This window comes from Anomaloglossus baeobatrachus, chromosome 1 (assembly GCF_048569485.1).
Source record: "Anomaloglossus baeobatrachus isolate aAnoBae1 chromosome 1, aAnoBae1.hap1, whole genome shotgun sequence".
Classification (NCBI taxonomy): domain Eukaryota; kingdom Metazoa; phylum Chordata; class Amphibia; order Anura; family Aromobatidae; genus Anomaloglossus; species Anomaloglossus baeobatrachus.
Window position 1 is genome coordinate 242,537,302 of NC_134353.1, and position 137,613 is coordinate 242,674,914.

The window sequence follows — 137,613 nt, forward strand, 5'->3', positions numbered from 1 at the left end:
CCGGCGTGTCCCCGGCTCTTCCTGCCACCGTGTAGCAGTGGCAGTCAGGGTAATACAAGGGGTTAATGGTGATGGATCACCGCCATTAACTCCAGGCTTGATCATGGCAGCGTCTATCATTTCCCACGGCCGGTAATGTGAACTCACCGCCGACCGTGGGAAATGCAGCGATCTGTCCTCTATCTATTCATCTGTCTCTTTATCCATCTACTATCTAAGAAGGAAATGATTTTTTTTTTTCTTTTTTTCAATGTGCTTTATTGCATTGAATGCAATAAGCACATGTACCAACCCGCACGCGGCAAAACCGCGAACAATACCGCGGCAAACCGCATGCGGTTTTCGGGTGCGGTTTGCCGCGGTTTTTTTACTGCGGGTGCGGTAATCTTTGAGAGCATGCGGAATTTTCTCAAGAAAATTCCATTTCCCAGTGCGCACATAGCCTAAAACCAAGTCCTCCTGTCCAGTGCACGCAGGGTGCTTCCAGGGAATCCTCCATGAAACCAGGAGCAGCTGGTAACCAGCAGAGCCATCTCCCTGAGGCAAGCAGCGGTGGGCAGCACCAACTCGCTGCCCACCATGCAGGTGCAGAGGCGACGCACATCACTGACGTCACTACCTCACCTCCGACATCCGGAAGCAGGAGGACGTCACTTTGACACGCACTACCTGCAGGGCAGCCGCCGGGCGCCCAGCAGGGATGCAAACCCGGGAGGAAAATGGCTCCGGATGGACCAGCCGCCGGGCGGCAAACCGCCAGAACCACACAGGCCGCCGACCATCTGCTGCATGTACCGCCCTCTGGGACCGCAGCCGGGCGCCGAGAGGGGACGCAAGAAGCAGCGATTCTGGGAGGGACAGCCGCCGGGCGCTGACCCAGGGCCACATCATAGTACAGGCACCTTACCTGTTCATGCCGCACGTACCACCCGCTGGGACAGCCGCCGGGCTGGGGCGCGATTCCAGGTGAGGAAGCGGCAGCGCAGACAGGGACAGCTGCCGGGCATCCGACCCAGGCCGCAACACCTGTGCATTTCACCTTGCCCTCACCGGGGAGGGATTCCCCGAGGATGCATCCAGGGCTGAGACAGAGCCCGCATCTCCAGCTCCACGCAGCCCCAGGATCAGCCATCTTCACCGTAGCAGCGCCACAGCACTTCTGGGTCTCCCATCCTGGGACAGGAAACCGAAAACTAATGCGAGAGAGAGGAACCGCCCTTTTTATTTCAGTGGGTTTCCTGTCCTAGGGTGGGCGGACCTCTCTCTGGTGGCGCTGTCGTGGTGAAGGGAAAATATTATTTTTTATATTCACAGCCCAAAAGTTATACAATTCAGTGATTCACCTGAGGGTTAACATTTCTCACTACATCCCTAGGTGTAGTTTCCAGTATGTGTTCACTTGTGGAGAAGTTGTGGGTGGGGGAAGAGTTCTAGTGGTTTGGCATTTCAGGGGATCTTCAAATGGGACATTGAATCCGCAATCTGTTCCAGCCACAATACCACTTCTTCCCTTCCGAGCCGTGTAGTTTGACAGTAGACAATAGTTTGCCTTCATATATGAGGCATCAGTGTACTAAGGAGAATTTGCACAACAAATTGTATGGTGCAGTTTTTCCTGTTACGGTTTTGAAAATGAAAAATTTGGGGTTTAAGTAATATTTTTGTGGGAGAAAGTTTTTTTCCTTCCATATTGCTTTAGTTCCTATGAGGAACGTGAATGGTTAATAAACTTTTTGGATGTAGTTTTGAGCAGTGTGCGGGGTGCAGTTTTTAGGATGGGGTTACTTGGGTATTTTCTGTTACCTAGGCCTCTCAAAGTCACTTCAAATGTGATCCCAAAAAAATAAAACTGGTTTTGTTGGACAAATGAGAAATTGCCGATTGTTAGGAAGTTAAACTTTTAACTTCCCAAGTAAAAATATGTTTCAAAAATGTGTAAAGCTGCAAAGTAGACGTGGTGTATGTTATTTATTAACCATTTTGTGTGATATACCTTATTTTTCGCTTTATAAAATGCACTTTTGTTCCCCCAAATTTTGGGGGAAAGTAGGGGGTGCGTCTTATAATCAGAATATACAGATGTCACGAACCACCGGGGGGGGTCACTCAGAAATCCCCCGCGCTGGCTACCAGTACGTCACAATCGGGGGGTAACAAGTGGGGGTCACCCCTCCTTTATACCTCCCGACCGACAGACAGAGCACGTGACGCGCTCTCTAGCGCCCCTCTTATAGTCAGGCCAATTATGGAATTGCCCGACAATAAGCAAGGAGGCCGCTATACTACTTATGCCGATTATTGAAGGGTCCCCGGTGAGAGTAGGGTATATATTCCCCCGACCTCCGCGGGCGGAATATATAAAATCTCCCCGAATCTCACTGGCCTCCCCACAATAATCCTTGGCACAACTCGCTGCCACCAACCGCTTCACGGTAACTATTAGCCGAACACACAGACGTGGGATTCAAGATCGAGATAACAGAACAGCCCAAGATTAATTATATAATTTAATCAGCCTAAAGCACACTAGAAACTACAATATATACAATAGGGAATCTACAGAATATACATATGTCAGAGTACAGTTACAAGCAAAGCATGGGTTACAAACAGGCATACACAGTTCCAGCAGTTACCTTGTGCGTCTGGCCACAGGGGGGCGCCATAGACCAGGTTTCCAGGAACTCCCTCACAGGTCTTTCCCAACCAGGCCCCCGAGCAGAAGAACACTGGAAAATGGCCGAAGTAGGGTTATCAACCTGGGCAAATCCAGGTCCCCTCCTACCTTAGTGACCTCAGAGGGAGCACTGCTCCACCCCTGGCTGGAGTTATGGACAAAATCCACAACATGGAATATGGCCATAACTTGGCCTGGGAGCGTCGTAGGCGGACGCCGACGCTCTCATTGTGACAGCTATGAATTTAGCTACAGAACGAGAGGACTCATGACTTGTCTACTAGTTCCCCATTGGCTGATATCACGCCTGGGGTATTTCCCCAGGTCCTGCTCCCATAAAAAGGGTGTGCCAGCATCGTCCGCATGCGGAGACACCATTTTTATGGTTGCCATATTTATCGGAAATATGGCTTGCGAGATATGAACCATTTTTTACTGGAGTCGTCCTGTCTGGATACTTCCAAGCTTGCTAACTAGATAGCAGCCCCTGCTACAGGGTCACGGCAGGGAGTCATCCTGTGTCCATTGTTCCCACATCACCTAATCTCCATATCACAGGAGATGGCCATGGGATGTGTTGCTGGGATGTGACACCTTCACAGATGCTGGACATCTGAGAACAAGAAGGGAGGGGGCACTGCCATGGAGTGATGAGAGCGATTATGACTGGAAGTCATAATTCATCTTCATATCCCAGGGTTTGCCTCACACCTCCCCCCTTTTGAGGGCGCTAGGGGGCAGCACACTCCGGTGTTCCCCCGTGCGCCCGTCCGCGACCTCTCCTTGTCGGGACAGCCCGTCTGCGTTACCGTGGTCCCGGCCCCTTTTGTGGCGAATGGTGAAGTGGTATTGCTGGAGCGCAAGGCTCCATCGCAACAATCGCCCATTCGTCCCAGAGACAGTGTGTAACCAGCTGAGGGGATTGTGGTCCGTCTCCACGATGAAGTGGCGCCCGTATAGATAGGGTTGCAGACGCTGCAGGGCCCACACTATGGCCAGGCACTCCTTTTCCATCGTGGAATAGGCCACTTCCCTTGGTAACAGCTTCCTGCTCAGGTACAAGACTGGGTGCTCTTGGCTCGCAGAGTCCACCTGGCTGAGCACCGCACCGAGGCCGAAGTCACTGGCGTCGGTCTGTACTACAAACGGCCGCGTGAAGTCGGCTGCCTGTAGCACGGGCGGGCTGGACAGGGCGTCCTTTAGGGCCCGGAAGGCTGTCTCGCAGTCCATTGTCCAATCGACTGCAGAGGGCAGCTTCTTCTTGGTGAGGTCCGTCAAGGGCTTTGCCAGGCTACTATAGCATGGAACAAACCTCCTATAGTACCCAGCGGTCCCCAAGAAGGACATCACCTGCTTCTTGGTCCTGGGGGTGGGCCAGGATGCGATGGCTTCCACTTTCTCAGGCTCGGGCTTCAGTGTTCTCCCGCCTACCCGGTGACCGAGGTACTGGACCTCGCTCATGGCCAGCTGACACTTTCCCGGCTTGATGGTCAAACCTGCCTGGTGGATCCGCCTGAGCACCTGTGCTAGATGCTCTAGGTGATCTTCCCAGGTGGGACTGAAGACGGCAATGTCATCCAGGTACGCGGCCGCGTACCCTTCAAGTCCCTTGAGCAGGGTGTTGACCATCCGCTGGAAAGTGGCAGGGGCATTCCTCATCCCGAATGGCATCACCGTGGACTCGTACAGTCCAAATGGGGTAATAAAGGCAGAGCGTTCCCTGGCCTTGCGAGTCAGGGGGATCTGCCAATATCCCCGGCTCAGATCCATGATGGTCAGGTACTGAGCCCCGGCCAACTGATCGAGCAGGTCATCGATGCGTGGCATTGGGTACGCATCGGCGACCGTGACAGCATTGAGCCCCCTGTAGTCCACGCAGAACCGAGTGGTTCGGTCCTTCTTAGGGACGAGGACTACAGGCGAGGCCCAAGCGCTGTTGGATGCCTGGATCACCCCCAGCTTCAGCATCTCGTCAATCTCCTGGCGCATGTGTTGCTGCACCTCCAGGGAGACCCGATATGCTGAACGCCGGATCGGGGGATGATCCCCAGTGTCCACGTGATGGACAGCCAAGTTAGTCCTTCCGGGCTGGTTGGTAAACAACCCCCGGAAGGGGTGTAGGGTGGCCCACAGCTGGGACCGTTGGTCCTCCAAGAGCTGGTGGCCAACCTCCACATCCTCAATGGATCCGCCTGCCCTAACCTGGGCTAGCATATCCAAGAGGGTTTCCGCTTCTCCCTCCTCGGGCAGGTTGCACACGGGGAGCGCACATGCCTCCCGCTCATGATGTGCCTTCATCATGTTCACATGGAAGGGCTTCCGCCTTCCACGGGCAGGGTCCAGGGTGACCAGGTACGTCACAGGGTTGAGCTGCTGGTACACGAGGTATGGGCCTTCCCAGGCTGCCTGAAGCTTGTCCTGTGGTACGGGGACCAGTACCCACACCTTTTGACCCACTTGGTAGGTCCTCTCACAAGCGTTCTGGTCGTACCAACGCTTCTGATCGGCCTGGGCTTGAGCCATATTGTCGTGTACCAGTTGCGTCAAGGCCTGCATTTTGTCCCGGAAGCGCATGACATACTCGATAACCGACACTCCAGGGGTGGCCAAATCCCCTTCCCAAGCCTCTTTCACCAGAGCCAGGGGGCCCCGCACACGTCGCCCGTACAGGAGCTCAAACGGTGAGAATCCTGTTGAGGCCTGTGGAACCTCCCGGTAAGCAAATAACAGGTGTGGGAGATACCGCTCCCAGTCACGCCCGTGGGAGTCGACCAACATCTTAAGCATCTGCTTTAAGGTGCCATTGAACCGCTCGCACAGGCCATTAGTCTGTGGATGGTACGGGCTGGCCACCAGATGTCGCACCTGGACTTGCTTACAGAGGGCCTCCATCAGCTGGGACATGAATTGGGTTCCCCGGTCAGTGAGCATTTCCTGGGGAAAACCCACTCGGGAGAAAATCTCCAGCAATGCGGTGGCCACCTTGTCAGCCCGAATGGACGACAAGGCCACTGCTTCTGGGTACCGGGTGGCATAGTCCACTACCGTCAGTATGAAGCGTTTCCCGGAGCTACTGGGGATGGCCAGCGGGCCGACCAGATCCACAGCCACCCTCCTGAAAGGCTCATCGATGATGGGCAGAGATACCAGTGGGGCTTTGGGGTGTGGCCCCGCCTTTCCCACTCTCTGACAGGTTTCACACGAACGGCAGTAGGCAGCCACATCGGCCCCCATTTTTGGCCAGTAGAAATGCTGGTTTAACCTGGCCTTGGTCTTAGCGATCCCTAGGTGTCCGGCCATCGGAATCTCATGTGCGATCCGCAACAACTCCGTCCGGAACGGATAGGGTACCACCAACTGTCGGTCCCTGGGCCACGCCTCCGGTGAACCCTGCTGGACCGTGGCCCGGTACAGCCGTCCTTGGTCCCAGACCACTCGCTCCGGGTCCGAGTCCGAGGGAGGCTGTGCCGCCTGCTCCTTAAGAGCTTTCAGGCTGTCGTCAGCTTCTAACGCTGCCTGAAACCCCTGACTAGATGTGGCCAGAATCGACGAGACTGTCACATCTTCAGTCAGTACCCCGGGACCTGTGTCCTGGCCTCCACCTGACTCGGCTGCCACTTGGTCAGAAGGGGAAGAGCTATCGGACCTCCGGGAGGCCCCTGGGCTTCCAGCACTCCCACTGCGGGTGACAGCGGCCACAGCCGCTGCGACCGTGGGTCGTGCCTGCTCCTCCTCCGTTCCTGACCAAGTCGCCGGTTCAGGCAGACCTACCTGGCTTCCTGACACCCCGGTTGTGGGGGAACCATGCACCGAGATCTTACCTGGGAGCACTTCCGCTCCTGGACCGGCCCCAATCTCACCTGCCTGTTCCCCTCCTGCAGCAACAGAACCCCGCTGTGAAATCTCTGGGGACCCCACATTTGCTGTGGTAGCCCCCACCCCACACACTGGTCCTCCCCCTGCAGCACCCTGCTCTCTGCTTATCCCTGCAGAGGGCAACAGATCCCAGCTCACTGGCTGGTTACTTGTAGAGGCATTGTCACACCTTTCTCTGACCCCCTCCCCTGTCACAGCTGCAGCTGTGTGTGTGTCTATGGTGTCTATGCAAGCAGAAATATCAGAGTTCACTCCCTCCTCCCTTACATCATTCATAGATAACACATTAACATTGTTAGGAGTCATGTCAGTACGGGCTGAAGGTTCAGCCCTTGGGGGGGGCCCAAACTGGGAGGTTATCTGCCCCAAATCTGTCCCAAGTAGCACGTTTGCAGGGATCCGATCAGTTACCCCCACCTCCCTCACCCCTCGCCCTGCGCCCCAGTCCACATAAATGTCAGCAACAGGCAGCGCCGGGTCAATGCCTCCAATCCCGGAGACAGCGAGGGTTTTTCCAGGGATCCAGTCTTGGGGGGACACCATCCCAGGCCGCACCAGAGTCACCTCCGAGGCGCTGTCTCGCAATCCTATGGTCACAGACCGGCCGACGGTGACAGGTTGGAAGCTGTCCAGGGACCTACCACCACCCCCACCCACACAATACACCTTGGGCGGCCCTTGGGACGGGGACGGAGCCGGGGCCTTGGGACGCTGAGGGCACATGGCCTTGAAGTGTCCAGGTAGGTTGCACTGGTGGCACCGTCTTGGTTCTGCCACGGGCCTGGAGAGGGGAGTTGAGGGGGACACCCCCTGCAGTCTAGGGGCAGGTGGGGCAGTCGTAGAATTCATCTTACCCCCTCTCCAGGTGCTGCTGGTGGCTGCTCTCCTGGCCTCAGGAGCCCGATTGTTGGTGTAGTCATCGGCCAGGGCAGCTGTAGCCGTGGACCCCTTTGGCTTCTGGTCTCGGATGAACTGGCGGAGATCCTCAGGGCAGTTCCACAAGAGTTGCTCCGTGATGAACAAGTCCAGGATCTCCGGTCCGGTGGAAAGCTGCAGGCCTTGGGTCCAGTGGTCGGCAGCTCGGGCAAGTGCCCGCCGGTGGTCAGCCCAGGAGTCCTTTGGTCCCTTTTGCAGGGTCCGGAACTTCTTGCGGTAGGACTCTGGAGTGAGGTTGTACTGTTGGATCAGGGCCCGCTTGATGGTGTCGTAGCCCTGATCTGCCTCAGCAGGCAAGTCCCCAAGGATATCCAGGGCCTTACCCCTTAGACGGGGGGGGTCAGGTATTTGGCCCACTGATCCTTGTCCAGATGGTGCTGCAAGCAAGTCCGTTCAAAAGCAGTCAGGAAAGAGTCCAAGTCTCCATCCTTCTCCAGCACTGGGAAGTCCTCAACACGGACCTTTGGAAGTTTGGTGTTTTGAAGGTCACATGTGGCTGATGAGGGCCGGAGCTGAGCTAGCTGCAGCTGGTAGTCACGGTCTGCCTGTCGCTCTCGCTCTTCACGCGCTGCTTGCCGTTCCGCAGCCTCAGCGTCACGCGCTGCTTGCCGCTCCGCAGCCTCAGCGTCACGCGCTGCCTGTCGCTCACGCTCGGCCATGAGTATCTCGTAGGTATCCCGGTCTCCAGCCATAAGCCTGGCCAAGGCAGCTTGAAGGAGGGCCTCTGCACCTCTTAGGCCGGAGGGATTGGCAAGTGGTGATCTGCGGCACGCTGCGGAGCCTGGTGATTCACTGTCCATTGCAGAGCGGTGGACTGGCATCTGGCTCGTTGAGGACCCTTGGGCGAGCTCCTCCTCATCTTGTCCAGCAGTGCCAGGTTGTGCAATGTCCTCTGCAGAGCTGTTCTCTGGCGTCGGGCTCTTGGAGGGCTCGTGGACAACCTCCTCATCGTCTCTGGCCTGAGCATCGGCCATTCCTTTGGCTTTGCTCCTGGTGCTCTCAGCCATTGTTGCAGACTTTGGTCACTGACACAGAACTGACACCTGATGCCTCCACACACCTTACAGTATCTGCACTCTGACACTCTAGTGTTGAGCTAGTCTGAAGACCCCAGCAGCCACAGCTGCTGCAGGCAGTCTTTAGTGTCTGGGAGTATGGGTCTCACACTCACACACACTATTATCTCGATCCCACCGCTATGCCACCAATATGTCACGAACCACCGGGGGGGTCACTCAGAAATCCCCCGCGCTGGCTACCAGTACGTCACAATCGGGGGGTAACAAGTGGGGGTCACCCCTCCTTTATACCTCCCGACCGACAGACAGAGCACGTGACGCGCTCTCTAGCGCCCCTCTTATAGTCAGGCCAATTATGGAATTGCCCGACAATAAGCAAGGAGGCCGCTATACTACTTATGCCGATTATTGAAGGGTCCCCGGTGAGAGTAGGGTATATATTCCCCCGACCTCCGCGGGCGGAATATATAAAATCTCCCCGAATCTCACTGGCCTCCCCACAATAATCCTTGGCACAACTCGCTGCCACCAACCGCTTCACGGTAACTATTAGCCGAACACACAGACGTGGGATTCAAGATCGAGATAACAGAACAGCCCAAGATTAATTATATAATTTAATCAGCCTAAAGCACACTAGAAACTACAATATATACAATAGGGAATCTACAGAATATACATATGTCAGAGTACAGTTACAAGCAAAGCATGGGTTACAAACAGGCATACACAGTTCCAGCAGTTACCTTGTGCGTCTGGCCACAGGGGGGCGCCATAGACCAGGTTTCCAGGAACTCCCTCACAGGTCTTTCCCAACCAGGCCCCCGAGCAGAAGAACACTGGAAAATGGCCGAAGTAGGGTTATCAACCTGGGCAAATCCAGGTCCCCTCCTACCTTAGTGACCTCAGAGGGAGCACTGCTCCACCCCTGGCTGGAGTTATGGACAAAATCCACAACATGGAATATGGCCATAACTTGGCCTGGGAGCGTCGTAGGCGGACGCCGACGCTCTCATTGTGACAGCTATGAATTTAGCTACAGAACGAGAGGACTCATGACTTGTCTACTAGTTCCCCATTGGCTGATATCACGCCTGGGGTATTTCCCCAGGTCCTGCTCCCATAAAAAGGGTGTGCCAGCATCGTCCGCATGCGGAGACACCATTTTTATGGTTGCCATATTTATCGGAAATATGGCTTGCGAGATATGAACCATTTTTTACTGGAGTCGTCCTGTCTGGATACTTCCAAGCTTGCTAACTAGATAGCAGCCCCTGCTACAGGGTCACGGCAGGGAGTCATCCTGTGTCCATTGTTCCCACATCACCTAATCTCCATATCACAGGAGATGGCCATGGGATGTGTTGCTGGGATGTGACACCTTCACAGATGCTGGACATCTGAGAACAAGAAGGGAGGGGGCACTGCCATGGAGTGATGAGAGCGATTATGACTGGAAGTCATAATTCATCTTCATATCCCAGGGTTTGCCTCACAACAGATTATATACTGCAGGGCCCAGGGGAGGTGGGGGCAGCTCTGGAGCGGTCCTGGAGGCTGAGGCAGGCTTATGGAGGCTAGAGTGAAGGCTGCAGGAGGCAGCGTGAGATCTCCTGCTCATATAATATGCACTGCTGCTGTCCATCACCGTGGTCCGTGGTGCTGAAACCACACCACGGTGATGCGCTGGGGGAGCGGCGCATATTATATGTGCCTGTGCCCCCTTTGATGGAACATGCCCCCCCCGTGTTAGATATGGCCCCCATGCTGCTGCCCATAGTAAGATAAATTCTTTACTTACCTCCTCCAGCGTGTCTCCCCGGTCCCCCTGCTGCCGCTGTGATCAGGCACGCAGAGATGATGTCACTCTGCTGTGCCGATCACATGACCGGCACCGAGAACCAGAAAGTGCAGGAGCTCAGCAGCACGGAGGGAGACACCGCAAGGACAGCGCTGGAGAAGGTAAGTAAAGAGTTTTTTATTTTACTATGGGCACTGGCAGCAGCATGGGGCCATATCAAACACAGGGGGACGTGTGCCACCCATAGGGGCCATGTGCAGCACAGGGGGACGTGTGCCACCCATAGGGGCCATGTGCAGCACAGGGGGACATGTGCCATCCATAGGAGACCTGTGCCAGCTGTAGGGGACGTGTGCCATCACAATGGGGCTATATTCAATATAAAAAGGGGCCATATCCAGATTAAGGGGGCTAATTTTAGGATGGGGGGCCATGAGGGACATATACCCTATATGATTTGTTAGACGAACACTGGCATTATAAGACGGACCCCATTTAACATTAAAAAAAAAAACAAAAATATAAAATCTTTTTCCTTCACCAAATTTGGGGGTGTGTCTTATAAAGCGAAGAATACGGCAACTCTCTGGTTTAAGGGTAACAAAATTCAAAGTTAGAACATTTTGATATTTACCAAATTTTCTTCACAAATAAATGGAAATTATATATACATACATACATACATACATACATACATACATATATATATATATATATACACACACACCGTATTTTTTGGACTATAAGACGCACCGGACTATAAGACGCACCCTGGTTTTAGAGGAGGAAAATGGGAAAATAAAACTTTAAGCAAAAAATGTGGTCATGACACACTGTTATGGGGCGAGGATCTGCTGCTGACACTGTTATGGGGGTAATGTCCCCAAATTCTCTACTAAGGTACCCCATCCTGGTAATGATCCTCCTGCCTTGTATAGGATCCTGCTATAAACCCCCATTCAGCCTGTTCACATACCCCCCCCCCATCCAGCCTGTTCACATCCCCCCCCCCCATCCAGCCTGTTCACATCCCCCCCCCCCCATCCAGCCTGTTCACATCCCCCCCCCCATCCAGCCTGTTCACATCCCCCCCCCCATCCAGCCTGTTCACATCCCCCCCCCCCCATCCAGCCTGTTCACATCCCCCCCCCCCCACCCAGCCTGTTCACATCCCCCCCCCCCACCCAGCCTGTTCACATCCCCCCCCCTCATCCAGCCTGTTCACATCCCCCCCCCTCATCCAGCCTGTTCACATCCCCCCCCCCTCATCCAGCCTGTTCACATCCCCCCCCCTCATCCAGCCTGTTCACATACCACCCCCTCATCCAGCCTGTTCACATACCACCCACCCCCCCATCCAGCCTGTTCACATCCCCCCCCCCATCCAGCCTTTTCACATCCCCCCCCCCATCCAGCCTGTTCACATCCCCCCCCATCCAGCCTGTTCACATCCCCACCCCCCCTCCAGCCTGTTCACATCCCACCCCCCCTCATCCAGCCTGTTTCCATACACCCCCCCCATCCAGCCTGTTCCCATACACCCCCCCCCCCATCCAGCCTGTTCCCATACACCCCCCCCCCCCAATCAAGCCTGTTCCCATACACCCCCCCCCCATCCAGCCTCTTCCCATACACCCCCCCCCCCCCACCCAGCCTGTTCGCATACTCCCATCCTGCTATATGCCCCCATCGTGCTCATATACCATCCTGGTATATGGCCTGTATCCTATAGCACAGAGAAAAAAAATAAACGTTTATACTCACCTTTTCCTCACTCCCTGCAGCACCGGGAGGGTATCTTCCTCTCTGGCACGCTGACCTGTGTGTGTGGAGCCGTTCCCCTGCAGCACGCGATGTCTTCCTGTCTGTGCCGACCAGCTCGGCACAGATCAGCTGACCAGCTCGGCACAGATCAGCTGACCAGCTCGGCACAGATCAGCTGACGGGCACAGACAGGAAGACATCGCGTGCAGCAGGGGGGCGGCTCCACACACGGGGACGGGTGAGTGTACTGATTCACTGCACCCCGCGCTGGTAATGACGCGCGGGGGGCAGTGAATACAGCCGCACATGATCACTCCAGGCTGTAATTGCCAGGGGTGATCATGCGGCCGGCTCTTTGCTATGCGCGCGTCCCCGCTCGTCCTCCCGCCCACCTGTCAGTGCCGGCTTCAGCGCTGAGAAATGGGCGGGATGATGGGCGTGCATATGTAATGAGCGGGCCCACGTGGTCACGGCAGGCGCTGCTGCTGCCTGCTCGTGCCCCCGATGACCTGCAGCACCCTCATTCCTGGCCGCAGCCCTATAGTCCGACCAGAAGACGCACCCCCAACTTTCCCCCAACATTTGGGGGGAAAAAAGTGCGTCTTATGGTCCGAAAAATACGGTGTGTGTGTGTATGTATATATATATATATATATATATATATATATATATATATATATATATATATATATATATATATATATATATATATATATATATATATATATATATATATATATATATATATATATATATATATATATATATAAAAAAAATTTTCATAAAATTTACCACTAACATGAAGTACAATATGAAAAAAAAGAGAATTTTGTTTACTTACCGTAAATTCTTTTTCTTAGGCTATGTGCGCACTAGAGATGTGAAGTTTCTCAAGAAAATTTCTTGAGAAACATCTGCCAGTGAAAGATTTCCGGACCTGCGGAAAAAATCCGCACCAAATCCGCATGCGGATTTGCCGCGATTTTCCCGCGGGTGGTTCCCTGCGGATTTCTGCAGGCTGTACTGCCGAAATCCACAGGGTACCTGCGGAAATAATGGACATGTTCATTTTCTCAAGAAAGTTTCTCGAGAAATTCTTCTCGCGGAAATTTCTTGAGAAAAATCCGCACCAGTGCGCACAGCTATTTTTTTTTTCCATAGAATTTGCTGGGAAATGTCTGCACAAAGATTGCAGACATTTCTCAAGAAATTTCCGCGGCAAATCCGCGGGTAAATCCGCGGGTGAAAAGCTCTAGTGCGCACATAGCCTTATAGTTCCGTATTGGGAGACCCAGACCATGGGGTGTTTAGCTTCTGCCTCCGGAGGACACACAAAGTACTACACTTAAAAGTGTAGCTCCTCCCTCTGAGCTTATACACCCCCTGGAGAACCAGATCTAGCCAGTTTAGTGCAAAAGCTGAAGGAGAATAGCCACCCACAAGTAGAACCGAGCAAGAACCGGAACAACCGGAGACTCTGTCCACGACAACAGCCGGTGATAACACATGGAACAAGAAAATTGCCAACAGGCAACAGGGAGAGAGCTGGGTCTCCCAATACGGAACTATAAGAAAAAGAATTTACGGTAAGTAAACAAAATTCTCTTTTTCTTTATCGTTCCTATGGGAGACCCAGACCATGGGACGTTCCAAATCTGTCCCTGGGTGGGAATAAACAGAAAAACCTAAGAAGTAGGCGGAGCCTAACTTCACAAGTGGGCGACAGCCGCCTGAAGGATGCGTCTGCCCAAGCTCGCATCTGCCGAAGCATGAGCATGCACTTGGTAGTGCTTCGAAAAGGTATGCAGGCTAGTCCAAGTGGCAGCCTGACAGACTTGTTGAGCCGTAGCCTGGTGCCTAAAAGCCCAAGAGGCACCGACAGCTCTGGTCGAGTGTGCTTTGAAAAGCTTGAGAGGTGCACCGCCTAAGCGCAGCGGTGCGAGACACATTAATCCGGAGAGCACGCACCAGATCCAGAGAATGCAGCGCTTTCTCAAAGCGATGAACAGGGGCCGGACAGAAGGAAGGCAAGGAAATGTCCTGGTTAAGGTGGAAGGGAGAGACCACCTTAGGAAGAAAGTCCGGAGTCGGACGGAGAACTACCTTGTCTTGGTGAAAAACCAAAAAAGGTGACTCCGAGGAGAGCGCAGCCAAATCAGAGACTCTCCTGAGAGAAGTTATGGCAACTAGAAAGGCCACCCTTTGAGAAAGAAGATACAAAGAAACCTCCCTAAGGGGCTCAAAAGGGGGGTTTCTGCAATACCGTGAGGACCAAGTTAAGGTCCCAGGGATCCAAGGGCCGCCGGTAAGGCGGAATGATGTGAGACGCGCCTTGCATGAAGGTGCGGACCTGAGCCAGCCGGGCGAGACGCCGCTGGAACAGCACTGATAGAGCTGAGACTTGTCCCTTGAGAGAGTTGAGGGACAGTCCTAGCTGCAGACCGGACTGTAAAAAAGACAGAAGGGTCGGCAACGAGAATGGCCAAGGAGGATGGCCGGAAGAGTGACACCAGGACAGCAAAATTTTCCAAGTCCTGTGATAGATCTTGACGGAGGAAGACTTACGGGCCCGAGTCATAGTGGAGATGACTTCAGGAGGAATACCAGAAGCCGTCAAAATCCAGGACTCAAGAGCCACGCCGTCAATTTGAGTGCCGCAGAATTCGGGCGGAAAAACGTACCTTGCGAGAGTAGGTCTGGACGATCCGGAAGATGCCACGGCATCTCTACGGACAGTTGGAGCAGGTCCGGATACCAAGCTCGCCTGGGCCAGTCCGATGCAATGAGGATGACTCGACGGCCCTCCATTCTGATCTTGCGCAGGACTCTGGGCAAGAGAGCTAGAGAGGGAAACACGTAGGACAGACGAAACTGGGACCAATCCTGAACCAGAGCGTCCGCGGCGAAGGCCTGAGGATCGTGGGAGCGAGCCACATAAACCGGAACCTTGTTGTTGAGACGGGATGCCATTAGGTCCACGTCCGGAGTGCCCCACTTGCGGCAGATTGACTGAAACACTGCCGGGTGCAGGGACCACTCGCCACCGTCCACGGATTGACGGCTGAGATAATCTGCCTCCCAGTTTTCTACGCCTGGGATGTGGACTGCGGATATGGTGGACTTGGAGTCCTCCGCCCATTGAAGAATGCGTTGGACCTCCAACATTGCCAGGCGGCTGCGTGTCTCGCCTTGGTGATTGATGTAGGCAACCGCTGTCGCGTTGTCTGACTGGGCTCAAAATGTGCCTGCCCGCCAGCAGTTGGTGAAAGGCTAGGAGAGCTAGAAGCACAGCTCTGGTTTCCAGCACATTGATTGAAAGGGCTGACTCGGACGGAGTCCAAGTGCCCTGTGCTCTGTGGTGGAGATATACCGCTCCCCAGCCGGATAGGCTGGCATCCGTGGTGAGAATCACCCAGGACGGAGTCAGAAAGGAGCGCCCTTGGGACAGGGAGAGGGGTCGAAGCCACCACTGAAGAGAGCTCCTGGTCCGTGGCGACAGAGCCACTAACCTGTGTAAGGCGGAAGGCCGCTTGCCCCAACAGCGGAGAATGTCCAGCTGCAGGGGGCGCAGATGGAACTGGGCAAAGGGAACCGCCTCCATGGACGCCACCATTTGACCCAGCACCTGCATCAGGCGCCTGAGGGTATAACGGCGGGGCCGCAGCAGAGAGCGCACCGCTAGCCGGAGAGACTGCTGTTTGACTAAGGGCAACTTCACAAGTGCCGGCAAAGTCTCGAACTGCATCCCTAGGTACGTGAGACTCTGGGTCGGAGTCAGGGTGGACTTGGGAAGATTGACAAGCCACCCGAATTGGGCTAGAGTGGCGAGAGTGAGCGAGACACTCCGCTGACAGTCTGCGCTGGATGGAGCCTTGACCAGAAGGTCGTCCAGATAAGGAAGCACTGCCAACCCCTGGAGGTGCAGGACCGCAATCACTGCCGCCATGACCTTGGTGAATACCCGAGAGGCCGTGGATAACCCGAAGGGGAGAGCCACGAATTGGAAATTATCCCCTCCTATCGCAAAACGTAACCAACGCTGGTGTGACACTGCGATTGGCACATGTACATAGGCATCTCTGATGTCAAAGGACGCCAGGAAATCCCCTTGGGTCATAGAGGCAATGACTGATCGCAGAGACTCCATGCGAAAATGCCGCACCCGGACATGCTTGTTGAGAAGCTTGAGATCCAGGATGGGCCAGAAGGTACCGTCCTTTTTTGGAACTAGGAAGAGGTTTGAGTAAAAACCTCTGAACCGTTCTCGAGCAGGAACTGGTACAATCACACCGTTTGCCTGCAAGGATGCCACGGCCTGTGAGAAGGCGGCGGCCTTGAAGCAGGGGGGAGTTGAGAGAAAAAAAAATCTGTTTGGCGGGCTGGAAGAGAATTCTATCCTGTAGCCGTGAGATATGATGTCTCTCACCCACTGATCGGAGACTTGTTTTAACCAAGCGTCGCCAAAGTGGGAGAGCCTGCCACCGACTGAGGACGTGGCTGCAGCGGGCTGAGAGTCATGAGGAGGCTGCCTTAGTGGCAGAACCTCCTGCGGACTCTGCGGACGCGCTTTTGTGCGCCAGTTGGATTTCTGATCCTTAGCTGAGTTAGTTAGCGGACGAGGCGGAAGGCTTAGAGGATGACCAGTTGAAGGAACGAAAGGAACGAAACCTCGATTGATTCCTACCCTGGGCGGGTTTCCTGGTCTTGGTTTGTGGCATGGAAGTACTCTTCCCGCCAGTAGCTTCCTTAATGATTTCATCCAGCTGTTCACCAAACAGCCGTGAACCAGCAAAAGGGAGCCCAGCAAGAAACTTCTTGGAAGAAGAATCTGCCTTCCACTCTCGAAGCCACAAAATCCTGCGGATAACAAGAGAATTAGCTGAAGCCACTGCAGTGCGGTGAGCAGCCTCTAGCATTGCAGACATGGCATAAGATGAAAAAGCTGAAGCCTGAGAGGTTAAGGTAAGCATCTCAGGCATAGATTCCTTGGTAAGGGAATGCATCTCCTCCAGAGAAGCAGAGATGGCTTTGAGAGCCCACACTGCTGCAAAAGTCGGGGAAAACGCGGCCCCCGCAGCTTCATACACAGATTTGGCCAAAAGGTCAATCTGACGGTCAGTGGAATCCTTAAGTGAGGTGCCGTCAGCCACCGACAACGGTCCGGGCTGAGAGCCTAGACACCGGAGGGTCTACCTTTGGAGAGTGAGACCACTCCTTGACCACCTCAGGTGGAAATGGAAACCGATCATCAGAACCACACTTTGGAAAGAGTTTGTCAGGGCAGGCCCTGGGCTTGGTCACAGCGGTCTGAAAACTGGAGTGGTTAAAGAACACACTCTTCACTCTCTTAGGCGAGGTAAACTGATGTTTTTCTGCCAGAGAGGGTTGCTCCTCTGAGACTGGCGGATTGAGATCCGGCACAGAATTAATAGAAGCAATCAAGTCACTAAGATCTGAGTCACCCTCAGAGAAATCGATGGGATACATAGCCTCCGAGCCACCCGTGAGGGCATCCTCCTCATCTTGCGAGTCAGCTCTTGAGAAAGAGCCGTGGGATGAGGAGGGGGAGGAAACCCTGCGCCTTCTCTTAGAATGACGGGGTTTGGGACCTGATGATGAATCCTCTGTGAGCTCTGATGGACGGAGGTCAGAGGATAGGAATCCTCTGTCAAGAGTATTAGAGGCACCCTGAATCTGCCTTCCATGAGGAGGGCTGATGCATATTCATCAAAGTCCTGGACAAAAGTCCCATGGACTCAGCAAATGACTGGGATATGGACCTAGAAAAGGATTCTACCCAGGCCGGGGGTTCAGCCACAGGTGCAGCAGCCGCAGCCTCAGAGACCACTGGGGGTGAGACTCCAGGCTGTGGCACCGCCAAGTTAGAGCAACCATCACAGTGTGGATAAGTACTCGGCTCAGGCAGCAGGAGCTTACATGCAGTGCATACTGAATAAAGCTTTGGAGCCTTGCTCCTTGTGTGAGACATGCTGCTGGAGTGGGGGCTTTGCAGAGAATGAACCCCAGGGAGAATATACAGAGGTTCACAACCGGAGACCGGCTGTGGCTTACCAGACCGCTGGGCGCAGTGTTGTGTGCCCTCCAGATCCCGAAGCCCGGTCCCCCAGTGCACAGCACCTCAGCAGAGATGCAGAGTGCAGAATGTCCCAGAGCAGAGTGAACTCTGCGTGAGAAATGGCCGCCGGAGCGAGGAGAGGGGGCGGGACTAGGGGGCGTTCCTATAGGAGAGCGGGAACTGGAGGGCTATAGAGACCTGCAGGGAAGGAGGGACGCCCCAGCAGTGGGGAGTGTCCCTCCCCTGTGTAGAACGGCCGCCGGGAGGAGCCGAGCCTGTCCCTCTGCATGAGTGACATGCGAGGGCAGGAAAACGAAACTAGGCCTCCGGCGAAGTCGGGGCCTAAATTTAAGCGGCGAGGCCGACAAGCAGGCACCATCGGCGCGGTTCTCAGGCAAAAGCTAGAGAACCCGCCGGAAAAGGCAAAATAATCATATACAGCATACTCTCCCCATACAATAAAGAACTGGGACCCCCAACACAAACGTCTCAGATACTTAGCTGCTGAGACGCAGGGCCAGGTCCCTGGGGATGAGTGCTCCGGTCCAACAGGATCCTCAAGGGGCTGTGGATGGAGACCGGACTCCTGCCAGGCATGGAGACCGTGCTGGCTCCCACTTCAATCCAGAGCCCAGGAGGGATGGTGAAGGAGCGCGGCATGTAAGGCTCCAGCCTTGGAAATCAACCTTAACAACACCGCCGACACAGTGGGGTGAGAAGGGACATGCCGGGAGTCCAGCTTGGACCCGCTTTTCTTCAAACTCTTTCCAAAAATCAAACAAATCAGATGAGAATGCATGTGTGGATGTATGCCTCCTGAACACAAAGCGATAAACTGGCTAGATCTGGTTCTCCAGGGGGTGTATAAGCTCAGAGGGAGGAGCTACACTTTTAAGTGTAGTACTTTGTGTGTCCTCCGGAGGCAGAAGCTAAACACCCATGGTCTGGGTCTCCCATAGGAACGATAAAGAAAAGGGCTTGTCAGGAGGTTGAAAACAGGCTGGGTGGTGAAGGGGTTAAAACACAATATGGCAAAAAGTGGAAAACCGCAGCTGAGAAAAAAAAACAAAAAAACAAAAACACTAACATGTATAATCTGTAGCATCAAAAACGCACCAAATCATCACAGGTACGTAGCCTCAGTGCAAGGAAACAACAATGCAATGGACTCATTTTAACGGCAAAAGACGGGCGGATTTTCTCTGAACATGTGGTGCTTAGTTTGCTTTAATGCCATAGAACCATTTAATGGAAAGAAGATCTGTTAAAACTCTGGGTCACTGCATTTATTATATAGATTTCTGCAGGAAGATTTCATTACGATGGTTACAATGTATAAGTTAAGATAAAAAAATACTTTTCATATTACAAGACATACAACATTTACATATAGACAGTTCTACAGTAGTACTCTTCATGATGGCGGTGGCTCGCTCACACGTATGTACATCCTATGCCACAATGTAAAGACATTATTAAAAAGAAATAGGAAAAACACCTGATAAGAAGCAAGACGACTTAAGACCAATGAACATGTATTGGCGAGAAGGCACTTATGGGAGAATACACAGGGTTCAGGGTCACGAGTGGCTGGAGGAATTTGCAAAGAGCATCAAGATGGAGGAGAGACACTGTAATTTATTTTTTATGTATTCTGGGAGTTTGTCATTTTCTCCATGTCTGCAAAACAAAAGATCTTATGTTATAGACTGCAAAATATTACATGGAGTTCACAGATGATTACTTTTACTGCTCGGTACAATGTCATCCATCGAGTATAACCTCACCTGGTTACTTGTCCATTTGGTGCGGTGTATATAATGGATGAAACTCCAGGCTGCACAACCAACTGGGAGCCATCATTGAACTGCACCCACACAGCCCCTGTGTTCAGCTAGTAAGGAAGGGAAAATGACATGACCATACCATCAGTCACGATTCTATTATCTTAGCAAGTGATCACTATAAATACAGTGTGCGTGGTTTATCAACGTAACAAAACCTCCACTTACTTGGGACGCCCAGCCAACATTTTTAACAAAAACGGACTTCAAGACTTGGCCAGGATCTGGAGTGTGACCTTTTGATGTTTTGGAAGAAGGAGCACTTTGAGCTGAAAATACAGAGCCCTCATAGGAAAGAATCTAGAAAAGAAAAGGAATATCTCAAGTCATAAATACTGTAGTAAATATTCCCCCGCAGAGTTCATTATTTCAGCAGGGAAACATGGTCAATGACTGAAAGGAGCAGTGTTCGATGCACAGATTGAAAAAAATTATATGAATAACTTTGTAGCTTTATTCCGAACATTTTACCGCATATAACGCAATGAGACGTCATGTGTTGGGTCCAGACCTTAATGCGAGCTCAGTCGCTGAGCTTGTATAATTCCCAGCAGATGATGGTTAGGGAACCACAACACGATTTTTTTTTTTTTTAATGAATTTCCTATTCCTTTTCCCCATTTAAATTGTAAAGAAAACACTAAGTATGGTAACACAGTAATTGTACGGACCTGTGAAATCATATTGCCAGGTCATTTTTTACAGCAGAACGAATGTTCCCTATAATCTGCGGCCACCACCAGTGAGCTCTTAAATGCAGCATTCTATAAAACTGTATATAGACGCCCAAGCTGATCTGTATAACATAAAAAAGAAGGGAATTTTGTTACTTACCGTAAATTCCTTTTCTTCTAGCTCCAATTGGGAGACCCAGACGATTGGGTGTATAGCTACTGCCTCCGGAGGCCACACAAAGCATTACACTAAAAAGTGTAAGGCCCCTCCCCTTCTGGCTATACACCCCCCGTGGGATCACGGGCTGATCAGTTTTAGTGCAAAAGCAAGAAGGAGGAAAGCCAATAACTGGTTAAACAAATTCAATCCGAAGGAACATCGGAGAACTGAAACCATTCAACATGAACAACATGTGTACCCGAACAAACCAAAAATCCCGAAGGAAACAGGGGCGGGTGCTGGGTCTCCCAATTGGAGCTAGAAGAAAAGGAATTTACGGTAAGTAACAAAATTCCCTTCTTCTTCGGCGCTCCATTGGGAGACCCAGACGATTGGGACGTCCAAAAGCTGTCCCTGGGTGGGTAAATGAATACCTCAAGTTTGGACTGTAAAAACAGCCCTTCCCTACATGGAGGTAACCTCCGCCTGCAGGACTCATCTACTTAGGCTGGCATCCGCCTAAGCGTAGGCATGCACCTGAAAATGCTTGGTGAAGGTGTGCAGACTCGACCAGGTAGCCGCCTGGCACACCTGCTGAGCCGTAGCCTGGTGCCGTAATGCCCAGGACGCACCCACGGCTCTGGTAGAATGGGCCTTCAGCCCTGATGGAACCGGAAGCCCAGTAGAACGGTAGGCTTAAAGGATTGGTTCCTTGATCCATCGAGCCAGGGTGGATTTTGCAGCCTGCGACCCCTTGCGCTGACCAGTGACCAGGACAAAGAGTGCATCCGAGCGGCGCAAGGGCGCCGTGCGGGAATGTAGATTCTGGGTGCTCTACACCAGATCCAACAATGCAAAGCCATTACATATCGATGAAATGGATAAAAGGAAGGTAAGGAGATATCCTGATTGTGATAAAAAGGGGATACCACCTTAGGGAGAAACTCTGGGATCGGGCGCAGCACTACCTTATCTTGGTGAACACCAGGAAGGGAGCTTTGGATGACCGCGCTGCTAGTTCGGACCCTCTCCGAAGAGACGTGACCGCTACCAGAAAGGCCACTTTCTGTGAAAGTCGAGAAAGTGAAACATCCCTCAGAGGCTCGAAGGGCGGCTCCTGGAGAGCAATTAATACCCTGTTCAGATCCCATGGGTCTAACGGCCTCTTGTACGGAGGAACAATGTGATAACCCCCCTGCAGGAACGTGCGTACCTGAGGAAGTCGTACTAGGCGCTTCTGAAAGAATACCGACAGCGCTGCGACTTGTCCTTTAAGGGAGCCGAGCGACCAACCTTTTCCCAATCCAGATGCAGGAAGGGAGGAAAAAGGAGACAATGCAAATGGCCAGGGAGACACTCCCTAAGCAGAGCACCAAGATAAGAATAACTTCCACGCCTTGTGGTAGATCTTGGCAGACGTCGGCTTCCTAGCCCGTTATTTAGTGGGGTCAGCACTTCAGGTGCTGCTTACCGCCCGCCTATAACGCGGATGTGTGGTCGCCAGAGCCCTGTGACTGGTTGCCCAGAGCATGTCTCCGTTCCCCAGCTCGGACTGCGTGCAGGAATGGCTGCCGGCGTCCAGTGAAGAGGGGCGGGCCGTGGGCGTGCCCCAGACAAGAGCGGGAAACTGGCGTCCCACTGTGTCCAGTGAAGGGGGCTGGAGAATGCAAAGCAGACTCCAGCCCTCGGCGCTGACTGTCTGTACAGCGTCCCGCCTCTCCCCTGACTGGCAGGGCTGGAGGCGGGAACGAAACGAAAACTAGGCCGCAAAGCCGGGGACTCGAGTAATAAGCGCGGCCGTCCATGTGCACGGCCAGCGCGGAAGTCCCCGGCGCACCACAAGTCCCAGCCGCGCCACAATGTAAAAAACACCCAGCAGCGGCCAGCGCGGCAGTTTCTAACACATAAAGTCACTCAGCTAAGCTGCAGTGAATAATAGCACGAGCGCTCCGCGCTGTTGCCCCCGGCGCACTAACACTCCCAGCAATGCTGGTGTGTGTGTGCGCGCTTGCCCGGGGACACAGAGTACCTTAATGTAGCAGGGCCTGTCCCTGACGATACTTAGCTCCATATCCAGCAGGTTCTCTGGGTCTGTGGATGGAGCCCGGTCTCAGTGCCTGGAGACCTGTAAGATCCCACTTCGCCCAGAGCCCTGAGGGGGGATGGGGAAGGAAAACAGCATGTGGGCTCCAGCCTCCGTACCCGCAATGGGTACCTCAACCTTAACAAACACCCGACAAAAGTGGGGTGAGAAGGGAGCATGCTGGGGGCCCCATATGCAGGGCTGTGGAGTCGGTAAGCCAAACCTTCGACTCCGACTCCGACTCCTCAAATTCTCTTGCACCGACTCCGACTCCGACTCCTCAAATTCTCTTGCACCGACTCCGACTCCGACTCCGACTCCGACTCCGACTCCGACTCCGACTCCGACTCCGACTCCGACTCCGACTCCGACTCCGACTCCGACTCCGACTCCGACTCCGACTCCGACTCCGACTCCTACATATATTGCTTATAGTTAGGTGAAAAATTTATTGTAGTACATGAATATGTGTATGTGAACATCAGACATTTAATAATTTTTATGATACAATAATCAAGATATTTGGATAGAACATAAAATATATTTATTGGAATACAACTTTAGAACACAAAAAACTGTAATAAATTGTAAATATGTAATACACTATGTAATATACAGTAGATTACATATATATCTTGTGTGTGTGTATATACACTGTATATATATATATATTATATATATTACATATTTACAATTTATTAGTTTTTTTGTGTTCTAAAGTTGTATTCCAATAAATATTTTATGTTCTATCCAAATATCTTGATTATTGTATCATAAAAACAATTAAATGTCTGATGTTCACATTGTACTACAATAAATTTTTCACTTAAATATAAGCATTATACTAAATGTTGTTATTTAGTAAAATATTCAGCACATTCTGCATTGCACTCCTGTCCCCAATTTATTATATATTTTAGGAGTCGGAGTCGGTGCATTTTATACCGACTCCGACTCCGACTCCACCAAAATGAGCTCCGACTCCGACTCCGACTCCACGACTCCGACTCCGACTCCACAGCCCTGCCCATATGGGCCCACTTTTCTTCCAACCGACATAGTCAGCAGCTGCTGCTGACTAAAAACAGTGGAGCTATGCGTGGATGTCTGACCTCCTTCGCACAAAGCTTGAAAACTGATCAGCCCGTGATCCCACGGGGGGTGTATAGCCAGAAGGGGAGGGGCCTTACACTTTTTAGTGTAATGCTTTGTGTGGCCTCCGGAGGCAGTAGCTATACACCCAATCGTCTGGGTCTCCCAATGGAGCGCCGAAGAAACACAACTTTTATTAATTATACTCCTGTGCGAGGTGATCGGGTCTGATAAGGGTTGCCGATCTAGATCCGGCACTTCCACTGTGATTGTAAATCACTGTCCTCCGTCCCTGCTCCGTGTGGACGATGAGTCCTACATCATCCCCACAGAGTCCTCCATTGCGCCCCTGCACTTCTCTCTGCCCTGCCGAGGGCAGATCAAACTACTGTAGTGCACATGCACTGACACTCTGACCTTTCCCTGCACCTGCGCATTACAGCACTTTGATCTGCCCTTAGCAGGGCAGAGAGAATTACAGGGGCGCAATGGAGGACTCTGAGAAGGAGGCGGCGATCGCAAAAAGAATGCTGTATATAGTGTCTTACCGGTAGTGGCCACAGATAATAGGGACCAAATCTGGTGACAGGTTCTCTTTCAAACAAAAGCCCCAAAAATTGCTATTTCAATGCACTTGGAATTTTTACCCAGTACAGTGAATTACAAAATGAATTACGTCATGCAAAACTACAACTAAAAAAAAAAAAAAAAAAAGCACCAATACAGCTATGGGGACAAAAAGAAGTAGAAGTAGAATGAAAACTGGCCATGGTGGGAGATGGTGATAGTCTTTTGATAATTAAAACCAGAGCCGGTGATCTTCAGCAGTTCATTTTATTGTAATATGACTAATGAGAAATTATTTCTTAATATGAAAGGTCCCATCTCATATACTATATGTCTGATTAATATGTGTAAGTGATTGATGCGCATACTTATCCCAAATCACTCACAGAAGGATTGATGTCAGACATCTGGTGTGGTGAGGAGGTGCTGACGAGTGCCCGGTTAGGAGGGCTTTGCTCCTTGTGTCCACACACTGACTCCTCAGAAGGTACAGTTTGTGCTGGAGGTTTTGGGGAATCTGTGCTTATTGGTCTCCTGTATTTAGAAAAAAATGGTAAAATCAACATTAATATTAAAAATCAGTTTGTAAAACATTCAACATACAAAAGAAAAGACTGTTGCATATTTAAAAAAAAAGCACACAAGAGAACACTAGCAGTAATAGAATAAATAAGGAACGCTGGTTTCACAGTCAGATTTCTATGGCCCCATGTTGTTTGCAGAGACTTGTGGACTGACTGTACTTCAGCCTCACACTGAACTAGGGGGCAATAACCTGCTGCACATGAAAAAAGAACTAGCTGATCTCAAGTTATTAGGACTTCTGTCCCCTGTGCCAAAAATCAGGAGGTCACATGTAAAGAATAACTCGACAATGAAGATTCCACCATAATCAGTAGTTTAGGATTCACTTACATTAGCGTTTAATCACTTCGATCGTCATCCAGAAAAGTGGGATGAGTGTCATGTGTATGTCACTCTATATATCATGCGAGTGTGCAGTTATTTTCATGCCTAGCATCCATATGACATCCGCATGCAATGTGTTGTTAACATCATCGTTTACATTGTAGAATACTCTATGTAAATTCTTGCTATTAATCTTGCACCCTTTAAAGCCGTTTATGTGGCACTAAAGAGTGTTCAGTCACTCCCAGCTCACGCTGCGCAAAACCCAGCAGCTGTGACATCAGGAACACCATCGCTCATCTGTCTGTTCATCAGTGTCCCCAGGTCTCGTGGAGTGCATCATGAGCAGGGAGTGGCTGCTGATCAAAGTCTATGGAGCCTCTTTTTGAAGCTCCATAGCTTTGATCCATGTTGTAATTGAGGAACATTGTGATAACCGCTGGACTACGTCCGACTTGGGAACTTTGCTTTCTAATAAAGTGGTGAATGAAGGAGAGTTTTGTTTTTATTTCTCTCTTTTTGGGTCTTTAAGGTTTCCATTTGTGGAATACTATGGCATTCCTAGACTATATTCGATCTAAATGTTTTGGGATTTTTTTTGTAAAAAATTGGTGAACCAGGCAAAGAGTGTTTCTTCAAATAAAAACGGATTTTTGTGTACCTCACCGTAAAATCGTTTTCTCTTAGCCATCATTGGGGGACACAGGACCATGGGTGTTATGCTGCCTATCCATAGGAGGACACTAAGTAGATGCAAAAGCATAGCTCCTCCTCTGCAGTATACACCCCCTGGCCGGGCCAGGCAGCCTCAGTTTTAGTACACAAGCAGTAGGAGAAACCCCCCCCCCCCCCAAAAAAAAAAAAAACTTCTCAGAGGAACAAGAGAAAAGAAGAGTCATAACCAAATGAGGTACTGAGAGAACCAAGGCCTAACAGGGCAACAGGGTGGGTGCTGTGTCCCCCAATGATGGCTAAGAGAAGACGATTTTACGGTGAGTACACAAAAATCTGTTTCTTCGGCGCTCCATTGGGAGACCCAGACGATTGGGTGTATAGCTACTGCCTCCGGAGGCCACACAAAGCATTACACTAAAAAGTGTAAGGCCCCTCCCCTTCTGGCTATACACCCCCAGTGGGATCACTGGCTCACCAGTTTTCTGCTTTGTGCGAAGGAGGTCAGACATCCACGCATAGCTCCACTGTTTAGTCAGCAGCAGCTGCTGACTATGTCGGATGGAAGAAAAGTGGGCCCATATGGGGTCCCCAGCATGCTCCCTTCTCACCCCACTTGCGGTTTGTAAGGTTGAGGTACCCATTGCGGGTACGGAGGCTGGAGCCCACATGCTGTTTTCCTTCCCCATCCCCCCTCAGGGCTCTGGGCGAAGTGGGATCTTACCGGTCTCCAGGCACTGAGACCGGGCTCCATCCACAGACCCAGGGAACCTGCTGGATATGGAGCTGAGTATCGTCAGGGACAGGCCCTGCTACATTAAGGTACTCTGTGTCCCCGGGCAAGCGCGCACACACACACCAGCATTGCTGGGAGTGTTAGTGCGCCGGGGGCAACAGCGCGGAGCGCTCGTGCTATTATTCACTACAGCTTTGCTGAGTGACTTTATGTATTGGGAACTGCCGCGCCGGCCGTTGCTGGGTGTTTTTGACATTGTGGCGCGGCTGGGACTTGTGGTGCGCCGGGGACTTCCGCGCTGGCCGTGCACATGGACGGCCGCGCTTATTACTCGAGTCCCCGGCTTTGCGGCCTAGTTTTCGTTTCGTTCCCGCCTCCAGCCCTGCCAGTCAGGGGAGAGGCGGGACGCTGTACAGACAGTCAGCGCCGAGGGCTGGAGTCTGCTTTGCATTCTCCAGCCCCCTTCACTGGACACAGTGGGACGCCAGTTTCCCGCTCTTGTCTGGGGCACGCCCACGGCCCGCCCCTCGTCACACGAGCTGGAGAAGGACGCCGGCAGCCATTCCTGCACGCAGTCCGAGCTGGGGAACGGAGACATGCTCTGGGCAACAACACACGGCTCTGGCGACCACACACCCGCGTTATAGGCGGGCGGTAAGCAGCACCTGAAGTGCTGACCCCACTAAATACCGAAGTGTCCATTTGTATTTTATGCTTATATGCTATACACTGCACTGTAGGTCGCTATCTTTGGCTATATGCCCTTCTAGATGGCGAGATAACAGCAGCAAAAAACGCAAGGGTGCTAAGGCACAGGCTTTCTAGGCTGCTTGTATTGCATGGCTGAAGTGTTCATTTGTACTTATGCTTGTATGCTATACATTGCACTGTACGGTCGCTACTCTTGGCTATATTCTCCTAGAGGGCTGGACAACAGCAGCAAAAAAGCATGGGTGCCAAGGCACAGGCTTTATAGGCTGCTTGTACTGCATGTGCTGAAGTGTTCATTTGTATATATGCTTGTATGCTATACATTGCACTGTACGGTCGCTACTCTGGGCTATATTCTCCTAGATGGCTGGACAACAGCAGCAACAAAGCAAGGGTGCCAAGGCACAGGCTTTCTATGCTGCTTGTATTGCATGTGCTGAGGTGTTTATGCTTGTATGCTATACATTGCATAGATGACTAGAATACAGCAGCAAAAAAGCAACACAGGCTTTCTATGCTGCTTTTCCTGCATGTGATACTGTTCCACCGGCAGGTTCCACTGACCCCCATTGTGTGCAATGCTCCCCTGTAGCACTTGGTCAGCCGGGGTCTCTACTAGAGGTGGCCAAAGGAACCACCTGTGAACCCTGTCCAGGGACAGGGACGGAGATTGTCATGGGATGGAGACTTTGCAGTCCAGACAGGCCATGGGCAATCTTGATTAATGCTCCCTGGCCACCCTCATTTGGAACGCACTCAGTGCTCCGGGGGGGTCCCAGGCATTCCAGGGTGAAGGCTCTGACACGGACGGCAGTCCCAGACAGCCTAAGCTAGCTCGCTGGGTGCGGCACTCGGCTTCATCACTGGTCAAGGTCCCAGCAGGACGACTCTCTGTATGATGAGGCAGACGTAGCTGATCAGGGCTTTGGTCCTGACACCGCTCTCAATCCGGATACACCGGATGGTGACGCCATAGTGAATGATCTTATAGCGTCCATCAATGGAATGTTGCATATTTCTCCCTCAGCTCCCCCAGTGGAGGAGTCAGCTTCACAGCAGGAGAAATCCTTTTTCAGTACTCATGCATAGATTGAGTACTTTTTCTGGCCACGCTGACTTCAGAGACGCAGTTCAGAAACACCACGCTTACCAGATAAACGTTTTCTCCAAACGTATTAAGGATGCACGTTATCCCTTTACCCTGACGTGGTAAAGCACTGGACCCAGGGTCCAAAGGTGGATCCCCCAATCTCCAGGCTTGCGGCTAGATCATAGTTGCAGTGGAGATGGAAATTCACTTAAAGATGCCATTGACAGACAGATAGACCTCTGGTTGAAATCTGTCTGTGTAGCCATCAGCGTGTCGGTTGCTCCGGCATTCGCAGCCGTATGGGCACTCTAACCTATTTCAGCTGGTCTTGCGCAGCTGCTCTTGAGCACATGTACATCTGTGCCGCAGGTGGTGTCCTTAACCTCGCAATGTCTGCATTGCGACTTACCCTAGTAATACTGTCCTGGGGGGACAGTCGAGGTTGGTCCTTCCCAGGCTCGGGCAAGTCCCAATGGTCCTCGTCTAAAAGGGCTCAAAAGGCTCAGAGGGGCTCAGATTCCGGCCGGGCTCATTCACGCCCAAGGAAGGCAGCAGGAGGAACCGCTACCAAGGCGGTCTCCTCATGACTTTCAGCTCTCTCTCTCCGCATCCGCGGTTGGTGGCAGAATCTCCCGCTTCTGGGTACATTTAGCTGCCACAGGTCACAGACCGGTGGGTGAGAGACATTGTGTCTCACGTGTACAGGATAGAGCTCTGTTCTCGTCCTCCGGCTCGACTCTTCAGAACTTCCCCCTCCCCCACCGAGCCGATGCTCTTCTGCAGGCAGAAGGAGTGGTAATCCCTGTTCCTCTTCAGGAACAAGACACGGTTTTTTCCTCCAATCTTATTGGGGTGCCAAAAAAGGGTGGCTTTTTCCGTTCCGTTCTGGACCTAAAACTGCTCACCAAGCACGTGAAGGCCAGGCGGTTCCGGATGTAACCCTCCGCTCCGTCATTGCCTCAATGTCTCAAGGAGATTTCCTAGCATCAATAGACATCAGGATGCTTATCTCCACGTGCCGATTGCTCCAGAGCACCAGCGTTTGCTACGTTTCGTTATTGAAGACGAGCATCTTCAGTGCGTACCACTGCCCTTCGGTCTGGCGACAGCCCTACGGGTTTTCACCAAGTTCAGGGCAGCAGTGGGAGCAGTCCTGCACTCTCAGGGTCACTCTGTGATCCTTACTGGACGATCCACTTGTCAAGGCACCCTCTCAAGAGGCATGCCGACACAGCCTGAACGTGGCGCTGGAGACTCTCCAGAGTTTCGGGTGGATCATCAACTTTTCAAGGTTACATCGGGCACCGACCCAATCGCTGACATATCTGGGCACGGAGTTTCACACTCCCTCAGCGATAGTGAACCTTCCGCTGGACAAGCAGCGTTCACTACAGTCGGGGGTGCAGTCTCTCCTTCAAGGCCAGTCACACCCCTTAAGACGCCTCATGCAGAGGCAGTCACTTTCGCGCAGTTTCATCTGCGTCCACTTCAATGGGACATGCTTTGCCAATGGGTTGGGGAGTCGACGTCCCTAGAAAGGAACGTTTCCCTTCTCAGACGGTCAAGGACTCTCTTCAGAAGAGTCCATCCTTCAGATCAATGTTCTGGAAATCTGGGCAGTGCATCTTGCCCTGCAAGCCTTCCAGCAGTGGCTGGAAGGAAAACAGATCCGACTTCAGTCGGACAATTCCACAGCGGTGGCAGACATCGCCCACCAAGGCGGAACACGCATCGCCAAGCCTACCAGGCAATCCGGCGGATTCTGATGTGGGTGGGGGACAGAGCATCCACCATATCCGCAGTTCACATCCCGGGCGTAGGAAATTGGGAAGCAGACTTCCTCAGTCGCCTGGGCATGGACGCAGGGGAATGGCCTCTGCACCCAGTATGGTGTCAGGAAATCTGTAGCCGCTGGGAGATGCCGGACGTCGACCTAATGGCGTCTCGGCACAACAACAAGGTCCCGATTTTCATGGCGCGGTCTCACGAGCAAAGAGCTCTGGCGGCAGGCGCCCTAGTTCAGGATTGGTCGCAGTTCCAGCTACCCTATGTGTTTTCTACTCTGGCACTGTTGCCCAGAGTGCTACGCAAGCTCAGCTCCGCTTGCCGCCGCGCCATCCTCGTCGTCCCAGACTGACCGAGGAGGTCGTGGTCCCGGATCTGTGGCATCTCACGGTCGGCCAACCGTGGGCACTCTCAGACCGGCCAGACTTACTGTCCCAAGGGCCGTTCTTTCCACTGAATTCTACGGCCCTGATCCGGCCTGTGCGGCCATCGAGTCCGAGATCCTAGCGTCTTCAGGATTATCTCAAGACGTCATTGTCACCATGAGACGGGCTAGGAAGCCGACGTCTGCCAAAATCTACCACAAGACGTGGCAGTTATTCTTATCTTGGTGCTCTGCTTAGGGAGTGTCTCCCTGGCCATTTGCATTGTCTCCTTTTTCCCCCCTTCCTGCATCTGGATTGGGAAAAGGTTTGTCGCTCGGCTCCTTTAAAGGACAAGTCGCAGCGCTGTCGGTATTCTTTCAGAAGCGCCTAGTACAACTTCCTCAGGTCGTTCCTGCAGGGGGGTTATCACATTGTCCCTCCGTACAAGAGGCCGTCAGACCCATGGGATCTGAACAGGGTATTACTTGCTCTCTAGGAGCCGCCCTTCGAGCCTCTGAGGGATGTTTTCGCTTTCTCGTCTTTCACAGAAAGTGGCCTTTCTGGTAGCGGTCACGTCTTTTCGGAGAGTGTCCGAACTAGCAGCGCGGTCATCCAAAGCTCCCTTCCTGGTGTTCACCAAGATAAGGTAGAGCTGCGTCCGATCCCAGAGTTTCTCCCTAAGGTGGTATTCCCTTTTTATCACAATCAGGATATCTCCTTACCTTCCTGTTATCCATTTCATCGCTATGTAATGGCTTTGCATTGTTGGATCTGGTGTAGAGCACCCAGAATCTACATTCCCGCACGGCGCTCCTGCGCCGCTCGGATGCACTCTTTGTCCTTGTCACTGGTCAGCGCAAGGGATCGCAGGCTGCAACATCCACCCTGGCTCAATGGATCAAGGAACCAATCCTTGAAGCCTACCGTTCTGCTGGGCTTCCGGTTCCATCAGGGCTGAAGGCCCATTTCTACCAGAGCCGTGGATGCGTCCTGGGCATTACGGCACCAGGCTACGGCTCAACAGGTGTGCCAGGCAGCTACCTGGTCGAGTCTGCACACTTTCACCAAACATTATCAGGTGCATAGCTATGCTTCGGCGGACGCCAGCCTAGGTAGAAGAGTCCTGCAGGCGGCAGTTGCCTCCCCGTAGGGGAGGGCTGTCTTGCAGCTCTAACATGAGGTATTTCTTTACCCACCCAGGGACAGCTTTTGGATGTCCCAATCGTCTGGGTCTCCCAATGGAGCGCCGAAGAAGAAGGGAATTTTGTTACTTACCGTAAATTCCTTTTCTTCTAGCTCCTATTGGGAGACCCAGCACCCGCCCTGTTGTCCTTCGGGATTTTTGGTTGTTTTCGGGTACACATGTTGTTCATGTTAAATGGTTTTCAGTTCTCCGATGTTACTTCGGAGTGAATTTGTTTAAACCAGTTATTGGCTTTCCTCCTTCTTGCTTTTGCACTAAAACTGGTGAGCCAGTGATCCCACTGGGGGTGTATAGCCAGAAGGGGAGGGGCCTTACACTTTTTAGTGTAATGCTTTGTGTGGCCTCCGGAGGCAGTAGCTATACACCCAATCGTCTGGGTCTCCCAATAGGAGCTAGAAGAAAAGGAATTTACGGTAAGTAACAAAATTCCCTTCTTTTCTCTGACGCCTCATTGGGGGACACAGGACCATGGGACGTCCTAAAGCAGTCCATGGGTGGGAAAAGTAAAAAAACAAGATAACGCAACTCAAGGACTAGGAACCAGTCCCAGACAGCCTTGAGCACCTACTGAGAGAGGTGCTCTACTGCCGTTTGCAGAATTTTCCTACCCAGATTTGCCTCAGCTGAAAACTGGGTATGGACTCTAATGCTTTGAAAAAAAGAGAATTTTGTTTACTTACCGTAAATTCTTTTTCTTATAGTTCCGTCTTGGGAGACCCAGACCTTGGGTGTTTAGCTTCTGCCTCCGGAGGACACACAAAGTACTACACTTAAAAGTGTAGCTCCTCCCTCTGAGCTTATACACCCCCTGGTGAGCCAGTCCCAGCCAGTTTAGTGCAAAAGCTGAAGGAGAATAGCCACCCACAAGTAGAACAGAGCAAGAGCCGGAACAACCGGAAACTCTGTCCACGACAACAGCCGGAGAAAACACGCGGAACAAGGAAATTGCCAACAGGCAACAGGGAGGGTGCTGGGTCTCCCAAGACGGAACTATAAGAAAAAGAATTTACGGTAAGTAAACAAAATTCTCTTTTTCTTTATCGTTCCTTTGGGAGACCCAGACCATGGGACGTTCCAAAGCAGTCCCTGGGTGGGAAATAAACAGAAAAACTAAGAAGTAGGCAGAACCTAACTTCACAAATGGGCGACCGCCGCCTGAAGGATGCGTCTGCCCAAGCTCGCATCTGCCAAAGCATGAGCATGCACTTGGTAGTGCTTCGAGAAGGTATGCAGGCTAGCCCACGTGGCAGCCTGACAGACTTGTTGAGCCGTAGCCTGGTGCCTAAAAGCCCAAGAGGCACCGACAGCTCTGGTCGAGTGTGCCTTGATCCCCGGCGGGGGAGGCGCCTGCGTACTCTGGTAGGCGTCCAAAATGGTCGACCTAATCCAACGGGCTAAGGTCGGCTTAGAAGCAGGGAGGCCCTTGCGCCGACCTGTGGTTAGCACAAAAAGAGAGGTGCACCGCCTAAGTGCAGCGGTGCGAGACACAGATCCGGAGAGCACGCACCAGATTTAGAGTATGTAGAGCTTTTTCAAAGCGATGAACAGGGGCCGGCAGAAGGAAGGTAAGGTAATGTCCTGGTTAAGGTGGAAGGGAGAGACCACCTTAGGAAGAAAGTCCGGAGTCGGACGGAGAACCACCTTGTCTTGATGAAAGACTAAAAAAGGTGACTCCGAGGAGAGCTCAGCCAAATCAGAGACTCTCCTGAGAGAAGTTATGGCAACCAGAAAGGCCACTTTCTGTGAAAGACGGTACAAAGAAACCTCCCTAAGAGGCTCAAAGGGGGGTTTCTGCAAGACCATGAGAACCAAGTTAAGGTCCCAGGGGTCCAAGGGCCGCCGGTAAGGCGGAATGATGTGAGACGCGCCCTGCATGAAGGTGTGGACCTGAGCCAGCCGAGCGAGACGCCGCTGGAACAGAACTGACAGAGCCGAAACTTGTCCCTTGAGAGAGTTGAGGGACAGTCCTAGCTGCAGACCGGACTGTAGAAAAGACAGAAGGGTTGGCAAGGAGAATGGCCAAGGAGGATGGCCGGTAGACCGACACCAGGACAGGAAAATTTTCCAAGTCCTGTGATAGATCTTAGCGGAGGAAGACTTGCGAGCCCGAGTCATAGTGGAGATGACTTCAGGGGGAGACATGCTGCTGGAGTGGGGACAACTTCTACAAGAGAATGAACCCCAGGGAGTATATACAGAGGTCCACAGCCAGAGACCGGCTGTGGCTTACCAGACCGTTGGAAGCGGTGTTGTGTGCCCTCCAGATCCCGAAGCCCGGACCCCCAATGCACAGCACCTCAGCAGGGATGCAGAGTGCAGGATGGCCCAGCGCAGAGTCCAAGAAAATGGCCGCCGGAGCGAAGAGAGGGGGCGGGACAGGGGGCGTTCCTGTAGGAAGGCGGGATCTGGAGGGCCATAGAGACCTGCAGGGGAGGAGTCACTCACCAGCAGTGGGGAGTGTCCCTCCCCTGTGCAGGTCGGCCGCCGGGAGGAGCCGTGCCTGTCCCTCTGCATGAGTGACATGCGAGGGCAGGTTACAGAAACTAGGCCTCCGGCGAAGCCGGGGCCTAAATTTGAGCAGCGAGGCCGACGCGCAGGCACCATCGGCGCGGTTCTCGGGCGAAAGCCAGAGAACCCGCCGGAAATGCCAAATACAAGTACAGCAAACACACTCTCCCCATACAATAAAGGACAGAGACCCCCAACATATGAACGTCTCAGGTACTTAGCTGCTGAGACGCAGGGCCAGGTCCCTGGGGATGAGTGCTCCGGTCCAGCAGAGTCCTGAAGGGGCTGTGGACAGAGACCGGTCTCCTGCCAGGCATGAAGACCGCGCTGGCTCCCACTTCAATCCAGAGCCCAGGAGGGATGGTGAAGGAGCACGGCATGTAATGCTCCAGCCTTGGAAATCAACCTTACAACACCGCCGACACAGTGGGGTGAGAAGGGACATGCCGGGAGTCCAGACGTGGACCCGCATTTCTTCAATCTCTTTCCAAAAAGCAAAAAAATCATATGAGAATGCATGTGTGGATGTATGCCTCCTGAACACAAAGCGATAAACTGGCTGGGACTGGCTCACCAGGGGGTGTATAAGCTCAGAGGGAGGAGCTACACTTAAGTGTAGTACTTTGTGTGTCCTCCGGAGGCAGAAGCTAAACACCCAAGGTCTGGGTCTCCCAAAGGAACGATAAAGAAAAGAATGTAGGCTAGACCAGGTCGCAGCCTTACACACTTGTTCCACTGAAGCCTGATGCCGAATGGCCCACGAAGCGCCAACTGCTCGCGTGGAATGAGCCCGCAACCCACTAGGAATGGGCTTGAGTTGCAAGCGGTAGACTTCCTGGATCGCAGAGCGAATCCAGCGAGCCAGAGTTGCCTTTGAAGCTGCCTGTCCCTTCTTGGGCCCCTCAGGAATGACGAACAAAGAGTCCATTTCCTAAAGGGGGCTGTCCTGGATATCTAATATCTGAGAGCTCTGACGAGGTCTAACGAATGCAGAGACCTTTCCACCCTATGAACTGGGTGTGGACAAAAGGAAGGCAGAACAATGTCCTCGTTCAAATGAAACGGGGTAGGAACCTTTGGAAGAAAATCCGGAAGAGGGCACAGAACCACCTTGTCCTGGTGAAAGATCAGAAAAGGCTCGCGGCAAGAGAGTGCTGCCAGCTCCGAAACCCGTCTGATGGACGTAATTGCCACCAGGAATGTTACCTTCCAGGACAGAAGAGCAAGGAAGGATTCCTTGAGAGGTTCAAAGGGAGACCTCTGGAGACAGTCCAGAACGAGATTGAGGTCCCATGGGTCCAGTGGCCGTTTGTAAGGGGAAACTAGATGGGAAACGCCCTGGGAGGAAGGTCTTGACTTGCGGTTTTTGAGCCAGGCGGCATTGGTAGAAGATTGAGAGCGCTGAGACCTGCCCTTTAAAAGGGAACTGAGAGCCAACCCCGCTTGCAAGCCAGACTGTAGAAAGTCGAGAATTCTAGGGATGGCCAGAGGCATAGGCTGGACGTTAGTTTCTCTGCACCATGAAAGAAAGATTTTCCCACGTACGGTGGTAAATGCGGGATGACGCAGGCTTTCGGGCGCTGATCATGGTGGAAATAACCGCGGGGGAGAATCCCGCTCTTGTTAATACCCAGGTCTCAATGGCCATGCTGTCAGCTTCATGGCTCTGGAGTTCTGATAGAAAATGGGCCCTTGGTTCAGCAAGACTGGGATGTCTGGAAGGCGCCGCGGTACGTTTGCGAGCATTTGTACTAATTCGGCGTACCAGGCGCGCCTGGGCCAGTCCGGTGCTATCAGTATCACCGGGACTCCCTCTGCCTTGATCTTCCTGATTACCTGCGGCAGCAGGGGTAGAGGTGGAAATATGTAAGGCAGGCGGAAGTGGTGCCAGGAGCAGACTAGAGCATCCGCGCCGAAGGACTGCGGGTCGCGTGCCCTGGCTATGAACGCGGGTACCTTTGCGTTCAACCTTGAGGCCATTAGATCCACGTCTGGTGTGCCCCAGCGAGTGCAGATGTGTAGAAACACTTCTGGGTGGAGAGACGGCCACCGGCCTCCGGCGGCCAGGCCTTGGCGACTTAGAAAGTCTGCTGCCCAGTTCTCTACCCCCGGTATGTGTACCGCTGATATCACTGACCCCGTCGACTCTGCCCAGCTGAGGATTTTGTGGGCCTCGAGATAAGCCGCTTTGCTGCGGGTGCCCCCCTGCCGATTGATATAGGTTACAGCTGTCGCATAGTCAGATTGGACTCGAATCAGACGACCCTCTAGCAGAGGGCAGAACGCCCTGAGCGTGAGGAAGATCGCGCGGATTTCCAGGATGTTTATGGGTAGGGAAGACTCCTGGGGCGTCCAACGTCCTTGAGCAGTGTGGTGCCGGTACACTGCTCCCCAACCTAGGAGGCTGGCGTCCGTGGCCAGGACCAGCCAGTTAACTGGGAGAAAAGATCTCCCCTTCGATAGGGATGAGGACCGAAGCCACCAGCGGAGTGCATACCTGACTGAAGGCGTCAGGTGAAGATGTTTGTCCAGGGAGAAGGGGCTCTTGTCCCAGGCAGCTAGAAGGACTAGCTGCAGTGGGCGGAGGTGCAGTTGAGCAAAAGGTACTGCCTCCATAGCCGCCACCATCCTGCCGAGCACCTTCATGCTGAATCGAATGGAGCGAGACGGAGGACGTAGAAGGCAGCGTACCGCTTGTCAAAGAGCGATCGCCTTGTCCTGAGGGAGATAGATCAAGCCCCGACGGGTGTCCAGGGACATGCCCAGGAAGTTGATGGATCGTGCTGGGACCAGGGATGATTTTTCTAGAATCAGTAGCCACCCTAAGCGGGATAGGGTGTCCAAGGTGATCTGTACGCTGGTTGAGCAGTCGCGGAAGGAGGGGCCTTGATGAGGAAGTCGTCCAAGTAAGGGAGAACGACTACTCCCCTGGCGTGAAGGACGCTCATGGCGGCCGCCATGACTTTGGTGATGACCCTTGGTGCGGTGGCAAGGCCGAAGGGTAGGGCTACGAATTGAAAATGGGAGTCCTGAACTGCGAAGCGAAGGAACTTTTGGTGATCTGGAGCGATGGGTATGTGCAGGTACGCGTCCTTGATATCTATGGAGGCGAGGAATTCCCCTTCGACCATGGATGCAATAATGGACCTTAGGGACTCCATTCTGAATCTCCGTACGTGCACGTTTGTTCAGGTGTTTGAGGTCCAGGATGGGTTGAACTGACCCCATCCTTTTTGGGGACCACAAAGAGGTTGGAATAAAAACCCCTGAACTTCTCGTCGTCCGGGACGGGTATTATCACTCCTGCTGCTTGGAGCGAGTGGATTGCTGAGAAAAAAGGCCTAGCGTCGTTTTCGAGTCTTTGGGGGATTTGAGAGAAGGAACAGACTCGGGGGTCTGGTCCGAAATTCTATGTGGTAACCGGAAGACACAAGGTCTTGCACCCATTTGTCGTCTGAGGCAGCAGCCCAGATGTGTTGAAAAGAGCCGCAGTCGACCTCCTACAATGAGTGTGTCTTCCGGGGCGCCAAAGGAGTCATGAGGGGGGAAAACGTCGTGGACGAGTCTCCCTAGTCCTGGACTGTTTCGGTCTAGGCTGCCATGACGAAGTGGGTTTCGGGGAGAGCTGAGAAGGTCGGTCCCTGCGTAGTCCGCGGCTAGTGGTGGGGGCAGAGCGGGATGTCGACCAACCAAATTAGTTCCGAAAGGAGCGGAACGAGGACTGTGGACGTCTGGTGAAGGTCGTCCTGGGCTTCAGCTGGGGAAGGGAGGTACTTTTTCCTCCCGTGGCGTCAGAAATGAGCTTGTCCAGTCGTTCGCCAAACAAATTTGTCTGGAAAAAAGGATAAGCCCGTGAGAGACTTCTTGGAAGCAGAGTCCGCTCGCCATTGTCTGAGCCAGAGAGCTTTACGGATGGCTATGGTATTTGAGGCGGCAAAAGCTGCGCAGGTAGCAGCATCAATGGAGGCCTGCATGAGGTACTCCGCCGCAGCGGCAATTTGAGCTGTTACCTCTGTGACGGAATGAGGGAACTGTGATTCCTCAAGCGAAGTGTTAAGGGATTTTGCCCAGACAGAGATCGCCTTTGCGACCCACACAGAGGCAAAGGAGGGCGATAGGGAGGAACCCGCAGCCTCAAAGGCAAGAGCGGGCGAGGTGCTTCACCTGTCTGTCTCTTGGGTCCTTCATGGAGGAACCATCGGGTAACGACAGGAGCGTATTTGTGGCAAGGCGGGAGACCGGGGGGAGGGGGGGCCTCAACCGAGGACGGATCGGCCCAGCCCTTAGGGGCAGGTGGGGCAAAAGAGTACCGGGACTCCATGAGTTTACGGTTACCGAAGAGCCTGTCAGGCTTCTCCCTTTGCTTTGTGAGGATATCCTGAAACTCTGGGTGATCAGCGAAAACCTTTTGGGGTTTCCTTGCCCTCTTAAAGGAGACCACATGGTCAGTGGTAGTGGATGGGGGATCCTCCACATGCAGAGCTTGGTTGATTGCTGCTATAAGGGTACGCTCACACGAGCGTGAAAATCGGACGAGTGCAATGCGAGAAATTCTCGCATTGCACTCTGACCAATGTTAGGCAATGAGGTTGAGCTGTTGGTCAGCTTTTCTCGCATCCAGATTCTGGATGCGACAAAAGCGGCAGCATGCTGCGTTTTGCTGCTACCGCCGTATCTCTCGCACCCATTCAAGTGAATGGATGCGAGAGATACATCGGACTGCACTCGGATGTTATCCCAGTGCAGTGCGATCTACGCACAGGCTGACAGTGGAGGAGATGGGAGGATTAACCCCTCCCTCTCCTCCGCAGCACCTGCACTCAGCTTCACAGATGTGACCCGATCGCAAGATCGGGTTAAAGTCGCATGACACCCGGCTCACGCTCGCAGCAGAGCCTCAGCCGGGGGACATTAGCATATCGCATCCGATGCTCTCGCATCGGATGCCATACGCTCGTGTGAGTCCAGCCTAAGGTAGCTTATTGCAGTTTGATCATCTGGGGAGGGTGAAACCAAGGAATCATCCTGGTACAAACAGCATTCTCCCTCCTCCATCTCTTCAGAAGACGTGGAGCGTGTGGGAGATCCTGCCCTGTGTGTTCCCGAGGGAAAGCCCGCTGGAGACACTCGGCCGTGTGCTCTTTTCCTGATCCTTGCAGCCGGTGAAGCATGTGCCCGGATTACCTCAGAAGGATCCTCCATAGGGGTATCCTCAGGCTGCGTTCCGTCCAGGGATCCAGAAGGGTGTGGAGGACGACATTGCATAGCCAGCACCAGGTTCTGTGACAGTTTTTCCATGGATTGGGACAGAAACTGTGCCTATTCCGGTGGGCTGGGAGCCCTAGGCTCTGGGCTGACGGTTGCGGTGGTGGTGGCAGGGGGGTCTTGGGGAGCTATAGGGACACAGGACTCACCGAGAGAAGAGGTGTGTTTACGTGGTAACTCAGCGTGGCAGGCAGTGCAGGCTGAATAATAGACTATGTGGGCTTTAGCACTCTTAGTGCCCTTAGAATTCTGCATGTTCCTAATAGGAGTATGCCAGGAGGGGGAGCAATGCTCCGCAGAGCTGCAAGTGAAGCAAGCACCTTACCCGAATCAGCGGATGGCCCTGTCCTCAGGAAGGATGAATCTCTATGGAGATCTTCGCACGCATTCCTGAGGGGGGCGGTGCTTATCGCGACCGGGCATAGCGCTAATAGAGCGCGAAGATGAAGTCAGTGTGCACCCCCCCCCCCGCTGTGGGTAGTAAAAAACGGCAGGAAGGGGGCTTCTGATAGCTTTCCTCCCTCTCCCTCCAGTCAGCACACAGCTTGTCACTGGTGGTTATCAGCCGGCTTTTCTGCTAGAGCAAATAAACAGAGCAAATAAACAGTCCCTGAGCACTCCCCCTGCCACCTGGAAAATTATCTGTGCAGATTCTCTGCAAACAGGAGTGACTTCCCCCCTCCTCCAGCCAGCAGGCTAGAGAAAAGTTAACCCTGTGTGTTCAGGATCCTTCTCTCCTCCTTGCACCCAGCAAGGGACTTTCTTATAATAAATACTGTAGATGTCCTGGGGCCTTCCCTGCAGCGTCTTTTCTCCCTTTGTCTGGGAAACCAGTCAGGGGGGAATCTCACCTTAAACACTGCTTTCCAGGCAGTGAAAATAGCAGATTCAGCTTGCAGTGTCCAGTCACGCCGGTACCATAATCAACTCAGAGCCTGCAAAGAGGGGCTGAGGAATTGGGCTATAGGGGCATAGGCCTCTACCCTGGGCTTTGGAAAATAGGCGTCCGTGGAACCAGTCGTCCAGCCCAGGATCCAGCGTCGCAGGAGGGGGTACGTGGAGACGACACTCCACGTTCCCGCCTGTTGATGGTAGTGGGAGATCGGTCCCAAAAGGAAACAGTCGCCCTCAAAAAATAACAAACCTTGAAAGGAAGTGCCTCCTACAGACACTAAGCTAAAACTGAGGCTGCCTGGCCAGGGGGTGTATACTGCAGAGGAGGAGCTATGCTTTTGCATCTACTTAGTGTCCTCCTATGGATAGGCAGCATAACACCCATGGTCCTGTGTCCCCCAATGAGGCGTCAGAGAAAGTTTTTTTTTTTTGTTTCTTTTTACTTATAGGGTTAGTAATGGGGCTGTCTAATAGACACTTGTCCATTACTATCACCAGGGCTTGATGCCAGCTGACACTACACGGGTGACACTAATCCCAACTACTATTACCCAGATTGCCTATGCAACAGGGCAAAATCAAGAAGAGCGGAGGAGAAGCATCAGAATTAGTGCATCTTATGTGAGGAGCAACTTCTAGGGTGGCTGCAGGCTGGTATTTTTAGGCTGGGAAAAGCCCAATAACCATGGACTTTCCCCAGCCAGATAAAGTATACAGCTGTGGGATGATATTATCTGTTATTAAAAATAGGGGGGGACCCAACGCACGTAGTTTTATGAAATTATTTAACTGGTTAAACCAGGCTAAACACCCCTTAGTGCCAACAACAAAGGCACTAAAGAGTGCAAATTTATTATACGTAAGGGAATTGTGACATTATAAAGCGGCAGGATATCTATTCTATCAAATATCTGTCATCTATTATATTATTTTTTTTTTTTCTTGGAGATGTGCAAGTAAAAATGGAATGCCATACACATGGTCAATGTGCTGTCCGATTTTTTTTTTTCTCACACCCACTGACTTGCATAATTAAGTCTCATACGATTAATATGGGCACTCGCAGCATGTTGTGATTTTTTTCGGCATGTGGAATCCGGGTGAGGTAAAATTCACAGATCTGCTCTGCCTCCTACATTAACATTGGTAAGAGCGCAATTAGTGATTTTATCGCAGTGTACTCATTCGAATTGAATGCTAAGTTAACGAACCCTAAAGGGGATTGTTACATCTTAAAGAGGACCTGTCATAATCCAGTTAGTGATCTCATTTTATTCCCACTACTCCCCTTAGGGTAAGTTCACACAGTGCGTTTTTCGTGGCGTTTTTGCGCAGTTTTCGGGTGCGTTTTTGCTCAGAAAACTGCATGACTTTGCTTCCCCAGCAAAGTCTGAGTTTTCATTTTTGCTGTCTGCACACAGCGTTTTTTTTCAGCTGCGTTTTTGTGGTGCCACAAAAATGCAGCATGTCAATTATTCCCGCCTTTTTCACTGCGCTTTTCATCCATTGAGTGCAATGGGATGTTGAAAGACGCAATGAGAAATGCAAATAGGTGCGTTTTGGTGCGTTTCTAAGACCAAAAACGCAGCTATAAACGCAGGAGTTGGGTAGTAAAGTGACATGTACAGGAAGAGGATTCCTTCTGTCAGTAAATACAGAAGCGTGAATCCTCCCGGTACAGTTACCGCCGCTTCCACCTCCCATCCTGTGCATGTATCCTGCCGTGCGGCATCATGTACGGGCAGGAGGTGGAAGCGGCTGCGAAATCAAAAGTGAACAGTAGAAAAAAAAAAAAAAAAAAGTCATACTCACCTGTCTGCAGACTCCCGATGCCATGCCTGCTCCCAGATCCTCCTGCCGGTACCGCCGCTCCGGGTGTGTGCAGTCTCCCCGGATACGTATGCCTGCAGGATGCAGGACCTGGCGATGGATCACCTGATGCAGTCACCTGACGCATCAGCTGATCGTAAGTCTCGGGGTGCCGCCAGCGGCAGGCCGGTTTAACCTATCAGCGGATGCGTCAGGAGACTTCATCCCTGATTACCGGCAGCTGCTGCAGCGATCGGACGGGATCAGACTCGCTCTAGGAGCTGCCGGTAATCAGCACATAAGTGAGTATTTTTATTTTTTTTTTGTACCGATGCATCTGCTGACTGTATAAACGGCTTTTATACAATCAGCTGATGTGTGATGTGATTCAGGCACTTGAACCTGACACATCTGATCACTTTGCCTTCCAGCAAACCGACCAGATGATATTGGATCCGGATTAGACGGCGCGGGACCCTTGACCCAGGATTACTGCGGAGAGGGGTTCTTTATTTCAATAAAGATGGAGTCACTAATTGTGTTGTGTTTTATTTCTAATAAAAATATTTTTCTGTGTGTTGTGTTTTTTTTTTTTTTTTTTATCTTTACTAGAAATTCATGGTGGCCATGTCTAATATTGGCGTGACACCATAAATTTCGGGCTTAGGGCCAGCTGATAATATACAGCTAGCCCTAACCCCCCATTATTACCCAGTGAGCCACCCAGCATCAGGGCAGCTGGAAGAGTTGGATACAGCGCCAGAAGATGGCGCTTCTATGAAAGCGCCATTTTCTGGGGTGGCTGCGGACTGCAATTCGCAGCGGGGGTGCCCAGAAAGCATGGGCACCCTGCACTGTGGATTCCAATCCCCAGCTGCCTAGTTGTACCCGGCTGGACACAAAAATTAGGCGAAGCTCACGTTTTTTTTTTTTTTTTAATTATTTCATGTAATTCATGATATAATAAAAAAAAAAAAAGGGCTTCTCTATATTTTTGGTTCCCAGCCAGGTACAAATAGGCAGCTGGGGGTTGGGGGCAGCCCGTACCTGCCTGCTGTACCCGGCTAGCATACAAAAATATGGCGAAGCCCACGTCATTTTTTTTTTGTTTGGGGGGGGGCAAAGAAATCCTGCATACAGTCCTGGAAGGAGGATGCTGAGCCTTGTAGTTCGACAGCTGCTGTCTGCTCTCCTGCATACACTATTGGATGGAGGATGCTGAGCTTTGTAGGTCTGCTCCCCCTGACACTCCCTCCAGCATACAGTCCTGGATGGAGCATGCTGAGCCTTATAGTTCTGCAGCTGCTGTCTACTCTCCTGCATACACTAGTGGAGAATGAAGAACATATTGAAGGAAATTACATCAGACCTTTTTTTTTGTTCACCGATAAACGCATAAAGACGCAGTGAGCAAAAACGCAGCAAAAAACGCACCAAATCGCGGCAAAAACGCGTGCGTTTTTGGCCGCGTTTTTTTGACGCGGGTGCGTTTTTGTGCAGTTTTTGCCGCAAAAACCGCACAAAAACGCAGCGTCAAAAAAGCGCAGTGTGTGAACCTAGCCTTAGCATTCAGGCAGATGTCTTTTTAAAGGAGGAGTTCACTACTTGGACAACCACTTCTCCATCCCTATGTTTTCCCCTTGTAAAATAAAGACACTTATCCTCCCCTCTGATTCAGATGCCGTTCCAGTGGTTGCGGTACGGCTATTCCTAGGGCTTGTGTGACATTTTTTCATCATGCGATCCATGCAGCTAATCAGCAGCCACTTCACCCTCTTCTCCTTCATACATATCACATATATCCAAGTGACAACTGCTAATCTCACACCTCCTCTAAATGTATGGGATATGTCTGAATGAGGGAAAAGTGAAGCATCTGCTGATTGGCTGCATGGAATACGTGACAAAATGTCCCACAAGCCCTAGGAAAGGCCGTGCTGCCACCACTGGAACGGCATCTGCATCAGAGGGTAAGTCAGAGAACACTAAAGCACTTGGCAGCACGGAGGAGAAAGGAGAAATAGCTGCCAGCGAACACAGCCAACAACTATCTATTGTGCACAGGGTCCCTCACACTGAACAATCTAAGAGGTTTATAAAAGTCTTAAAGTATAGGAAAAAAAAACTAAATCTTACCTCCCAAAGGTGATGGGGAACAATGAGATATTGTCCCCCTTTTTTTCTTCGATGTTGATAGCGGATTCCAAAGAGAGACAAACCTGATGACTCTGCAATAGACAATCACAACAGAGATTAGCCACTTAAGTGATAGTCCGATAGGATCCATAGTAAAAGGATTCAGCAAATAATAAAAGGAGGATCTGATATGGCGGCAGATTCTTCACACTACATATAAAGCAAAGGAATACCATATTTTTCAGATTATAAGACACACTTTTCTGCCAAAAATTTGGGAGGAAAATGAGGGGTGCCTCTTAAAATACGAATATTGCTTACCGGGTGGAGAATTGGCGCGGCCGCCTCTCCGTGTGGCGGGCAGGCGACGGTGGCTGTATGGAGCAATTCGCTGCAGCGGGTATCCCAGATGCTCTGGGTTCAAATGATGGCGCCCGGAGTCAGTGTGTGCGCAGATGGAGATCCCGGCTAAGAGCTCCATCTGTGCAAGCACCGCTTCTTTGAAGCCAGGACCACCGACAGAGCATCTGGCACACCTGCCACACAGGCCTGCTCCACACAACTGCCGCAGCTTCCGCTGCCAGGACCGAGCCCACCAGCACCGCCCCTGCCTCCTGTGACTCCACTCCTATGTCGATGTCAACCCCCTCCGGTAAGATAACACTGGAGTATAAGACTGACCCCTTTTTTTAGTCCCTACCATTTCGGGGGTCCCCCACTTCACTATCTGGTGTACGTATCTGGGAGAGTGTCAGAACAGTCCCAGGTTCAGTTTAGCTGATGTTTAGGGGCTACATTTGGTATTTACAACCACCCTAAAACTGTATGCTAGACATGTAAACCATAGGCTCAGATGGATCGGTGTATTGTATACTGTTTGAGGATAGTTATTACCTCATTGGCATGATCCACATAACACTTTATTTCATTGCTTAAGCCGTTCGCTCTGCTCCCATCTTTCAGGGTGTAGGACTTTCCAGACTTCTCTATAACTCGAATAAGGTCGGTTGTCTTGTGAATTTTTGCTCCTAAAACGATAAATGCAAGAAAAAAAAAATAACACATTTTTCCTAAACTCTTAAGTCAGGTTGGATACAGTCATTTTTAAATTTGATACGACAAATCTAGGCTCTAAGTAATGTCATGCTGCTGGACGTACTTCAGTATACCCTGCGCAGACATGTGGCAAACATCACCTATAAAAATCGATGATTATCTCCTTAAAAGCGAGCCAGCCATCTTGGAAAATACAATTTACATGCAGATATAGTGTTAATCTGCAGGTAAATAGCGCTACATTGTTGCATGACCACCTTACTGAAAGTGCGGCAACTGAGAGAAAAGAAACACTTCCTCCCAGGAGCCGCCGGTTTTCAGTCATGGCACATGCACGGATGACTACAGTGACTGATCACTGTACAGCGGCTGTAAGCACGACCCAGCACTATGAATGTCAGACCGCTGTGCACAGATGCATTGTAGAGACTGCTTACAACCACAGTATAGTGAGCAGCGAATTGAGCGGTGACTATAGCCCTCCGTGCGCATCCCCCATGACTGAAAGCTTGCAGCTCCTGGGGGGAAATAAGTTTTTTTTCTCCTGGTTGCAACACTTATCAATGAGGTGGACATGCTGCATTGAAATACCATTTACAAGCAGATTAATTCTATTATCTGCTTTTAATTGGAGTTTAATGAGGCAACAGGTTCTCTATGGCTTTCTTGTGTGGAGCAGACCACATACATATAGGCTCCAGCAGCCTCCATTTGATAAAAGACAAAATTTCCTAGTAATATACAGTGAGGTACTTTTGATGGAACTACTTAAAATGGGAATACTCATTCTTCTCTGTAGCATTATACATATTCAGAAGCTATGAAATTCCTTTAATCCAGAATTTCAGAATGTAGTGACTCCAATAAGAAGTGCAAAGTATTCGGAAATTTTACAAGATAAGTAACAGAAGACAGTTGAATAGTTAGAGTTAGGAAATGTATCATTCCTCTGGTCTGTTGGACTTACCATCATAGAAGCAGACCTCAACGTCAGCATTGGGGTAGTTCTCCATTAACATGCATTTTGCGTATCTGGTATAGTAGGTAACTTTTGGGGTTTTGGACCTTACAAGTTGGATGAACTTTAATGCATACTGGTATTTTTTCCAGTACTTCTCTATATGGAAAAGAATAAAAATGGGAACTTAATGTTGATAATAAGTAAATCAGTGGCCTGACCAATTGTCATCTATCAAAGTATACTTTTTTTTTCGTTCTTTAAAGAGAAAGCCTTATCAATATTAATTTGGAAAGAAATCATTATCAGTTAGCTTTAAGAGGGAAGTCTGGCACCATGAGTCGAGCTTATACTTGCTGCAATGCATTCACAATCGGTAGGCATTGTACATCGGTAGTATTCATTCGACTAGGAAACAATCACGATATCTGATGAGCATGCATTCATCCTCACTAAATAATCGGAGGCACACCACCTTTTTCTGGGGGTGTGAAGCTTAGAAAAGCATGGTTAGGCCACACTTTGCCATGATTTATGTCTGCAGTTCAGCACCACAGAAATTATAGCGATTGATCTGTAATACCACACATCATCTGTGTACAGATGTGGCACTGTTAGTTATAGAAAAAAAAAAAAAAAAAAAAAAAAAAAAATCACAAAGCGGCACAAACAGAATTACAAATGGCATATTATAAAGATTACAATAGGATAGAAAAAAAAAAATCTGCAAAACGTGTTGAGATTACAAAGTTGCAGAAAGTGAAAAATGGGTTAGAAATAATACCAGAGACGTCTGTTACCTGGCAAACTGTCAAATGTGTAACTCAACATGCTTTCAGGCGGAGATGGAGGACGATCAACCAAGGGAAATCCCTTGCCTTCATTTGGAAGGTAAATATAAACCTAAGAAAAGGAAGTAAAGTCAGTTACTTAAAAGAGTTACCATCTTTTTTTTTTTTTTTTTGGAAACACAAAATATTTAAAATGCAAGGTGCTTCTACTAAATTATCCCACAGGCAGTCACAGACCAGCAATTGTAACAATCTAGACCAGGGGTCTCAAACTCGGCCGGGTGTACGGGCCGCACACAGAAAAAAAAATAATTTGAGGGGCCGCATTTTTTTCAGGACAAAGTGACATTGTTAGTGGTACCATTTTTTCTTTCTATACACCCTTGGATCACTGTTTTTGAACATTTTTCATTTGTCTATCATAACAAATGTGTACTTTTTTTGTATGTGTGTATAATATATATTATAAAACACTTTTTATTTACATTTTTTCCCCTTTTTGTAAGTAATACAGTTTTACAATAAGCACCGCATAGTAATTTTGGCCAACATCTTGTAGTAATGTGCCCCTCCTGTTCCCCATTCTGTAAAAATGTGCGCATCTTTGTCCCCTTGTAGCAATGTGTCCATGCAGGTCCTCTTCTTGCATTAATGTTCCCCCATGCAGCTCCCCTTCTTGTATTAATATGCCTCCATGCAGCTCCCCTTCTTGTAGTAATGTGCCCCATGCAGGACTCCTTCTTGTAGTAATGTGTCCTCATTCAGGTCCCCTTCTTATAATATTGTGCCCCATGCAGGTCCCCTTCTTGTGGTAATGTGCTTCATGCAGGACTCCTTGTAGTAATGTGCCCATCCTGGTCTCACCTTGTAGCAATGTGCCCCATGCAGGACCCCTTCTTGTGGTAATGTACCCTCATTCAGGTCCCATTCTAGTGGTAATGTGCCCCATATGCAGGTCCCCTTCTTGTGGTAATGTGCCCCATATGCAGGTCCCCTTCTTATAATAATGTGCCCCATGCAGGTCCCCTTCTTGTGGTAATGTGCTTCATGCAGGTCCCCTTCTTGTGGTAATGTGCCCCATGCATGTCCCCACACGTACACACGCCCTGTGCAGCCTCAGCCAGCAACAGAATCACACACACACACACACACACACACACACACACACACACACACACCAGCCTCAGCCAGCAACAGAAAAACACACACAAACAATCTGCTCACCTATCCTCCGTCGGCAGCACGCAGGCACGTGGACCCGGTAATGATCACAGCTGCTGTCACCGCTTAACTTTCTGCCGGCGCGTGCAGAGCAGTTCTCACTGCACAACAGCCACTGGCCAATCACAGGCAAGCATCTGAGGTCATATGCAGCAGGTGCTTGCCTCTGATTGGCAGGCGGCTGTTATTGCGTTCTGCAGTGAGAACTTCACTGTGCGCGGCAAAGACAAAACTGTAAACTGAAGTAAATAGCTGGCGGCTGCGGCCCCTTGCACCGGTCGTCATCTTTACCGGGTCCACGGGCCAGCGGGCCGCAAGAAGCCACCTGAAGGGCCGCATGCGGCCCGCGGGCCGCGTGTTTGAGACCCCTGATCTAGACCATCCTGGAAACATGAGCCCAGAACCGGGCTTATAAAAAGCTGGATTGCAGAAAAGAAAGCTGGTCACAAGTGGGGGTTGTCCTACGCAGATTGTGTTCCAGAATTGATTTCCCCTTCCCTTAAGGGAACAGAAGATTAACATTCCAGTCTAAAGTTAGGTATTACTGTTATTTCTCCCTTTTTATTTTATAACTGTTCTGCATATTTGTGTGTCGCTGTTATCTGCGTAGTTTATACCCTTTTATTGTTAGCACTGTATTTTTTATCTTAAAGCTTAAAACTTTAAATCAACTTTATCCTTGTATGCTCTAAAGAATCCCTATCCTTACAGAGTGCGAGCCCCTTTCGATTGTCAGACAGGAGTATATTTCGGGGGACTCATCGCCCCATGTGTTTGATGAGTGGTGGCACAGTGTTGTGTAGCCGGGGTGTGATTTATGCTCACCTTATAGTCTAAAAACAGATGTGGAGTACTGGAATATGTGAGAGGAGATAAGTTAACCCTTGCAGATGCACCCCCACATCACATGCAGAGAAAATGGGAATTACCCTGAAAATGGAGTCTGCCAAGCCAGACCGATAGTATAAACCAAGCACATAGCCTTTTACCGAATATATCAACTAGGATCCTCGGTGTACTCTTGACGTGGCCAAGAGCCCCCAGTGTGCCCACTGGTTTTGCACATCCCTACTTCCAACACTGATTGTCTGCACTGACTTGCCTGAAGTGAGCAATGTAGAGAAAAGTTCAAAGTAGTCAAATGTCATCTATTACCAGTGATGGAGATGGGGGTATATAGAACCAGTGAGTAGTACTGTGCTCTCAGCATCTAGGCTACACCACCGGAGCACTTAGTAAGCTAACCTAATAAGCATACATGATTAACCCCTTCACCCCCGGCCACTAAAACACCCTAATGACCGGGCCATTTTTTGCAATTCTGACCAGTGTCACTTTGACAGGTTATAACTCTGGAACGCTTCAACGGATCCTGGCGATTCTGAGATTGTTTTTTCGTGACATATTGTACTTCATGTCAGTTGTAAATTTAGGCCGATACTTTTTGCGTTTATTTGTGAAAATTTAGTAAATTGTGTGAAAATTTCGCAATTTTCAAACTTTGAAAATGTATGCCCATAAATCTGAGAGATATGTCACACAAAATAGTTACGAAATAACATTTCCCACATGTCTACTTTACATCAGCGCAATTTTCGAAAGAAATTTTTTTTCGTTAGGAAGTTAGAAGGGGTCAAAGTTAATCAGCAATTTCTAATTTTTCCAACAAAATTTACAAAATAATTTTTTAGGGACCACATCACATTTGAAGTGACTTTGAGAGGCCGAGGTGACAGAAAATACCCAAAAGTGACCCCATTCTAAAAACTGCACCCCTCACACTGCTCAAAACCACATCCAAGAAGTTTATTAACCCTTTAGGTGCTTCACAGGAACCAAAGCAATGTGGAAGGAAAAAATGAAAATTTTACTTTTTCACACAAAAATGTTACTTTAGCCATAAAATTTTCATTTTTAGAAGGGAGAAAAGAGAGTGCACCCTACAATTTATTGTGCATTTTCTCCTGAGTACGCTGATACCCCATATGGGGTAAAAATCAATTGTTGCACGGCAGAGGTCGAAAGGCAAGGAGCGCAATTTGAATTTTTGAACGCAAAATTAGCTGCACTCATTAGCGGACGCCATGTCGGGTTTGAAGACCCCCTGAGGTGCCTAAACAATGGAGCTCCCCCACAAGTGACCCCATTTTGGAAACTAGAGCCCTCAAATAATTTTTCTAGATGTTTGGTGAGCACTTTGAACACCTGGGGGCTTCACAGAAGTTTATAAAGTTGAGCTGTGAAAAGATTTTTTTTTTTTTTTTTTACCACAAAACTGTTGCTTCAACTAAGTAGCTTTTTTTCCACAAGGGTATCAGGAAAAAAATACACCATGAAATTTATAGTGCATTTTTTCCTGAGTACGACGATACCTCATATGTGGTGGAAAGTAATTGTTTGGGCGCATGGCGGGGCTCAGAAGAAAAGAAGCACCATTTGACAGCAAAATTTGTTTGAATCATTAGCGGACACCATGTCACGTTTGGAGACCCCCTGAGGTGCCTAAACAGTGGAGCTCCCCCACAAGCGAACCCATTTTGGAAACTAGACCCCTCAAGGAGTTTATCTAGATGTTTAGTGAGCCCCAAGGGGCTCCACAGAAGTTGATAATGTTGAGCCATGAATACAATTTTCTTTTGTTTTACCACAGAACTGTTACTTGAACCAGGTAGCTTTTTTTTCACAAGGGTATAAAAAAAAAAAATGCACCATAAAACGTATTGTGCAATTTCTCCTGAGTACGCAGATACCTCACATGTGGTGGAAAGTAATTGTTGGGCGCATGGCGTGGCTCAGAAGAGAAGGGCACCCTTTGACAGCAAAATTGGTTGGAATCATTAGCGGACGCCATGTCACGTTTTTAGACCCCCCCCCCCCCTATGGTGCCTAAACAGTGGAGCTCCCCCACAAATTACCCCATTTTGGAACTAGACCCCTCAAGGAATTTATCTAGATGTTTAGTGAGCCCCTTTTACCCCCAGGGGCTCCACTGAAAGTTGATAACGTTGAACCGTGAAAATTATTATTTTTTTTTTTTTTTTAATCAATTGTTTGGGCGCATGGCGGGGCTCAGAAGACAAGGAACGCCATTTTTGACTTGTCAAACGCACAGACGCGGTGCACTGATCGGCCGCTGCAGGAGGCACGGTCAGATGAGATACAAAAAGCGCTGGGGATACGGAAAAAAAAAAAAAAGTCACGCCAAAAATTGAGCATTGAGCAGGGATGCTGATCCGCGCTCAGCAGGACGCACGGACAGATGCGATACAAAAAGCGTCGGGGATACGGAAAAAAAAGTATCGCATCAGTCCGTGCGTCCCGCCAAGCGCTGATCAGGGATGCACATAACGGATCGGCATCCCTGCTCAATTTTTGGCGTGACTTTTTTTTCCGTATCCCCGATGCTTTTTGTCACGCCAAAAATTGAGCAGGGATGCCAATCCGTTATGTGCATCCCTGATCAGCGCTCGGCGGGACACACTGACGCATGAGGTGTAAAAATGGACAGGGGATAGAGGGGGAAAAAAAAAAAAAAAAAAATTATACTCACAGTACCCAGAGGATTAGCAGGAGGAACAGCTTTACAGGAGCAGCAGGCAGGAAGTTGGACAGCTCAGCAGAAGACCCAGGAAGAAGGACCCAGCGATGGAGGCAGATGTGATCGGCCGGTGAAGACAGGTAAGAGGACGTCGGGGGGACAGGAGAGTTGGAGGGGGACAGCAGAGGGGGAGGGGGACAGCAGAGGGGGAGAGCAGAGGAGGAGGGAGATACCGGAGGAGCTGCAGAATAGAGATCACGGGGGAGGCCGGCAGATCGGGATGTTGTGGGGGGGGGGGGGGGGGGGGCAGATCGGGATGTCGGGGGGGGGGCAGATCAGGATGTCGTGGGGGGGGCAGATCAGAATGTCGGGGTAGGGGGCAGATCGGGATGTCGGGGGGGGGGGGGGCAGATCACAGGGGTGCACGGGCAGGGGCCATTACGGGAGCGCGCAAAAGCAATCACAGGAGCGCGCAGGGGCTGCAAGGTGAGCACAATACTCGCCGCTCCTGCTCCGTGACAGCAGCTGCAGCAGCAGCGGTGGCGTGGTACCACTAGTACTAGCCAGTGCTGCACGCTGCAGCCATGTTGGGGGAGGGTCCCCAGACCAGCACAGGCCTGGGGAGGGCGGCCACCAGCAAATCAAACGGCCCCACTGCACACTGATTGGAGCGATTGCGCGTCATAGCACGATCGCTCCAATCAGTGCTGCAGGGGCTGGGGGCGGCATGTTTGAGATCCACCTATGATCTGCTGTACCTGCTATGGCATCTCATAGCCGGATCTCACAGTATCGCACTATTTCCGGCATTATTTTTACCGAAATCAGTGCGAAAGATGTGGTTGGCGGTTCAGATTTGAACAGCCAATCACATCGATCGTCGATGGGGGGTGGCGATGCCACCCCCCCTGGGGTGAAGCAAAGGTCCCCTGCTGTAAGAAACAGCAGGGGACATCATTTGAAAGCCGTTGCTATGGCCACGGCAATCAAATGAACTTTAGGCCGTAAAATTACGTCCCTGGTCGTTAAGTCACGTTAAAATAGGACGTAATTTTACTGCCCGCGGTCGTGAAGGGGTTAAATAACGGATGTAATCCACACTTAAATATATCAATAGTTTTGTCACTACCAAATACCAGAAAGTATCAAAAGCAAAGCAGCTTTATGTAACCCCTTCATACCATCGACATTTTTAATACATTTGCAAAAATTTCTACATTTCTTTTTTTTTTTTTCTGTCAAGATGAGGTGCAGAGTGTATATTAATGAGAAAAAATGAACTTTTTTTGAATTTACCAAATGGCTGCAATGAAACAAAGAGTGAAAAATGTAAAGGGGTCTGAATACTTTCCGTATCCACTGTAGATAACACAGGATCCACCATTCACAAGCATCAGAGACTGTCTATGGATGTGTGACTGTCAGAGTGTACCTAACTGCTGCTAATGGATGCTCTGGCTGAAATAAAATAATAGGACGTAAATAAAATAAAATAAAATTAAAATAGGACGTAATTTTACTGCCCGCGGTCATGAAGGGGTTAAAAGGAAACGAACAAAAAAGTCCAGCTCACCCCAATATAAAGATGTGATCCTGAGACGGTGCATGGATGGAAGGCGAATCCACAGCATGTAGGTAGGTAATGAAATTCCAGCAACTGCGTCCAGTAAAATAAAAACTTCGACTTTCATTTCAACAAGGTTAAAAGCGATAAAAACCAATTCACATGAATGGAAAGGAAGACGCGTTTCGGACAGTGTATGTCCATAGTCATCTAACATCATGAGTGAACACACACCTGTTTTATAGCCAAAAGAAACATGTGACAACCAATCACCTGGACAGCTGATTACATTGGCTAAACATGCTCCAAGCACAACACATATGTGGAATAAAGACTGATTGATCACTATACAATTTAGACAGATACCTGAAAGGTCTGGGGAAAAAAAAAAAAAAAAACACTTTAGAAAACCACAAATGATCAATTTTGATAAATATTATTCAGTTAGTTTCTCAAATTTAACCCAAGGGGCATCCTAGTGCCTAAGTCAAAGATCCATTTTGCCTCCTTTTTGGATGTGTTTTTTTCATCTAATACTGCTACTCAAAAAATCGATTGTACGGTTTACAGAAAATTGTCTGCTGGCAATTCACTCCTTCATGCCCAGAGCTGCCACCCCAAACACGTTGTCAATAATTCACAGCACAACAAATAAACACTTTTTGTCTGCTACTTGGCAAAAACCATGTGCGCTATACTAAATCGAATGCGCTGAATCCAAATCTGAAGTTAGTTTTTTTGTAGCACGTCAGGATATTAAGTTATTCCAATTTTTGTGAAAATTAAAATAAGCAATTAATAAAGATACAGAATCGTTATGTCCCACAGTTTCACAACATGTATTATCATTTTTATTGAAAAAGAAGTATAGGTAAATAAACCAAAAAACTTAAAAATCACTTATAGTAGCTTAAGAAATCGCCTTGAACTCAGAGTACTTTTAAAAGTGCTTCAGGCACTTGCTTTTGCGCTTGTGAGTGGTCCTAGTGGCCCGTTGCAAAAACCAGCAGTAATCGCCCATCATGTTGGGGTTAAAGCGACCTGGGTATCTTTTTTCCCTAGTAGAAATGTCCTGGTGGAATCTCTCACCATGTTCGTCACTGACATTACCCATATTTGGAGGAAAGAAGTCAAGATGTGAATGTAGGAAATGCATTTTCAATGACATTCGGGCACCATGCATTTCGTATGCTTGAAGCATATTGTCTATTAGTTCAGCATAGTTTTCTGCTCTTTCGTTTCCAAGGAAGTTTTGAACTACTAATATAAATGCATCCCATGCAGTTAGTTCAAGTGGGGTGAGTTCTTTCTTGAAGATTTCATCATGGATTAGTTGGTGGATTTCAGGACCAATAAAGATTCCTGCTTTGAGTTTGGCCTCAGTTTTCAATGCACTAAACTTTTCCTTCAGATACTTAAATCCATTCCCTTGACGATCCATTGCTACTACAAAATTTTTCATTAGTCCTAGTTTAATGTGAAGAGGTGGAAGATAAACTTTAAGTGGATCGACAAGTGATTCGTGTTGAACATTGTGCTTACCAATCTTATGTTCATCTCTATTGGGCCACCGTTTAATTTTATAATGGTTGTTGTCATCTCGACTGTTCCATAGGCACAGAAAGCACATATGCTTAGTGTAACCTAACTGCAAACCAAGGACTAGTGCAACAACTTTGAGGTCAGCCCAAATGTTCCATTGATGTTCTGAATATTTAATCAATTTCAGAATGATCTGCATAGAAGCATAGGTCTCTTTCATTCCAACCGCATGTGCAATGGGGACAGATGGCTTTTCATTGCCATTGTGCAACAGAACAGCTTTCAAGCTTGCTTTACTAGAGTCTATGAACAGTCTCCATTGATCTGGAAAATGTCTACAACCCAACTCTAGCATAAGCCCATTCACATCAGTACAGAAGCAGACACCATTTTCCATGACATAGTATGAAGCTAACTTTTTGTGTCGATAACGAAAGTGTGATATTGATGTGCCTTCTTGTAACAAATTCCATTCCTGAAGTCTAGAGGCTAACAGTTCTGATTTCTCTTTAGACAACGACAGATCTCGTATCAGATCATCTAAATCAGATATCTTCAACAATGCCTGAATAGGCGTATGGCCTTTTCTAAGTATAACTCAAAATCTGGACGTGCTGTGCAAATTCTGAGTTCATATTTGGAATCAGCATGTTCAAATTAGTAAAGAACACATGTTTTACCCTCAGTAGCAAAATCATTGTTGTGCTGTGATACCCACTGGGGAATTTATTAGAGCTAAACGTTGTACATCTGAGGCTGCTTTCAGGGCTGAATGTGATCGAATTGCCAGCAGATTCAAAAACAGAGGTTACTCCAGTTCATATATATAAAAAAAAGCCATGGACAAAACCAATGAAAAAAACCATTCCTGAAAAAACATCCTCCAATTCGGTAGTCTTTTCTACTAAATTCAGCAAAGATTATTTTTCTATAGTTAACATTGTAAAAATAAATTTGCCCATTTTGACCATCGATAATACCTTAAAAAATATTCTAGGGGATGGTGTAAAGTTTGTTTCCAAAAGAAACCAGTGGGGTAATTTATTTGATTACCTGCACCTCCTGTGATGTACAATATGTAGGTAGCACAAATCGCACATTAAGACGCAGGATTTCTGAACATCTCTGATATAAAAAATGGCAGTAGCAGAAGCCCATCATGTGCCTCCCAGCACTTTATCAATGTGCACAGTGGCAATGTGGACTCCTTCAGAGTCAATGCTATTGAACAGATTTTTTTACCCAAGAGAGGAGGAAATCCTGTGTCTATATTGCATTTAAAAGACGCAAAATGGATCTTTGACTTAGGCACTAGGATGCCCCTTGGGTTAAATTTGAGAAACAAACTGAATAATAATCAAAATTGATCATTTGTGGTTTTCTAAAGTGTTTTTTTTTTTCCCCAGACCTTTCAGGTATCTGTCTAAATTGTATAGTGATCAATCAGTCTTTATTCCACATATGTGTTGTGCTTGGAGCATGTTTAGCCAATGTAATCAGCTGTCCAGGTGATTGGTTGTCACCAGTTTCTTTTGGCTATAAAACATGTGTGTGTTCACTCATGATGTTAGATGACTAAGGACATACACTGTCCGAAACGCGTCTTCCTTTCCATTCATGTGAATTGGTTTTAATCGCTTTTAACCTTGTTGAAATAAAAGTCGAAGTTTATATTTTACTGGACGCAGTTGCTGGAATTTCATTACCTACCTACATGATTAAAAGGAACCAGTTTGTAATATTTGCCCTAGGCTAGCAGAGGAAGTGCTGGATAACGCAGTGTCAAATGTTTCTGTGGATACCCCTATATAATGCTATGTACTGCAGAAATTTGCATTGTATGCATAGACAAATTAGGCTTGCAGATACACCAGTGGGCATATCTCTTTGCTTCTTCCCTCCAGTGCCCCTCTCCACTAACTGACAAACCCACCACAGAGGCTTTGCCGACATCTGCTCTCCACTGCCAGTAAAGTAGCAGAGGACGGCAGCGGCAGGGAGAAGCAACGTGGAGCCGAGGATTGACAGTGCACCATACAACCACCTTTCCAGCCTACAATTAAAATACGAGTTCTCTCATTACAGTGAACTAGATGAAAGCAAAATAGGTATAGATGGAAAGGTTTTACAATTGCATTATCCAGCACTACCTCTTCTAGCTTGGGGCAAATGTTTCTGAAAGATTCCTTTTTTGAGGAGCTGCAAGGATTACAACACTAAAAAGGTGCAATTTTAACAGGGGTAGAGCCCTTAAAAACCTATGTGCTTAGTCTATACTGGCAGTTTGAGGTTGAAAAACTCTTTAAAACTAGTACAAAATATGATGCATCCCAGTCACTTGCCACTCAGCCGTATGATGGGATCATGGCACTCAGCACTGCAGCTTCTTCTGCTGATTACTTGCATACTGTTCTTACATAAACAAAACTGTGTGAGGAACCTTATATCCACATACCCTTTTACTTATTTATTTATTTATTTATATGGGAATTATTTATGGATGGGGTGCCCATAAGTGAAAATTAAATCTATTTAATTTACATGGTTATCGTCAGTCCAATGTAGCGGTCCGAGTACTGGGGAAGTAATCTCCACCATGCCTTCCCTCCCGCTCTTTCTGCTGCTCTTCCTACCCCCCCCCCCACCTCTGTTACTTTTCCCTATCTTACTACTTTCTTTTCTTTCTGGTTCTAGTTAAATCTTCTAATTTTTTTGGCAGTGGCCTCATTTTGGTTGAGGCGTATTTCTCCTTTGGAAGGAGACTGTTCGTATTATCAAATATTGTTACATGTCCTATGCGTGCCTTATGGTAGTTAGTAAGAGAGGATGTATTAGTTAGGACGTGGCTTATATTGTTCTCTGTAAGTTGACACGTAGTAATCACTTATTGAATCTTACTTTTTTTTCTGTAAATTGTCTTGTTTACTTTAATAATGAAAGATTAAACATAATTTACATGGTTATTAGCGCAAACGGGACCTTAAAACTGCACTTGTATATTGATGAATAGATATTTGGGACAGATTTAAAATATATATTTACCTGGTTTTGGTGTGAATGTCCCAGTTGCAATTTTGCGATAACTATAGGGACTCAGTTGAGTTCCTGCTTGTCTCTCTATTTATTCGGTAACTTTCTGCTAAAATTTTAAATTGTTTTATGAAATATGAATAAAAAGAGAATTTTGTTTACTTACCGTAAATTCTTTTTCTTATAGTTCCGTATTGGGAGACCCAGACCATGGGGTGTTTAGCTTCTGCCTCTGGAGGACACACAAAGTACTACACTTAAAAGTGTAGCTCCTCCCTCTGAGCTTATACACCCCCTGGAGAACCAGATCTAGCCAGTTTAGTGCAAAAGCTGAAGGAGAATAGCCACCCACAAGTAGAACCGAGCAAGAACCGGAACAACCGGAGACTCTGTCCACGACAACAGCCGGTGATAACACATGGAACAAGAAAATTGCCAACAGGCAACAGGGAGAGAGCTGGGTCTCCCAATACGGAACTATAAGAAAAAGAATTTACGGTAAGTAAACAAAATTCTCTTTTTCTTTATCGTTCCTATGGGAGACCCAGACCATGGGACGTTCCAAAGCTGTCCCTGGGTGGGAATAAACAGAAAAAACTAAGAAGTAGGCGGAGACTAACTTCACAAGTGGGCGACAGCCGCCTGAAGGATGCCTCTGCCCAAGCTCGCATCTGCCGAAGCATGAGCATGCACTTGGTAGTGCTTCGAAAAGGTATGCAGGCTAGTCCAAGTGGCAGCCTGACAGACTTGTTGAGCCGTAGCCTGGTGCCTAAAAGCCCAAGAGGCACAGACAGCTCTGGTCGAGTGTGCTTTGAAAAGCTTGAGAGGTGCACCGCCTAAGCGCAGCGGTGCGAGACACATAAATCCGGAGAGCACGCACCAGATCCAGAGAATGCAGCGCTTTCTCAAAGCGATGAACAGGGGCCGGACAGAAGGAAGGCAAGGAAATGTCCTGGTTAACCCCTTCACGACCGCGGGCCGTAAAATTACGTCCTATTTTAACGTGACTTAACGACCAGGGACGTAATTTTACGGCCTAAACTTCATTTGATTGCCGTGGCCATAGCAACGGCTTTCAAATGATGTCCCCTGCTGTTTCTTACAGCAGGGGACCTTTGCTTGACCCCAGGGGGGGCGGCATCGCCACCCCCTATCGACGATCGATGTGATTGGCTGTTCAAATCTGAACCGCCAACCACATCGATCGCACTAATTTCGGCAAAAATAATGCCCGAATTAGTGCGATCCTGTGAGATCCAGCTATGAGATGCCGCAGCTGCTGCAGCATATCATAGGTGGACCTCAAACATGCCGCCCCCAGCCCCTGCAGCACTGATTGGAGCGATCGTGCTATGACGCGCAATCGCTCCAATCAGTGTGCAGTGGAGCGGTCTGATCTGCCGGTGGCCGCCCTCCCCAGGCCTGTGCTGGCCTGCGAGCCCTCCCCCAACATGGCTGCAGCGTGCAGTGGCTGGTACTTGTGGTACCACGCCACCGCTGCTGCTGCCGCCGCCGCTGAGGTCACCGCTGCTGCTGCTGCACGTGAGTACTGTGCTCACTTTGCAGCCCGTGCGCGCTCCCGTGGTGCCCCTGCGCGCTGCCGTGATAGCCCCTGCCGTGCCCCCCCCCCCGCGATCTGCTCCCCCCAACACCCCCCCCCGCCCGACATCCCGATCTGCTCCCCCCGCGATCTGACTGCCTCCCCCATTATCTTTATTCTGCTTCTGCAGCTCCCTCTCCGGTCTCCCCTTCTGCTCTCCCCCCTCCCCCTCTGCTCTCCCCCGACGTCCTCTTACCTGTCTTCACCGGCCTGATCACATCTGCGTCCATCGCTGGGTCCTTCCTGGGCATTCTGCTGATCTGCCTGCTGCTCCTGTAAAGCTGTCCATCTCTCTGCCATCTGTTCCTCTGCAGCTCTTCTGGTCAGTGATCCTCCTGCTAGTCCTCTGGGTACTGTGAGTATAACTTTTTTTTTTTTCCCGTATCCCCTGTCCATTTTTACACCTCATCAGTCCGTGCGTCCCGCCAAGCGCTGATCAGGGATGCAGATAACGGATCGGCATCCATGGTCAATTTTTGGCGTGACTTTTTTCCGTATTCACGACGCTTTTTGTATCGCATCCGTCCGTGCATCCCGCCAAGCGCTGATCAGGGATGCACATAACGTATCTGCATCCATGGTCAATTTTTGGCGTGACTTTTTTTTTTACGTATCCCCGACGCTTTTTTTTTTATCGCATCCGACCGTGCGTCCTGCAGCGGCCGATCAGTGCACTGCGTCTGTGCGTTTGAAAAGTCAAATGGCGCTCCGTCTCTTCTGAGCCCCGCCATGCGCTCAAACAATTACTTTCCACCACATATGAGGTATCTGCGTACTCAGGAGAAAATGCACAATACATTTTATGGTGCATTTTTTCCTGATAGCCTTGTGAAAAAAAAAGCTACCTAGTTGAAGCAACCGTTTAGTGGTAAAAAAAATGTTTTTTCTTTTCACGGCTCAACGCTATAAACTTCTGTGAAGCCCCCAGGTGTTCAAAGTGCTCACCAAACATCTAGAAAATTATTTGAGGGCTCTAGTTTCCAAAATGGGGTCACTTGTGGGGGAGCTCCATTGGTTAGGCACCTCAGGGGGTCTTCAAACCCGACATGGCGTCCGCTAATGAGTGCAGCTAATTTTGCGTTCAAAAATTCAAATGGCGCTCCTTCCCTTCCGAGCTCTGCCGTGCGCCCAAACAATTGATTTTTACCACATATGGGGTATCAGCGTACTCAGGAGAACATGCACAAATTGTATTGTGTACTTTCTCTTTTCTCCCTTGTAAAAATGAAAATTTTATGGCTAAAGTAACATTTTTGTGTTATAAAATTTTCATTTTTTCCTTCCACATTGCTTTGGTTCCTGTGAAGCACCTAAAGGGTTAATAAACTTATTGGATGTGGTTTTGAGCAGTGTGAGGGGTGTAGTTTTTTAGAATGGGGTCACTTTTGGGTATTTTCTGTCACCTAGGCCTCTCAAAGTCACCTCAAATGTAATGTGGTCCCTAAAAAAAATTAATTTGTAAATTTTGTTGGAAAAATGAGAATTTGCTGATGACCTTTGACCCCTTCTAACTTCCTAACGGAAAAAAAATTTGTTTCGAAAATTGCGCTGATGTAAAGTACACAAGTGGGAAATGTTATTTAGTAACTATTTTGTGTGACATATCTCTCAGATTTATGGGCATAAATTTTCAAAGTTTGAAAATTGCGAAATTTTCAAAATTTTCGCCAAATTTCCTAAATTTTCACAAATAAACGCAAAAAATATCGGCCTAAATTTACAACTGACATGAAGTACAATGTGTCACGAAAAAACAGTCTCAGAATCGCCAGGATCCGTTGAAGCGTTCCAGAGTTATAACCTGTCAAAGTGACACTGGTCAGAATTGCAAAAAATGGCCCGGTCATTAGGGTGTTTTAGTGGCCGGGGGTGAAGGGGTTAAGGTGGAAGGGAGAGACCACCTTAGGAAGAAAGTCCGGAGTCGGACGGAGAACTACCTTGTCTTGGTGAAAAACCAAAAAAGGTGACTCCGAGGAGAGCGCAGCCAAATCAGAGACTCTCCTGAGAGAAGTTATGGCAACTAGAAAGGCCACCCTTTGAGAAAGACGATACAAAGAAACCTCCCTAAGGGGCTCAAAAGGGGGTTTCTGCAATACCGTGAGGACCAAGTTAAGGTCCCAGGGATCCAAGGACCGCCGATAAGGCGGAATGATGTGAGACGCGTCTTGCATGAAGGTGCGGACCTGAGCCAGCCGGGCGAGACGCCGCTGGAACAGCACTGATAGAGCTGAGACTTGTCCCTTGAGAGAGTTGAGGGACAGTTCTAGCTGCAGACCGGACTGTAAAAAAGACAGAAGGGTTGGCAACAAGAATGGCCAAGGAGGATGGCCGGAAGAGCGACACCAGGACAGGAAAATTTTCCAAGTCCTGTGATAGATCTTGACGGAGGAAGACTTACGGGCCCGAGTCATAGTGGAGCTGACTTCAGGAGGAATACCAGAAGCCGTCAAAATCCAGGACTCAAGAGCCACGCCGTCAATTTGAGGTGGACGATCTGGAAGATGCCACGGCATCTCTATGGACAGTTGGAGCAGGTCCGGATACCAAGCTCGCCTGGGCCAGTCCGGTGCAATGAGGATGACTCGACGGCCCTCCATTCTGATCTTGCGCAGGACTCTGGGCAAGAGAGCTAGAGGGGGAAACACGTAGGACAGACGAAACTGGGACCAATCCTGAACCAGAGCGTCTGCGGCGAAGGCCTGAGGATCGTGGGAGCAAGCCACGTAAACCGGAACCTTGTTGTTGAGACGGGATGCCATTAGGTCCACGTCCGGAGTGCCCCACTTGCGGCAGATTGACTGAAACACTGCCGGGTGCACGGACCACTCGCCACCGTCCACGGATTGACGGCTGAGATAATCTGCCTCCCAGTTTTCTACGCCTGGGATGTGGACTGCGGATATGATGGACTTGGAGTCCTCCGCCCATTGAAGAATGCGTTGGACCTCCAACATTGCCAGGCGGCTGCGTGTCCCGCCTTGGTGATTGATGTGGGCAACCGCTGTTGCGTTGTCTGACTGGACTCGAATGTGCCTGCCCGCCAGCAGTTGGTGAAAGGCTAGGAGAGCTAGAAGCACAGCTCTGGTTTCCAGCACATTGATTGAAAGGGCTGACTCGGACGAAGTCCAAGTGCCCTGTGCTCTGTGGTGGAGATATACCGCTCCCCAGCCGGATAGGCTGGCATCCGTGGTGAGAATCACCCAGGACGGAGTCAGAAAGGAGCGCCCTTGGGACAGGGAGAGGGGTCGAAGCCACCACTGAAGAGAGCTCCTGGTCCGTGGCGACAGAGCCACTAACCTGTGTAAGGAGGAAGGCCGCTTGCCCCAACAGCGGAGAATGTCCAGCTGCAGGGGGCGCAGATGGAACTGGGCAAAGGGAACCGCCTCCATGGACGCCACCATTTGACCCAGCACCTGCATCAGGCGCCTGAGGGTATAACGGCGGGGCCGCAGCAGAGTGCACCGCTAGCAGGAGAGACTGCTGTTTGACTAAGGGCAACTTCACAAGTGCCGGCAAAGTCTCGAACTGCATCCCTAGGTACGTGAGACTCTGGGTCGGAGTCAGGGTGGACTTGGGAAGATTGACAAGCCACCCGAATTGGGCTAGAGTGGCGAGAGTGAGCGAGACACTTCGCTGACAGTCTGCGCTGGATGGAGCCTTGACCAGAAGGTCGTCCAGATAAGGAAGCACTGCCAACCCCTGGAGGTGCAGGACCGCAATCACTGCCGCCATGACCTTGGTGAATACCCGAGGGACCGTGGCTAACCCGAAGGGGAGAGCCACGCATTGGAAATGATCCTCTCCTATCGCAAAACGTAACCAACGCTGGTGTGACACTGCGATTGGCACATGTAGATAGGCATCTCTGATGTCGAAGGACGCCAGGAAATGCCCTTGGGTCATAGAGGCAATGACTGATCGCAGAGACTCCATGCGAAAATGCCGCACCCGGACATGCTTGTTCAGAAGCTTGAGATCCAGGATGGGCCGGAAGGTACAGTCCTTTTTTGGACCTAGGAAGAGGTTTGGAGTAAAAACCTCTGAACCGTTCTCGAGCAGGAACTGGTACAATCACACAGTTTGCCTGCAAGGACGCCACGGCCTGTGAGAAGGCGGCGGCCTTGGAGCAGGGGGGAGTTGAGAGAAAAAAAATCTGTTTGGCGGGCTGGAAGAGAATTCTATCCTGTAGCCGTGAGATATGATGTCTCTCACCCACTGATCAGGGACTTGCTTTAACCAAGCGTCGCCAAAGTGGGAGAGCCTGCCACCGACTGAGGACGTGGCTGGAGCGGGCCGAGAGTCATGAGGAGGCTGCCTTAGTGGCAGAACCTCCTGCGGACGCGCTTTTGTGCGCCAGTTGGATTTCTGATCCTTAGCCGAGTTAGCGGAGGAGGCGGAAGGCTTAGAGGATGACCAGTTGGAGGAACGAAAGGAACGAAACCTCGATTGATTCCTACCCTGGGCGGGTTTCCTGGTCTTGGTTTGTGGCATGGAAGTACTCTTCCCGCCAGTAGCTTCCTTAATGATTTCATCCAGCTGTTCACCAAACAGCCGTGAACCAGCAAAAGGGAGCCCAGCAAGAAACTTCTTGGAAGAAGAATCTGCCTTCCACTCTCGAAGCCACAAAATCCTGCGGATAACAAGAGAATTAGCTGAACCCGCCGCAGTGCGGTGAGCAGCCTCTAGCATTGCAGACATGGCATAAGATGAAAAGGCTGAAGCCTGAGCAGTTAAGGTAACCATCTCAGGCATAGATTCCTTGGTGAGGGAATGCATCTCCTCTAGAGAAGCAGAGATGGCTTTGAGAGCCCACACTGCTGCAAAAGTCGGGGGAAAACGCAGCCCCATACACAGATTTGGCCAAAAGGTCAATCTGACGGTCAGTGGAATCCTTAAGTGAGGTGCCGTCAGCCACCGACACAACGGTCCAGGCTGAGAGCCTAGACACCAGAGGGTCTACCTTTGGGGAGTGAGACCACTCTTTGACCACCTCAGGTGGAAAGGGAAACCGATCATCAGAACCACGCTTTGGAAAGCGTTTGTCAGGGCAGGCCCTGGTCTTGGTCACAGCGGTCTGAAAACTGGAGTGGTTAAAGAACACACTCTTCACTCTCTTAGGCGAGGTAAACTGATGCTTTTCTGCCAAAGAGGGTTGCTCCTCTGAGACTGGCGGATTGAGATCCGGCACAGAATTAATAGAAGCAATCAAGTCACTAAGATCTGAGTCACCCTCAGAGAAATCGATGGGATACATAGCCTCCGAGCCACCCGTGAGGGCATCCTCCTCATCTTGCGAGTCAGCTCTTGAGAAAGAGCCGTGGGATGAGGAGGGGGAGGAAACCCTGCGCCTTCTCTTAGAATGACGGGGTCTGGGACCTGATTATGAATCCTCTGTGAGCTCTGATGGACGGAGGTCAGAGGATAGGAATCCTCTGTCAAGAGTATTAGAGGCACCCTGTGAGGAGGGCTGATGCATATTCATCAAAGTCCTGGACAAACGTCCCATGGACTCAGCAAATGACTGGGATATGGACCTAGAAAAAGGACTCTACCCAGGCCGGGGGTTCAGCCACAGGTGCAGCAGCAGCCTGAGAGACCACTAAGGAGGGGGGGGGGGGGGGGCTTGAGGAGACTCCAGGCTGTGGCACCGCCAAGTTAGAGCAACCATCACAGTGTGGATAAGTGCTCGGCTCAGGCAGCAGGAGCTTACATGCAGTGCATACTGAATAAAGCTTTGGAGCCTTGCTCCTTGTGTGAGACATGCTGCTGGAGTGGAGGCTTTGCAGAGAATGAACCCCCAGGGAGAATATACAGAGGTCCACAACCGGAGACCGGCTGTGGCTTACCAGACCGCTGGGCGCGGTGTTGTGTGCCCTCCAGATCCAGAAGCCCGGTCCCCCAGTGCACAGCACCTCAGCAGAGATGCAGAGTGCAGAATGTCCCATAGCAGAGTGAACTCTGCGTGAGAAATGGCAGCCGGAGCGAGGAGAGGGGGCGGGACTAGGGGGCGTTCCTATAGGAGAGCGGGAACTGGAGGGCTATAGAGACCTGCAGGGGAGGAGGGACGCCCCAGCAGTGGGGAGTGTCCCTCCCCTGTGTAGAACGGCCGCTGGGAGGAGCCGAGCCTGTCCCTCTGCATGAGTGACATGCGAGGGCAGGAAAACGAAACTAGGCCTCCGGCGAAGCCGGGGCCTAAATTTAAGCGGCGAGGCCAACAAGCAGGCACTATCTGCGCGGTTCTCAGGCAAAAGCTAGAGAACCCGCCGGAAAAGGCAAAATAATCATATACAGCATACTCTCCCCATACAATAAAGAACTGGGACCCCCAACACAAACGTCTCAGATACTTAGCTGCCGAGACGCAGGTCCAGGTCCCTGGGGATGAGTGCGCCGGTCCAACAGGATCCTCAAGGGCTGTGGATGGAGACCGGACTCCTGCCAGGCATGGAGACCGTGCTGGCTCCCACTTCAAGCCAGAGCCCAGGAGGGATGGTGAAGGAGCGCGGCATGTAAGGCTCCAGCCTTGGAAATCAACCTTAACAACACCGCCGACACAGTGGGGTGAGAAGGGACATGCCGGGGGTCCAGACTTGGACCCGCTTTTCTTCAAACTCTTTCCAAAAATCAAACAAATCAGATGAGAATGCATGTGTGGATGTATGCCTCCTGAACACAAAGCGATAAACTGGCTAGATCTGGTTCTCCAGGGGGTGAATAAGCTCAGAGGGAGGAGCTACACTTTTAAGTGTAGTAGTTTGTGTGTCCTCCGGAGGCAGAAGCTAAACACCCATGGTCTGGGTCTCCCATAGGAACGATAAAGAAAGATTGTTTTTTATTGCCATTTGTGTCACTCCTTTGATTTGGTCAGCTATAGATATCCAAAACTTATGTTTAATTATGCAATTTGGAGTTCTATATACTTATTGCTAGGACATGAGGTTGTTAGCTATACTGTTCTTACAGTAGCGGCTGAGCTGGGTATTGCAGCATGGATAGATTCACTTCAGTGGAGCAATGATTGAATTCCCAGCATAGCCGCTACTCTACAGACAAGAACATGACCCATCAATATTCTGAACCTGGAAAATCCTTTTCATATGAATAATAATCCTGCTATATTTTCCAACAGGATTGACTGTATAATTTTGCAAGTGCACCTCAAATTAAAATATCATCAAAATGTAAAATTTATTTATTTAATTCCAAACAAAAAAAGGGGGAAAATATTTTAGAGTCATTACAAACCGAGTGATCTATTTCAAGTGTTTATTTCTGTTAATGTTGATGATTATGGCTAAAGGCCCCGTCACACACACAGAGATAAATCTTTGGCAGATCTGTGGTTGCAGTGAAATTATGGACATTTTGTTCCATTTGTACGCAGTCACAAACCTGGCACTGATTGTCCACAATTTCACTGCAACCACAGATCTCCCAAAGATGTATCTCTGTGTGTGACAGGACCTTTACAGCCAAAAAGTCATTATCTCAGAAAATTAGAATATTATGCAAGACCAACTGAAAAAATCATTGTAAACTCAGCAATGTTGTCTTACTGAAAAGTCTGTATAGTAAATGCACCAATACTTAGTCAAGGTTTGGTTTGCATCAACGCCAGGTGGCATGGAGGCGATTAGTCTGTGGCACTGCTGAGGTGTTATGGAAGCCCAGGTTGCTTTGATAGCAGTCTTCAGCTCATCTGCATTGTTGGGTCTGGTGTCTCATCTTCCTCTTGACAATACTCCAAAGATTCTCTATGGGGTTTAGGCCAGGCGAGTTTGCTGGCCAATCAAGCACAGTGATACATCTTTTTCCTTCCACTCAACTTTCCATTAATATTCTTCGATACAGCACTCTGAACAGCCTGTTTTTTTTAGCAATGACCTTTTGTGGCTTACCCTCCTTGTAGAGTGTGTCAATGACTGCCTTCTGGACATCTGTCAAGTCAGCAGTCTTCCCCATGATTGTGTAGCCTACAGAACCAGACTTAGGGACCATTTTAAATGCTTAGGAAGGTGTATTGTGGTAATTATTCTTATTTTCTGAGATAATGACTTTTGGGCAGGGTGGATAAAAAAAATCAGTTTTTTTTTTAAAAAAAAAAAACAAAATCTGATTTTTTTGATTTAAAAATCGGATTTTTCTCAAACTGCTTTTTGAGGAAAATATTTTACCATCCAAAGGTTCTTCCATCATGAGATAAAGCGGAGTTGTTTAACTTAGTAGAATAAAGGCTGTATATGTGTAACATTCACAATGCCATGCTCTTCCAGAGGTTTCTGTAGGATTAGTGGGCAGTTTCTCTCCTATATTATCACAGACGGTCGCTTTACTTACGCAGTTCTCAAAACTGAATTTGACTCCGCAGAGGTCCCAGCCTCTTCTTCACGGCAAAAATATTACAACATGAACAGAGTTGAGAAAAAGACCTTAATCCTATTGTTCTACAAACCTATGAATACAGAATCAACCCCTTCAGTGCCAAGTCCAAGAAGTTAGACAATATGTTTGATTGTTTGGAGTGGAATAGATCTGCACAACACAAGAAGAATGTGAATCTAAGTGTGAGGAGGAGGAAGGGCAAGCAGACAAGAAAAGGAAAGTGAAACTTTGAGCACAATACTGCAGCATAGCCACAGACAGACAAGTCTGGATCTGTTTGTGTGTACGATCTGAGGTTTATTACATTCTTTCCTTATAATGGCAGCAGGCCGTAAAAGAGACCCAGTTTGGGAATATTTTAATGAAGTTCCTTCGCCTATCGGTAAGGCAGGCATGCGTGCAAAATGCAAACGATGCAACAAAGAGATGCAAGGCCTGGTGGCGCGAATGAGGCAACATCATGAGAAGTGCGGTGATGAAGATGACCAAAGAAACACTTCTGAACAGGCAGGATCTTCAGGTTGGTAAACATTTTTATTGAATCCTATTTCTAAAGACTGAACTGTCGTCATGTGTGAGAAAAAAATATATTTCTTATTATTACTGCATGTTACTGTCATTTGGTACAGTTATGAAGAAAAACAAATATTCCTTTTGGGGCAGGGGCAGTGATGTGTTGTGTACAATAAGCAGAAATTGTATAATAAACAATAAAATAACAGCATTGACTTTTTTTGTTTAGGGGAATTCATGGATTCTGGAAACTATCCACCTCCAAGATCCCCATCATCCTGTCTACAGTTTCAGAGTTATCCATCCAGGATAGTGCTTCATTAGCAGCAGCATCATCATCAGACACCCACAGCCACATATCACCATCACCCAAAAGGAAGAAAGAGAATTTTGTTTACTTACCGTAAATTCTTTTTCTTATAGTTCAGTCTTGGGAGACCCAGACCTTAGGTGTTTAGCTTCTGCCTCCGGAGGACACACAAAGTACTACACTCCCTCTGAGCTTATACACCCCCTGGTGAGCCAGTCCCAGCCAGTTTAGTGCAAAAGCTGAAAAGAATAGCCACCAACAAGTAGAACAGAGCAAGAGCTGGAACAACCGGAGACTCTGTCCACGACAACAGCCGGTGAAAACAAGCGGAACAAGGAAATTGCCAACAGGCAACAGGGAGGGTGCTGGGTCTCCCAAGACGGAACTATAAGAAAAAGAATTTACGGTAAGTAAACAAAATTCTCTTTTTCTTTATCGTTCCTTTGGGAGACCCAGACCTTGGGACGTTCCAAAGCAGTCCCTGGGTGGGAAATAAACAGAAAAACTAAGAAGTAGGCAGAACCTAACTTCACAAATGGGCGACCACCGCCTGAAGGATGCGTCTGCCCAAGCTCGCATCTGCCGAAGCATGAGCATGCACTTGGTAGTGCTTCGAGAAGGTATGCAGGCTAGCCCAAGTGGCAGCCTGACAGACTTGTTGAGCCGTAGCCTGGTGCCTAAAAGCCCAAGAGGCACCGACCGCTCTGGTCGAGTGTGCTTTGATCCCCGGCGGGGGAGGCGCCTGTGTACTCTGGTAGGCGTCCGAAATGGTCGACCTAATCCAACGGGAGGCCCTTGCGCCGACCTGTGGTTAGCACAAAAAGAGAGGTGCACCGCCTAAGCGCAGCGGTGCGAGACACATAAATCCGGAGAGCACGCACCAGATCCAGAGAATGTAGAGCTTTTTCAAAGCGATGAACAGGAGCCGGACAGAAGGAAGGTAAAGTAATGTCCTGGTTAAGGTGGAAGGGAGAGACCACCTTAGGAAGAAAGTCCGGAGTCGGACGGAGAACCACCTTGTCTTGATGAAAAACCAAAAAAGGAGACTCCGAGGAGAGCGCAGCCAAATCAGAGACTCTCCTGAGAGAGGTTATGGCAACCAGAAAGGCCACTTTCTGTGAAAGACGATACAAAGAAACCTCCCTAAGAGGCTCAAAGGGGGGTTTCCGTAAGACCGTGAGCACCAAGTTAAGGTCCCAGGGGTCCAAGGGCCGCCGGTAAGGCGGAATGATGTGAGACGCGCCCTGCATGAAGGTGTGAACCTGAGCCAGCCGAGCGAGACGAAGCTGGAACAGAAGTGACAGAGCCGAAACTTGTTCCTTGAGGGAGTTGAGGGACAGTCCTAGCTGCAGACCAGACTGTAGAAAAGACAGAAGAGTCGGCAAGGAGAATGGCCAAGGAGGATGGCCGGTAGACTGACACCAGGACAGGAAAATTTTCCAAGTCCTGTGATAGATCTTAGCAGAGGAAGACTTGCGAGCCCGAGTCATAGTGGAGATGACTTCAGGAGGAATACCAGAAGCTGTCAAAATCCAGGACTCAAGAGCCACGCCGTCAATTTGAGGGCCGCAGAATTCGGGCGGAAAAACGGACCTTGCGAGAGTAGGTCTGGACGGTCCGGGAGATGCCACGGCATCTCTACGGACAGATGGAGCAGGTCCGGATACCAAGCTCGCCTGGGCCAGTCCGGTGCAATGAGGATGACTCGACGACCCTCCATTCTGATCTTGCGCAGGACTCTGGGCAAGAGAGCTAGAGGGGGAAACACGTAGGACAGACGAAACTGGGACCAGTCCTGAACCAGAGCATCCGCGGCGAAGGCCTGAGGATCGTGGGAGCGAGCCACGTAAACAGGAACTTTGTTGTTGTGACGGGATGCCATTAGGTCCACGTCCGGAGTGCCCCATCTGCGGCAGATCGACTGAAATACTGCCGGGTGCAGGGACCACTCGCCACCGTCCACGCTTTGACGGCTGAGGTAATCTGCCTCCCAGTTGTCCACGCCTGGGATGTGGACTGTGGATATGGTGGACCTGGAGTCTTCCGCCCATTGAAGGATGCGTTGTACCTCCATCATTGCCAGGCGGCTGCGTGTCCCGCCTTGATGATTGATGTGGGCAACCGCTGTCGCGTTGTCTGACTGGACTCGAATGTGCCTGCCCGCAAGCAGGTGGTGAAATGCTAGGAGAGCTAGAAGCACAGCTCTGGTTTCCAGCACATTGATTGAAAGGGCTGACTCGGACGGAGTCCAAGTGCCCTGTGCTCTGTGGTGGAGATATACCGCTCCCCAGCCGGAGAGACCGGCATCCGTGGTGAGAATCACCCAGGACGGGGCCAGAAAGGAGCGCCCTTGGGACAGGGAGAGGGGCCGAAGCCACCACTGAAGAGAGCTCCTGGTCCGTGGCGACAGAGCCACTAACTTGTGTAAGGAGGAAGGCCGCTTGTCCCAACAGCGGAGAATGTCCAGCTGCAGGGGGCGCAGATGGAACTGGGCAAAGGGAACAGCCTCCATGGACGCCACCATTTGACCCAGCACCTGCATCAGACACCTGAGGGTATAACGGCGGGGCCTCAGAAGAGAGCGCACCGCCAACTGGAGTGACAGCTGTTTGTTTAAGGGCAACTTCACAAGTGCCGGCAAAGTCTCGAACTGCATCCCTAGGTACGTGAGACTCTGGGTCGGAGTCAGGGTGGATTTGGGAAGATTGACAAGCCACCCGAATTGGGCTAGAGTGACGAGAGTGAGCGAGACACTTCGCTGACAGTCTGCGCTGGATGGAGCCTTGACCAGAAGGTCGTCCAGATAAGGAAGTACTGCCAACCCCTGGAGGTGCAGAACCGCAATCACTGCTGCCATGACCTTGGTGAATACCCGAGGGGCCGTGGCTAACCCGAAGGGGAGAGCCACGAATTGGAAATTAATCTTCTCCTATTGCAAAGCGTAGCCAACGCTGGTGTGAAACTGCAATTGGCACATGTAGATAGGCATCTCTGATGTCGATGGACGCTAGGAAATGCCCTTGGGTCATTGAGGCAATGACTGATCGCAGAGACTCCATGCGAAAGTGCCGCACCCGAACATGCTTGTTGAGAAGCTTGAGATCCAGGATGGGCCGGAAGGTACCGTCCTTTTTGGGAACTAGGAAGAGGTTTGAGTAAAAACCTCTGAACCGTTCCCGGGCGGGAACTGGTACAATTACTCCGTTGGCCTGCAAGGCTGCCACGGCCTGTGAGAAGGCGGCGGCCTTGGAGCAGGGGGGAGTTGAGAGAAAAAAATCTGTTTGGCGGGCTGGAAGAGAATTCTATCGTGTAGCCGTGAGTGATGATCTCCCTCACCCACTGATCGGAGACTTGTTGAAACCAAGCGTCGCCAAAGTGGGAGAGCCTGCCACCGACTAAGGACGTTGCTGGAGCGGGCAGAGTGTCACGAGGAGGCTGCCTTAGTGGCAGGACCTCCTGCGGTCTTCTGTGGACGCGCTTTTGGGCGCCAGTTGGATTTCTGGTCCTTAGCTGAGTTGGCGGATGAGGCGGAGGGCTTAGAGGACGACCAGTTGGAGGAACGAAAGGAGCGAAACCTCGACTGATTCCTACCCTGGGCGGGTTTCCTGGTCTTGGTTTGTGGCATGGAAGTACTCTTCCCGCCAGTAGCTTCTTTAATAATTTCATCCAGCTGTTCACCGAACAGCCGGGAACCAGCAAAGGGGAGCCTAGCAAAGTACTTCTTGGAAGAAGCATCTGCCTTCTACTCTCGAAGCCACAAGATCCTGCGGATAACGAGGGAATTAGCCGAAGCCACCGCAGTGCGGTGAGCAGCCTCTAGCATCGCAGACATGGCATAAGATGAAAAAGCTGAAGCCTGAGAAGTTAAAGCAACCATCTCGGGCATAGATTCCCTGGTGAGGGAACACATCTCCTCTAGAGAAGCAGAGATGGCTTTGAGAGCCCACACTGCTGCAAAAGTTGGGGAAAACGAGGCCCCCGCCGCTTCATACACGGATTTGGCCAGAAGGTCAATCTGACGGTCAGTGGCATCCCTAAGGGAAGTGCCATCAGCCACCGACAACGGTCCGGGCTGAGAGCCTAGACACCGGAGGGTCTACCTTTGGGGAGTGAGCCCACTCCTTGACCACCTCAGGTGGAAAGGGAAAACGGTCATCAGAACCACGCTTTGGGAAGCGTTTGTCAGGACAGGCCCTGGGTTTGGTCACAGCGGTCTGAAAACTGGAGTGGTTAAAGAACACACTCTTCACTCTCTTAGGCGAGGTAAACTGATGCTTTTCTGCCAGAGAGGGTTGCTCCTCTGATACTGGCGGATTGAGATCCAGTACAGAATTAATGGAAGCAATCAAGTCACTAAGTTCTGAGTCACCCTCGGAAAGATCAATGGGGAACATGGAGTTAGCCTCCGAGCCCCCTCTAAAGGCATCCTCCTCATCTTGCGAGTCAGCTCTTGAATCAGAACCGCGGGATGAGGAGGGAGGGGAAACCCTGCGGCGCCTCTTAGGAGGACGGGGTCTGTGCCCTGATGATGAATCCTCTGTGAGCTCCGGTGGACGGAGGTCAGATGATAGGGATCCTAAAAGGACCCTTAGCAAGAGCATTAGAGGCACCCTGTGAAGGGGGCTGATGCATATTCATCAAAGTCCTGGACAGAAGTCCCATGGACTCAGCAAATGACTGTGAGATAGACCTAGAAAAGGACTCTACCCAGGCCGGGGGTTCAGCCACAGGTGCAGAAGCAGCCTGAGAGACCACTGGGGGTGAGACTCCAGGCTGTGGAACCTCCAAGTTAGAGCAGACATCACAATGTGGATAGGTGCTCGGTTCAGGCAGCAGGAGCTTACATGCAGAGCATGTAGTATAAAGCTTTGGAGCCTTGCTCCTCGTGTGAGACATGCTGCTGGAGTGGGGACAACTTCTACAAGAGAATGAACCCCAGGGAGTATATACAGAGGTCCACAGCCAGAGACCGGCTGTGGCTTACCAGACCGCTGGAAGCGGTGTTGTGTGCCCTCCAGATCCCGAAGCCCGGACCCCCAATGCACAGCACCTCAGCAGGGATGCAGAGTGCAGGATGGCCCAGCGCAGAGTGAACGCTGTCCAAGAAAATGGCCGCCGGAGCGAAGAGAGGGGGCGGGACAGGGGGCGTTCCTGTAGGAAGGCGGGATCTGGAGGGCCATAGAGACCTGCAGGGGAGGAGTCACTCACAAGCAGTGGGGAGTGTCCCTCCCCTGTGCAGGACGGCCGCCGGGAGGAGCCGTGCCTGTCCCTCTGCATGAGTGACATGTGAGGGCAGGTTACAGAAACTACGCCTCCGGCGAAGCCGGGGCCTAAATTAGAGCAGAGAGGCCGACGCGCAGGCACCATCGGCGAAAGCCAGAGAACCCGCCGGATATGCCAAAAACAAGTACAGCAAACACACTCTCCCCATACAATAAAGGACAGAGACCCCCAACATATGAACGTCTCAGGTACTTAGCTGCTGAGACGCAGGGCCAGGTCCCTGGGGATGAGTGCTCCGGTCCAGCAGAGTCCTGAAGGGGCTGTGGACGGAGACCGGTCTCCTGCCAGGCATGAAGACCGCGCTGGCTCCCACTTCAATCCAGAGCCCAGGAGGGATGGTGAAGGAGCACGGCATGTAAGGCTTCAGCCTTGGAAATCAACCTTACAACACCGCCGACAGTGGGGTGAGAAGGGACATGCCGGGAGTCCAGACGTGGACCCGCATTTCTTCAATCTCTTTCCAAAAAGCAAAAAATCATATGAGAATGCATGTGTGGATGTATGTGGATGCCTCCTGAACACAAAGCGATAAACTGGCTGGGACTGGCTCACCAGGGGGTGTATAAGCTCAGAGTGAGGAGCTACACTTTTAAGTGTAGTACTTTGTGTGTCCTCCGGAGGCAGAAGCTAAACACCCAAGGTCTGGGTCTCCCAAAGGAACGATAAAGAAAAAAACCTTTACCTCCTGGAACCACCATAGATAGGTTTGTGATGAGAACTAGCAGATTAGAAAGAGTTGATTGATGAAAAAATTGCCCAGTTTATTTATGCAACGAACTCTTTCAGTCTGACTGAGAACCCACATTTCATTAATATGGTTCAGTCACTGAGACCAGGATACAGTCCACCCAGCAGAGCTGATGTTGCAGGGAAACTGCTGAATCAAGTGTATGACAGAGAAATGGAGCAATGTGCAACAGCTCTGGAGGGTAAAATTGTTAACCTAAGTATTGATGGGTGGAGTAATGTCCACAATGATCCTATTGTATGTGCTTGTATAACAACAGAAGAAGGTAAAGTCTTCCTTGCACAAACAACTGATACGTCAGGAAATGCACACACAGCAGAATACTTACAAGAAGTGGCATTAAAAGCTATAACGACATGTGAACAAAAATTCAAATGTCTAGTACGCAGTTTGGTCACTGACAATGCTGCAAACGTATCCAAGATGAGAAGAGATTTAGAAGAGCAGGGAGGGAATACAAAGCTGCTAATATATGGTTGCAGTGCTCATTTGCTGCACCTCTTAGCCAAAGACTTAAGTGTTCCAGAAATAAAGGCTAATGTTGTTGAAATTGCTAAATACTTCCGTAATAATCATTTTGCTGCAGCAGCTCTGAAAAGGATGGGTGGAACAAAGCTAACGCTCCCACAAGATGTTAGATGGAACTCTGTGGTGGACTGTTTTGAGCAGTATATCAAAAACTGGCCTATTCTGATGACACTTTGTGAAGAAAATTGAGATAAAATAGATGGCACTGTCACGGCCAAAATCCTCAACATTGGGCTTAAGAGAAATGTTGAACATATTCTGAGCTTCCTGAAACCCATCTCTCAAGCTTTAAACAAAATACAGAAAAATAGCTGTTTTATTGCGGATGCTGTTGAAATTTGGAAGGAACTGAGTGAACACTTAAAAACAGAACTACACATGGACAGAATTAAATTACAAGCAGTAAACAAACGAATGGGACAAGCACTGACTCCAGCTCATTTTTTGGCAAATATTGTCAATATCCGGGTCAAAACCTAAGTGCTGAGGAAGAGGAGTTAGCTATGACATGGGTATCCAGCAATCATCCATCTTTAATGCCAACTATAATAAACTTCAGAGCTAAGGGGGAACCATTCAAGAAATATATGTTTGCTGAAGATATTTTAAGGAAGGTCACACCGGTAAACTGGTGGAAGTCACGTAAGCGCTTGGATTTAGAGACTGTTCAAGTAATGATTTCACTTAACAGCAGTAGCTTCTTATGCAGGCGTTGAAAGAATATTCTCTTCCTTTGGACTCATTCATTCTAAATTGAGAAATCGGTTGGGACCCAATAAAGCAGGAAAGCTTGTTTTTCTTTTCCAGATTATGAATAGGAACAAAGAAGAAGATGATGATGATGATGATGAAGATGACGACAAGTGAGCTACAGAGGACAGCAGGGATAGTAGTATTTAAGTTTTTCATGTGTCGGCTGGGCTGACAGTCTAAGTTTCTTAAAATATATATATATTTTGTTTAGCCAAATTAGTTAAACATGGATGTTTGCTTAAGCAAATAACTTATGCTGTAATGTTGTTATTGTTTCAGTTGAATAAATCTATTTAAATTGTTATTAAAGTCAGGATTATTTTTCTCCTTTCTAAGTACAACAGAACAGTGGTGTCCAAATATGAATGATTAACCCATTAAACTGGGGAGAAAAAAAGTAATATAAAAAGTGATTCTAAAAATCTTCATCTACTTGCATGTTAAAGTAGCAAGAACTAGTTTAGGTAGAAACTTTGATTTAAATCACTGATTTAAATCAAACCTTACTGACTAGTGATTGAAATCAAATCCACCCTGCTTTTGGGTTTTCATTGGCTGTAAGCCATAATCATCAACATTAACAGAAATAAACACTTGAAATAGATCACTCTGTTTGTAATAACTCTATATTATATGTGTTTCCCTTTTGTATTGAATAACTAAAATAAATTAACTTTTTGATGATATTCTAATTTATTGAGATGCACTTCTAGAACCATAATCAGACACACGACACCTACCAAAATTCCATCACAGGATATCCGGAGAACTTCTTTGACTCGTTCCTGAGTGTTTTGTTCTTTCAAAAATTCCATACAGACTTCTCCAGTACCCAAAATGCTCACCTGCCAAAGAATATTCGTGTATTAGACAAAAAAGTTGGTAAGGAGGGATTTAAATTCTCATACCATAACTAAAATCCCAGATAAGGAGCTAAAGACACTTACCACGGCATTCTTGGTTTTCTGTCTGATTGGCTTCAATCTCTCTGAATTAAGGGGAGAAATGATGCTTCTCAAGGAGCGACAGCTCACAACTTGTTGAGGTATTTTTGACTTCATATTGTGTGGATTTTCTTCTAACGCTGGATATTGCCTCATTCCCTTCTGTGCACCACAAATGGAAGAGTCTGTGGCTTTTTTCATCCTCCCATCATTCCAGTTGCACAGGAGAGCTTCCTGCGTTGTGGCTGGTTGGCCATAATAATTGGCTACGGAGTTGCTTATGCTGCTCACATCATGGGATTTTTGTATTTGACCTAAAAATGGAAACAGACTAGTATGAGAAATTGTATGTTGTTTTCCCACAAACATTGCCCAAGTTTATTTTTAAAACTAGTAGAGCCCCCAAACCAAATGTGAACCTAACCTGAGGGTGTGTTCACACCACTGAGGACCTACAGACCTAAACCAAAGGCTTTATAGATCAGGGACCGGCAGTGGACTGGATATGTAGGCCCCAAATGTGAACACAAGCCATGAATTCCACATCTTGTTATGCTTGGGACGGACGTTTAGCCAAAACATGAGTTTATAAAGAATGTTGTGTGCTCTTAAAACACAAAGTCGATGGAGGATGCCCAAATATATGAGGTGAAGGGATTTAGGAATAGTATAGTTAGTTCTCTAACTACTAATCTTAACAGCATAGCCTAGTAAGGCAAGGAGAGGAGGCCAGGGAAAAGTCATACTATACATTATAAAGGCTACATGTGTTTGTTAGCCCTTTCCCAAAGTGATTTACATGACATGTCGGGGGCACCCATACAAGTCTATGGATGCATGTGAAATATGGCACTGCATTCAGATGTATTCTGAGTGCAGTCCGAGATACGCAGAGACAAGCAATGGAGAAATTAACCTCTCTCTCTTCACTGCACCCGTGTGCTGATCAAACATATGGATGAATGGAAGAACAGTGAAAGACACTCGGCTCAAGCATCCTGCAGAGTCTGAGCCGAGTGTCATTAGCATCTCGCATCCAATGCTATACACTAGTGTGATCCCGGCCTTAAATAACAAAAAACAAACCAAAACACACACACACACACACACACACACACACACAAACACTGGAGTGGTGCTTCAAAACAACATTTACTCGAATAACTGTGATAGGATTGTGGCTACATAACTAAGGGTTAAACATTGGTTACTCAGCATATTTTAGAGCACACCACAATAAAAACCTACCATTTAATTGCATGGCTCCAAACCATTGCTGCACAGTTTCAGTTGGGCACCGTTCTTCAGACTTGACACCGGAGAGTTTTGGAGGACAGAAAAATTCAGACCTTAAAATTAAAGCATAGAGAAAAAAAGCAATGTGAAAAATGCAGAAAAGGGTCATGTAACAATACAAGGTCAGGGTGTCTAATGTACAGACTAGTGTTCTCTGTGCTGAACGCAGAACCTCAGGGACCCAGAGTAATAACACAACAGAGCGCCCAACAAGATGCCAGGAAGAACCTGGGGAGCGGGCAGCTCAACCAATAAGTATGGAACTCGCAATGTCACTAATGAAATGGACAAAAGAGGTGCAGTTTATAGAGCAAAGCAGCCGCTAACCCCTTCCTGCCATGGATACTTTGTTTTTTATGCTTTCATTTTATCCTCCCCTTCTTCTAAGAGCCATAACTTTTACTTTTGAGAGACACCATTCATACGGACCCATATTAAGATGTAAACAAAAAAAAAAAAAAGTTAAAATTGCACAATGTTTTGTTTTGGGTTTTTTTTGGGGGGGGGGGGGAGTGGTTTATTTACAATGCTCGCTATATGGATTTGATTGCCTCATTGTATTTTATTGTAATGTTTGGGCGACAAAAAAAAAAAAAAAAACTCTGGAGTTTTGATTTTTTTTTTCTCATTATGCCCTTTAGCTATTGAATTTGTGTTTTATATTATAACACATGCGACATTCCTGTACACCAGAAATCACTATCTACGAACGGCGATTTGCAGCTGGCGCTCACAGGAAGATCATCATCACAGACATGGGTCATTACGCTCTTAACAGGCCAATTCAGTACCGAATGTCAATGACCGTTTCTGCGTACATCTACTAATGAATTATTCACTGTTTACACTCCCAGGTACTGAAATCATTTGAGAGCGGAAATGCATATATGGCAGTTAGTTTAGATGGGGGGGGGGGGGACAAAACAAAAAAAAAAACAAAAAACAAAAATCACATATCCCACTGACTGCTACAGATAAGTGGAAACAAAAATCCAGAATGTGAAGATATGGATAAAAAAAAAAATAATTATAAAAACTATAAAAATCATTGAATGGCCAATGTAAAAAAGCGGGGCACAATATTATTAGGCTATGTACACACACACACTACGATTTTAATGGAAAAATAAAAAAAAATAGATATATTTTTCTAAAAGGAGTACAAAAGTCCGAAGTAATAAATTTATAAATATTTATTAGAGACAAAAATCAAACCACCACACATTTACATAAGAGAGATGAATGCAGCAAAAAAATCAAGGACAAGTAGTATCATAATATTGCACATAATAAAATCCAAAAATAGGACATAAAAGTGACCTGTGCCTCAATAGAGCATTACCCAATATACTTATGATAAATAACTATTCTGAACCATCAGGATTATAAATAGAAAGTGTCAAGTGCATCAAATTGCACATACCCCTTATTAACCCCTTCAGCCCCCGGGCACTTTCCGTTTTTGCGTTTTTGTTTTTTGCTCCCCTTCTTCCGAGAGGCGTAACTTTTTTATTTTTCCATCAATCTTGCCATATGAGGGCTTGTTTTTTGCGGGACGAGTTGTACTTTTAAATGAAACAATAAGTTTTACCATATAGTGTACTGGAAAACGGCAAAAAAATTCCAAGTGCGGAAAAATTGCAAAAAAAGTGGGATTGTACAATAGTTTTTGGGATATTTTATTCTCCGTGTTCACTATATGGTAAAACTGATGTGTGGGTATGATGCCTCAGGTCGGTGCGAGTTTGTAGACACCAAACATGTATAGGTTTACTTTTATCTAAGGGGTTAAAAAAAATTCACAAGCTTGTCCAAAAAACGTGGCGCACGTTTTGCGCCATTTTCCAAAACCCGTAGCGTTCTCATTTTTCAGGATCTGAGGCTCAGTGATGGCTTATTTTTTGCGTCTCGACCTGACGTTCTTAACGGTACCATTTTTGCGCAGATGCTACGTTTTGATCGCATGTTATTGCATTTTGCGACGACCAAAAAACGTAATTTTGGCGTTTGGAATTTTTTTGCCGCTACGCCGTTTACTGATCAGATTCATTGATTTTATATTTTGATAGATCGGGCATTTCTGAACGTGGCGATACCAAATATGTGTGTATTTTTTATTTTTTTAACCCTTTAATTTTCAATGGGGTGAAAGGGGGGTGATTTGAACTTAGGTTTTTTTATTTTTTTTTAAACTTTTTTTTTATTTTACTAGTCCCCCTAGGGGGCTATTGCGATCAGCAATCCGATCGCTCTGCACTATCTGCAGATCTCAGCTACAGAGCTGAGAACTGCAGATTTGCTGCTTCACTTTCAATGCCGGCTGTATTCCGGCATTGAGAGGAAGTGACTCATGTTAGCTACAGGCGTCATCATATGACCCTGTGCTACCATGGCAACCGCCGAAAGTCACGTGATCATGTCACGTGACTTCCGGTGGGGGCGGGGTAAGTCACTGTCATGGCGGCGCCCATATACATATCGCTGCCAAGACTTTGGCAGCGAAATGTAAGGGGTTAATGGCCGCAGGTGGAAGCGATTCCACCCGCGGCTAGCAGGCACACATAGCTGTTGATAACAGCTGATATGTGCGCGTCTCGGCAGGGCTTACCGGCACACGATCCATGACGTATCTAGTACGTCATGGGTCGTTAAGGGGTTAAACAAACATTATACTGGTAATATATGGCCCACAAAGGATGTAAATGTGCACAATTGGTCACCATAAATAATGTGCTGCCACCCAGTGGCTTAAAGAGCTGTGATTGCAGTACTGATCTCATACTAAAGGTGGATCCACTACAACAAACTGCAATAATAGCGTGCTCTACGTTGATCCACCATGTGTCTGTCGACATATGGTGTCCGCCTCAGCACACCACAAGGGATCACAAACATGGAGACCGCTAACCACAACTCTAAGCAAGGGGCCCCCTGTAGAAGCCGGGTAGCGAAACGTACGTCGGGAAAAGGACTGCAGCGGCATTTTGACATACTTACACCCAGTTAATCTATTGCTTAGAGTTGTGGTTAGCGGTCTCTATGTTTATGTGATCCCTTGTGGTGTGCCGAGGTGGACACCACGTGTCGACAGACACATGGTGGATCAACGTAGAGCACGCTATTATTGCAGTTTATGTTGTAGTGGATCCACCTTTAGTATGAGATCAGTACTGCAATCACAGCTCTTTAAGCCACTGGGTGGCAGCACATTATTTATTTATGGTGACCAATTGTGCACATTTACATCCTTTGTGGGCCATATATTACCAGTATAATGTTTCTGTTATGTTACATAAGGGGTATGTGCAATTTGATGCACTTGACACTTTCTATTTATAATCCTGATGGTTCAGAATAGTTATTTATCATAAGTATATTGGGTAATGCTCTACTGAGGCACAGGTCACTTTTATGTCCTATTTTTGGATTTTATTATGTGCAATATTATGATACTGCTTTGTCCTTTATTTTTTTGCTGCATTCATCTCTTTTATGTAAAATGCGTGTGGTTTGATTTTTCTCTCTAATAAACATTTATAAATTACTTCGGACTTTTGTACACCTTTTGGAAAAATATATCTATCTATTTTTTCCATTGATATTGTATTTGGGTAATGGGAGTGTCCCTGCATTAAATTGACCATTGTTTGTGTTGATGCATATGTTCACACACTGCATCTTTACTGCACCTTTTTCGAGTGGCCTCAAAAAATGCAGCTTGTGGCCCAAAAAAACGCAAGACGTTTTGCCGCGACTTTGTTAATGCGTTTTTTAAAGAAGAAACAAAATAGGATAGGATAATTGATAGCTAGGACAGATAGATATAGAATAGGCAGATAATAAACAGAACATATAGAATAGATAGAAAGAAATAACAGAATAGCTTGATAGAGGGATGGCTAGCTTGGCCAGTTTTTTTCTTTTTTGTAAAAAATGACTGGGTCCCCCATATTTTTCATATTCAGCACAGGAACAGCCTCAGCTGTAGCTGGAAACCCTCAGCTGTCTACTGTACCTTGGCTGGTTATGAAAACTAGAGGGGATCCCATGCCATTTTTTTTTAAATTAGATTTACTTCTAAAAAAAAAAAAAAAAACCTGGGGGGGGGGGGGGGGCTGATATTATTAGGGTGGGAAGGGCCATCGTTATTTGGCCCTTTCCAGCCTAACAATAGCGGCCAACAGCCGCTCCAGAAGTTGCGCATCCCATAAGATGTGCCAATTCTGACGCTGGACACTGCTCTTCCCGGTGCGGTGGAAATCGGGGTAATAAGGAGTTAATAACAGCCCACAGCTGCTACTAAGCTCTAGCTTAGGGATGGCTGCATCTATGAGACACTCCCCCATCATTAATCTGTAAGTGAAAGTAGACAAATCGCCAAAAAATTCCTTTATTTGAAAAAAAAAAAAAAAAAAAGCACCCTCTGGTCCCCACTGACTTTGAGAACCGGCATCTAGCCAGATACCAGGGATCAATCTCCCACCGACCCCAAGTAAGAGGGCGATGATTTATATGCTAGTCCTCCGAAACGCAGGTAAAAAAGGAGCAAAAAGAATTGACAAGCTGCATCTTAAAAAATGCAGCCAAGATGCAGCCAAAAAAAAGATGCACCGTGCGGACAGCAAAATAGAAGTCTCAATCTTTGCTGGGAGAAGGAAACGCATGCATTTAGCTGCATCTTTGGGATGTCAAAAAAATGCACCAAAAAACGCAGTAAAAGATGCAGCATGTGAACATAGCCTTACATGTCGACAGAACACAATTATTCAAAAATAAACCTCTTTGCTGACATTTCAATGTCTCCATATAAATAACTAACTCAAAGTGAAGGGGTTCCCACAAGAATCAGGGCACAATAGGTTACCTACTAAAAAGTATACCTTATCAAAGAGGTGTTAAGATACAGAAATACAACAAAACAAAAAGCAAAATGTCCAGATATGTAGTCACACTGTGGCAGGTAAAATGCCATAGCATTCTGGTGGTTAAAAGAATAAAAAAAATGTAATATTTACAACAGCTGATCTGAAAGAGAAAATCATAGAGAAACTGAATACCATGAACCCCAGAGACAGATTGCCAAGGCTCAGCAGAGAAATACCACCAGAAAGTATGCTAGAAGACGCCAATAGAGCACTCGCATCAATACCTACCACCACCATAACAAACTAAAACTGATCTATGCCACTGCCTCAGTAATTCTGGAAATGCTTGGCTATACTAACAAGAACAATAGAAGCACGTGCCCACCATGGAAAAGAAGACTGGAGGCAAAAATCAAGGTGACAAGAAGAGAAGTCAGCCAACTAACAGAAGCACAGAAGGGTGTAAAGATCAAGAATAAGACCAAGCTGAACAAGTACAAAGGCCTGACTCCATCTGAAGCCCTAGAGACTGCAAAACAAAGGCTTACAGCACTGGCTGCAAGACTAGGGAGATACACTAGAGAAGCTGAGGCCAAGAGGATAAATGCCCTGTTCTCCAAAGAACCATCCAAGGTGTATTCCCAGCTGCAGAATAAAGGCACAGTAGCAGCAATTCCACCGATAGAGACTGAACAATACTGGAAGGACATATGGGAGGAGGAAAAAAAACACACAACACCGCTGCAAAGTGGCTGCAAGATCTGAGCATGAAACACAATAACCACCCAGAACAAGAACCAGTCACCATCACAGAAGTAGACATCCAAAATTGCATCAAGAACATGGAAGAGCTGGACAGCACCTGGCCCAGACATGATCCACACCTACTGGCTAAAGAAATTGACAGCAGTACATGAACGGCTGGCAAAACAGATGAACCAACGGCTAGAAGCAGGCCACCACCCAGCTTGGCTAACACAAGGAAGAACAGTGCTGATCATGAAGGACCCTTGTAAAGGATCAATTCCATCCAACTATCGCCTAATAACCTGCCTCACAACGACATGGAAACTCCTGTCAGGCATCATAGCCACCAAGCTACAGAACCATATGAATCAGTACATGAATCCAGCTCAGAAAGGCATTGGGAACAACACCAGAGGCTCTAAGCACCAGCTGCTAGTGGATAGAGCAGTCGCTCAAGACTCAAGATCCAGACAGACCAATCTCAGCACAGCCTGGATTGACTATAGGAAAGCCTATGACTCAATGCCACACACATGGATCTGTGAATACTTGGCTCTCTACAATGTCAATAGGAAATTAAGAACCTTCCTCAGTACCTCAATGGGGCTATGAAGGACAACACTGGAAGTCAACTCAAGGCAACTAGCACAAGTGTCCATCAAATGTGGCATATACTAAGGTGATGCACTATCCCCATTGCTGTTCTGCATAGGCTTAAATCCCCTTAGTCAGATAATAACAGAGTCTGGCTATGGATACAAGTTCAAGAGTGGAAGCATCATCAGCCACCTACTCTACATGGATGACATCAAGCTGTATGCGAAAAATGAACGAGACATCAGTTCACTGATCCACCTGACCAGGATATACAGCGAAGACATCGGGATGTCCTTCGGACTAAAGAAGTGTGGCCGGCTGGTCATAAAGAGAGGCAAGGTAGTAAAGACTGATGGAGTAGAACTACCGACAGGGCACATAGCAGATGTACAAACCAGCTACAAGTACCTTGGCATCCCACAGGGATACGGTAACCACGATGAGGAGGCAAGGAAAGCAGCAACATCCAAATACCATAAAAGGGTAAGACAGGTCCTAAAGAGCCAGCTCAATGGGAAGAATAAGATCTGCGCCATCAATACATACGCTCTGTCAGTTATCAGATACCCTGCTGGCATAGTGTGCTGGCCAAAAGAAGAAATGGAAGCTGCAGATGTGAAGACCCGGAAGCACCTCACAATGCATGGTGGTCTCCACCCCAAGTCAAACACCCAAAGATTGTATACCAACAGAAAGGAGGGTGGTCGAGGCTTGATAGGTGTCCAAGCCACCATCATGGATGAAACAAGAAGTATACAGGAATACATCAGAAAAATGGCACCAAAAGATGAAATGCTGAAGAAGAGCCTAAGACAGCAACAACAACAGTCCGGGAAGGAAGAACAAGAACATGAAGTGCCATGGCAAGACAAGCCGCTGCATAGGATGTAACATAGACAGATAATGGAGGTGGCAGACATGAAGAAATCCTACCAATGGCTGGAGAAAGCTGGACTCCAGGACAGCACAGAGGCACTAATCATAGCAGCACAAGAGCAGGCGCTAAGTACCAGATCCATAGAAGCAGGGATCTACCACACAAGACAAGACCCAAGGTGTAGACTATGTAAAGAAACCACGGAAACAATCCAACATATAGTGGCAGGATGCAAAATGCAAGCAGGAACAGTGTACACCAAACGCCACAACCAAGTAGCGGGAATTGTATACAGGAATATCTGTACAGTGTATGGGCTAAGTCCCCCTACGTCCAGGTGGGAGACCCCAGAAAACGTGGTGGAGAATGAAAGGGCTAAAATCCTGTGGGACTTCAAGATCCAGATGGATAAGCAAGTGGTAGCTAACCAACCAGATATCGTGATAGTAGACAAGGGTCAGAAGACAGCAATGATAATAGATGTGGCAGTGCCTAATGACAGTAACATCAGAAAGAAGGAATATGAGAAGCTGGAGAAATACCAGGGCCTTAAAGAACAACTGGAGAAGATGTGGAAGGTGAAGGTACCAGTGATTCCAGTGGTGATAGGAGCACTTGGAGCAGTGACCCCTAAGTTGGAAAAATGGCTGCAACAGATCCCAGGAGCAACATCTGAGCTCTCTGTCCAGAAAAGCGCAGTGCTGGGAACAACTAAGATCCTTTGCAGAACCTTCAAACTCCCAGGCCTCTGGTAGAGGACCCGAGAATGAGGAAGGACAAATAACCACCCACAGGGGGTGAGAAGGTAATCTTCATAATATAATATAATATATGTGTATATGTATATGTATATGTATATGTATATGTATATGTATATGTATATGTATATGTGTGTGTGTGTGTGTGTGTGTGTGTGTGTGTGTATATAAATATATTATACACCTACATACATACATACATACAATCAGCATAAGATAGTATTAATATACCAGAGTGTGCCCAGTAAGTATGCCCAGTTTAGAGAGAGGAACAAGCCTATATGGAGTCCCATGACCTGGCACTGGGACGGGAACCCATCTCCATGTACATTGTTTATGGATATGGAGTTGCTTATCCCAGGAGGTGGTGTTGTTGGACTAGTTCTCATGGTGCTGGTGTAGCTTCTGTAGTCTGAGCAATAAGCTCCTGGCACTAAAAAAAATCATTGCAAGTAAACAAGGTAAGTGACACCGATTAAATAGGTTTTAAAGGGAACCTGTAACCAGGGTTTTTAACACCTCATCTGAGAGCAGCATAATGCAGGGGCAGAGATCCTGATTCCAGCAGTGTGTCACTTACTGAGCTGCTTAGTGTAGTCTTGATAATATCACTGTTTAACCCCTTCACCCCCGGCCACTAAAACACCCTAATGACCGGGCCATTTTTTGCAATTCTGACCAGTGTCACTTTGACAGGTTATAACTCTGGAACGCTTCAACGGATCCTGGCGATTCTGAGATTGTTTTTTCGTGACATATTGTACGTCATGTCAGTTGTAAATTTAGGCCGATACTTTTTGCGTTTATTTGTGAAAATTTAGGAAATTGTGCGAAAATGTTGAAAATTTCGCAATTTTCAAACTTTGAAAATGTATGCCCATAAATCTGAGAGATATGTCACACAAAATAGTTACGAAATAACATTTCCCACTTGTGTACTTTACATCAGCGCAATTTTCGAAAGAAATTTTTTTTTCGTTAGGAAGTTAGAAGGGGTCAAAGTTCATCAGCAATTTCTAATTTTTCCAACAAAATTTACAAAATAATTTTTTTAGGGACCACATCACATTTGAAGTGACTTTGAGAGGCCGAGGTGACAGAAAATACCCAAAAGTGACCCCATTCTAAAAACTGCACCCCTCACACTGCTCAAAACCACTTCCAAGAAGTTTATTAACCCTTTAGGTGCTTCACAGGAACCAAAGCAATGTGGAAGGAAAAAATGAAAATTTTACTTTTTCACACAAAAATGTTGTTACTTTAGCCATAAAATTTTCATTTTTACAAGGGAGAAAAGAGAAAGTGCACCCTACAATTTATTCTGCATTTTCTCCTGAGTACGCAGATACCCCATATGAGGTAAAAATCAATTGTTGCACGGCAGAGGTCGAAAGGCAAGGAGCGCCATTTGAATTTTTGAATGCACAATTAGCTGCACTCATTAGCGGACGCCATGTCGGGTTTGAAGACCCCCTGAGGTGCCTAAACAATGGAGCTCCCCCACAAGTGACCCCATTTTGGAAACTAGAGCCCTCAAATAATTTTCTAGATGTTTGGTGAGCACTTTGAACACCTGGGGGCCCTCACAGAAGTTTATAACGTTGAGCCGTGAAAAGAAAAAAAAAATATTTTACCACAAAACTGTCAGGAAAAAATGCACCATAAAACGTATTGTGCAATTTCTCCTGAGTACGCAGATACCTCACATGTGGTGGAAAGTAATTGTTGGGCGCATGGCGTGGCTCAGAAGAGAAGGGCACCATTTGACAGCAAAATTGGTTGGAATCATTAGCGGACGCCATGTCACGTTTTTAGACCCCCCCTATGGTGCCTAAACAGTGGAGCTCCCCCACAAATTACCCCATTTTGGAACTAGACCCCTCAAGGAATTTATCTAGATGTTTAGTGAGCCCCTTGTACCCCCAGGTGCTCCACTGAAAGTTGATAACGTTGAACCGTGAAAAATTTTTTTTTTTTTTTTTTTTTAAATTTTTGCAGCAACAAGGTAGCTTTTTTTTTTTTTACAACGGTATCAGGAAAAAAATGCACCATAAAACGTATTGTGCAATTTTTCCCCGAGTACGCAGATACCTCATATGTGGTGGAAATCAATTGTTTGGGCGCATGGCGGGGCTCAGAAGACAAGGAACGCCATTTGACTTTTCAAACGCACAGACGCAGTGCACTGATCGGCCGCTGCAGGAGGCACGGTCGGATGAGATACAAAAAGCGCTGGGATACGGAAAAAAAACAAAAAAAGTCACGCCAAAAATTGAGCAGGGATGCTGATCCGCGCTCAGCGGGACGCACGGACAGATGCGATACAAAAAGCATCGGGGATACGGAAAAAAAAGTATCGCATCTGTCCGTGCGTCCCGCCGAGCGCTGATCAGGGATGCAGATAACGTATCTGCATCCGTGGTCAGTTTTCGGCGGGACTTTTTTTTCCCGTATCCCCGACGCTTTTTGTATCGCATCAGTCCGTGCGTCCCGCCGAGCGCTGTTCAGGGATGCACATAACGGATCGGCATCCCTGCTCAATTTTTGGCGTGACAAAAAGCATCGGGGATACGGAAAAAAAAGTCACGCCAAAAATTGAGCAGGGATGCCAATCCGTTATGTGCATCCCTGATCAGCGCTCGGCGGGACGCACGGACTGATGCGATACAAAAAGCATCTGGGATACGGAAAAAAAAGTATCGCATCAGTCCGTGCGTCCCGCCGAGCGCTGATCAGGGATGCACATAACGGATTGGCATCCCTGCTCAATTTTTGGCGTGACTTTTTTTTCCGTATCCCCGATGCTTTTTGTCACGCCAAAAATTGAGCAGGGATGCCGATCCGTTATGTGCATCCCTGAACAGCGCTCGGCGGGACGCACGGACTGATGCGATACAAAAAGCGTCGGGGATACGGGAAAAAAAAAGTCCCGCCGAAAACTGACCACGGATGCAGATACGTTATCTGCATCCCTGATCAGCGCTCGGCGGGACGCACGAGGTGTAAAAATGGACAGGGGATAGAGGAAAAAAAGAAAAAAAAAAAAAAAAAAAGTTATACTCACAGTACCCAGAGGAGTAGCAGGAGGAACAGAAGGCAAGCGAGATAGACAGCTGTACAGGAGCCGCAGGCAGGAAGTTGGACAGCTCAGCAGAAGACCCAGGAAGAAGGACCCAGCGATGGAGGCAGATGTGATTGGCCGGTGAAGACAGGTAAGAGGACGTCGGGGGGACAGCAGAGGGGGGGGGCAGCAGAGGGGGAGAGCAGAGGGGGAGGGGGAGAGCAGAGGGGGAGGGAGATACCGGAGGAGCTGCAGAATAGAGATCACGGGGGAGGCCGGCAGATCGGGATGTCGGGGGCCAGATTGGGATGTCGGGGCAGATCGCAGGGGGGCACGGGCAGGGGCCATTACGGGAGCGTGCAGGAGCAAATCACAAGAGCGCGCAGACGCTGCAAGGAGAGCAGAGGAGGAGGGAGATACCAGAGGAGCTGCAGAATAGAGATGTCGGGGGGGGCAGATCGGGATGTCGGGGGGGCAGATCGGGATGTCGGGGGGGCAGATCGCAGGGGGGCACGAGCAGTGGCCATTACGGAAGCGCGCAGGGGCTGCAAGGTGAGCACAATACTCACCGCTCCTGCTCCGTGACAGCAGCGGCGGTGGTGTGGTACCACTAGTACCAGCCAGTGCTGCACGCTGCAGACATGTTGGGGGAGGGTCCCCAGCCCAGCACAGGCCTGGGGAGGGCGGCCACCGGCAGATCAGACCGCCCCACTGCACACTGATTGGAGCGATTGCGCGTCATAGCACGATCGCTCCAATCAGTGCTGCAGGGGCTGGGGGCGGCATGTTTGAGATCCACCTATGATCTGCTGTACCTGCTACAGCATATCATAGCCGGATCTTACAGTATCGCACTATTTCCGGCAATATTTTTACCGAAATTAGTGCGAAAGATGTGGTTGGCGGTTCAGATTTGAACAGCCAATCACATCGATCGTCGATGGGGGGTGGCGATGCCACCTCCCCTGGGGTGAAGCAAAGGTCCCCTGCTGTAAGAAACAGCAGGGGACATCATTTGAAAGCCGGTGCTATGGCCACGGGAATCAAATGAAGTTTAGGCAGTAAAATTACGTCCCTGGTCGTTAAGTCACGTTAAAATAGGACGTAATTTTACTGCCCGCGGTCGTGAAGGGGTTAATCAGCAGTAGATCATCATTAGAGGACTACTTGGCCTGCTGCCAAGTAGTCCAGCATTTTCATGATCTCTGTATAACTGCTGGATCTGCAACAGAAAAAAACAGTGATTTAATCAAAATGACCGCAAACAGCTCAGTAAGTGACATTGCTGGAATCAGGGTCTCTGTCTCTACATTATTCTTCTCTCAAATGGGGAAGCAAAAACTTGCTGACAGATTCCCTTTAGGCTATGTGCGCACGTTGCGTACTAGCCCTGCAGAAATTTCTGCAGCGATCTGAAGAGCACACGTGCGCTTCAAATCGCTGCAGAAAATGTCCGTAGAAAAAAAAAAAAAAAAAAAGCAGATTCCATGCGCTCTGACTGCAGCTCCTGCCATAGACAGAGCGGGAGCTGCCGGCAAAGCGCACGGAAGAAGTGACATGTCACTTCTTGAACGCAGCGCTTCGGGCAGCAGCCGAAGCGCTGCGCTCTAAGACGGCACGTGCGCACGGCCCCTGCACAATCTCCATAGATTGCAGGGGACGCAGGACGCATGCAGTTACGCTGCGCTACAAAGCACAGCGTAACTGCATGAATTACGCACACGTGCGCACATAGCCTTATGCTGCCTATGTCTGTGTAATTCATAGATGTGTAGTCTAGTGTGACAGAAAGAGAGCTCCTATGTGGGAAACCCAACTATACTGAAGCCACATACTCCCAACAAATGGCTCCCTAATAACTGTAATTAGGTGACATCAATGTGAGGTTATGAGCTCATGCCGACGTCTGTGCAAATCATTCTGATCATGGACTGCAATGCAGACAGACCATGACTTTCCAGATCAGAGTGTCAAAGCATCATAGAAATATATGAAGTTGTCACGCTTCAGTCGAGAGATCCGTGGCCAGTGCGTGCACTGCGAGCAGACAGACTTGCACGGACGTCGGCATGAGCTCGAAAGGTAAGCATCTTGTTCTCCCCAGATTCCTACCCCTCTAGAGCAAACGTTCTGCTGCGTTCTTCAGTAGCACTATTGTCTATTGTTAAAGAGCCCCTCTGCCAAGTGACGCCAAGAGAAGAAAGACTTTGGAAACGAATAAACACCGCAATAGCTTGGTATCTGGGTGCCACGCAGACTAGTTATAACAGCCCGGGACAATAAACAAAACCAAACTACAGGGGCACACACAGCATTGCAATATTTCAGGCCCATGTCCATTACAATAAAACCAACACAATTACATTTTCTATTTAGCAAGAAAGAAATCCTACAGAAAATTTACCTTTGCAAACCTGCGGAGCACCATAAAGTCATGCTGCCGTCAGGAAAATGGAAATCTAAATGAGATATGAATTTCTACCCAAACATCAAGAGCGTTAGTGAATTCCCCGGGGGAGGCTTCAACCATCTGCAGAAGATACCCATTACCTGTCCACAGGGGACTCCACCACCTGCATACACCTCTACACCATAGCTCCATGTACAGCAGGGTTTATCACTTATCTGTAGGGGCATGCCTTCTAAAAAAAGGATTGACTACCACTAATCTGCTCCAGTGCACAATGAATCCATTCCTCTTCTTTACCAATCCTTAAACGGGTCATCCCATGAAAAAGGTCATTTTAATCAATAGAATAAATCTACATAATTAAAGGCGTTAAAAGAAGAAAAAAAAAAAAAAGGCAGCGAGAGAGGCCAGAGAAGTGGCTGTGATCCCATGCTATCCTGTTTGTATACTCTTTTGCTTCCTGCCCTGCCCAGGAGCTGTGGTATGATCAGAGCATGTCCCTGTACGGTCAGACACAGCCGTTACACAGTACATAGACACATTTTTTTTTTTTTTAATACACATCCAATTGTGGATCTATTGATGAAAATGAACTTCAAAATAAACTGTGGGAAAACCCCTTTAAAATTCTGTGGCAGAGAAATCCCTTTTTCCATTTTTTCTTCTAACGATCAGCAAGTGCTGGGGGCTTAGATATATACTTCTAGCTCTCCGGTCTCGCTCGCTTGCCTGCCTCCTGTCACTGTCTGACAGGTCACACTTTTCTGTGACTGGCTATCCCACAAGAGATCTAGTGTAAGCACCATCATTCTCAGGGGTGGCGCATGCTAAGATCGATAGAGCGGCTCTGCTAACGTCACCAGGACCTTACTGCGCATGTGTGTGAGGTCTGGGACAGGGCAGCAGATCATACAGAAAAATGAAATGTCTGCCAGAGAGATCGGAGAGCTGTAAGTGTAAGGCAATGCCTCCTGCACTTGTGGCTCATTAGTAGAAAAATTGGAATAGGGATTTCTGAGTGATGGAATAGAGTATAGAAGAAGCAAAGATATGGGTTTAATCTGAATTACAGCTAATAGATATCAGCTTTGGGTCCGACAGGTCCCCTTTAATACTGCTCTTTAAAAGGGAATCTGTCAAAGTTTTTGCTACTTCATCTAAGAGCAGCATGATGCAGGCACAGAGACCCTGAATCCAAGAATGTATCACTTAGATTACTATGTGCAGCGGTTCTGACACAGTGTTTAGATTTAGCAATGCAGCAGGGTTGGAAAAAGCTGCCCCTGGCCACACCAGGCTATGTATACAAAGTCTATAGACTGAGTTGCTAATCACAAGGGGGGGCGGAGTCTGAAAACTTGGCACAGCCCGCTAGTCACAGCAATAATAATGTCCTAATGATAAAACACTCCGTTTAAGTAAACAGCACAGGAGGTGACATGTGACAAATAGTTCAAGTCTGTGTTTTAAATCCTACATCATGCTGCCCTGAGATTACATAGCAAAAACATATTGACTAATTTGTTTTAAGGCCACTAAACCTAGGACTGGGACATTTAGCCCTAATACAGGTACAAAGATGTGACCCTATTACATTTGCATAACACTGGCCTAAAGCAACTGTATTTAGAGGAATTATCCTCTAAAAAATGCCTTCTCGTGATCAATGAGACATCAAGGGAGGAGGGCTTCAACCATGTAATTACAGTGCTGGTCACATCTCTATGTATAAACCTATGAAAAGCTTTAGATTAGTTGTTACATACATGAACAAAAAAAATTAAATACACTTTACTTACGGAGTTTTCTCTTTTACCGGGGGAGAGGTAAGTCTATCCAAAGAGCCATGCGCAGCTTTTTCTGTAAACATCTGGGGTATATCGCCATAACTGTTAGCAGGAGAAGACGTCGACGTCCGGTACCCACTCATCTGACCGGCTTTATTCAATGTTTCCACAGAGTGACATCTGTCCACAAAGCTGTTTGGTTTACTGTGTGTTTGGCTATGAGAGGCACCTGTCCTGTCAGAAGAATGAGCCCTGCGGAGATAGCGGGAATGTGGCCTGTCTTCACTGGCAACTGCTTTTCTCCCCCTCTTGTCAGAAGAGCCATTTTCCTCTCTCTGACAATTGTGAAAGCTTCCACCATCCATCGACAGCAGTTCATTTGGTTGTCTATCCTTGAACTGAAAGACATTCATTTTGCTGGGAAGTGAAGGTCCTGATAAAATCCTTTTCTCTTGTAGGCGCCCACTAACGCTAACCCCAGAAGAACCAGTAAATGCTGTAGAAATAGTAGCATGGCCACTGTCGATGGAGTCTTCAACAGCTCCCATATCATCGCAGGTGGAAGAATACCCGGTCATGAAAGGGTGGTCCAGCACAGATGACAGACTTAACCGATCTGCAGGGTTTTTACGCAACAACTGAAAAATCAGTTCCTTAGCCTCCCTGGATATAAAATTGGGCATTTCATAGTCTGCCAAAACGATCTTATTTAATGTGTTCTTCACAGTATCTGTGTCGAAGGGAGGTCTCCCCACAAGAAAAGTATACAACATGCAGCCCAAAGACCACACATCGGATTCAAGGCCATGAGCGCTCCGGGTGGCTATTTCAGGAGCTATGTAGTTTGGTGTGCCGCACATTGTGAAGTGCTTCTCGTTTGGCAATTTCAACTGAGCTGCCAGGCCAAAGTCTGCAATCTTAATGTTCATGTCACTGGAGAGCAGGAGGTTGGAAAGAGTCAGATCCCGGTGCAGAATGCCATGACAATGCAGATACAGCATCCCCTTCACTATCTGTTCCATGAAGTGACGTGCTGCGGGGAAAGAAAAAAAAAAAATACACTAGTAATAAATGCAAAAAAAATAAATAAAATAATTATAGATAGATAGATAGACAAAAATGGAAAGTGCTAGGGCTTCCACTGTGAATTCTGGTTGTACAAAAATCACCCGTTAAGGCTAGATTCATACAACGGTGTGTTCCCATCCAGGAGAAACAGACTGATTGTTTCCTTAGATGTCATCTTAGTTGCTCCAGTTTTTGTAACAAGCCTATAAAAAACCTGTTTGAACGCTACATGTTATTATTCAACTTTATCTCCAAGTAAGGCTGCTTTCACACATCCGGTTTTTGCTTAGCGGCACAATACGGCGGTTTGCAGAAAAAACAAACTTTTTTTGCCGCCGCTTGCGGTTTTTCCGCATGGACTTACATTAGCGCCGTATTGTGCCGCATGGCCTTGCGTTGCGTTTGTTTTTTGCCGGATGCGGCATATTTAGCCAATGCGGCGGCGGCCGGATGGAACGTTGCCTGGCATGTTTTTTTGTGCGGCGAAAAAAAAAAAGCATCGCGCCAGATCCGACGCAATTTACAATGCAAGCCTATGGACGCCGGATGCGGCGTCCTGCGGCAAAAACCGTATCCGGCGGCCGGATGCGTTTTTTTGCAGTGCACATGCTCAGTATCAAGCCGCATCCGTCAAAAAACGGACGGGCCGCATGGAAAAACTTATGCAACGGATCAGTTTTTTTCGCCGCATCTGTTGCATAGGTTTTTGAGCCGGATTTAGCCGCACTGCAAAAAAACGGATGTGTGAAAGCAGCCTAACAGATCAATGTCTCTTGGAACCCCATAGACTTGGATGGCCGAGTCTGATCTGCACATCAGATCACAATAAATCATTTTCTGAGTCTCACAGATCTCACTCTCGATATGTGATTACATCCATTCTAGGTGTGCGAGGAAAACTAAATAAAACAGATCATGTGTCACATAGATGTGTGAATGTAGCCTAAAGGAATTAGACAAGGAAAATCAGGATCCACGGGATAAGTTATCACTAGAGGCACCACTAACAACTAAAATATGGGACTGATGACAGCAGCGCCGCACAGACCCTATTGATTTTTGCCATTGTGACTTGCATTTTACCGGAACTATAAGAGATGCATGGGTTTGGACGGAGCCTAAATTGGGGCTCTGGCCTATTGGTGTATAATACAATTTATCGTATATAATGTACAGCGCCTATGACCATATATCACAGACCACTTTACACTTACCTTCTTTTTCAGTAAATGGTTTTTTTCTGTTCTTTAGACATCGGTTCATCTCTCCATTGTGACACATCTCTAATATCAGGTACACATAATTGCTGTCCTCAAAATAGTTGTACAGCTAAAAACCAGGGGAAAAAAAAAAAAACTAATAAAGTGGATGAAATGTTCTAAAGTGTTTGGAAAACCCCAACTCCAGAGCACAATCTCTTACCTCCAGGATAGACGGATGTTTCAGCTGGCAGTGGATCTCCACCTCATTGCGCACCCTCTGCACCATGCCAACCCTCTGCATCGCCTTTTTATCAATCTATAGTAGAAAAATAGGCATCCAAGTAAAACGTTATGCACAAATCAGATTAGGGTGATAGGAGAAAAGGAAAGAAACTCCAAATGCATAGAACATTAGACATTTACATGGGACTTACCATTTTGATAGCAACCTCGATGCCAGTATTTATGGACTGTGCCCTGTAAACGCAGGCAAAGGAGCCTTTTCCCAGGAGGTTGAGGACCTTGAAGTCCTTGAGAGAAAAAAAAAACAAAAAACATAAAAAGGATCAATCACCCAGTGAAGAGGGTAGAAGGTACTGGAATGTGATGCACGATCAGACGGAGGGGTTTAACTAGAATCGAGAATCTCCTGCACAGGGCCCATTTCTACCACCAGATGAGGAGTTGAGCAGAGCCCCCCCCTATACTGTCCTGCACAGAGCCCCCTATACTGTCCTGCACAGAGCCCTAAAGTTCAGGGGCCACTTCTAGCTCCAGATAAGAAGGAGTTGAGCACAGAGCACCCCCTTTACTGTCCTGCACAGGGTCCTCTTCTCTCTGTGCCCATCAATGGAGCTGTTGGGCTGTAGCCCCCTATACTGTCCTGCACAGGGTCCTCTTCTCTATCAGTGGAGCTGTTGGGCTGTAGCCCCCTATACTATCCTGCACAGGGCCCTCTTCTCTCTGTGCCCATCAGAGGAGCTGTTGGGCTGTAGCCCCCTATACTGTCCTGCACAGGGTCCTCTTCTCTATCAGTGGAGCTGTTGGGCTGTAACCCCCTATACTATCCTGCACAGGGTCCTCTTCTCTATCAGTGGAGCTGTAGCCCCCTATACTATCCTGCACAGGGTCCTCTTCTCTATCAGTGGAGCTGTTGGGCTGTAGCCCCCCTATACTGTCCTGCACAGGGTCCTCTTCTCTATCAGTGGAGCTGTTGGGCTGTAGCCCCCTATACTATCCTGCACAGGGTCCTCTTCTCTATCAGTGGAGCTGTTGGGCTGTAGCCCCCCTATACTGTCCTGCACAGGGTCCTCTTCTCTATCAGTGGAGCTGTTGGGCTGTAACCCCCTATACTATCCTGCACAGGGTCCTCTTCTCTATCAGTGGAGCTGTTGGGCTGTAGCCCCCTATACTATCCTGCACAGGGTCCTCTTCTCTATCAGAGGAGCTGTTGGGCTGTAGTCCCCTATACTGTCCTACACAGGGTCCTCTTCTCTCTGTCAGTGGAGCTGTTTGGCTGTAGCCCCCTATATTGTCCTACACAGGGTCCTCTTCTCTCTATCAGAGGGGCTGTAGCCCCCTATACTGTCCTGCACAGGGCCCTCTTCTCTATCAGAGGGGCTGTAGTCCCCTATACTGTCCTGCACAGGGCCCTCTATCCTGCGTCTGGCAGTGGAGCTGCCATCACCAGTCCACCGCTATGACAGGCCGTACAGCTGCGGACCCCGGAGCTCCGGCCCCAGTACCTCGATGCTGTTCTCCCCCTGCAGCAGCGCTTTGCAGCCCCCTCCGTCCTGCTGGTCACCGGCTCCCTCTGGGGACTGCTCCCTGGAGGTGAGGTTGGGGAACAGGAAGCCGAGCACCCGCTCCAGCATGGTGTCAGCAGCAGTGTGCACACACTAGTGAGGGAGCAGCACCGCATCCCGGGCTCTTCCCGCTGCCCCAACTGACAGCACAACATGCCAGCCCCCGGGGACGCCATCGTAACCACAGCTCCCTGCCACCATAGCAACCGCTCCCTGCCAGCGCCCACCTCTATCCTCCCGCCTATGCTGCTCGCCATGGCTCATCCTCGCTGGCTCACTGCACGACCCGGGACTGTGGCGGCGACCGGAGGACGTCAGAGGGGAAGCGCGGGGCTCTCGGTTCCATTCCCACACATAAAAGTTGTTGTTTGAAAAATTCCGCCCGTTATAGTCACGTGATGCGCCGGAGGTGACGTCAGATGAAGCGCCCGCGCTGCCTGTGCTTGTGAGGCGCTCACTGTCCGTTGTCAATAAAGTTTTAGATCTGTGACTGGAAAAAGTTTGTTTCCGCGGCTGCTTTGCTTCAGCTGTCTCCGTGAGAGGATTGCTCGTCATAGTGTCCCGGGGGCCGCACGGTCCGCCATTATCCACCCGGGACATGAGGACGCCAGTGGGAAGTTCTGTGTGTGGAGGAACTGCGGATGTACCTCAGCGGGGATGGACGGCTGTGATGTGCCGGGTGATACAGCAGATGGCGCTGCGTCAGCCTCATAGTGTGGGTGGGTGTGTGTGTGTATATATATATATATATATATATATATATATATATATATATATATATATACCTCAGACTCCACAATTTCCCTTGCACCGACTCCAACTCACACATATATAGTGCATATAGTTAAGTGAAAAATGTATTGTAATACAATGTGAACATCAGACATTTAATCATTGTTATGATAGGGACATACTAAAAAGAATGATGAAAAGGAATAAATAAAAAGAATGAGGGTAATAACTTATTAGGTGTATATTATGTAGATGTATAAAAGGTTTCTTTGGCAAGTTAGACATGGAATGAACATTATATATGAGCATTATAGGTGTGCAATGATCACGAAATATCTGTAGATAATAGGAGAATGAATGCATATGGCATATAACCAGGTGTATATTATGTTACCTGAGCATTATAGGTGTGGAATGATCATGAAATATCTGTAGATAATAGGAGAATGAACGCATATGGCATATAACCAGGTGTATATTATGTTACCTGAGCATTATAGGTGTGGAATGATCATGAAATATCTGTAGATAATAGGAGAATGAATGCATATGGCATATAACCAGGTGTATATTATGTTACCTGAGCATTAGAGGTGTGGAATGATCATGAAATATCTGTAGATAATAGGAGAATGAATGCATATGGCATATAACCAGGTGTATATTATGTTACCTGAGCATTATAGGTGTGGAATGATTATGAAATATCTGTAGATAATAGGAGAATGAATGCATATGGCATATAACCAGGTGTATATTATGTTACCTGAGCATTATAGGTGTGGAATGATTATGAAATATCTGTAGATAATAGGAGAATGAACGCATATGGCATATAACCAGGTGTATATTATGTTACCTGAGCATTATAGGTGTGGAATGATCATGAAATATCTGTAGATAATAGGAGAATGAATGCATATGGCATATAACCAGGTGTATATTACGTTACCTGAGCATTATAGGTGTGGAATGATTATGAAATATCTGTAGATAATAGGAGAATGAATGGATATGGCATATAACCAGGTGTATATTCTGTTACCTGAGCATTATAGGTGTGGAATGATCATGAAATATCTGTAGATAATAGGAGAATGAATGCATATGGCATATAACCAGGTGTATATTATGTTACCTGAGCATTATAGGTGTGGAATGATTATGAAATATCTGTAGATAATAGGAGAATGAACGCATATGGCATATAACCAGGTGTATATTATGTTACCTGAGCATTATAGGTGTGGAATGATCATGAAATATCTGTAGATAATAGGAGAATGAATGCATATGGCATATAACCAGGTGTATATTACGTTACCTGAGCATTATAGGTGTGGAATGATTATGAAATATCTGTAGATAATAGGAGAATGAATGGATATGGCATATAACCAGGTGTATATTATGTTACCTGAGCATTATAGGTGTGGAATGATCATGAAATATCTGTAGATAATAGGAGAATGAATGCATATGGCATATAACCAGGTGTATATTACGTTACCTGAGCATTATAGGTGTGGAATGATTATGAAATATCTGTAGATAATAGGAGAATGAATGCATATGGCATAAAACCAGGTGTATATTATGTTACCTGAGCATTATAGGTGTGGAATGATCATGAAATATCTGTAGATAATAGGAGAATGAACGCATATGGCATATAACCAGGTGTATATTATGTTACCTGAGCATTATAGGTGTGGAATGATCATGAAATATCTGTAGATAATAGGAGAATGAATGGATATGGCATATAACCAGGTGTATATTATGTTACCTGAGCATTATAGGTGTGCAATGATCATGAAATATCTGTAGATAATAGGAGAATGAATGTATATGGCATATAACCAGGTGTATATTATGTTACCTGAGCATTATAGGTGTGCAATGATCATGAAATATCTGTAGATAATAGGAAAATGAATGCATATGCCATATAACCAGGTGTAGATTACGTTACCTGAGCATTATAGGTGTGGAATGATCATGAAATATCTGTAGATAATAGGAGAATGAACGCATATGGCATATAACCAGGTGTATACTATGTTACCTGAGCATTATAGGTGTGGAATGATCATGAAATATCTGTAGATAATAGGAGAATGAATGGATATGGCATATAACCAGGTGTATATTATGTTACCTGAGCATTATAGGTGTGGAATGATTATGAAATATCTGTAGATAATAGAATGAATGGATATGGCATATAACCTGGTGTATATTATGTTACCTGAGCATTATAGGTGTGGAATGATCATGAAATATCTGTAGATAATAGGAGAATGACTGCATATGGCATATAACCAGGTGTATATTACGTTACCTGAGCATTATAGGTGTGCAATGATCATGAAATATCTGTAGATAATAGGAGAATGAATGTATATGGCATATAACCAGGTGTATATTATGTTACCTGAGCATTATAGGTGTGCAATGATCATGAAATATCTGTAGATAATAGGAAAATGAATGCATATGCCATATAACCAGGTGTATATTACGTTACCTGAGCATTATAGGTGTGGAATGATTATGAAATATCTGTAGATAATAGGAGAATGAATGGATATGGCATATAACCAGGTGTATATTATGTTACCTGAGCATGATAGGTGTGGAATGATCATGAAATATCTGTAGGTAATAGGAGAATGAATGCATATGGCATATAACCAGGTGTATATTATGTTACCTGAGCATTATAGGTGTGGAATGATTATGAAATATCTGTAGATAATAGGAGAATGAATGGATATGGCATATAACCAGGTGTATATTATGTTACCTGAGCATTATAGGTGTGGAATGATCATGAAATATCTGTAGATAATAGGAGAATGAATGCATATGGCATATAACCAGGTGTATATTACGTTACCTGAGCATTATAGGTGTGGAATGATCATGAAATGTCTGTAGATAATAGGAGAATGAACACATATGGCATATAACCAGGTGTATATTATGTTACCTGAGCATTATAGGTGTGGAATGATCATGAAATATCTGTAGATATTAGGAGAATGAACACATATGGCATATAACCAGGTGTATATTACATTACCTGAGCATTATAGGTGTGGAATGATCATGAAATATCTGTAGATAATAGGAGAATGAATGCATATGGCATATAACCAGGTGTATATTATGTTACCTGAGCATTATAGGTGTGGAATGATCATGAAATATCTGTAGACAATAGGAAAATGAACACATATGGCATATAACCATGTGTATATTAGGTTACCTGAGCATTAAAAAACTGAAAAGCGATAGTGTTGGCCCCCTTAAAAATAGTATTGGTGAAATGGTGGAAGGGGATGAGGGTAAAGCCAACCTGCTGAATGACTTTTTTCTACGGTTTTTATACAAGAAAATGCCATGGCAGATGACATGACCATGATACCATAAATTCACCCCTGAATATTACCTGCTTAACCCAGCAGGAAGTACGCCGCCGCCTCGAAATCACTAAGGGTGACAAATCTCCGGGCCTGGATGGCATACACACCAGAGTACTACAGGAATTGAGTTCTGTGATAGATAGACCATTATTTTTAATCTTCCCAGATTCCTTAATAACAGGGTCGGTACCGCAGGACTGGCGCATAGCAAATGTGCCAATATTCAAAAAGGGGACAAAAACTGAGCCGGGAAACTATATGCTGGTAAGTTTAACCTCTACGGTTGGTAAAATCCTTGAGGGTTTCTTGAGAGATGCTATACTGGAGTATCTGAAGAAAAATAACCTTATGACAGAGTATCAACATGGGTTTATGAGGGATCGATTCTGTCAAACTAATTTGATCAGCTTCTATGAAGAGGTAAGTTCAAGCCTGGACCAGGGAAATGCAGTGGATGTTGTGTATATGGACTTTTCAAAAGCTTTTGATGCGGTGCCACACAAAAGGTTGGTACATAAAATGAGAATAATGGGGATAGTGGAAAATATGTGTAACTGGGTTAAAAACTGGCTCAGTGATAGGAAATAAAGGGTGGTTATTAATGGTACGTACTCGGACTGGGTCTCAGTTCATAGTGGGGTACCACAGGGGTCAGTATTGGGCCCACTTCTTTTCAACATACTTATTAATGACCTTGTTGGGGGCATGCGGAGTAGAATCTCAATATTTGCAGATGATACTAAACTCTGCAGGGTAATCAATACAGAGGAGGATAATTTGATATTACAGGGAAATTTATGTAAATTGGAGGATTGGGCTGAGAAGTGGCAATTGAAGTTTAATGTAGATAAATGTAAGGTCATGCACTTTGTAGAGGAAATATAATTTAGAATTATGTACTTAATTGTAGAACACTGGGTAAAACAGACAGAAAAAAGACTTGGGTGTATGGGTGGATGGTAAACTTCACTTTAGTGGACAGTGTCAGGCAGCTGCTGCCAGGGCTAATAAAATAATGGGATGTATTAAAATAGGTATGTGTTCATGAAAAAAATATACTTCTACCCCTGTACAAGTCACTAGTGCGACCGCACTTAGAATACTGTGTACAATTCTGGTCACTGATATATAAGAAGGACATAGCTCAACTGGAGAGGGTGCCGAGAAGAGCCACCAAGATTATTAGAGGAATGGGTGGGCTGCAATACCAAGACAGGTTATTAAACTGGGGGTTATTTAGTTTGGAAAAACGAAGGCTTAGGGGGGGATCTAATCACAATGTATAAATATATGAGGGGACAGTACAGAGACCTTTCCAAAGATCTTTTTACACCTAGGCCTGCGACTGGAACACGGGGGCATCCGCTACGTCTTGAGGAAAGAAGGTTTAATCATAATCACAGACGAGGATTCTTTACTGTACGAGCAGTGAGACTATGGAACTCTCTGCCGCATGATGTTGTAATGAATGATTCACTACTAACATTTGAGCAGAGCCTGGACGCCTTTCTTGTAATGTAATATTACCAGTTATGTATATTAGATTTTATGACAGGGTGTTGATCCAGGGAACTAGTCTGATTGCCGGATGTGGAGTCAGGAAGGAATTGTTTTCCCCATTGGAGCTTGTTTGCCACATTGGGTTTATTTTGCCTTCCTCTGGATCAATATGTTAGGCTACGGGTTGAACTAGATGGACTTAGGGCGGCTTTACACGTTACGATATCGCAGGTGCGATGTCGATGGGGTCAAATCGAAAGTGACGCACATCCGGCATCGCAGTCGATATCACAGTGTGCAAATCCTTTTGGATACGATTAACGAGCGCAAAAGCATCGTTATCGTATCATCGGTGCAGTGTCTGACATTTCCATAATGCCGGTGCAGCGACAGGTACGATGTTGTTCCTCGTTCCTGCAGCAGCACACATCGCTGTGTATGACGTCGCAGGAGCGAGGAACATCTCCTACCTGCGTCCCGGCTGCAATGCAGAAGGACGGAGGTGGGCGGGATGTTTACATCCTGCTCATCTCCGCCCTTCCGCTTCTATTGGTCGCCTACCGTGTGACGTCGCTGTGACGCCGCACGACCCGCCCCCTTAGGAAGGAGGCGGGTCGCCGGCCAGAGCGAAGTCGCAGGGCAGGTGAGTGCATGTGACGCTGCCGTAGCGATAATATTCACTACGGCAGCTATCACTAGATATAACACATTGTTACCGATGTCGCATGCAAAGCCCGCCTTAGGCGGGCTTTCCACGTTGCGACATCGCAAGCCGATGCTGCGATGTCGCACGCGATAGTCCCCGCCCCCATCGCAGGTGCGGTATCTTGTGATAGCTGGTGTAGCGAACATTATCGCTACGCCAGCTTCACATGCACTCACCTGCCCTGCGACCGTCCCTCTGGCCGGCGACCCGCCTCCTTCCTAAGGGGGCGGGTCGTGCGGCGTCATAGCGACGTCACACGGCAGGCGGCCAATAGCGGCAGAGGGGCGGAGATGAGCAGGATGTAAACATCCCAACCACCTCCTTCCTTCCGCATAGCCGCCGGCGGCAGGTATGGAGATGTTCCTCGCTCCTGCGGCTTCATACACAGCGATGTGTGCTGCCACAGGAACGAGGAACTACATGGTACCTGTCGCGGCACCGGCATTATGGAAATGTCGGACCCTGCACCAATGATACGATAACGACGCTTTTGCGCTTGTTCATCGTATCATCTAGCATTTACACACTACGATGTCGAAAGTGACGCCGGATGTGCGTCACTTTCGATTTGACCCCACTGACATCGCACCTGCGATATCGCAACGTGCAAAGCCGCCCTTAGAGTCCCCCTTCAACCTTAAATCTATGATACTATGATACTATTATAGGTGTGGAATGTTTACAAAATGCGTTCATGTGACCGATCAGCTGATTGGGTAGCCCCGCCAGGTCCTTAAGCTCGGAATAGATGTAGCGCATCGCGGGACACACGCCGAAGAGGTGAGGATTTCTTTTTTTTATTTTTATCACTTGCTTCACTCCTGCAATGTATGTATATAATGTATGTATATAGTGTATGTATGTACATTGCAGGAGTGAAAGTGCCCCGCTTGCCTGCGCTTTGTAGGCTTGGCCTTTCTGTGTCCCGATCCGAGAAAATCACGAACACGGATACAGAAATGGCATCTGGAGGTCACATCTGATGGTGTCCTTTCCTGTCCATGGGGCCCTGCAAAAAATAGCATCCCCACAGACAGGAAAAAATTGTGATGTGAAACCAGCCTTAGGCGGGCTTTGCACACTACGACATCGCAGGTGCGATGTCGGTGGGGTCATGTTGAAAGTGACGCACTTCCTGCGTCTCTCTCGATATCGTAATGTGTGAATCCTAGATGATACGATTAACGAGCGCAAAAGCGTCGTAATTGTATCATCGGTGCAGCGTCGGCGAATTCCATAATTACGGTGACGCAACGGTCCAATGTTGTTCCTCGTTCCTGTGGCAGCACACATCGCTGTGTGTGAAGTCGCAAGAGCGAGGAACATCTCCTACCTGCGTCACCGCGGCTCCCGTCGGCTATGCGGAAGGAAGGAGGTGGGCGGGATGTTTACATCCCGCTCATCTCCGCTCCTATTGGCCGCCTGCCGTGTGACGTCGCAGTGACGCCGCACGACCCGCCCCCTTAATAAGGAGGCGGTTCACCGGCCAGAGCGATGTCGCACGGCAGGCGAGTGCATGTGAAGCAGCTGTAGCGATAATATTCGCTACGGCAGCTATCACAATGATATCTCAGCTATGACGGGGGCAGGGACTATCGCGCTCGGCATTGCAGCATCGGCTTGCGATGTCGTAGTGTGCAAAGTACCCCTTAGGTTGCTTTCACACATCAGTTTTTTGCAATCCGGCACAATCCGGTTTGTGCCTGATGCAATGGATCCGTGTCAGAGTGTGTAAAAAGTGATGCGACGGATCCGGTAAAAAAACGGATCCGTTTTTTTTTGTTTTTTTTTAAAGCTGAGAGAGAGGGAGAGACCCCGTCATCACCGCACACACCCCGGCACTCCCGCACGCATCATCCCCACACACACCCCGGCACTCCCGCACGCATCATCCCCGCACACACCCCGGCACTCCCGCACGCATCATCCCCGCACACACCCCGGCACTCCCGCACGCATCATCCCAACACACCCCGGCACTCCCGCACGCATCTTCCTCGCACACACCCCGGCACTCCCGCACGCATTATCCCTGCACACACCTTGGCACTCCCGCACGCATCATCCCCGCACACACCCCGGCACTCCCGCACGCATTATCCCCGCACACACCCCGGCACTCCCGCACGCATTATCCCCGCACACACCCCGGCACTCCAGCACGCACGCATCATCCCCGCACACACCCCGGCACTCCTGCACGCATCATCCCCGCACACACCCCGGCACTACCTCAGTGACGTCACCGGTGACAGCGCGACTCCCTCAGTTGCTGTGTGGAGCTGATAAAGAGCGGCGGTGTCCTACTGCTGCTCCTGTCAGCTTCATGTAGCAGAGCTGAAAGCATCGCGGGACCTCTGTGGATTACGTCGGACCTGGAGGGGTATTTGGGGATTTTAATAAAATGGTGAAAGAGGGTGTTTTTTTGTCCTTTATTCCAAATAAAGTATTTTCTTGGGTGTATGTGTATATTTACTTTCACTTACAGGTTAATTTTTGGGAGTGTCTCATAGCCGCCTGCCATGATTAACCTCTTATTACCCCGATTGCCACTGCACCAGGGTAATTCGAGATGAGCCGGGGAGAGTCCCGGGACTTTCGCATCTAATGGATGTGGCAATTGTGGGCGGCAGCTGGCTGATATTGTTAGGCTGGGGGGCTCCCCATAACGTGGAGTTCCCCATCCTGAGAATACCAGCCTTCAGCCATGTGGCTTTACCCTGGCTGGTATCAAAATTGGTGGGGACCGCATGCAGTTTTTTTTTAATTATTTATTTATTTTACTGCAAGATATAGACCCACCGGCGGCTGTGATTTGGTTGCAGTGAGACAGCTGTCACTCAGCGTGGGGGCGTGTCTGACTGCAACCAATAATAGGCGCCGGTGGGCGGGGAAAGCAGGGAATACGAGATTGAATAATGGGCGGCCGGCATTTTCAAATCAGGAGAAGCCGCCAGCAATGTGACAGCCGTGCAGCGCAGCGCCGGTGATCGGTGAGTGGGTGAGAGTGAGTGAATGAGTCAGTGAGTGTGAGTGTGTGAGAGAGAGAGAGGCTGGAGCCACACTGGGGACTACTGGGATGCTCGCATGACACTCGGCTCGCACTGGCAGCACAGCAGGAGCCGAGTATCATGCTAGTGTGCCTGCATCTGAGGTCCGACTGTGCCAGCAGACCACAGCTGCAGGGGGCGGGCAGGCTCTCAGGAGGGGCGGGCTGGCACGTGTCACGCTCTCCGGCTCCCCTGCCACGCTCTCCGGCTCCCCTGCCACGCTCTCCGGCTCCCCTGCCACGCTCCCCAGCTCCCCTACCACGCTCCCCGGCTCCTCTGCCAGGCGTCCCCCGCTCCACAGCCTCCATGCCCCATCACCTGCGGTCCCCAGGCAGCCCGGTCCCCGCTCCCCGCTCCCGGCGCCCGTCGGCAATTTTGCTCCAGCCCGGCACTCCTGCCTCCTGTTCACCGCTCCCTGCTCTGGCTTCTGGCACCCGAACCTCGCGCATGCGCATTAGGGCGCGCGTGCGGTCATTGACCCTCTCTTAAAGGGCCAGTGTCCTCCAACAGGATATTGAAGAATCAGGTACAGGGTATACAGGGGGATCCTTTCCAAGTGGGCGGGGCCTGTTCTTCGTGTTTTGCTAAGCTAGGAGTCAGGTCTCCTTGTGTCTTGTGGTATACTTACCTATCTCTCTCGTAGAGCCGCTCCTGCCTCGCCAACCGGTCCTGACGATACCCGAACCCCGAACGGTGACGGTCTGCCATCCCATCAGTTCATACCATCTCCGATCCCTGTGGTGACCCATCTTCTCGCTCCGTTGGTTCCGGACTCTGCCTGACGTCATCTCGGCCTCCGAACCTGAGCTCCGTCACCCGGACTACCTTCCGAGACTCCGTGGTCCCAGGGACTTCTACACTCCACTCCTCTGAACAGACTGTCCTGCTACCCGTAGTGCTCCGGCTACCGGGCACCTTGCCCTCGGTGAGGTGTTCAGCCCAGTGGATCCACCTCCTGGGTCTGCCCGTCCACCTGGCCCTAACAGCACGGAGGAGGAGAAGGTGGGATTTCTCTCCCCCTCTCCTCCGTAGCCGGTTCATTCTCCTATTATCTACAGATATTTCATGATCATTCCACACCTATAATGCTCAGGTAACATAATATACACCTGGTTATATGCCATATCCATTCATTCTCCTATTATCTACAGATATTTGATGATCATTCCACACCTATAATGCTCAGGTAACATAATATACACCTGGTTATATGCCATATGCATTCAATCTCCTATTATCTACAGATATTTCATGATCATTCCACACCTATAATGCTTAGGTAACATAATATACACCTGGTTATATGCCATATGCGTTTATTCTCCTGTAATCTACAGATATTTCATGATCATTCCACACCTATAATGCTCAGGTAACATAATATACACCTGGTTATATGCCATATGCGTTCATTTTCCTATTATTTACATATATTTCGAGATCATTCCACACCTATCATGCTCGGGTAACATAATATACACCTGGTTATATGCCATATGCATTCATTTTCCTATTATCTACAGACATTTCATGATCATTCCACACCTATAATGCTCAGGTAACATAATATACACCTGGTTATATGCCATATGCATTCATTCTCCTATTATCTACATATATTTTATGATCATTCCACACCTAGAATGCTCAGGTAACATAATATACACCTGGTTATATGCCATATGCGTTCATTTTCCTATTATCTACATATATTTCATAATCATTCCATACCTATAATGCTCAGGTAACATAATATACACCTGGTTATAAGTCATATGCATTCATTCTCCTATTATCTACATATATTTCATAATCATTCCACACCTATAATGCTCAGGTAACATAATAGACACCTGGTTATAAGTCATATGCATTCATTCTCCTGTAATCTACAGATATTTCATGATCATTCCACACCTATAATGCTCAGGTAACATAATATACACCTGGTTATATGCCATATGCGTTCATTTTCCTATTATCTACAGATATTTCATAATCATTCCACACCTATAATGCTCAGGTAACATAATATACAAATGGTTATAAGTCATATGCATTCATTCTCCTGTAATCTACAGATATTTCATGATCATTCCACACCTATAATGCTCAGGTAACATAATATACACCTGGTTATATGGAATATGCGTTCATTTTCCTATTATCTACAGATATTTCATGATCATTCCACATCTATAATGCTCAGGTAACATAATATACACCTGGTTATATGCCATATGTGTTCATTCTCCTGTAATCTACAGATATTTCATGATCATTCCACACCTATAATGCTCAGGTAACATAATATACACCTGGTTATATGCCATATGTGTTCATTCTCCTGTAATCTACAGATATTTCATGATCATTCCACACCTATAATGCTCAGGTAACATAATATACACCTGGTTATATGGCATATGCGTTCATTTTCCTATTATCTACAGATATTTCATGATCATTCCACATCTATAATGCTCAGGTAACATAATATACACCTGGTTATAAGTCATATGCAGTCATTCTCCTGTAATCTACAGATATTTCATGATCATTCCACACCTATAATGCTCAGGTAACATAATATACACCTGGTTATATGCCATATGCGTTCATTTTCCTATTATCTACAGATATTTCATAATCATTCCACACCTATAATGCTCAGGTACCTTAATATACACCTGGTTATATGCCATATGCGTTCATTCTCCTATTATCTACATATATTTCATGATCATTCCACACCTATAATGCTCAGGTAACATAATATACACCTGGTTATATGCCATATGCATTCATTCTCCTATTATCTACAGATATTTCATAATCATTCCACACCTATAATGCTCAGGTAACATAATATACACCTGGTTATAAGTCATATGCATTCATTCTCCTATTATCTACATATATTTCATAATCATTCCACACCTATAATGCTCAGGTAACATAATATACACCTGGTTATATGCCATATGCGTTCATTTTCCTATTATCTACAGATATTTCATAATCATTCCACACCTATAATGCTCAGGTACCTTAATATACACCTGGTTATATGCCATATGCGTTCATTCTCCTATTATCTACAGATATTTTATGTTCATTCCATGTCTAACTTGCCTAAGAAACCTTTTATACATCTACATAATATACACCTAATAAGTTATTACCCTCATTCTTTTTATTTATTCCTTTTCATCATTCTTTTTAGTATGTCCCGTTATGATACAATAATCAAGATATTTAGATAGAACATAAAATATATTTATTGGGATACAACTTTAGAACACAAAAAACTGTAATAAACTGTAAATATGTAATACACTATGTAATATACAGTAGATTACATCTATGACGTGTGTGATATATATAATCTCACAGTATATACAGTTGTGCTCAAAAGTTTACATACCCTGGCAGATTTTATTGCTTTCTTGGCCTTTTTTTCAGAGAATATGAATGATAACACAAAATCTTTTTTTTTTCCACTCATGGTTAGTGGTTGTGTGAAGCCATTTATTGTCCAACACCTGTGTTTTCTCTTTTTAAATCATAATGGCAACCAAAAACATCCAAATCACCCTGATCAATAGTTCACATACCCTGGTTCTTAAAGGGAAGGTATCGTCAGAAAAAAAAAATAAAATCAATAACTGAAAAAATGTAAAGTAATAATGTTTTACTGTTTTGTTTAAATATTATTTTTTTTTTAATTGAGCAAAATATAAAAAAAATTAAAAAGTTTGATATTTTCCACTGTTTCCACTGTTAAACACTAGGGAGAGCAGCTTCTGAAATCCTACAGAAATCCCACTGTAGGAAAAACTCACATTACAGCTGCAGTAAAGTGGGCGGAGTCTGCACTCCTGTGTGTGATGGCATGCCTCCCCCCTCCTAATCTGAGTGTTTACAACAGATAAGCGAGAATGACATGTAGGGACACCGTGCAGAGCCATTTTGTTGGTGACTAGAAATTTCTAAAGTGTCACCAAGGACAGCAGGAGTATCACATAGGATAGGATTAGATACACGGCTCAGCAGACAGTATCACACAGGATAGGATTAGATACATGGCTCAGCAGACAGTATCACACAAGAGAGGATTAGATACACAGCCGTGCAGACAGTATCACACAGGAGAGGATTAGATACACAGCCGTGCAGACAGTATCATACAGGATAGGATTAGATACACGGCTCAGCAGACAGTATCACAGAAAAGGATTAGATACACAGCCGTGCAGACAGTATCACACAGGAGAGGATTAGATACACAGCCATGCAGACAGTATCATACAGGAGAGGATTAGATACACAGCCGTGCAAACAGTATCACAGGATAGGATTAGATACACAGCTGTGCAGACAGTATCACACAGTATAGGATTAGATACGCAGCCGTGCAGACAGTATCACATAGGATAGGATTAGATACACAGGCGTGCAGACAGTATCACACAGCAGAGGATTAGATACACAGCCGTGCAGACAGTATCACACGATAGGATTAGATATACAGCCGTGCAGACAGTATCACACAGGAGAGGAATAGATACACAGCCGTGCAGACAGTATCACACAGGATAGGCTTGGATACACAGCCGTGCAGACAGTATCACACGATAGCATTAGATACACAGTCGTGCTGATAGTATCACACAGGAGAGTATTAGATACACAGCCGTGCAGATAGTATCACACAGGAGAGGATTAGATACACAGCCGTGCAGACAGTATCACACAGGAGAGGATTAGATACACAGCCGTGCAGGCAGTATCACACAGGAAAGGATTAGATACACAGCCGTGCAGACAGTATCACACAGGATAGGATTAGCTACATGGCTCAGCAGTTTCACACAGGAGGATTAGATATACAACCCTGCAGACAGTATCACTGGTACACACACAGGCCGACAGGTGGCAGGTGTAAGGGTTGAATGGGGGGTGTTTTTGGAGACAGTAGCAGCGGCGGTACTCACATGCAGTGGCACACACACACACACACACACAGCAGCAGCGGTGGGTAGAGCGGATGGAGGGGGTGTCATTAGAGATGGTAACTTTCGGCAGCAGTAGCGGGGGCTGGGGAGAGCAGAGGGAGGGGGTGTCATCGGAGTCGGTAACGGTGGGTGGGAGGGGCAGTGGTAGCAGTAGCAGGGACTGGGTAGAGCGGAGGGAGGGGTGTCATCTGAAACGGTAACGAGGGGAGGGGAGGCGGCCCGTACTCACACATCCCGGCGGGTGACAGGTGTAAAGTGGAGCAAACAGCATGGCTGTGAGCTCCACAATGATGGCGCTGATCTCCTCCCTCTGCTGTGATCTGGACAGCCTAGGGGGCGCGTCCAGGTCACAGCAGACGCCCACTGTAACGTTACTGAAGGGGTCGGATCCCGATCACTGTTCTCTATGCACAGGGGTTGCCATAAAGGAGTGAGTAACTGTCATTACACACACAGCAAATCCATGGCAGCCCCCAGTGCCTCCAGTAAAATTAGAATTACATAAAAACTAAATAAGCTGCGATTTTAATTTTGCATTAAAAATACTTTATTTCATAATCACTATTTTTAATACAAAAATAAAAAAAGCAATACATTCCCTTTAACCCCTTCACCCCTGGTCGATTTTCCGTTTTTCTGGGGGGGGGGGATTTTTATCCCCTTCTTCCGAGAGCCGTGACTTTTTTATTTTTCAGTCAATCTTGCCATATGAGGTCTTATTTTTTGCGGGACGAGTTCTACTTTGAAATGAAGCCACAAGTTTTATCATGTAGTGTACTGGAAAATGGCAAAAAAATTCCAAGTGCAAAAAAATTGCAAAAAATAAAAGTGCAATTGCATGATTGTTTTTGTGATAGTTTATTCACAGTGTTTACTATATCGTAACATGCCAGTAACATGCCTTAGGTTGATATGAATTTGTTGATACCAAACATGTATAGGTTTACCTAAAGGGTGGAAAAAAATTCAGACGTTTGTCCCAAAAAAGGCGCACTTTTTGCTCTATTTTCCGTCATCCGTAGCGTTTTCATTTTTCGGTATCTATGGCTCAGTGATGGCTTATTTTTTTACGTCTTGAACTGATTTGTTTAATGGTACCATTTTTGCGCAGATGCTGCATTTTGATCGCCTGTTATTTTTTTTGCGCAAAATTCGCAGCAACCAAAAATGTTGTCGTTTGGAATTGGACCATAGGGAAGATCATACTTCATGTTGGTTTTCCAGAATCTGCCATGACGGGAAAGTTTCAAGCTACCCTGACCGCACAGCGCCCGACAGCACAGTGTCATGTAGGATCCAGGGTCTCACATCAAGCCGGACCCCATATTGGACCTCGCAGCACCTGCATATAAGGACAAGAGTACATCTCGTGAAACCCGGGATTCACAACAAACACCTCACCACTACCCCCATCATCCTTCCCCAGCCATTTACTGTACGCCTCGAGGCAACGGAGCCGGGCTAGGCTGCCCATAACGACGACAGTCGACGGCCTGGCAATGAGTAGGTTATCCGCCTGCCCCTTGGGGCGCTACATTTGGCATCTTACTGTGCGCCTTACTGGACTGTGTTTTATACTTTGCTTAAACAGGACAGTCGCCATTACTTGTGCAGCACAAGAAAAAGAAGTGGCGTGTCATCGCGGGCGGTACTCGCAAAGTGCGTGAAAAGCGTGGGAGGAGACCAGAAAGAGTGCCAAAACGAGCCCCACTGCCAGCAACTGACAGGAAACTAGAGACTGGCGCAGACATGTCCACTGAGGAGAAAGACCAAACCGTCTCTGTTGCTGCACCCGCAGCAATGGCACAAGTACCAGCTCCAGTGTTACCTTTTTCTCTGCCATACCTTCCAGGGGCAACGTGGCTTCCCCAGTATTCCAGGGAGGCATATACCCTGGCAGATTTCAAGGAGAGACTTCACAGCTTGTACTGGGTATACCATATACCATCTGACAGAAGGACAGAAAGCCAATGTCCTCATCGGTCAATTGACTGGGGCAGCTCGACGTGAAGTCAAATCCTGGCCAGAGACTGATAAGATGACAAAGGACATTTTCGCAAAACTGAAGGAAACCTTTGAAACCCATACAGCATCTGAGATAAACATGTGGTTCTATGGATGCAAGCAAAAGGTACAAGGAAGTATTCGGGACTATGCTTTAAATCGGCAGGATGCACTAAAAGCAATTCAGCAGGTGGACCCGGAGGAGGTGAAAGATGTGAACCATCTGCTGACTGACCAGTTCATTGAGGGGCTCCTGTCCGATAACCACCGGACCGAAATGCGCCTTATGTCCATGCAGAATCCTGATCTCCGCTTTGCAGAGTTCAGAGACCGGATTATCCGAGCACTGTGTGAACCGGATCGCAGCGGTATTGTGTTAAAGCCACCGGGATTATCTTCAACTACCTCAGTACAAGTGGGAGCCAAGGAGCAGTCTGCAGGTGGAAGCTCCAATCATGAACTGCGGCTCCGCATGTTTGAACTGACCAAAGGTATAGTTACTTTGATCAAAATTGTGCAATCCTTCAGGGGACTCGTAACCATTGAACTGGCTTCTAGTACTGATGACCTCCCCTGGCGGAAGCGCTCGAGAGCCTCATTGCCACCAGTACCTGATTGTTTTGATGCTAATGGGTAGCCGATCTGCTGACGCTGCAATAAGGTTGGACACTTTGCCTGCGGGTGTGCAGCAAGTATCCAAGGTCAGGGAGTTGGGGACCAGCCCTCTGGCACCACCAGCAGCCAAGAAAGATTAACTGTTTTCGTCAATGTTGTTCTTTAATGTTTTTTCTCTCTCTTTCTTTCTTTCTTTTCTTTCCTATGTAAAAGTTGATATTAATTGCATAATGTTCCTGCTGACTGGTAACTGCTGAAAATGTTTACATGAAAATGTTTTATATGCTGAACAGGAATGTTTTAAATGCCTGAAGTTTGCACTAGTTTTAAAATGACAAAGGTTTATGACAATCCATGCTGCTATAACCAATTCTTCAAAATGTTTGACACTGCTTTTGATATTTTTGCTATTTGAAATGTTTTTGATAATGCTTTTACCTTGCAAATGCTTTGATACTGCTTTTGATAATGCTACCAGTGTAGAGTTGATATGTTTGTAACGTTCATTGATGGTGCCTCCCATAAAGGGAAGAATGTTATTTGTTTAATGCATATACAAAGTGCGGTGTACCAATTTTAAATTGCTGCGGCCCGGAAGTGCTGTCATTTGCTGTGGGGGAGTGTGGCACCCCTGAGGCTTCAGTCGCCACAGAGTATTGTACCCAACTTTGGGTGTAATGCTAAACCCGGTTCCTGAAGAGGTCAGTCCCGGTTTAACCACATTACACACTCAAATGCACACCAGGTTGCCCTGTTCCAACTGGAGACTGGGCTAGGCTAGGGTAATAAAGGGGTCGCTAACAGAGAGGTAGTTATAGGATGCCCTCAACAGGGGCCCCAGTTCCACTAGCTTGGGAGGGGGGAGGTGCAGCCAGTAGGGGAAGTCAGGAGCCAACACAACAGTTAGGGAGTTCTCCAGCAGGAGAGAAAGGGAGCAGTCGCATCTCACGGGTGCTCCGGTGGAAAGGAGGATAAGTTCACATGATTGCCGTGGGGAGAGTGAATCTGATCCCCATGGAATCAACGCCATGCAGGACCCTAGGGAAGAGCATACTTCACGTTGGTTTTTCCAGTCTCTGTCTGGACAGGGAAAGTTTCAAGCTTCCCTGACCACACAGCACCCGACAGCACAGTGCCATATAGGATCCGGGGTCTTGCATCAAGCCGGACCCCATATCGAAACTGCGGCACCTGCATATAGGGACAAGAGTAGATCTTGTGAAACCCAGGGTCCCCTCGTAGCTTCAAGCCAGGGGATCCACAGACAGGCATTACAAGGAGGGAACCCACCGAACACCAAACCGGACTGATCTCTAAAGGGATTCAGGTTCGATTAAGCCCATCATTGCAAGTGACCGGTATTACCTGGGTGAGCGGCACCACACTAAAAGTGAGTAAACAACCTGGAACCACAGCTATAGACTCTGACTGTTTATTACTGGTACTGTCTCTCCGAGCCGCCAATACTACTCCCCTCATCATCCTCCCCAGGGCCCGCTCTACCTGTGGAGAGAGATACCATCCCTGGCTGCTACTACCATCTGCCCCGGAGGACAGCAGCGGCGGCAGATTCCCTGGCCACGTACCACAGGTGGTGTCACAACAAACACCTCACCACTACCCCCATCATCCTTCCCGGGCCTTTTACTGTACACCTCGGGGCAACGGAGCTGGGCTAGGCCGCCTGTGACAACGACAGTCGACGGCCCAGCAACAGTAGGTTAACCGCTTGCCCCTTGGGGCGCAACACTATGTCTTACTTTTAATGACGTCCGTGACTTTAAAGGACAACACTAAGTCTTCTAGGCGTGGAACTAACAAGTTGATGACATATTGCTACATCTATTTTTTTTCCATTCTTCAAGAAAGAGCTCTTTTAGGGCCTGGATTCTGGATAGAAAATGAAGCTCAACTTTTTACGATCAGCGTGCAATCACTTCACTAACATAATATACACCTGGTTATATGGCATATGCGTTCATGTTCCTATTATCTACAGATATTTCATGATCATTCTACATCTATAATGCTCAGGTAACATAATATACACCTGGTTATAAGTCATATGCAGTCATTCTCCTGTAATCTACAGATATTTCATGATCATTCTACACCTATAATGCTCAGGTAACATAATATACACCTGGTTATATGCCATATGCGTTCATTTTCCTATTATCTACAGATATTTCATAATCATTCCACACCTATAATGCTCAGGTAACATAATATACACCTGGTTATATGCCATATGCGTTCATTCTCCTATTATCTACATATATTTCATGATCATTCCACACCTATAATGCTCAGGTAACATAATATACACCTGGTTATATGCCATATGCATTCATTCTCCTATTATCTACAGATATTTCATAATCATTCCACACCTATAATGCTCAGGTACCTTAATATACACCTGGTTATATGCCATATGCATTCATTTTCCTATTATCTACATATATTTCATGATCATTCCACACCTATAATGCTCAGGTAACATAATATACACCTGGTTATATGCCATATGCATTCATTTTCCTATTATCTACAGATATTTTATGATCATTCCACACCTATAATGCTCAGGTAACATAATATACACCTGGTTATATGCCATATGCGTTCATTCTCCTATTATCTACAGATATTTTATGTTCATTCCATGTCTAACTTGCCTAAGAAACCTTTTATACATCTACATAATATACACCTAATAAGTTATTACCCTCATTCTTTTTATTTATTCCTTTTCATCATTCTTTTTAGTATGTCCCGTTATGATACAATAATCAAGATATTTAGATAGAACATAAAATATATTTATTGGGATACAACTTTAGAACACAAAAAACTGTAATAAACTGTAAATATGTAATACACTATGTAATATACAGTAGATTACATCTATGACGTGTGTGATATATATAATCTCACAGTATATACAGTTGTGCTCAAAAGTTTACATACCCTGGCAGATTTTTTTGCTTTCTTGGCCTTTTTTTCAGAGAATATGAATGATAACACAAAATCTTTTTTTTTTCCACTCATGGTTAGTGGTTGTGTGAAGCCATTTATTGTCCAACACCTGTGTTTTCTCTTTTTAAATCATAATGGCAACCAAAAACATCCAAATCACCCTGATCAATAGTTCACATACCCTGGTTCTTAAAGGGAAGGTATCGTCAGAAAAAAAAAATAAAATCAATAACTGAAAAAATGTAAAGTAATAATGTTTTACTGTTTTGTTTAAATATTATTTTTTTTTTAATTGAGCAAAATATAAAAAAAATTAAAAAGTTTGATATTTTCCACTGTTTCCACTGTTAAACACTAGGGAGAGCAGCTTCTGAAATCCTACAGAAATTCCACTGTAGGAAAAACTCACATTACAGCTGCAGTAAAGTGGGCGGAGTCTGCACTCCTGTGTGTGATGGCATGCCTCCCCCCTCCTAATCTGAGTGTTTACAACAGATAAGCGAGAATGACATGTAGGGACACCGTGCAGAGCCATTTTGTTGGTGACTAGAAATTTCTAAAGTGTCACCAAGGACAGCAGGAGTATCACATAGGATAGGATTAGATACACGGCTCAGCAGACAGTATCACACAGGATAGGATTAGATACATGGCTCAGCAGACAGTATCACACAAGAGAGGATTAGATACACAGCCGTGCAGACAGTATCACACAGGAGAGGATTAGATACACAGCCGTGCAGACAGTATCATACAGGATAGGATTAGATACACGGCTCAGCAGACAGTATCACAGAAAAGGATTAGATACACAGCCGTGCAGACAGTATCACACAGGAGAGGATTAGATACACAGCCATGCAGACAGTATCATACAGGAGAGGATTAGATACACAGCCGTGCAAACAGTATCACAGGATAGGATTAGATACACAGCTGTGCAGACAGTATCACACAGTATAGGATTAGATACGCAGCCGTGCAGACAGTATCACATAGGATAGGATTAGATACACAGGCGTGCAGACAGTATCACACAGCAGAGGATTAGATACACAGCCGTGCAGACAGTATCACACGATAGGATTAGATATACAGCCGTGCAGACAGTATCACACAGGAGAGGAATAGATACACAGCCGTGCAGACAGTATCACACAGGATAGGCTTGGATACACAGCCGTGCAGACAGTATCACACGATAGCATTAGATACACAGTCGTGCTGATAGTATCACACAGGAGAGTATTAGATACACAGCCGTGCAGATAGTATCACACAGGAGAGGATTAGATACACAGCCGTGCAGACAGTATCACACAGGAGAGGATTAGATACACAGCCGTGCAGGCAGTATCACACAGGAAAGGATTAGATACACAGCCGTGCAGACAGTATCACACAGGATAGGATTAGCTACATGGCTCAGCAGTTTCACACAGGAGGATTAGATATACAACCCTGCAGACAGTATCACTGGTACACACACAGGCCGACAGGTGGCAGGTGTAAGGGTTGAATGGGGGGTGTTTTTGGAGACAGTAGCAGCGGCGGTACTCACATGCAGTGGCACACACACACACACACACAGCAGCAGCGGTGGGTAGAGCGGATGGAGGGGGTGTCATTAGAGATGGTAACTTTCGGCAGCAGTAGCGGGGGCTGGGGAGAGCAGAGGGAGGGGGTGTCATCGGAGTCGGTAACGGTGGGTGGGAGGGGCAGTGGTAGCAGTAGCAGGGACTGGGTAGAGCGGAGGGAGGGGTGTCATCTGAAACGGTAACGAGGGGAGGGGAGGCGGCCCGTACTCACACATCCCGGCGGGTGACAGGTGTAAAGTGGAGCAAACAGCATGGCTGTGAGCTCCACAATGATGGCGCTGATCTCCTCCCTCTGCTGTGATCTGGACAGCCTAGGGGGCGCGTCCAGGTCACAGCAGACGCCCACTGTAACGTTACTGAAGGGGTCGGATCCCGATCACTGTTCTCTATGCACAGGGGTTGCCATAAAGGAGTGAGTAACTGTCATTACACACATAGCAAATCCATGGCAGCCCCCAGTGCCTCCAGTAAAATTAGAATTACATAAAAACTAAATAAGCTGCGATTTTAATTTTGCATTAAAAATACTTTATTTCATAATCACTATTTTTAATACAAAAATAAAAAAAGCAATACATTCCCTTTAACCCCTTCACCCCTGGTCGATTTTCCGTTTTTCTGGGGGGGGGGGATTTTTATCCCCTTCTTCCGAGAGCCGTGACTTTTTTATTTTTCAGTCAATCTTGCCATATGAGGTCTTATTTTTTGCGGGACGAGTTCTACTTTGAAATGAAGCCACAAGTTTTATCATGTAGTGTACTGGAAAATGGCAAAAAAATTCCAAGTGCAAAAAAATTGCTAAAAATAAAAGTGCAATTGCATGATTGTTTTTGTGATAGTTTATTCACAGTGTTTACTATATCGTAACATGCCAGTAACATGCCTTAGGTTGATATGAATTTGTTGATACCAAACATGTATAGGTTTACCTAAAGGGTGGAAAAAAATTCAGACGTTTGTCCCAAAAAAGGCGCACTTTTTGCTCTATTTTCCGTCATCCGTAGCGTTTTCATTTTTCGGTATCTATGGCTCAGTGATGGCTTATTTTTTTACGTCTTGAACTGATTTGTTTAATGGTACCATTTTTGCGCAGATGCTGCATTTTGATCGCCTGTTATTTTTTTTGCGCAAAATTCGCAGCAACCAAAAATGTTGTCGTTTGGAATTGGACCATAGGGAAGATCATACTTCATGTTGGTTTTCCAGAATCTGCCATGACGGGAAAGTTTCAAGCTACCCTGACCGCACAGCGCCCGACAGCACAGTGTCATGTAGGATCCAGGGTCTCACATCAAGCCGGACCCCATATTGGACCTCGCAGCACCTGCATATAAGGACAAGAGTACATCTCGTGAAACCCGGGATTCACAACAAACACCTCACCACTACCCCCATCATCCTTCCCCAGCCATTTACTGTACGCCTCGAGGCAACGGAGCCGGGCTAGGCTGCCCATAACGACGACAGTCGACGGCCTGGCAATGAGTAGGTTATCCGCCTGCCCCTTGGGGCGCTACATTTGGCATCTTACTGTACGCCTTACTGGACTGTGTTTTATACTTTGCTTAAAAAGGACAGTCGCCATTACTTGTGCAGCACAAGAAAAAGAAGTGGCGTGTCATCGCGGGCGGTACTCGCAAAGTGCGTGAAAAGCGTGGGAGGAGACCAGAAAGAGTGCCAAAACGAGCCCCACTGCCAGCAACTGACAGGAAACTAGAGACTGGCGCAGACATGTCCACTGAGGAGAAAGACCAAACCGTCTCTGTTGCTGCACCCGCAGCAATGGCACAAGTACCAGCTCCAGTGTTACCTTTTTCTCTGCCATACCTTCCAGGGGCAACGTGGCTTCCCCAGTATTCCAGGGAGGCATATACCCTGGCAGATTTCAAGGAGAGACTTCACAGCTTGTACTGGGTATACCATATACCATCTGACAGAAGGACAGAAAGCCAATGTCCTCATCGGTCAATTGACTGGGGCAGCTCGACGTGAAGTCAAATCCTGGCCAGAGACTGATAAGATGACAAAGGACATTTTCGCAAAACTGAAGGAAACCTTTGAAACCCATACAGCATCTGAGATAAACATGTGGTTCTATGGATGCAAGCAAAAGGTACAAGGAAGTATTCGGGACTATGCTTTAAATCGGCAGGATGCACTAAAAGCAATTCAGCAGGTGGACCCGGAGGAGGTGAAAGATGTGAACCATCTGCTGACTGACCAGTTCATTGAGGGGCTCCTGTCCGATAACCACCGGACCGAAATGCGCCTTATGTCCATGCAGAATCCTGATCTCCGCTTTGCAGAGTTCAGAGACCGGATTATCCGAGCACTGTGTGAACCGGATCGCAGCGGTATTGTGTTAAAGCCACCGGGATTATCTTCAACTACCTCAGTACAAGTGGGAGCCAAGGAGCAGTCTGCAGGTGGAAGCTCCAATCATGAACTGCGGCTCCGCATGTTTGAACTGACCAAAGGTATAGTTACTTTGATCAAAATTGTGCAATCCTTCAGGGGACTCGTAACCATTGAACTGGCTTCTAGTGCTGATGACCTCCCCTGGCGGAAGCGCTCGAGAGCCTCATTGCCACCAGCACCTGATTGTTTTGATGCTAATGGGTAGCCGATCTGCTGACGCTGCAATAAGGTTGGACACTTTGCCTGCGGGTGTGCAGCAAGTATCCAAGGTCAGGGAGTTGGGACCAGCCCTCTGGCACCACCAGCAGCCAAGAAAGATTAACTGTTTTCGTCAATGTTGTTCTTTAATGTTTTTCTCTCTCTTTCTTTCTTTCTTTTCTTTCCTATGTAAAAGTTGATATTAATTGCATAATGTTCCTGCTGACTGGTAACTGCTGAAAATGTTTACATGAAAATGTTTTATATGCTGAACAGGAATGTTTTAAATGCCTGAAGTTTGCACTAGTTTTAAAATGACAAAGGTTTATGACAATCCATGCTGCTATAACCAATTCTTCAAAATGTTTGACACTGCTTTTGATATTTTTGCTATTTGAAATGTTTTTGATAATGCTTTTACCTTGCAAATGCTTTGATACTGCTTTTGATAATGCTACCAGTGTAGAGTTGATATGTTTGTAACGTTCATTGATGGTGCCTCCCATAAAGGGAAGAATGTTATTTGTTTAATGCATATACAAAGTGCGGTGTACCAATTTTAAATTGCTGCGGCCCGGAAGTGCTGTCATTTGCTGTGGGGGAGTGTGGCACCCCTGAGGCTTCAGTCGCCACAGAGTATTGTACCCAACTTTGGGTGTAATGCTAAACCCGGTTCCTGAAGAGGTCAGTCCCGGTTTAACCACATTACACACTCAAATGCACACCAGGTTGCCCTGTTCCAACTGGAGACTGGGCTAGGCTAGGGTAATAAAGGGGTCGCTAACAGAGAGGTAGTTATAGGATGCCCTCAACAGGGGCCCCAGTTCCACTAGCTTGGGAGGGGGGAGGTGCAGCCAGTAGGGGAAGTCAGGAGCCAACACAACAGTTAGGGAGTTCTCCAGCAGGAGAGAAAGGGAGCAGTCGCATCTCACGGGTGCTCCGGTGGAAAGGAGGATAAGTTCACATGATTGCCGTGGGGAGAGTGAATCTGATCCCCATGGAATCAACGCCATGCAGGACCCTAGGGAAGAGCATACTTCACGTTGGTTTTTCCAGTCTCTGTCTGGACAGGGAAAGTTTCAAGCTTCCCTGACCACACAGCACCCGACAGCACAGTGCCATATAGGATCCGGGGTCTTGCATCAAGCCGGACCCCATATCGAAACTGCGGCACCTGCATATAGGGACAAGAGTAGATCTTGTGAAACCCAGGGTCCCCTCGTAGCTTCAAGCCAGGGGATCCACAGACAGGCATTACAAGGAGGGAACCCACCGAACACCAAACCGGACTGATCTCTAAAGGGATTCAGGTTCGATTAAGCCCATCATTGCAAGTGACCGGTATTACCTGGGTGAGCGGCACCACACTAAAAGTGAGTAAACAACCTGGAACCACAGCTATAGACTCTGACTGTTTATTACTGGTACTGTCTCTCCGAGCCGCCAATACTACTCCCCTCATCATCCTCCCCAGGGCCCGCTCTACCTGTGGAGAGAGATACCATCCCTGGCTGCTACTACCATCTGCCCCGGAGGACAGCAGCGGCGGCAGATTCCCTGGCCACGTACCACAGGTGGTGTCACAACAAACACCTCACCACTACCCCCATCATCCTTCCCGGGCCTTTTACTGTACACCTCGGGGCAATGGAGCTGGGCTAGGCCGCCTGTGACAACGACAGTCGACGGCCCAGCAACAGTAGGTTAACCGCTTGCCCCTTGGGGCGCAACACTATGTCTTACTTTTAATGACGTCCGTGACTTTAAAGGACAACACTAAGTCTTCTAGGCGTGGAACTAACAAGTTGATGACATATTGCTACATCTATTTTTTTTCCATTCTTCAAGAAAGAGCTCTTTTAGGGCCTGGATTCTGGATAGAAAATGAAGCTCAACTTTTTACGATCAGCGTGCAATCACTTCACTAACATAATATACACCTGGTTATATGGCATATGCGTTCATTTTCCTATTATCTACAGATATTTCATGATCATTCTACATCTATAATGCTCAGGTAACATAATATACACCTGGTTATAAGTCATATGCAGTCATTCTCCTGTAATCTACAGATATTTCATGATCATTCTACACCTATAATGCTCAGGTAACATAATATACACCTGGTTATATGCCATATGCGTTCATTTTCCTATTATCTACAGATATTTCATAATCATTCCACACCTATAATGCTCAGGTACCTTAATATACACCTGGTTATATGCCATATGCGTTCATTCTCCTATTATCTACATATATTTCATGATCATTCCACACCTATAATGCTCAGGTAACATAATATACACCTGGTTATATGCCATATGCATTCATTCTCCTATTATCTACAGATATTTCATAATCATTCCACACCTATAATGCTCAGGTACCTTAATATACACCTGGTTATATGCCATATGCATTCATTTTCCTATTATCTACATATATTTCATGATCATTCCACACCTATAATGCTCAGGTAACATAATATACACCTGGTTATATGCCATATGCATTCATTTTCCTATTATCTACAGATATTTTATGATCATTCCACACCTATAATGCTCAGGTAACATAATATACACCTGGTTATATGCCATATGCGTTCATTCTCCTATTATCTACAGATATTTTATGTTCATTCCATGTCTAACTTGCCTAAGAAACCTTTTATACATCTACATAATATACACCTAATAAGTTATTACCCTCATTCTTTTTATTTATTCCTTTTCATCATTCTTTTTAGTATGTCCCGTTATGATACAATAATCAAGATATTTAGATAGAACATAAAATATATTTATTGGGATACAACTTTAGAACACAAAAAACTGTAATAAACTGTAAATATGTAATACACTATGTAATATACAGTAGATTACATCTATGACGTGTGTGATATATATAATCTCACAGTATATACAGTTGTGCTCAAAAGTTTACATACCCTGGCAGATTTTTTTGCTTTCTTGGCCTTTTTTTCAGAGAATATGAATGATAACACAAAATCTTTTTTTTTTCCACTCATGGTTAGTGGTTGTGTGAAGCCATTTATTGTCCAACACCTGTGTTTTCTCTTTTTAAATCATAATGGCAACCAAAAACATCCAAATCACCCTGATCAATAGTTCACATACCCTGGTTCTTAAAGGGAAGGTATCGTCAGAAAAAAAAAATAAAATCAATAACTGAAAAAATGTAAAGTAATAATGTTTTACTGTTTTGTTTAAATATTATTTTTTTTTTAATTGAGCAAAATATAAAAAAAATTAAAAAGTTTGATATTTTCCACTGTTTCCACTGTTAAACACTAGGGAGAGCAGCTTCTGAAATCCTACAGAAATCCCACTGTAGGAAAAACTCACATTACAGCTGCAGTAAAGTGGGCGGAGTCTGCACTCCTGTGTGTGATGGCATGCCTCCCCCCTCCTAATCTGAGTGTTTACAACAGATAAGCGAGAATGACATGTAGGGACACCGTGCAGAGCCATTTTGTTGGTGACTAGAAATTTCTAAAGTGTCACCAAGGACAGCAGGAGTATCACATAGGATAGGATTAGATACACGGCTCAGCAGACAGTATCACACAGGATAGGATTAGATACATGGCTCAGCAGACAGTATCACACAAGAGAGGATTAGATACACAGCCGTGCAGACAGTATCACACAGGAGAGGATTAGATACACAGCCGTGCAGACAGTATCATACAGGATAGGATTAGATACACGGCTCAGCAGACAGTATCACAGAAAAGGATTAGATACACAGCCGTGCAGACAGTATCACACAGGAGAGGATTAGATACACAGCCATGCAGACAGTATCATACAGGAGAGGATTAGATACACAGCCGTGCAAACAGTATCACAGGATAGGATTAGATACACAGCTGTGCAGACAGTATCACACAGTATAGGATTAGATACGCAGCCGTGCAGACAGTATCACATAGGATAGGATTAGATACACAGGCGTGCAGACAGTATCACACAGCAGAGGATTAGATACACAGCCGTGCAGACAGTATCACACGATAGGATTAGATATACAGCCGTGCAGACAGTATCACACAGGAGAGGAATAGATACACAGCCGTGCAGACAGTATCACACAGGATAGGCTTGGATACACAGCCGTGCAGACAGTATCACACGATAGCATTAGATACACAGTCGTGCTGATAGTATCACACAGGAGAGTATTAGATACACAGCCGTGCAGATAGTATCACACAGGAGAGGATTAGATACACAGCCGTGCAGACAGTATCACACAGGAGAGGATTAGATACACAGCCGTGCAGGCAGTATCACACAGGAAAGGATTAGATACACAGCCGTGCAGACAGTATCACACAGGATAGGATTAGCTACATGGCTCAGCAGTTTCACACAGGAGGATTAGATATACAACCCTGCAGACAGTATCACTGGTACACACACAGGCCGACAGGTGGCAGGTGTAAGGGTTGAATGGGGGGTGTTTTTGGAGACAGTAGCAGCGGCGGTACTCACATGCAGTGGCACACACACACACACACACAGCAGCAGCGGTGGGTAGAGCGGATGGAGGGGGTGTCATTAGAGATGGTAACTTTCGGCAGCAGTAGCGGGGGCTGGGGAGAGCAGAGGGAGGGGGTGTCATCGGAGTCGGTAACGGTGGGTGGGAGGGGCAGAGGTAGCAGTAGCAGGGACTGGGTAGAGCGGAGGGAGGGGTGTCATCTGAAACGGTAACGAGGGGAGGGGAGGCGGCCCGTACTCACACATCCCGGCGGGTGACAGGTGTAAAGTGGAGCAAACAGCATGGCTGTGAGCTCCACAATGATGGCGCTGATCTCCTCCCTCTGCTGTGATCTGGACAGCCTAGGGGGCGCGTCCAGGTCACAGCAGACGCCCACTGTAACGTTACTGAAGGGGTCGGATCCCGATCACTGTTCTCTATGCACAGGGGTTGCCATAAAGGAGTGAGTAACTGTCATTACACACATAGAAAATCCATGGCAGCCCCCAGTGCCTCCAGTAAAATTAGAATTACATAAAAACTAAATAAGCTGCGATTTTAATTTTGCATTAAAAATACTTTATTTCATAATCACTATTTTTAATACAAAAATAAAAAAAGCAATACATTCCCTTTAACCCCTTCACCCCTGGTCGATTTTCCGTTTTTCTGGGGGGGGGGGATTTTTATCCCCTTCTTCCGAGAGCCGTGACTTTTTTATTTTTCAGTCAATCTTGCCATATGAGGTCTTATTTTTTGCGGGACGAGTTCTACTTTGAAATGAAGCCACAAGTTTTATCATGTAGTGTACTGGAAAATGGCAAAAAAATTCCAAGTGCAAAAAAATTGCTAAAAATAAAAGTGCAATTGCATGATTGTTTTTGTGATAGTTTATTCACAGTGTTTACTATATCGTAACATGCCAGTAACATGCCTTAGGTTGATATGAATTTGTTGATACCAAACATGTATAGGTTTACCTAAAGGGTGGAAAAAAATTCAGACGTTTGTCCCAAAAAAGGCGCACTTTTTGCTCTATTTTCCGTCATCCGTAGCGTTTTCATTTTTCGGTATCTATGGCTCAGTGATGGCTTATTTTTTTACGTCTTGAACTGATTTGTTTAATGGTACCATTTTTGCGCAGATGCTGCATTTTGATCGCCTGTTATTTTTTTTGCGCAAAATTCGCAGCAACCAAAAATGTTGTCGTTTGGAATTGGACCATAGGGAAGATCATACTTCATGTTGGTTTTCCAGAATCTGCCATGACGGGAAAGTTTCAAGCTACCCTGACCGCACAGCGCCCGACAGCACAGTGTCATGTAGGATCCAGGGTCTCACATCAAGCCGGACCCCATATTGGACCTCGCAGCACCTGCATATAAGGACAAGAGTACATCTCGTGAAACCCGGGATTCACAACAAACACCTCACCACTACCCCCATCATCCTTCCCCAGCCATTTACTGTACGCCTCGAGGCAACGGAGCCGGGCTAGGCTGCCCATAACGACGACAGTCGACGGCCTGGCAATGAGTAGGTTATCCGCCTGCCCCTTGGGGCGCTACATTTGGCATCTTACTGTACGCCTTACTGGACTGTGTTTTATACTTTGCTTAAAAAGGACAGTCGCCATTACTTGTGCAGCACAAGAAAAAGAAGTGGCGTGTCATCGCGGGCGGTACTCGCAAAGTGCGTGAAAAGCGTGGGAGGAGACCAGAAAGAGTGCCAAAACGAGCCCCACTGCCAGCAACTGACAGGAAACTAGAGACTGGCGCAGACATGTCCACTGAGGAGAAAGACCAAACCGTCTCTGTTGCTGCACCCGCAGCAATGGCACAAGTACCAGCTCCAGTGTTACCTTTTTCTCTGCCATACCTTCCAGGGGCAACGTGGCTTCCCCAGTATTCCAGGGAGGCATATACCCTGGCAGATTTCAAGGAGAGACTTCACAGCTTGTACTGGGTATACCATATACCATCTGACAGAAGGACAGAAAGCCAATGTCCTCATCGGTCAATTGACTGGGGCAGCTCGACGTGAAGTCAAATCCTGGCCAGAGACTGATAAGATGACAAAGGACATTTTCGCAAAACTGAAGGAAACCTTTGAAACCCATACAGCATCTGAGATAAACATGTGGTTCTATGGATGCAAGCAAAAGGTACAAGGAAGTATTCGGGACTATGCTTTAAATCGGCAGGATGCACTAAAAGCAATTCAGCAGGTGGACCCGGAGGAGGTGAAAGATGTGAACCATCTGCTGACTGACCAGTTCATTGAGGGGCTCCTGTCCGATAACCACCGGACCGAAATGCGCCTTATGTCCATGCAGAATCCTGATCTCCGCTTTGCAGAGTTCAGAGACCGGATTATCCGAGCACTGTGTGAACCGGATCGCAGCGGTATTGTGTTAAAGCCACCGGGATTATCTTCAACTACCTCAGTACAAGTGGGAGCCAAGGAGCAGTCTGCAGGTGGAAGCTCCAATCATGAACTGCGGCTCCGCATGTTTGAACTGACCAAAGGTATAGTTACTTTGATCAAAATTGTGCAATCCTTCAGGGGACTCGTAACCATTGAACTGGCTTCTAGTGCTGATGACCTCCCCTGGCGGAAGCGCTCGAGAGCCTCATTGCCACCAGCACCTGATTGTTTTGATGCTAATGGGTAGCCGATCTGCTGACGCTGCAATAAGGTTGGACACTTTGCCTGCGGGTGTGCAGCAAGTATCCAAGGTCAGGGAGTTGGGACCAGCCCTCTGGCACCACCAGCAGCCAAGAAAGATTAACTGTTTTCGTCAATGTTGTTCTTTAATGTTTTTCTCTCTCTTTCTTTCTTTCTTTTCTTTCCTATGTAAAAGTTGATATTAATTGCATAATGTTCCTGCTGACTGGTAACTGCTGAAAATGTTTACATGAAAATGTTTTATATGCTGAACAGGAATGTTTTAAATGCCTGAAGTTTGCACTAGTTTTAAAATGACAAAGGTTTATGACAATCCATGCTGCTATAACCAATTCTTCAAAATGTTTGACACTGCTTTTGATATTTTTGCTATTTGAAATGTTTTTGATAATGCTTTTACCTTGCAAATGCTTTGATACTGCTTTTGATAATGCTACCAGTGTAGAGTTGATATGTTTGTAACGTTCATTGATGGTGCCTCCCATAAAGGGAAGAATGTTATTTGTTTAATGCATATACAAAGTGCGGTGTACCAATTTTAAATTGCTGCGGCCCGGAAGTGCTGTCATTTGCTGTGGGGGAGTGTGGCACCCCTGAGGCTTCAGTCGCCACAGAGTATTGTACCCAACTTTGGGTGTAATGCTAAACCCAGTTCCTGAAGAGGTCAGTCCCGGTTTAACCACATTACACACTCAAATGCACACCAGGTTGCCCTGTTCCAACTGGAGACTGGGCTAGGCTAGGGTAATAAAGGGGTCGCTAACAGAGAGGTAGTTATAGGATGCCCTCAACAGGGGCCCCAGTTCCACTAGCTTGGGAGGGGGGAGGTGCAGCCAGTAGGGGAAGTCAGGAGCCAACACAACAGTTAGGGAGTTCTCCAGCAGGAGAGAAAGGGAGCAGTCGCATCTCACGGGTGCTCCGGTGGAAAGGAGGATAAGTTCACATGATTGCCGTGGGGAGAGTGAATCTGATCCCCATGGAATCAACGCCATGCAGGACCCTAGGGAAGAGCATACTTCACGTTGGTTTTTCCAGTCTCTGTCTGGACAGGGAAAGTTTCAAGCTTCCCTGACCACACAGCACCCGACAGCACAGTGCCATATAGGATCCGGGGTCTTGCATCAAGCCGGACCCCATATCGAAACTGCGGCACCTGCATATAGGGACAAGAGCAGATCTTGTGAAACCCAGGGTCCCCTCATAGCTTCAAGCCAGGGGATCCACAGACAGGCATTACAAGGAGGGAACCCACCGAACACCAAACCGGACTGATCTCTAAAGGGATTCAGGTTCGATTAAGCCCATCATTGCAAGTGACCGGTATTACCTGGGTGAGCGGCACCACACTAAAAGTGAGTAAACAACCTGGAACCACAGCTATAGACTCTGACTGTTTATTACTGGTACTGTCTCTCCGAGCCGCCAATACTACTCCCCTCATCATCCTCCCCAGGGCCCGCTCTACCTGTGGAGAGAGATACCATCCCTGGCTGCTACTACCATCTGCCCCGGAGGACAGCAGCGGCGGCAGATTCCCTGGCCGCGTACCACAGGTGGTGTCACAACAAACACCTCACCACTACCCCCATCATCCTTCCCGGGCCTTTTACTGTACACCTCGGGGCAACGGAGCTGGGCTAGGCCGCCTGTGACAACGACAGTCGACGGCCCAGCAACAGTAGGTTAACCGCTTGCCCCTTGGGGCGCAACACTATGTCTTACTTTTAATGACGTCCGTGACTTTAAAGGACAACACTAAGTCTTCTAGGCGTGGAACTAACAAGTTGATGACATATTGCTACATCTATTTTTTTTCCATTCTTCAAGAAAGAGCTCTTTTAGGGCCTGGATTCTGGATAGAAAATGAAGCTCAACTTTTTACGATCAGCGTGCAATCACTTCCGGATCTTTCACAGCTGTGCTGACACCATATAAACAGCACACGTTTTAACTTCTCTCATACTGCCCCTGGAAAAAGTCCTTTCCGAAACGATCATTGGGGGACCCCCTTCCACTCACCGCGACCTCACACCATCACAGGCAATTGTTGGGAACTATTAATATTCTCGTAGCTGATTCATAACGCTTACCGACTGGATTCTTTCCTCTACTTCCCTAATCCTCTATGCCTGATTTCTATACACTTTACAAGTCAGTGTATTTTTCTCTAAGTACATTTTCAATCTACTGGCCTTTAGACCCTGCTCGTCTATGTGTCTTATTATGTAGATGGGACTCCAGCCATGTTACAGGCATGCACTTAGCCTTTTATTATTGCTGTGTGTCTATTCCACCCATATGTTCTAACCATACATTTGAGCTGGTTCTATTTTCTCCGCTTATTGCCAGTTTTCTTTGTTCTTTGATTTATATACTTGTTTGTATATGGAGGTATTATACTCATTATCTCTAGAAGCTGTTACATTCCTATATGTGAATACCTCGCCAGTTTCCCCTGTTTTCTGACCCCACATTGAGCTATTCAAATGGTTTTTCTATCCTTCCATATGAATACCTCTACCAGTTTCCTCTGTTATTTGATGATATATATCTATATATCTGATTCTCTATTTTTCCTCTCTATTTACTATAGGGTTTTTTCACTCTCCTATGCGAACACCTCCACCAGTTTTCCCTGTTACCGTATACAAACAATCGTGTGTAGTGGTGCTGTCTGGGAGGGGGGTTCTTACCATCTTTCCTGTCTCAATCCGTGCAGTTTACTATGCAACTTGGCTTTCATAGTCTTTGTATCTGATCTTAAGTGTTTTGTAATTTTTTCACTATTTTCATATTTAAATAAAATATTTAATAATAAACCTTCAATTCTTGGTTTCATTCTTCCTTTCTCCTGTTTGTAGTATATTCTTACGATCAGGACACAAACTCGTAAACACTGAATCACTTTCACCCTGTTCTTCTGAACAGTGTGAACTTGCATGTCAATATTCTTCAACCCTTCTCATCTGTAGACCCTCCTGATTAGGTGTTCACTTCTGTGGTCGGCCTGGACATCTCTGAGATGGTTGCAGTTCCATGTTTGTTAAATGTTTGTATCACTTTTGCTACACTATTCTGACTGGCAAGTAAAGCTTTACTGATCTTGTAGCCTTCACCTTATGGAAAGAAATTATTTTCTTTTTCAGTTTTTGTGACATTTCTCTCGTGCCACCATTGCTGACAGCATGAAATATGAATGAGTTTTCTTTGTTAAGTTAAATCTTTTATAGCCAATTGTCCGCTGAACACGTGATTAATCAATAATTAGATTACTCTGTGGTTAAATTCTTGTTAATTAGAATTTTATAGTCTAAACTTTAGCTTTGCTCCTAACACTTTAGTTGAGATGTACTCATTTTTGCAACATGGTCTTGAATTAATTTGTTACTTTCTTGGGTGTGAAATATAATAAATCTTGTTTGAAATTAATGGCCCTTCTTTATGTGAGTATTTTGTAATAAGGTGTCGTATAAAAAATATTTCTTAAAGAAATCTAAAACGTTTTCTAACATATCTGTTGGGGTGTACTCAGTTATGCTGAACACTATAAATACAGTATATCACAAAAGTGAATGCACCTCTTACATTTTTGGTAAATATTTTATTATCTTATTATGGGACAACACTGAAGATATGACACTGTGAGTGTGATATAATGTAAAAGTAGTCAGTGTCAGCTTGTATAACAGTGTAATATTTGGTGTACCCTCTAAATAACTCAACACACCGCCATTAATGTCTAAATCACTGGCAACAAAAGTGAGAACACCCCCTAAGTGAAATGGCCAAATTGTGCCCAAAGTGTCAGTATTTTCTGTGGCCACCATTATTTTCCAGCACTCCATTAACTTCCAAAGACCAGTATTAGCGAGTATGTGAGCAAACACACCTGCTCCCCATTCACAACTGAGACCTTAGTGAGTAAATGTAGACTTCTGTCATTAGTTAGATGGAGGACCTCTACCTTAATGCTGTTAGATTAGTACAGATATCTGACAGTGAAGAGTCACAAAGACTTGGTCCGTTGAAAGAAAATTGTTTGTAGGAGATATGATCACGTTCTTATATTCTTGGGTCATAAATAGTGTTGATCGAATACTAAATATTCGGGGTATTTGTACAGAATACCTAGTACTATTCTAGTGAAGGAAAGAGGCTGGCGGCGTCTAGTGTCATCATCCAGGAAGGTAATACCGTAAAATCAATGTTTTGTTAGAAATCCATTAGACAAGTGCAAAAAGACTCCCGTGATGACAGATATTATGCATTTCGGACAGCTGTCTTGAACGTGTCATGTCTGTCACCACGGGAGTATGTTGTGCTCTTTTAATGGATTTTGAATAAAATATATTGTTTTGATGATTATTACCTTCCTGGATGTTAATACTGGACGCTGCCACCCTTACCTTCACTAGTGATTGCTGCCGACACACATGCCTCCTTGCACCATCCAGTGAATGCTATTTCCATCTAGAGACTGGTGAGCTGGATATTTGTGTTTTTCCTAGTACTGTTCCAGTGTTCGTCACGAATGGCGAACCTAGTGCAGATCCATGGGGAACCCGAGCATTTTTCTGGGAAATCTTCAGGACAAATGCTCGGGTTCCCCATTGACTTGCATTGGGTTCGGTATTCGTGACGAATACTTGAATAAACTACAAAAAATTCTACAGCCAGCTTACCGGTACTCCCCGATGTGTGGAATCCTTTGTAAGATCCTGGAGCAGAGTCTGCAAGGTAAATAGAGCAGGAGCCAGCCACGAAAGTCAATATAGAAATATATATATGCAAGGAACTCCAGCGGACAGATTCCAAGACAAAGTTGATTTTCTTAAAAAAAATTTTTGCAAAGCAAATTTTATTAAATAATTCCATTAAAAATAGATCCACATGTGGGGCAAAAAATGGTATGTCGGATTAGGGTAGTAGTCTCTGACTACGTGTTTCGGCGTGCGTGCGCCTTCTACATGGTCCCGCTGGAGTTGCTTGGATATATATTTCTATATGAATACTTAAATAGTATTGGGTATTCGTTACGTATAACTTGAATCCAAATATTTAGTATTCACTCATTACTAGTCACTAATTAATTCCATTAAGCAACAGCCGGCATCTCCTCAATGATGTCATAAACATGATCAAGTGGTCCAGCCAAGCAGGCATATAACTTGTATCCAGGGGAATTTATGGGATCTGACACTGCTGGTCTCAGGGCGGTTATTATTGAATAGGTTGAAGTCCTAACTGCCTGATTTCATTATTTCCCAACGACGGGCACTGAGGAGCTGCCCTCAAAGACAAGCGATTTTCAATGGATCCATTAATAAAAATCTTGACTTATGGTTAGCATTAGCCCCTCGGAGTAAAGAGAGTCAAAACGCTGCAGAATTTAGGAGCAATGTGAACCCATTTTGAATTTGATTGCTGATTATATCATGGGGTGTCATGACTGAGACATAAAGATTATTTTGGTTGGGGTTTATTTGCTCTGAAACCAATTCTTATGAAGGTTGAACTTGATGGACCTAGGTCTTTTTCCAACCTATGTAACTATGAAGATAACACTAATGAGTCATATGACACCGGGGAGGGAACATGGCTAATTAGGCTCAATTTGACTATCTTTACTTACAGGTGTACTCAATTTCATTGCTAGTGGTTTAGATATTAATAGCTTTGTGTTGAGTTATTTAGAGGACACATTAAATTTACACTGTTATACAAGTTGTACACTGACTACTTCATATTGTATCAAAGTGTTAGATCTTCAGTGTTGTCCCATGAAAATATATAATTAAATATGGGGATGTACTCACTTTTTTTATATACTGTGTATGTATGTTTATATATGTGTGTGCTTGTATATGTTACAAGGGACTGCTGATAAGTGTTTGGCTTTGTGATCTTTTGTTGTTTTTATGGTAACAAATGTTACTTCACATGAAAGCCTTATGTGTCTAATATATGCTTTCAAAATTGTATTTGTTGCTTATGACAACAGTGTTCTACACATGCGGGAAAACAAAATGGCGGAGTCTAATGAGATATTCACAGCAACTGAGAGCTAAGGAGTGATAAAATTTTTGTTTCTGCAAGGAGAGTCCGTGAAGGATATTCATGGTGATATGTTGTGAATGTCAGTTATGCTTTTGCTGCTTTGAGGCTCCCTCTTGTGGCCAGGAATGGTTTGGAGGACAGAGACCAGGTGTGTTTGAGTAATGGGCGTTTCCATTGCTAACTCTCTGCCTATTTAAACCTTGGTCTACTAGCATTCTGAGCCGGATGTCATTTTTTGTTCAGTTTTCCAGCCTTCTCATCCTGCTCCAGACCACATCAACCCCAAATAAGTGCTTGGTTCTTTCTTATGTTGTTTTGTTGTTTTTGCTCTTATCTGGGTTTGTCATTTGCTGTGGTTGTTTTCAGTTTATTTGCAGGCAGGAATCTTCCCTCTTAGTTGCTTAGCTGGGAAGCTCCCTGCAGCTATGTTTGGAGTATTGCTCCTATAAGTCCATGTGTTTGTTGCTTCTTGAATGTGTAATGGTTCCTGCTTTCTGTTTATTGGTATGACAAGAGTGCCTGGTATAGAATGAAGTTCAGATCCAGCGATCTGAGGGATTTTTTGTACTATCAGGAATTTGGATTTTTGTAGGGTTTTTCTCTGGCCACCATCAGCCCCTTTCCTATCCTGTCCTATTTAGTCAGTGGGGCCTCACATTTGCTAATCCTATCATCTATCTGTGTATTGTGTTTTCCTATATCACCACAGTCTTTGACTGTGGGGGGCTTGCTATACCTTTACGGTCTATTTCCTTCCTTTAGGATAGCTAGCTTCTCCGGCTGGGTCCACGGTGCATAGGATGTTAGTTCACCCCTCAGCTACTTCTAGTGTTGATGGTTAGTAAGGGGATGGAGGCCAGATTAGTTGCCAATGCTCTTGTCACCTTTTTAACAATGATTTATGGTGATCTTCCATGGTTCCTGATCATAAGAGTGATATGTCACAGACATTGGGGGATCAATACCCTTCATATTCCACAGTTAAAAACTGGGTTACCAAATTTAAAACAAGCCACTTCAGCACCAATGCTGAGGAATGTTCTGGACAACCAAGAGTGGTTATTGTTCCGGAGATCGTCAATGCTGTGCACAACCTCATACTGGAGAATCGACGAATTTCAGCTAAAGCAATAGCAGACATCATGGGGATTTCTCGTGAACGTGTTTGTGCCATTATCCATGAAAATTTGGACATGAGGAAGATATCTGTAAAGTGGTTTCCCAAATCTTTGACAACAGATCAGAGAAGCATGCAAGTGAAAACTTCCCGGTCCATTTGTCAGCGTTTCCAGATGGATAAGAACTTCCTGAATCGACTGGTCTCTATGGATGAGACCTGGATTTATTTATGTGACACTGAAAACAAGGAGCATTCAAAAGAGTGGAGGCACAGTGGTTCTCATCCAAAGAAGTTCAGAGTGCAAAAATCAGCCACTAAGGTGATGGCGTCTGTGTTCTAGCATAAGGAGGGTGTGCTGCTAGTGGACTACCTTAAAAAGAGTTCCACCATCAATGCAAGGTATTACATTGAACTTTTTGACCAATTGAAGGAAGGTCTGAAGACCAAAAGGCGCGGCAAGCTGTCCAAAGGAATATTGTTCTTGCAAGACAACGCCTCTGCTCACACTGCACAAGCGACCACTGCAAAGCTGGCACAGCTGGGCTTCCAAATGGTTGACCACTCACCTTATTCACCAGATCTAGCTCCCTCCGAATATCATCTGTTTCCAAACCTGAAAAAACATCTCAAGGGTACCAAATTTCACACCATTTCTGATGCCATGGTTGCTACGGATGCCTGGTTTGAGGCACAACTGAAATCCTTCTTTTTGCTAGGCTTACAGAACTTGGAATACCGATGTAAGAAGTGTGTTAACATCAGTGGAGTAAATGTAAAGTTTCATCATCCTATCTCGTTTCTTTCTGGGTAAAGCCAAAGACTTATCAGCAGCCCCTCGTATGAGTGATACACGCAGAAATACACATTCACACCTTGCATTCTAATAATGAGGTTATTAGTGGTTGTGTGATGAATGTTATGCCACGCTGAATGCATTTGGATACACAAATCATCCTGATCCTCTGCTCGCAGCTCTCTTTGCAATTCCTGATCAATGGCGTCCTAGATGTGCTTGATGGGAGACAAGTCTGGAGACACTGCAGGCCATGTTAGCACTTGTAGGCCACTCAGTCTACTCCCAGTAGCACAAACATACG

At 47.3% G+C, this 137,613-nt stretch overlaps 1 protein-coding gene across 2 annotated transcripts; it reads right to left on the reverse strand.

Moving 5' to 3' along the window:
- Positions 1–19,386: 19,386 nt before the first annotated feature.
- PLK4 (polo like kinase 4) lies at positions 19,387–98,355 on the reverse strand. 2 transcript variants are annotated; one of them, XM_075348760.1, is made up of 16 exons: positions 98,115–98,355; positions 96,517–96,612; positions 96,303–96,398; positions 96,095–96,209; positions 93,825–94,845; positions 78,663–78,763; positions 77,418–77,728; positions 77,211–77,315; positions 47,468–47,570; positions 46,677–46,826; positions 45,548–45,681; positions 44,654–44,745; positions 24,956–25,103; positions 20,162–20,293; positions 19,937–20,043; positions 19,387–19,829 (listed from the first exon to the last, which is right to left on the reverse strand). In XM_075348760.1, the coding sequence occupies exons 1-16, from the start codon at positions 98,142–98,144 to the stop codon at positions 19,730–19,732; spliced, it is 2,841 nt and encodes a 946-aa protein (XP_075204875.1). In that variant the 5' UTR covers positions 98,145–98,355; the 3' UTR covers positions 19,387–19,729. The 2 variants fall into 2 exon arrangements, with proteins under 2 accessions (XP_075204875.1, XP_075204866.1); XM_075348751.1 differs by lacking the exon at positions 98,115–98,355 and adding an exon at positions 97,828–98,032 and having other exon boundaries at positions 19,388–19,829.
- Positions 98,356–137,613: the final 39,258 nt, after the last annotated feature.

Excerpts from the sequence above, each read along its gene's own strand:
- PLK4 (XM_075348751.1), bottom strand. The coding sequence starts at position 97,956 with ATGCTGGAGCGGGTGCTCGGCTTCCTGTTCCCCAACCTCACCTCCAGG. Across the intron at positions 96,399-96,516 it reads TCGAGGTTGCTATCAAAATG|ATTGATAAAAAGGCGATGCA; the intron begins GTAAGTCCCATG and ends TTTCTACTATAG. Across the intron at positions 45,682-46,676 it reads TGAGGTCTGCTTCTATGATG|GAGCAAAAATTCACAAGACA; the intron begins GTAAGTCCAACA and ends TTATCGTTTTAG.